Source organism: Carassius gibelio, chromosome A7 (genome assembly GCF_023724105.1).
Source record: "Carassius gibelio isolate Cgi1373 ecotype wild population from Czech Republic chromosome A7, carGib1.2-hapl.c, whole genome shotgun sequence".
Classification (NCBI taxonomy): domain Eukaryota; kingdom Metazoa; phylum Chordata; class Actinopteri; order Cypriniformes; family Cyprinidae; genus Carassius; species Carassius gibelio.
This window is the reverse complement of record NC_068377.1, coordinates 21701672-21827185: the sequence shown is the minus strand read 5'-3', so window position 1 is coordinate 21827185 and position 125514 is coordinate 21701672. Positions and strand designations below refer to the sequence as shown.

At 38.6% G+C, this 125514-nt stretch overlaps 2 protein-coding genes and 1 pseudogene across 2 annotated transcripts; 2 read left to right on the top strand and 1 right to left on the bottom strand.

The window, feature by feature from the left end:
- Window positions 1-6322: 6322 nt before the first annotated feature.
- Window positions 6323-41955, top strand: LOC128016835 (rhophilin-2-like). The gene is made up of 15 exons (XM_052601666.1): window positions 6323-6505; window positions 13258-13373; window positions 18050-18178; window positions 25079-25154; window positions 27221-27298; window positions 27389-27513; window positions 27750-27916; window positions 28916-29103; window positions 29470-29626; window positions 30150-30269; window positions 30357-30551; window positions 31205-31281; window positions 34200-34346; window positions 39719-39877; window positions 40240-41955. Exons 1-15 carry the CDS (start codon window positions 6437-6439, stop codon window positions 40480-40482), a joined length of 2046 nt encoding a protein of 681 aa, XP_052457626.1. The 5' UTR covers window positions 6323-6436; the 3' UTR covers window positions 40483-41955.
- A 7015-nt stretch (window positions 41956-48970) lies between these two features.
- LOC128016829 (centrosomal protein of 89 kDa-like) lies at window positions 48971-122026 on the top strand (annotated as a pseudogene).
- On the bottom strand, window positions 96876-109718 carry LOC128016834 (E3 ubiquitin-protein ligase RNF182-like). Its single transcript, XM_052601665.1, has 2 exons — window positions 109565-109718; window positions 96876-98060 (listed from the first exon to the last, which is right to left on the bottom strand). The coding sequence occupies exon 2, from the start codon at window positions 98047-98049 to the stop codon at window positions 97273-97275; it is 777 nt and encodes a 258-aa protein (XP_052457625.1). The 5' UTR covers window positions 98050-98060; window positions 109565-109718; the 3' UTR covers window positions 96876-97272.
- Window positions 122027-125514: the final 3488 nt, after the last annotated feature.

Genomic DNA, 125514 nt, shown 5'->3' with positions numbered 1-125514 from the left:
ATGACTCAAGTAGTAGTGCACATTGTGTTAAGTCTTTAGTAGACATTGACACCAACTTTTTCTGCTCTGTGGGGTTTTGATGTGGTTTAATGGGTGTTAGGAGTGATCTCAAATTTACATTGTTTCGATATGTATGTATCCGTGTGTATGTTCTTGTTTTTACTGAAGTGGTTTTATATGACAATATGGACTTTCAGTCTGACTCTGTTTTCCATCGTTGTTTAAATTAAATAAAAAATTGCATCATTGTGAACTGTCTTGAGTGCATGAAATCTGCAATCTCATTTGAGGAAACCCGTCTCACACGTAAAGCCTTCTGCATTGCAGGTGATCCCACCCGCCCATCACACAGCTTCTTCAGTCTGCTGCCATCAGGGAGGAGACTGCGGAGTCTCCTGGCCAGTACAGCAGACGAAGGACAGCTTCTTCCATCAGGCTGTCAGGAAGCTGAACTCGCTCCCGAACTTGCCCCCCGCCCCCGTCCCTCTTCTGCCCCAGGCACCACTGAACTATGGAACCCCCCCGCCAAACCTCGCACTAACATAAGATGGCATGCACCAGTCACTTTGTGCAGCATTGCCCTGCTCACTACCTCATTCAACATAGAACTGACGTCATTCTACTACCTTATCAGTCAGTTTTAATAAAAGAACTGCCCTTGAGCCCTTGAACTGACAATAAAGCAGACTTGACTTGACTTATGCATTTAGCAGACGCTTTTATCCAAAGCAACTTACAGTGAAATCAGGCAATACAATTTTTATTTTGTTTTACCAATATGTGTGTTCCCTGGGAATTGAACCCACAACTTATTATATAATATATATATATATATTGTGCAAAATATTTCAGTATGAAGAAATAATTAAACAGATTCATACATTAATTCAAACATTTATTACGTGAAAACAAAATGAGTAAAGTTTGTAGAATAGTGCATGTAAAATTGTCTTTCATTGAAGAAAAAATATTCATCATCAAACTCTTTTCACTTCTCTCTAGACCTGATTTGATACAAGCATGCCTTTTCTTTGTGAGTGAGTGGGAAACAAAAGAAATCCCAAAAGATCCTGTTCATTGTGGATGTGGCCCCCTTGTGACTGAGTGTGTAAAGTGATACTGACTGTTGTGGGGGTACAATGACACCTGGACAACCAATGATTCTCTTTAGATGGAGCTTGTAACTGATCTGCTTGTACATGTTGAGATATTTTGTAAAATGAATGTCCTGATGATATCTTATTATTACTCTTTTGGTAAACAAATGGTGTCAAAATTACATTATTTCATCCCTCTAATTAAATAAATTAGAGAGATAAATCTGAGATGAAAGATGAAATAAAGATGAAAATAAGTATCAAATATAAAGAGTAAAGTCAATAATTATATTTATATTTTTTATAATGTATGGATAATGTAATGACAAAAACAAGAAAACAATGTTAAGAACAATTGTGTGAACTGTAAACTTTGGATATTTCAGAATATGAGTGTGAAGACTAAAATAGTAAAAAAAATGGAATTAAAAGGGTTTTATAGGCCTGAAGTCAGTACAAGATGGACATGGGGAAAAAGAAAACAGGACACTGTGTGTGTGTGTGTGTGTGTGTGTGATGGAGAGGAGAAGTCAACCTGTAAACAAGCATATCACAGCATTTGAAGACACTCATTCTGAATAACTAACTCATGGGAGTCTGTGGGGATGGAAGCTGCGACCCATGGTCTTTGCTTTCTCCTTCAGGTTTTATTAAACCTATAAAAATATATTTAATAAACATATATTACATCGTATACATATTAAAGACTCTATAGAGACTGTAAAAAATGTCATACTATCACCCGAAGAGCAACCATTTGGACATACAGAGTGGAAACCTTTATTCTCACGTCATGGAAAATTTTGATCAGGCGTTTAAACTGAATAGCTGTGTCTCCAGATATGGTTCACTATTTAAGTCAATTGATAAAGAGAGAGAGAGAAAAGATTGGAGTGCATTTTACCCTCTTGATTTTTCCATCCTCTTAGCAGTTTTAAATGAATATACAGGGGCTGTTTAATGGTTAAGACACTTCGTGAACTCTAGTCTCCCAGTACAGAATGCATCTGTGTTTGGGAGAGTGGTGGACCCAACGATTCTGTCATCAATCACTTTGTCTAATGTTCACTGTAGCTGGTGTGGTCTTTCACAAAAAACACTCTCCCAAACATTCTCACTTCCATACGCATCCACACACATGCGCGCGCATGTACATGCACATACACACAGACCACATAGGAATCCTTGCAATTTTACTCAAATTATTTCACTGGCTCAATGGTCTGCCGTTATGGATCACAAAAAATAATTTGTCCAGTGAGCAGCTAAAGTTCTTGGGGTGAGGTCTATTGCTGCATAGCAACTAAACTTCTGCTTCTCTGTTTCCACTGATCTGAGGTCAGTTTAACATGACATTTCTCATTCTCAGCCCATTCAGAGCAGGAAAAGCACTGCCTCACACTCAGCTTTGTGCCTAGCCGAATAGAGGAGAGAAATGAGCGGAAACCTGTTGTTGTAAAAGTCATTCAGCCTCAGAGGAGGAACTCCTCTCTCTAAAAGTAGTCCGGCCTCCTTTACAATAAGTTGACAGATCGTCACTCTCACTCACAAACACAATTTGACTGATTATTTATGGGTAAAATGGTCATATTTGCTTATGCTTCGTATTAACATATGTTGACATTTTACTGTACAGTACATTAACATTTTAGTATGTATTATCATTATTGTTATTTACTTGGGAGACATGCCTGATTAATGTTTTTTTAATGGGAAATGTTCATTTGAATTCTTGAGTGGGGTTTCCTGTGATTCTTGAGTCTTTTGTACACTTTTTGCTCCACCTAGTGGTGTACTTTATTAGAATGGAAAGAACCGAACATCTGACTCTCAGCAGGCCTGGTGGAATGTTCCACATCACACACACACACACACACACACACACACACACACACACACACACACACACACACACGTCTAAAGTAACAAAAAACATCTGCCAGGCTCACACTATCAGCAGCATTGAACAAAGATGCTCAACATATTCAATAGATCTCAGAGTGGAGAATGCAGGCCTCTGAAGATCATAGTGAAGGTCTGTGTTGTGGTGTGTTGTGGTGAGGCCATTTGCAGTCATTAACCAGTCATGGCTCTCCCATTAATCACAATTTTATTTTAATGCAAGAAAAATATGAACAAGATTTCAAATTAAACTGCAAAATCTAGTTTATGTTTCTTCAGTGTTTTATTAAGCATTCCTTTATTCATTTTGATTTTTTATGGTTACCGGTTTTCATGAATAAAATGCACACACTAAAGTGTGTTGGCAGGAAGCATACTGATGTGGTTACCTGAGCAGCAGAGTGCTCAGTAAAGGAAACCTGAGATCCCTGATGAAATAGCTTTTTTAAATGAGGGCATACCGACATACCAAAATAGCCAAACGGTTTGTCAATGTTAAATTTAATCAAAGCTTTTCATTAAGTATCTGTGCAAATCATGCCCCAGTGAAAAGCAATAATGTCATTACTTATCTGTCTATATATGTATATATTATCTTGTATCTACACTTTGACATGTACAAGTACATTGAATTCAGTCTTTAATGCAATGCTGTGCATTGTCAACTTTAAGTGTGAGACATTAACAAAGCACTGTGATTTTACACCAACTTGTAATTGTTATTTTGCAATGAAAAGTTAGATTTTTTTTAATGAAAGATTGAGGACAAGGGAATATTGTTGCGCTCAGATGAAGGCTAGTTGTAAGTCCAGGTGCGTGAAAACCAATAAAATGTAGAAGAGAGATGATTCGCACTCTGAAAAACTAGACAAAGTCTTTAACAAAAAGAATCAGTCATTTTATTAGAGCAAGAGCAGACATTTCAGCCATCCAGCTATTCTCAATGCTCATAAACGAAATGAAAGATTAAAAGGATAAACAATTAGAAGTTACATTCAAGAATTTTAGACACGTTATGCACCTTTTAATAATCCTGAAAACTGACCATGTAATCAATAGGATATTCAGTGATGCGAGGTGTAAATCGTCAAACTGTGGAATGCAATGTATTTGAGCTGATTTAATTTTGGCATGTATTATGCAAATTATTTCTAAAAACAAATTAATTAAATTATTATATTTTGGAAGGGATATTCCAAATGAATTTCACTCAAATATCTGAAAGAGTGCCCCCTTGGTTTAAATGGGCATGGTGCCTCTGGAGAGGTTTTCTAAACTTTTGGGGACAATAATTCTAGAAGAAACAAAAAGAGCCTTCAGTATGAGATAACTTGTCTGTCAGGGCTGAGTAGATATGAGTAAATAAGATTCATAGGTGGGCTACAGCACTGTGTGAGGCCAGTTCCAGCAGCTTGACCATGAATCACTGGCCCCTGTGTTCAGGGGCGTAGCAAGCTTTTCAAAAGTGTGGGAGATGGATGTGGTTTGTTTATAAACAATAAAAATGATGAACACATTGACAGAGGGGTACAAAATGCAGGGCTTAAAATTCTCTGGCACTGTGCGGGATTTCCGGCTTGCATTGTTTGGCTGGGAAAAAAAATAATCCTACATAAAAAAAAAAAGAAAAGAAAAAAAAATCAGAAAAGGGGAGAAAAAAACGCAAAATCAGAAAAGGGAAAAAAAAAAAAAACGCAAAATCAGAAAAGGAGAGAAAAAAACGCCCACACAAAGCTTTTTCTCTGGTGGTATAAATAATGTAACAATTTACTGTTTTTAAACATTAAAATAATATACACTTTAATTTCATAGTTCTTCAACAGGTATGCAAACAATATCCCAATAATAGCAATTAGCATTAGTCTAAAAAACGAAATATAATACCGAAAACACTCGACATGTCAACAAAACGATTAACAGAACATCTTCCCAAACAAGCTTATTTAAAAACCTCTAAAGCATAAACACTCATTCAAAGTACCTGGAAAAGGGAGATGTAAATAACCCTAAGTTCCCGCCTCCTCAGCACGAGCTGACCGATAACACGCCGAGAGGCGGGACTTAAGGCAGAACAGCCAATCATCAGCCGATCACACTCAAAGCCGGTGTCAAGTTTGAGAGGGAGGGGGGGGGAGGCAGCCGCGGCGAGCGCAGACACAGAGCGGTCAGAGAAACGGAGGAACGACTGTATTAAGGCATTTGTGCAAAACTGCGGAAAAACTGCAGAAAATGTGCGGGTGTCTCACCGGGAAAAGTGTGGGTGTTAAAACCCCCACATCCCCCACGGGTGCGACGCCCCTGCCTGTGTTAATACACTGTCTGACAGCTTTGGCAAAGAGGGCAACATGGCTAACATGAGTGTGTTTGCTTGAATGTCAGTAGCCTATGTTATGAGAAATTTCACTTCTTCTCTAAGGTGAAAGGGCAAGAACAGAAATAAACCCCTAAACATTATTAGTGGCTGGGTTATCAGAGAGAAAATCACAGATTTGTAACAGCTGGACAAGTAATAATCCCAGGCTGAAGAAAAATAAAATGACTTCAGACCTTATTTCCTTAAAGCTCTACAAAGTATGTACAAAGATGTTCTCAAAACATACTGTGTTTGTTTGTGTTAGTAGAGTGTCTAGCACACTGAAACTGTGCTGGTAGCATGATTCAGGCCAAACGTGACCAACACGTTTCAGTGAACATCTACAATTTAAACATTAGAGGGCGCTTTTACTTTATATTATTGTCACTTGCAGCGTTGTCTAAATACAGAATCAGAAAGGCCTATAAAAACAAGACACAAATTAAAAGAAAAGAAAATTGTAATTATAAAATAAAATTAATCAATAAAATGAGTTAGAGATGAGAATTAATTTTGTGTGCGTGCGTAATACAACTATATAAATAACGTATGTTCACAACATACACCCTCATACATACATACACCCTATACACCCTAAATATATTCAGTGTATTAACATAACGTCTTGTAATTTATTCTTTCTAACTTTTTTATTTTCTTTCTTTCTTTTTTATTATTATTATTATAATTTTTTTTTGCTAAAGGCATATTTTTCCAAGAAGGCACATGTGGGTATTTAATTTGAAAACTGTCCGTCTTGTTAAACAGTTACCAATGTCTGAGCTAAAAATAAACGTTAAAGTTGAGCCTTTATAAGCGAGTCGTCTCGGGGGCGTGGCCATTGCGCAGGTAAGACCGTTCAGACTCCGCCCACTGGGGGGGGGCGGCTCCGCTGTCGTGACGCATCCGGAGCGGGGCGGGGGATGGGAAGTGCAGCGCAAATAGCGTAACGCTGAAAGTGATTACGAGAGTTTGGGGAAAGGTGAAACAGCTACAGACATCTGAGACTTAAGTTCAGTAGACACACACCTGTTGAGCTTCTGCTTTCTGAATTTCATCGAGGCAATCGGTTGAGAGTTCAGAAATGACGGACACTCTTATCCCCAATGATTGCAAGACCAGCGGACCGGTGGAGAATGGCTACTTTAAAAAGGTACGTTAAGAGTGACGCGGAATTTCATTTCTGTTTTTCTCGATGGTTCTGGAGCTGACGATAAATACATCAGGGCTTTTTATTAGTCAAGGTCTAGATGGTTTTGCTAGTATTGTTTTGAAAAGGTACGTGACTTATTTTTCTGTTCTTTCACACGTTTCTAAGTGTTGACATCAAGTGAAGGACGAGGCATTTAGCCTCCCTTCTTCATTGGGTGTTTGTAATGGGATGTTTTGGAGTTGAACACACATCTGCGGGACATGTGGACGCTGGAGAGCTCTGATGCCCACAAACAAAGCCAAGCGAAAGAGTCTAGACTCGGTACAAATGTTCTTCTATACCTTCTCATTTCAATTTTTCTGCTGCTTTATGGATGTATTTATTTAGTTATTCACCCTATCAAACCATATTCGTTTGGCTTCTTAATATTTACTTAATATTTTTTATAAGTCCCTTACAAAAATAGAATGGTTAACCTAGTGTCAGACAGAAATGACTCCAGTCCAGATATTGTTAATACAAGCACAACTTTAATAACTTGTGATTAAAAGTGAAGATGCAACTAACTTTAATTTTATAGCCGAACAGATTAATCATTCAATCATTTCTTTGATTGAGTGGACGAGGAATCGAACAGTTATTAATTATAAAATAGAAACAATTGTAAACAATTATTTACAGATGTGTTATTCTACACCCAGCCCAGTCAGTGTTGTCCTCGAAATAATGCAGTGCGATTTGAAGGTAATGTAAATAAAGGTAGTGAATGTATAGTTGATGGAGTAGGTATGTACTGCATGCGCGTAATTTGCAGGGGGGTTAGGGGGGTCATGACCCCCCCAAAAATCAGATCCAACTAATATAACCCCCTCAATATCATCAAACCATTCAGATTAAAATAATATGAAATATTCAGAATAAATACTTTTGTTCGTTTTCTTTATTTCATTTGCCAGCAAGAAAGATAGTATCATATTTTAAATAATCTGTAATGTACCCCCCGCCCCCCGTACCGACTACTTGGTATTACCCAACCTGCTTTCTCTACCAAGTTTGTTCACTATTTTGCGCAGTCCCTGGGATGAATGGGTGGAAAAAGCTGATGGAAAGATGAAAAGGACACTGAAAGGCAGCCAGACAACAATTTTTCATTGTTTGTCGACACCAGCCAAAAAAAGAAAAAAAAGAAAAGAAAATCCTGACCAAACGGAGGTACCCCGCTAAATTGGCTGTTAAGTTAGCTGAGCGTTTCTCAAAGTGTGGGGAGTAGATACATGACAAACATGTTTTGTGCCCATCTTTTTAATTACTTTATTTATTGACCATACACTCAAAACAAAACAAAGACACATTTAAACGTAAGCCTCACTTAACCTTTTCACACGTAAGTTTAAAAGTTTTTCAAGGCGACCGTTATTGATCTTAGTATCGCTTTATGGTTCCCATGGAGACGAATCATTCATTGCTTGTCAGCGCTGATGACTGATGATCTGCTATTATTTCCTTTTTTATTCTAATTTCACAAATTTGTTAGCTATAGCAGGATATATCTGATATTCTGATTGTCAAATATGTGCAAGTGGATGCGTTTTGTTGGTCTAACACCTTTATAATGATCGCGTTAATTGAGTTGTATGCGAAACGTATTTTAGGTATCTATCTTATTAAAATACCTAAAAAATTACGTAACATTAAATTATTATTAGGAATTTACCACCTCCGGTTCAATTTGAGATGATTATAATAAATTATAATTATAATTAGAGTTTGCAAAGTGACAAAATGAATCAAAGCACAACTAAGGTTAACGTCAGTCCACACTTGTATTTTCTCAGTTTCTGAATTTGATGTTATCAGAGGCTAAATGCAAACACAATTATTATTATTTTTTTAATCTACTTTTGAGTCTTATTTCATGCAAAGTGATAATATAATTGTACTTTCATTTTCTCCATTTGAAAGTTTTTAATGCTGTTATTTTTGTTTTTGTTATTATGCTGTTTTGTTGACTGGAGTTGGCTGGCTAGATGTTGGTTTGCCAGTGTCCTGTGAGGTAAAGCCAGAGGGTGCCAGGGACTGTGTAGAACCAATGTCACTGAATTGTAACTTAAGTTGCTGTTTGCTCCAATACAGTCACCCGTTTTTTTTAGTTTTTGTTTTTTAGTTTTTTTTTTTTTTTTTTTTTTTGGGGGGGGGGGTACATAATTAAATTATGTAAATTAGCATGTTACCTTTTACACAAGAAAATTATTCAATAAATTAATTAATTAATAAATATGCCGCAAGTTTAACCCCCCCAATGGTAGACCCAAAGTTACGCCCTTGGTATGTAGAATATGTGCTATTAAACATTAACGGAAAGAAAACGGAAAAACTTCAAAACTGTTTTTAAGTAGTTAAAATAACAAAACTAAAAACACTAAAATTTAGAAAATTAATACATTTAGAAAGGTTGGTATGTTTGCCAGAATTATTGCTTTGCTATATTTTACTGAGCAATCATTGTGTTTTGGTGAAAACTGTGGTTACTATGGTTAATTATTTGTAAGGAACTGTGTACCTTACTCAAAGAGTTGTTTCTGGCATTTGCTTATCTTTTGTTTTAAATTGATTTCAGCTATTATTTTGGTTGATTTCATTCAGATTATGCAGTGGTCATGGTGAAAAATTAATGACTGACTGGGTTTTCTGAGTTAATGTAGGCAAAAATGGTTGTGTTACAGCGTGGATGGTCAGATTTTAGAAGAAAGGCATTTTGTTTAGTCTGCCGCCGGAAGTGGTCATGTGTGTTTAGTACAGTTCCTCTGTCTCCATTTCATTTGTTACATTAAGTCTTTGATAATGAGCATGGTTGCCGTTTTCAGCTAGAACGTTTCGGCCTGTAACCGGGTGGGGGGCTGGTTTGAGGTGGTGATGTGGTTTTGGTGATGTTCCAGTTCTGCCTGAGATGATACAGCTTGGGCTATGGGGCTTGGAGAAAATGTATTGCAGATTCAGCATGTTTTCCCAGTTTTCTTCCTAGTAACGTTGCATCTGCCCAGTGAAAGTGCATAGCCAAACCACAAACATTAATGAAACTCAGATGCTCCAATTTCTTGTCCCAGCACAGGCAGGAGAAGCTGTTCTGAGCTTTACGATCAGTATAACATGGCTCCTGAACCTCTCACAGCATTACACGGATTGAGTAAAATCATCAAATAGCAGTCAACTAGCTAGAAAAACCAAGAAACCGTGTGGTCTTAACAAAAATTAATGTGAAATACGCTTTCTGATGCATAACTCTTTAATGGGTCTTTACTGAAGCCCAACTTCAGTACCCCAATGCAGTTAGTCACATTTAGATGTCCTATGCTATGGCTGAAAATATAAATAAACATTTGTTACTGTGGTCTCATATTTGTGCATATATAACAGTTGCATAATGTTGAACCCTGTTTTCGGTCTCATTTGTGCCCTGGTTTGATTAGGACCTTGTTTCTGCTCTGTCTGCATTGTTAGTCAGGGGTAATTGTATGATTGTGACTGTGGAACGCAGTTGTGCTGGCAGCTCTTTGGTTCTGCTAGGCTAAACACTGGCCTGGTCACTCTTCTAGAATGTGCAGAGGTCATGTTGGGTCCTTTTGATAACCACTATTGCATGTATTGAGAGAGCCTGTGTTTAACTCTCAGCAGGCTATGGTTATAATCTTGTTTCAGATTGCTACTCTCACACTCAGTCCAGTTGTTAACCAATTGACTACCAAATTATATAACTGTGGTGACATGCTTAAATTGTTCTAGGGATTTTCAGTCAAGCTGTATTGTGTGAACAGAACCACACTGGGCAGCTTGTTGTCTGTCATCATGTCATTCAATACAAGAGGAATTCTGCACTGCACAATTGCACATGTTCGTGTCTCAAGTTTGTTGGATGTTTTTTCTTCTTTCATGAGAGGTTCTTGGTAACTCCTAGAGATGGAGATATGAGCTGTGTGTCATCTAAAACTTTTAGATATAGTTGCTGCCTGTCTTCTTCCTGAGATGTTCCCACCTGCACCTACAAATGAAATATTCAAATGCCACAGTCAAGTAATTAAAATTTGGTAGATAAACCTTGATGGTAGTTGTTATTAAAGGGGTCATATGATGCTGCTAAAAAGAAATTATTTTGTGTATTTGGGGAAATGCAATGTGTTTATGTGGTTTAAAGTAAAAAAAAAAAACAACACTATTTTCTAAATAATGCAGATTATTGTATATTCTCTTCTATGCCCCACCTTCTGAAACCCGTCGATTTTTACAAAGCTCATGGTTCTCAAGCGTGTGACGGAAAACATATGTCATCTCCCAGGCCAGCATTTATTTCACATCAGAGGGAGTCTAAGGCAAATAATTTGTGGATTAGTGCATACTGAAGATGTGAACCGTTTCAAATGATTGAGTTCGATTTGGTGAACTGGTTCGACCTAAGTTCAACCTAGTTCAACCTAGTTCACTAAGAAGATCTGTTTAAATTGAAAGATTTGTTTGTGATCCGGACATCATTAGACAAGACAAAATCAATAAAACCCATTATAAATGAGGCATTTGTTGCATCCTGTGGGGACATAATTACTGATTATAATGACTTATACTGCCTTTTTACACATTGTGTTGCATATCGCACCGCGTAACAATAAAACCATGTCTGCATTTGTGATCTGAGAAACAACAAACAAGCCTACTCTACACTGCGCAAAACTTGTGTTTGAATCATCAGTGACACATTATTTAAATATAAATAATGTACTTTCAGGCTGTGAGTCAGAAGTGCCAGACTGTCCTTGCAACGTTTGAATTGCCCAGCTTTATAGATACAGCCATTGTGCCACAGATACATTGCAGGCTACTGGTTCAGGAAAGAGTCCTCGTCCTCCATAAAATGTGCAGCACACATCTGAATATTTGGCTTGAACCGTTCTGGAACAGTGTTGTAAATACAACTTAACCACTGATTTCTATTCTTGTCTTCTAACAAGTAGTTTCGCTTTCACAACAAAACACACAATGACTTCACGACATGGCGGCAGCGGTGGCAACAACGATGTAATGATATGAACTCCATAGTCGTCGGGAAGAAGGAGGCGGGAACCGGCGCACAATCAAAACATTTTTAATAATCAAAAATAAATACAAAACGGCGCGTCAGCCCCTCACGGCGACTGATGCGCACAAATAAAAGCCAAAACATAAAATAATGTCCCAGGCCTGGTCCTCTCTCGTCCTTCACTATAGTCGATCCAGTGTTATATCCTTCCATCTCCTACGTGGGACTCGATACTGGCGGTGGGGCGCAGGTGTAGCTCATCTCCAATCACTACACCTGGCCTCACTCCTCGTTCCCATGGCTCTCGGCCCCGCCCCACTCGCCACAAACGAGAATAAAAGTTACGCCTTTTTTCTTTGAGTGAACATTTGGACGGCATTATGCAAATCTTCCCACATCGTGACGTAGACATTTGGGGGCGTGTTTAAAACGAGCCGTTTTAGGTAGGCATGGTGAACTTAAGGCGGGCGTACACGGTGCGAATTCAGATGGTCAGAAGATCGAATGTCCATGCACACATTACAGGTGAGTTTATCTGAAAATCATACGCACAAGGTGATATACAACATGATTTTATGACCTGCCAATTTCCGAAACAATCGCACGAAATTGATAGACGCGTTCAACTTGAAGCAGCGCTGCACAGAAGGATCACTGTATGACATCAAAGTACCACGAGATCGATAAGAGAGCACGGATCCAATGCATTAGATTTGCAGTGCCTCTTCAAGTCGAACGTGCCTAATATAATATGTACGCACGCCTTTAACCTTTATAAAGAATATCTCTTTGGATTTGAGACTTCAGTCTTTACAACTTTACAGATCTTCTTTATGCTCCAAGAGCTTGTAACACTCCAAAGAGAAAGGAAAAATTTAAATCGCACCATATGACCTCCTTTTAATAATGTTTAGTCAAATAAGACTTTTACAGTCATTGTCACTGAACTTTTTAGATGCTATTAACAGCTGCCTCACGAATACAAAATTGGATTGAGAGTGTATTCAAACTGCCACTGTAAGCTGCTGCATGAACATCATATCTACATTAATAATATGAAATGTCTGGATTTTAAACTTGCAATTTGTAAAAAATGTGACCACAACATTTATTACACTTGTCAATCCTAATCATTAACCCTGTAGCTTTACATTTAAGCAGCAAATTAGCAGTTTGACTTTCCCTAAATGCACCATATTTGCTGTTCACATAAGGAACAAACTGTATCTATAAGAATCAAGCAATCAGTGGTTGATAACTTATTATATTATATGAAATAATGACATTTAGATGCTTCAGAACTGCTGCTCTTTGCTCTGTGCTCAGTCATAACAGTATGTTTTCACTGTAGAATCTTCTGGAATATTTGTCAAGATAAGAGCAGTAAGAGGTTTGCTATTTTAACCATTCTAGATTGATACCAGCCTCCTATAAATCAGACCTCCTCCCTCAGCTATTAGATTTATGACAGATCCTCTCTCTATAGGTGTGTCTGGGTCGGAAATTTATCTCATGTACACCACACCTTAAACATAACAAGTGTATGTGTCGGCTGGCATGTGCTTGTGTGTTTATCATTAATAGGCACCATATAAAGAAGTTGTGCTTTATAAGAATGTTCACAGCATTTATAAAACAGGCAAAACTGTTGATTTTCTTTACTTTTCTCCTTCTCTTTCTCTGACAGGGATGTAATCCATTTGCTAAGACAGGCCGCAGTAAGCTGCAGAATAAAAGAGCAAGTCTTAACCAGCAAATCATCAAGCAGATGAGGATGAGAGCTGGAGCAGAGAACCTTCTCAAGTAAGTCAAACATTTTATGTGTGGAGACAAACACGAGGGTAAATGCTCATTCATCACCCTTACCTCGCATGTTAGCCTACGGGCACATGTGTGGATATGCAAACAAATGCAGGAAACCGTTTTTTTGTTTTTTGTTTTAAAGAAGGTTCCATAGTCATTCATCATTCATTTGTGTGTGTGAGTGTGCAGAAGCAAATGTTTGGAGCAGAGACATGTTTGCAGTCAGTCTTTCAGTCCAACTCCAGATTTGGAGTTGATGATAGACACAGTAACATTGTGATTTTGTTAAAAGTGATGACTAAAGAGACTGGGGATTATGTGAGATGTGAGATTTTAAATTTTCAGACCTCATACCCATGAAGCCCATAGAGTCCTTGCTAGGACACTGAAACCTGAAACCATAATAGCTTAAACTCAAATATGAATGTTCTTTGCTTAGAAACATTTAACACGCAAGTCATTTTCAAACATTTTAGCAGCCAGCTGTCAACTGTGGAATGCTGGCACTGATCTGAATGTTAACCACCGTACCGGTCAGTCATGCATGCTACTGTAGCTGATCCAGACGAGAGAGGAAAACTGTGTCTGACTAAAAAAAACATGCAAAGTATAATGCAAATATTTTTTAGTGTCACCTCTGGTGTCCTGTAGCACATCAAGGGGAAAAAGGTTGCAATATATATTTTTCTAAGTGAGTACACTCACTTCTTTCAATTGGCATTCAATTGACTTATTGACAAAATAGACTCATTATAACCCAACAATATAATAATGCATGTCAGTGTTGATCAGTGTATATATATATATATATATATATATATATATATATATATATATATATATATATATATATATATATATATATATATATATATATATATATATATATTTTTATATTTATATATATATATATATATATATATATATATATATAATTTTTTTTTTTTTTTTGCGCACACTGCTATGATGTACAGTAAACAGAATGCCATTACCCCAAAATAACTCTCACATTGATTTAGATTTACATACAATACCATATTTAATAATTTAATAAAGTCTCTTAAGACCAGTCCACACCACAGCTATAACGATATAGTCACAGAGAAACGATATCATTGGAAACACTTTCAAAATTATTTTTTTCCAGCTGATGAAAGATAAAAACACTGACAGCTAATCAGAATCAGTCCTGCTGTGATGAGCTTGAGAGTTTAAAGCGGCAAACACACAATAAACGGACAATATCGTAAACTGGCTTGGACACTAATATCTAATATCTTTATAGTTATCGTTCTTGGTGTGAACGAGGCTTTATGCTTACTAAGACTGCATTTGTTTTATCCAAAATTTAATAAAACCTTTAATATTTTGAAATACTGTTACAGTTTAAAATAAGTGTTTTCTGTTTCAATGTAATTTGTGATGGCAAAGCTGAATTTTCAGCAGCCACTTCTTCAGTTTTCAGTGTCACATTGAGCGCTTATGGAAATGCGATGAGACAGCATTTCCTTGGTTAACGCTGTAAACTGCAGTGCTGCACTTTTAATTACATATCTAACTTTTGTGAAGATAGTCAGTTCCCCTCAGACAAAGATACATTCATATAAACCTCCACTCTCAATTGTATCACGATTAATTTATAGGAGTAGTCCACATCCAGAATGAAAATTTTGTCATTATTTACTCACCCTCCACTTGTTCCAAACCTGTAAAAGAAGATATTTTGAAAAATGTTAGTATCCGAACAGTTTGATGGGCACCATTGACTTCCAAAGTATTTCCTACTATGGAAGTCAATGGTACCCATCAACTTCTTCTGCTGAAAGAAACTCAGAAAGTGAACTACTCCTTTAACATCTCAATTGACTCAATTGAGTCGTCTTATATTTTTATCGTTTTTCAACCAGTTAGGTGTGCATCATTTATATCCCTACTGTAAATGTTGATGCAAATTGTCAAAGAAATGTAATGTTCTGTTTCAAAGGACAAGGAAGCTCTGATTGAACTTTTGGTTTGTACTTTGTAGGACATAATTTGGCTGATTTGTAACTGGCCAGTACCACCAGACTGTCTGACAGATTTTTATCATTTCTTTTCAAGGAAGCATTTATATAAATGAAACGTAAGCCGACAAGAAACATTGGCATCTTATCAGCAAACACCCACATTCATACCTATGCAGACATTCAGAAAGGAATGCATCTTGCATCTTATTGTGAAATCCCCTGCTTATATGTCACCTCTCTCAAAGGCTGCCAGTGTTTTCCCTTTACGATGAGCGCACACTGTAACATTGGACAAACCAGTCTCCATGGGGATGTTAAGTGTGTCTGTTATCTCCATGGTTTTGAAGGACACACCTGCTGGGTTGGTCCTTGGAGCGAAGCATTTGATTGGCATTGACGTCAAAGTGGCTTTAAATCTTATTAGAACAATAATGTTTGGACAAGCTCTTTTCAATAAGAAACCATAAGTGAGTCCCCTTTCTTTTCCTCTCTGTGGGTCACTGATATGTTTGAGCTGTAGCCAATGTTTGTTGAGTTATTGTCTTCTGGCATTGGCTGCCGTTTGGATGGATATTGTGAGTTGGCTGACTGAAACCTGGTGGAAAACAAGGCTGGGTCAAAACAGATGCATTGGTTTGGTGATTTTTAATGAAAAAGGAATGTTTTTATAAGTAATGATATCCCCACTAGTCAGCAAGTGATTTTTGTGCCCACGCAGACACGTACGCAGACTCCCTTTAAAAACATGTCAGCAGAAGCAGTTCAAATTAAGCTTTTTGCGATGGGATAGCAGTGCGCCTCTCACATGTACACTACATGCAAACACTGCCTGACAATCTCTCTGTCGATAGTTTAGTGAAACACTCTAATTACCTCTGTGTTTAATTTGTGCTTCAGAGCTAAAATAAATCCTGTTTTGTAATTATATACATGGGTTCAGTTCATTGCCCTTCTTAAGAGCAGGATGTCTGCATGTTTTTTTTTACCTGAGCTCATTAATATTGGGATGGGGTGGATGCTTGCTCAATCTCTTTATCTTCCGTTCATAGCTGTTCTATCTTCAGAGCTGATCTGGAATGTTCCTTCATTCATGGGTCTCAGAGGTTTGTGCTTTATGGAAGAAAGGATAGCCACATAATAGATCAATTGTTAGGTAGTCGTCTGCTTTTATTAAACTCCCTCCCCCAATGTTTACAATAATCCTTCTCTCTTTCTCTGTCTGTCTCTTTCTCTCAGATCTAAGCGGCTGTAGTTCACATTCTTGTGTGTGTGTGTGTGTGTGTGTGTGTGTGTGTGTGTGTGTGTGTGTGCGTGTGTTTGTTTGAGTGCGCTCACAGGCCCGACCGGTTTCACAGAGTGCTGTGCCCTGCCAACGTGACTCTTGAGTTGGTGTACAGAATAATACTTTATTCTCCTCGTGACTCTTTAAAAAAATTCTGCTCCCTTTCTGCTGTTGGAACTGCACCACTCTATTACAATAAGAAATGTGAAAAGCAGAGAGAGGTACAAGTAATCTTCCCCTCTCAGTTGACATTTCCATGTGCTTCCATCAGTGAGAGATATGTTAGGTATTCAACAAAGGACAACCATGACTCATTAGTCATATTTACTTTAAAATGAAAAAACATCCTGATCTGCATTATGTCATAGGCCTCGGGACTCGCTAAAAAAAAACTATGTCATTATATATGACCATTAAGCAATGGAATCAGAAATATTCCTCTGGATCTTACATTGGTCTTACAATGTATTTCTTTATTTTTGTTTCTTATAGTTTTTGCTGTCTTTTTCAAGATCAATAACAATTTGGTTAACAAGATGAACAATATAATGTTTCTTTATTCTTATTTTTAATTGACCTTTTTGTTTGCTCTCCATCAATTCTGTCTTTTATTATTCTTGTTGTGAAGTAGGTCATCCTAAAGCTTGTTAAATTTCGTTCTGATATTTGATCTGGATTTATGTAGAGTACTTTTCATTGTAAAGCACTTTGAGCTGAACTTTTGTTTAAGGCTACTACAGCGCTATACAAATAAATAAAACTGTTAATAATAAGAATTAATAGTAATAAATGCATCTAGGATTAGTCTAGAATTACATAAGTTATTATATAATAAAGGTTTCTTTAGGATTCTCTTTTTCCCCTGAGGTGAGTACGTTTGAGAACCATTAGATGTGTGATTAAAATAGGAGATGGTTTTTAACAGTTTGGCACAAGTGTGACGTTTCCTGTTTGAATAAGAGGTCAAAAGTCTCAAGTCCAACCTGGCCTGCTCATCTCGCTTCCTCCCATTGACCAGAGTTTAGAATAGCAGTCAGATAAAACAGGGTCACTATGCAAATAGTGTTCTTCTGTGTTTTATTGACTGTAGTTAGGCATATTTCTCTTTTATATTTAGTGTGTGTTGTATCAGGATTGTGAAAATGAATTCTCAAGTCTTTTATTCGACAAACGTGGCTGTACTGCCCACTCACCACTTACTGTATATCATGTGCTTGGGGGCGCACAAAATAACAAAGACTCCCGTCTTATCAGCCTCTTCCTTCTGTACTGTAGATTTTAAACTAGCCGGACATTTCAATCTGTTCAAAAGTATGCCACTTGTCCTGTGTTGTGAACTGAGTTGCACATGACCTTCGCTTATCCTCTCTCTCTTTCTCTCTTTCAAGGGCGACGTCCAATAATAAGGTTCGGGAGCAGGTGGAGCTGGAGTTGAGTTATGTCAACTCGGATCTGCAGCTTCTTATGGAGCAGCTGGAAGGACTCAACAGCTCTGTGGACGTTTATCAGAACGTACAGTAAGTACACGCAGCACTGATGAGGGTGGTGAAAGTTACAGTGAGAACATGGATTAAAGGACAGAATGCACAGTTACTGCTCTGAGGTATTACAGTAATGTAAGAGGAGTGTAAAGAATGACATAAGAGCAGACTCCCTGCTGAACTCTCTGCTCCCATTTCTGTACTGACCTCTGGATGTTTAAATATGGTTAATGAGTGTTAAACAGAGCAAGAGAGGACCACATGGTTATTGGTACTGTAGTTAGAAGTGGAATCAAACTGGCCAAGATATTTGATTGAAAATGAGGCCATGGGGTGTGTAATATTATGTGAATGATAGGTGTTTGAATTTTGCGGAATTCAGCAAACGTTTTTCTCGTCATTTCTGTGGCTACATATTCCACGCAGGCTGACGCATACACTTCCTGTGATAGGATACATACCTCAGAAAGCCTTTAGTCAGAAGACATTCCAGTCTGAGAGAAGAAATCTCTCCCTGTTTGGAGACTTTGAGTGACCTGAAGGACAACAGTGGAAATGTTTGGAGATTAGAAGCTGCACAAATCCTTCTGTGACATTATTTGTCTAATAACATCTACAGTTTTTCACACTAAAGGTGAAATTAATACCTTGTATTGTGTAGTTTGTAGTGATTAATATATTTCCGTTGTATTTTTGTTTTGAGTCACAATGAATTCTTTTTTTTTTTATGGAATATTGCAGTGCTTATTATAAATAATTTAGAGTTGTGTTTGCTGGAAGTTCCTTGGGTTAAGTCATCTTGATGGCTCAGTTTAAACATAATAATTGTATATTGAAAGTATCTCACGCAGCACAACCTGCTGATTTCTATAGGACGGTCTACCCATGCTTTCCTTTATTAAAAACATTGAACAGCCCATCCCTTCTACTTCCCTTTAAACTCAAGCCAAGTTCACAGGAGAAGACAAGAAATCGTCTCATTGGTCAATCAGTTTATTTCTACATTAACTCCCAATAGAATTAGACTCTGTTCCACATAACTGGTTAGATGGGTTTATGAAGAGGTGGTTTGATAATTCTGGTAAATTCCTCAAGCTCATTCTTCTTTCATACACATGCCGCATGTTTCCCCCTCACGTGTCAGAAGAGGATGCAAGAGTGTTTTCCTTTTCATTTGAATTCTGTTTCTGATGCCATTTCCATGGTATGACAATTATAGCATGTATGACAAATTCTCTTCGGTCATTTACATGTTACCAATGTCTTGGCTAAAAATGGTCATAGCTTCAAACAGATAGCAATAGAGAGAGAACTGCGTGTCGTCTCTATTCAAGGACGTTCAAACCCAACATCCGAAATGAAAGGATTCACTGTAAGTATGTTGTGTTTCCTTGGTTATGATTGGATTCTTGTCCTTTTTAAATCCTCTATAAGCCCATTTTTTTGCCTCTCAGACCACTGTGAGTGAGAGTGTATGCACCCTTGAGTGTCTTTGGCATGCTTGACTGTCTGGTGTTTTTTTTTTTCAGCTCTAAGAAAGCTCAGCCATATTTTCAGCTCAAACCCTGCTGTGTTGGCCTAGTTTTTCATCAGTATTAGCTTCATAACATGTTTGTTCCTCTGGGCCAAGCACTACTGAAAGAGTGTTTCTCCTCTGTGTCTGGAGGATTCATAGTAAACCAGAAAAACCTCCTGCTGACATATGAACCTTATTCTGAACCCCTGACCTGCATGTGTTGTTACAACTCAGCCTAAAGCTGTAAACATGACGGACAACCACTCTGTTAAATGTTATTTGCACTTTCAATTTAAAAAAATTTTAACTCACAAATTGCTTGTAAATTTCACCAATAATTACAAAGAAAATCAATGTTGTAATGAAAGGTCAGTGGGGTTCAAAACAATACTACACCCCCTTGCATGGGCAAAAATCACGAAATATGATATTGGAAAAACATCTCATTTTCATTTTTAGGAGAACTATCCCATTTGGCAGAACCATAGTTTGTTTATTTATATTTTTTATAGAAGAATTTAGCTCTCTTCTTAGTTTTGACTGGTTGAGTTTGATCCCTTCATGATCCCAGTACTTCCACTTGTTTTGTTTTGTACTTTTTTGATTGTTATTATTATGACTTTGTACAACCCTGCTTTATTTGTCCTGTTAAACAAACAAAGCCTATCACCTCCTACGTATGACTGAGTGTGAGAAAAGGAATATTCCCATTGGTGCAGTGTTATCACCTGTATCTCATGAACCGAAATCCAAACAGAACAAGGTCTTTCTGTAGCTGCACACAATGTGGCATTCTTCATCGCACCTGGCTGCCAGCTTACTGTGTGTGTGTGTGTGTGTGTGTGTGTGTGTCAGTAAAAGGACAGAACTGCATTCTTTCATTTCTTTCAAGCCCCTGCACCCCTTCTGTCCCTCTCTGTCTGTTTTGAATACACAAACATTCCCATGACATGAAGAGTGCACAGGAACAAAACCTGTCTTCTGTTCTCTGTGCGTCTCATTGCAGTGAATGTTCTCTGCAACATGATTGCATTGCATTCTTGAAGTTCTCATTACAGACAGTAGTGCAGAACGTGGCGGCTGTCAGCTTGATGTGATGAGTGATTCAGTACTACACTCAGTCACAGCATTGCTCTCACACTGGAAACAAGTTCATTTCTAAACTCCTAGAGAATGAGGTCTTATGTGTGGACCTGCAAGTCATCTGTCACTGAATCTGAACGCCTGACATTCACATACTCTTTCTTTCGTGTTTGTTAATTACTTAGTTACACTTTACAACAAGGTTAAATTAGTTAAAATGAACTTAGAATAAACAATTTTTATGCAGCATTCATTAATCTAGATTATTTGTAAATATGACTGTTTTTACATAATGCATCAATGTCAGTTTATTATACACTTCTGTTCAAAAGGACTGCCTTTCATCAGCTCACACTCATGTGTTCTCTCGTCTGTCTTCACTCAGACTGCTCTGAGCTAATGCCCCACCAGTGCAAGCAATGTAGTTAGTGCAGTAACATCACTGTATATGCTGTAAAATCACATGCATGAAAGTTTGAGCAGCACAAAATACTCACTCTTACACTCACATTTAAATTCTTTATTTGGATTAGAAGATAAGCATATATCATGGCTTAATCCAAATTTGACAGAAAGATGTACAACAGCAGCCAATATCTCAGTCCATTTTGCACATTAAGGGTAAAGGTGGCACCTGCGCCTCCATATGTAGAGGCTACCGATTACTGCTGATACAGAGCAATATCTCGTCAGTTTTTTGGCCTTGTTCTTATGTAGTCCACAGATCTGCAGGCCTCTTACACACAACTTGTGCACATGGCCTAAACTACCAAAAATGAGGGCAATAACTTTACAAGAGTAGCCAGAGTTATTAAAAACATTGTACCATGGTTGGTATTTCAACAGTTTTGAAGCATAGCAGGTGTCCATGTAGGCATCAAAAGAGCAACCGATTTCTATTATTGTAACAGCTTTGGTGTGTTCATTAATTACAACTATATCAGGTGTATTTGGTAAGTGATTTATGGCGGTTTCCAATGTAACGCACTGTTCATGTGGGAGGGGGAACCAGTCTGTCTTGATCTTTTCGTTACAGTGGATTGTGGTATGGCTGACATTGTCTCTGAGCTCCTTCGCTGAGAGTGCAACGATACGGTCGTGGCGCGCGATGTACAGTCCTTTATAGGCAGAACAGCCGTTAAGGATTTGCGCGATCGTCTCTCTTTGCCGGCTGTGATGTTGCAGGCAGAACGGCTCATGTGCAGATGGAAACCAGGTTGCTAAGTTGGACTTTGTTGGTAGTACCTGAAGACGAGCTTTAATTGTGAATCTGTAGATGTCATCTTGTAGGGCTGTGTTTTTCAAAACTGTGTGTGATAGGTTCTGGTCAGCACAGGGCAGGCAGGCCAGTTGTCCTTGTAGGCGTAGGCCTGTCCAGTGTTGTATCATACGCAAGTGAAAGTGGTCGATTATTGTCCTTCTGATGTTTTGAGTATCAAGAAGTTGAATGTTGTCATCAGTTGTAATGGTTGCCTCTGCCGTGATGGTTGGATCCGTGCAGATGTTCTCATTGGCTTCCACCGACTGTCCTGCTGTGTTCCTCCAGCGCAGTTGGATGTTTGCACGGTTACAGAGGTCATTCAGGTCCAGCCAGTCCGAGCGCACACCGAAGCCTGGTGTGTTGGTGTCCAATTTTCCACTGGGTTTTCTTCTGAACCCAAGGAAGCTGGCGTCATCTAATATACAAAGAGGGACCTTGCGTTTCCCTAGATGTAGTAAAAGTGAGGCTCGGGCAAGCTCACGCACGGCTGCGTCATCATTATTTAGCATCCTTAACAGGTTGCTTATTCTGGCGGCAGTATACACCCACTCTATGTGAGGGACGCCCAGCCCTCCCTCTCTGGACCTGTGGAACAGCACGTCTCTTGTCGAGTGTGTATTTAGTCCTATCCAGCGTCTTACCAGGCTTACAGTCTTATTATTCAGCTCATTTAAGATGCATTTAGGAATATGTATGTTTGCGAAGAGATGCTGTATTTTGGAAAGGGCAATCTCTCTTATGGCCTGTAGCTTCATTGCAACAGGGAGGGGGGATGAGTCCACCATGTCCAGTCTTGTGCAGTATTCACTGCTAAGTTCGTGTATTTGCTCTTCCCATTCACCCGCGATGTTAAACCGGTGTCCGAGATAGCAGTAAGTTTCATGGCGCGCATACACTTTAATTTCATTGCCCATGATGGAAAAGGAGGGTGGCTTGTCTTTCTTGGCTTGATACCACCTGTTACCTCCACTGCGTCTCTCGTAAAACACAGCACACTTGGTGTTTTTCACCTCTAGTCCGGACCACCGCATGAATTTATCAGTATGAGAGAGCATGGTTTTAATCACTTTCTCATCCCTGGATGACACCTGAACATCGTCTGCATAGGCCTGGACAGGGTTTGGCGATCTGATATGCGAGGAGGAGCAGAGGCACAGCCATTTGAGCCACTGGTTAAGGGCTAGGATAAAATTTACTGTGCTCCATGGGCAGCCTGTCTTGATGCCAGTTCTTAGTTGGATTGGTCTAGTCAGTTGGTCTCCACAGATCACCTGGATAAAGGAGTTTCTGTAGATATCCTTAATTATGTTGATATACGGTGTAGGTATGTTAATTTCATCTAAAGATTTAATCATAACGCTGTGTGGCAATGAGCCGAATGCATCACGGAAGTCTAGAAAAACTGCATAAAACTTGGTGGATTCATGCTTAAAATCATCGATTGCTGTTTTCAGGCAGAAAACATGCTCGTTCATGCCTTGACGATTGATATAAGCTTTTTGTTTTTCCGACAATATGTTCATTTCGCAGAGCCATGGCAGGATGCGGTTCAAAATGCATTTCATAAGAACTTTATAGATAGTAGGGAGTAAAGATATGTCTCTCCATGTTGCTGGGTTGTCAGGTATATTATCTTCTTTCGGAATTCTGTGAATAAGAGCTCCTTTCCATGAATCTGGTATTTTCTCATTGGTCATACAAACATTAAATATTTGCGTTAGTGCCGTACATGTCCATTGTTTTGTGGATTTAAGTGTTTCATATGTAACGCCATCAGATCCACACACCTTGTTGTTTGGTAGGCTTTCAATCACCCTTAAAACCTCCTGAGATGTAAACAGTGAGGTATTCGGTGTTTCAGTAGGGGGATTTAACTCTAGCGCATCTAGCCAGGGGGGCGTGGCGAGGCGTTCACCGGTGGCGTCGGCTTGGTTTTTATCGCAGTAATATTTATAAACTCGCTCTGTATCATTCATGCTTGGCAGAGGTTCTGTGAAGGTACTGTTATTAAGAATGACTCCAATAGCTTTAGTCCTGTTGTTATTCCAGAGATATGCAATTTCATCGCGGCTTACCTTTCTGGGGAGCCTTTTCTGCTGCGTTCTCGCTGTTCTGTTGAGCGCTGGTTGAATGACCTCGCGCATAAAGCGGAACTGTTTCTCTATCCACTCTGTCAGAGCCTCCGGTGTTCTGTCTGTTGGGGGTTTGTCAGTATTCGGCAGTTTGTTGAGAATCCTCACTGTGTATTTGAGAAGAGGTATTCCGTAAGGTCTTCCGTTTCGATGATGCGCAGAAAACGTGCCGTTTTTGTGGTATATTCCGTTTAGGATCGCCATGAGTTTATTCCACTGTGTCGGGTCTGTTCCAGTATATGTTATCCTCTGTCTATCGTCGATCAGCTTTGTGTCTAGGGTTTTTCGGAAAGCTCTTTCTTCTGCTTCAAACCGCAACCATTCCTCATCGGAAAGACGCCGGGCAAATCCGCCGAACTCTCCCGGGTTGTCTCCTACCAGGTGAGACGCCGGGTCATAGGTGCGCCATTGTTGTATGTATATTTTGCCAGATTTGCGGGCTTCTTTCAGGGTCCCCTTCAAAGTTGTTATTAAGCACATTATGTAGAGTATTCTTAGCTGCACATTAAACATCTTTTTTCTGCGTTTTCGGCGGCAGTTACGACGGGCGAGATGTTTAGTGTTTGCTGCGGGCCAGCATCGAGGAACCGGAACCGGAAACCACACACACACACACACACACACACACACACACACACACACCTCATTCTTGGGTCAAAGTTTTTTGATGGGCAATATTTTTTTATAAAGTAAGTGGGTCAACTGGCTTGTGATGGGAAACCATCTTCTACTCTGGTATCAGCTGGTTCAGTCTCAGAGATGATTGAAGCTGGCATAGAATAGTCTCCGCTCTGAGACACAGAGAGTAGGAGGCCTGGCATCGCTGAATCACTGGCCTGAGACTGGTCTGGCCTTTTCTTAAGGCTTATTCTTTCCTACTGAATGTGTTCTCGTCTTGGTTTTCTAAATTTAATTTCTAATCTGTCTTTTTATTCATTTCACAGAGAGACGTCCAGCATTCCACTCATCCCTCTGGGACTGAAGGAGACAAAGGATTTGGATTTCTCAGTTGCTCTCAAGGTCAGTTTCTTTCACAGTGAACACCCCCCCCCCCCCCCCCCCCCCACACACACACCCTCCAGTCAGGCTTCAGGCATCAAGCTTTTCAAAGTGAAAAGGGGAAGTAGGTCACAGCAGAAGAAACAATGAATGAATAAACTCCATAAAACTTTAATTGTGGTTTTGAAAGTCTAGAGTGATATTTGAAGCATGCTCCTTATTATCTCATGAATAAGTGGGTGTTGAGATGTTTGTTGAGAGATGAGGATCAATCAGACAGAGATGTATAGTAACGAAGTAGAACTACTTCACTACTGTACTTAAGTACTAAAAGGCGGTATCTGTTCTTTACTAGAGTATTATTTTATTCCCCTACTTCCACTTTTACTTCAGTACATATTTTCGATGAGTTTAATACTTTTACTCCGTTATTTTTGTTATGTGCTGCATCGTTACTCGTTACCCACATTACCACTGCCAGAACTGTAGATGGCAGGTTTGTTTAAGCTGGCACATCATTGAGCGAATCAAGTGATTAAGAAGACTGCGCATGCTGACTAAACTGCTGTGTAGAGAGAAATGAACACTGAGCCGAGCCAGATAATGACTCGTTCACGAGTCAAGAACCGGTTGCATCGGTGTTCGGATCACCAGTAGTTCTTTCTGACAGTTCGATTCAATAAACCGGTTGAAGAAAACAGTTCACCGGTTCTTTTGCGGTAGACATAATGACGTCATTGGCGATGATTGCAAGCCTTCGGTTTACCTGGGCTCATAACATTAGAACAGAATCAGTTCAAAATCAATCACCAAAAGAATCAGTTCGGTTCAGACGCTCTGTGTGTCGGTCTGCTTCACGCTGAGTCACACATGCGCAGTATCATCAGCTCCTCGGTTCTCGAATCGGACACGAATTCGTAAACGGTTCTTGACTCGTGAACGAGTCAGTCTTTTGTTCATTATCTGGCTCGGCTCGGTGTTCATCTTCAGTTCTCTCTTCACAGCAGTTCAGTCGGTGTACTGTTTGAGTAAATGAATTACTCCGGGATATTGGTTTGTTTAAGCTCAGAGGGAGTGTCAGCCACATTAAACAAGTTAACAGCTTAAGTCATTTGTGGATTAATGCGTATTGGAGACGCGAACAGTTTAAAACGATTCAGTTTGATTTGGTGAACTGTTTCAAAAAGATCCGGTTACATCTAATGATTCGTTCACGAACCAGATATCACAAACTGCTTTGTTTTGAACTGTCTAACAACAGATACGAAAGAGAAGACATTGCTGAATAAAGTCGTAGTTTTTGCTATTTTTTATATTTAACTGACCCTCTGATGTCACATGGACTACTTTGAAGATGTTTTTCTTACCTTTCTGGACATGGACAGTATACCGTACACACAGCTTCAATGGAGGGAATGAGAGCTCTCAGACTAAATCTAAAATATCTTAAACTGTGTTCCAAAGATAAACGGAGGTCTTACATGTTTGAAACAACATGAGGGTAAGTTATTAATGACATAATTTAGCAAATTGGGCGAAATAACCCTTTAATCTGTTTTTTTGTTTACAAAAAGTTACAGTCAAAGGAATTGTGATTGTCCTTTAGGTTAATTATTTGAAATAATAAAAACAATATGTTCCAACTTTTGACTACTTTCTTTAATAACTACATAACACAATACTTCTTCTTTTACTTTCAGTACTTGAGTACTAAATTTTAAAATAAACTACTTGCAATACTTAAGTACAAAAAATGTTGAATACTTTAGTACTTCTACTTAAGTGTGGTGCTTGAAGAGCACTTCAACTTCTACTCAAGTCACTTTTTTGATAGAGCACTTGTACTTTTACTCAAGTATGGGTATCTAGTACTTTATACATCTCTGCAATCAGATGGGTTTTGGTATGCTTCCACTGTAATGACATAGCCATGGTGAATCTATGACACTGTCATTGTTTTCTCACTACAGACAAGTTTATCAAGGAGAACAGGCCTGTGAATACGTGACTGTGTGACGTTTTTGTGTTTGCTTTGACAGAGAGAGTAAATGGATGTGAATACTATTTATTTATTTTTTTCTCAACAGGACATCATCCTGGACCATTACAGTGAAGACAGCTCAAACTTTCAGGTTGAGATCGATGACCTGATGGACCTGAGACAGGTATGATGTGACATCTGAAAAAGTGTTCAGTTTGAAACCCAAGGCTGAACAACGAGTCCGGTCTGATTGGAGTGAATGTGTGTATTTCAGGCCTGTCGGACCCCCAGTCGTAATCCTTCTGGTGTAGATTTGCTTGCAAACTACTTCAGTCAACTTTCCTTCTTAGAACCTCGGTTCTTCTCCCCTACACGCCAGATTGCCATTTTCTTCACTTGGTACATTGCATCCCACCCACACCAGCAGTGATATGTTTGTAATGACATTATACACCACTGTATCAGCTGTAAACATCACAACTCATTCAGAGGAAACACACAGCTGCTCTGACTGGGCTGTTAAAAAAAATTACTAATAATAAAGCTACAGGATGCACTTCAGCATTGCATATTTAACTAAAAATAAGCCTCATTTTGTCACCATGAGTTTTAACACATTTTTTGTGCCTTTGCAGGTATGACTCTTTTACCGGTGTGCCTGTGTGCCAGCAGAACATCTCTCTGGAGAAAGCCAGCATACTCTTCAACATGGCAGCTCTATACTCCCAGATTGGAACCCGTGCCGATAGACAGACACAATCTGGACTCGAGGACGCCATCGCTGCCTTCCAGAAATCCGCAGGTGAGAGGTTTTAAGTAAATGCACTTGGGCAGAAAAGATGCACATAACCAGCTTGGAACATCTGTAATGTGGTACAGATCCAGATTAGTTTGCAAGAAGGCATGGGAAATATCTATGAACTGTGGATGAGCTCCTGCCTCATGAGAACAGACCATATATTCGGGTTCTGGTTGTGTTTCAAGGTGGAGAGAACATGATGTAATCCTTCCCCCTCATCAGCGGATCTGTTAAAGGCTCATGGGAACTCTTGGCTTGTGTCAGTTTTTAACCGCCTTAAAATAACAGCAGCATAAAGAGAGATTTGGCTGGCTTTCTTAAGCTATCAAAACAGCCAACCCTGCTGTCTTTCATCACAATGACTGTTTTGTATTTCTCCACCGGAAAGAAGGGCCAAATATGATCTCGCTCTCTCGCTCTCGCTCTCTCTCTCTCTCTCTCTCTCTCTCACTCTCTCTCTCTCTCTCTCCTTTTGTTGTTGTGATTGTGACAAAGATTGATTGACACATTGTTCTTCAGGTCTTTTTTTTTTTATCTCTAAGATGTGTTTGCAAAAGCATTAAAAGGAGGAAATGACAGTGCTTTTTACATAAGTCAAATAATGTTGGGAATCTTAAGAAATTATCTATAATCTAGAATATTCTAGAAACAATTTTCACTATTAACTAGCTGCTTATTTGCATGCATATTACTAGCACACTGGCTGTTCATTAGTACTTATAAAGCACATATTAATGCCTTATTCTATAGGACCATAATTTAGATCCCTTAATCCACCTTGTACCTAAACTTAACAACTAACTTACTTAATATTTATAAGCAGCAAATTAGGAGTTTATCGGTGGAAATTCTTATATTAATAGTGAATGTGTTCCCTATTCTGAAGTTTTAGCCAAATTTTCTGTTTAATTTACACACTGCTGCATTTGAATGGAAATATAAGGGTGCTGATTTCTAATATTTAAATTCTGTTTGATTTTGTTTGTGTATGTTCTGCTGCAGGTGTGCTGCACTACCTGAAGGAGACATTTACACACACCCCCAGTTATGATATGAGCCCTGCGATGCTGAGCATGTTAATCCGGCTGATGCTAGCACAGGCGCAGGAGTGTATGTTTGAGCTAATCACTCTTCCAGGAATCCGAAATGAGTTCTTCAGCCTGCTCAAAATAGCACAAGAGGCTGCCAAGGTACGAAAACAATCGGTGATATTACAGTTATTAGTTCAGCAAGGATGTATCAAATTAATTGCCCCTAAAAAGGGCTTTAAAGACTATTTCAAATAAATTTTGTTTTAAACATTTGAAATCTATTAATCAAAGAATCAGTTTGCGTATTTCACGTGCTGAGCATAAGAGACTTCTTTCAAAAAAAAAACAATCTTACTGACCCTTAACTTTTGAATAGCAGTCAATGTACATGTAAATAAAAACTATGCTATGATTATTATTATTTTTATTTTATTTGTATGTTCTTTCTGTTTTAATTCAACCCTAAGGTTATGCCTCTGTTCGGAGTGCTTGTGACATTTACCCCTCTCTCCTTTCTGTTCTCAGGTGGGGGAGACCTACAGTGAAGTTCACCAGTCCATGATCCAGACCCCTATTAAGAACAACGTGCCCTTTTTCTGGACCACCATGTCCGAGCTGAAGACCAGTCACTACAACTCTCTCGCCCATTACTTTGTCTCCACCGCTCTGCTGGACCACCATTGTAAGTCACCGCTCAGCTAACAGCCCACTGGAACCTTTAAAAGGTTACCTTTGTGTCTCATTCATAGAAAATGTTTCCATTTCCTTGGGAGAGTAGAGTAAAGGATTCAGGTGTCAGTGCTTTAATGGACTTTTCTTCTGAGGTGTTTTTTTAAGGACATTAAGAGAGGGAGGTAGAAGAAAGGCAGAGATGGTTTAATATCTCAGACTGCGTTTGACAGGGTTCTGATAGACTGCACCAGAACAAATGGGATTATGTAACACGCTTGTTGTTATTCAAGCAGTCACTCCCCATCCCCTCTTTTTCTCTTCTGTTTTTATGTCACATTTTTAGCTATTAAGGAGTTCATTTGGACTCGAGTGTCCAAGCAAATACACAATGGGTTGTGTAAATTCCATAACATTTAACATGGCCTCTGTGGAACGAGATTTTGTCATTTACATGAATGTAGATGTTTCCTGTTTTATTGAAATAAACAAAGCAGTGTTTAAATATTGGGGATTTTATGTGTCTGTATGTGTAGTGATGCCCAGTGATGATGAGGACAAGCAAGAGAAGGCTCTGTCACAACTGTATGATACCATGCCAGAGGGCCGTTCTCCTTCTGACATCCTGAAGGATAAGGAGGAGAGACGGCGGATAGGTGAGAGGCTCCTACATACAGACCTGATGATTGGGATATTCCAGTGAAACACACTTATTAACTAACCGTTTCTTTCTGTTTGCTCAGGTAAAGCTCATCTGCAGCGCTCCATCATGGGACACGAAGAGGCCATCCGTATACATTCTCGCTGTCGACACCTGCAAAAACTGGACATCCTGAGTGACATCCTACAAGCTGGCCTCAAGCGCTCTATTACCAAGTTTGAACAAAACGACAAGCAAGATGAGTTCACAGACTACATGCTTGCACCAGATATCATCTGTGAGTAAGAGATGGACAACTGGTATTAATGGTCTCACTAGACTTTCTACTTTCTAAAAATGTTTACAGTCACTGTAATGGTCCTAATGTGACATCACACTCTTAAAAATATGCAGTCTACTCCACCACTCCAATCCTGCAGATTTTACATTTGTGTTCTTTTAATTCAGCTAAGAGTCAAGCCTTCATGATCCATTCAACTTTAACATTGGAACACAGTGCATTTCCCACGAGCTTGCATTTCCTGTCTCTCACATTTGCACGAGTATTATGGAAGTCAGAGGAGCGAAAAGTGTAGTGTATCAGAAATGCATTTAAGCATGACCCGTTTGTATCATAAACACTAATGCATCCGGATGTGTCCTGGCACGTTTGAGATATGCAATGCTGGTATTAACAAATGTTCTGTCTCGTCTGATCATGTGATTGGATTATTGTAGATTTATGTTATTGGCTCATTATGTAGAAAGTTGTTATAGGTTGTTTGTTTGTTTGTTTAAATCTAAAAAGTATCCAATATGTAACAGTGAGGTTTTTTTGGCCGAATCATCGCAGTGTGAACCTGCATCTTACTGTAGAGAACCACAGTGGTTCTGTAAGTTCAGTTGACAGTGTAAACATGCTGTAACCCTGTTTTCCATCTCCTCTGTTAGCTAAAACAGAAAAGAAAGCTGAGATGGAGATTCCAGCTGCCACCAAGGTGAAAGTCGAAGACCTATTCCAGCGGCTGGTATGTGGGCTACTAATTTCACTCAAAGACATTTCGAGCTCTTTTCACAGCACAGGAATGCTCTTGCAAATTAGCAGTTTTTTATAAGTACACACAGAATAGTTTTCCATAACATCCTGTGAGCATGTGTGCTGTTGAACAGACCCATGTTGATTGACCTGTACACACTGGCCACACTGTACACACTTAGATTTTTTGGGAAATCTGTTTGGTCAGTCTGTAGAGTATTATACTCCTTTTACAGTACTAATATGAATAACCCTGGTTTGAACATGAATTTCAAAGTTTTATGACATCCTGTACTATGACTTTATGAAACTCAAATCCACTTTGTCATCACTGTTACCTAACTCCTACCTTGAACAAAAATCTAACCTTTAGTATTTAATGTAGGCACAAAACTCATTCTTTACTATTTGTCCACAGATCTTCACAAATTAACATAACTTGTATTAATTCTGAAGCCTAAATACAGCTGGCAAAAGGAAAAAGCTTAAAGAACTTTACCACGTTCTCATGACTTTAACCTCATCATCACTAAGCTCCCAAAAATGCTAATTTTTTCTATAAAATCTACAAATTGGAAAGTTTGATTTAGAATTGTTTTCCAAGGCTGTAAAAGTGAACTAGTGATAGATGACTTTTCCTGTGCAGCGTGATGACGTTTAATGTACCCAACATCCTCTAGACAATTATCAACCACATTTTTCAAGAAATGTAAAAGCTTAAAAAAAAAAAGTGGTTTATTACTGATGTATTTTATCAGAGAGCAAAACATGATTTTTTTTTTTTTTTTAGAATTACCACAGAGCTTATTTCAGATTTTACTCAAAACATATTACAAAATGTAAAAAAAAATCTGACCTCAGGACAATGGAAACATAAGTGCAAAAATGCTAACTTAAGACTTTTTGCTGCAAACCTTGTTTTGGATTTTCATAGGATTTTTTTTCCTAATTATGATATATCGGGACTGTTGTTCCACTCTGATTTTTTTTATACCCACTCAATATAAAGGTGATTTTTATTTTTATTTTTTATTACTATTCAAGAATTAGAAACGTGTTCATCATAGAAAAGGTTTAAGTCATAATATGCAGACCTGCCAACTTGTACACATTTTGTGTAGCGGCTACCCATTTTGACCCCAAAGTACGCCGATACGATTTGGTACTCTAAACTACGCAAAAATAGTGATGCCTCTGTCCATGCACGGTATTCAAAACAATATAAAATAGGAAATTAAATTGAAAGGCATATTCAGCTGTAAAATAAACATATTATACCAACAATAACATCTTTGAAAGGTTAACATTAGTGCTGTCAACCGATATTAGTGAACTAATCAATCACACATTTTTTATGTAATTAATTTCACATTGAACCTCCAAATTAATGAAGAAATAACAAAGATGGTATATTTTAAATACAGTTTAATGGCATATTTTTACAAAGTAGCCTACTGTTAATGAAGGCCAGTATCATTGATACCAATAATGTTACTGATATCTCTATTAAATAAATTTTCTATCAATTTTAGCCAATAATTATACTGTAGCCTTTCAACATTACAGTATAATTGAAAGCCATTATTTTTAAAATTTAACAGGTTCTGAAAAATGACCACTTTAAATTTAAGTCTTTACAAACTATAACTTGTTTAAATATAAACTATAAAATTAATATAAATTAATCTTTATTCAAAATACCAAAGTTAATTAGCGACTAGAGCTTCTTTGATTTATATCAATGACGGACTTCATCAGGTTTCACTTTAAATAAATACATGTGACGTAGAATTTTAAACCTACAAGTAAGTTTATTTGTATGATAACACTAACTGTAAAGTGTAATGGGGTAATCAAAATAGCCTTTTTATACAGTCTGTTCTTTTTACTATTTACATTTAGTTTAGTAACTTTTACTTATGCTTTAAAATGATTCTTTTAGTTTTTAGAGTGCCTAAATGCTTCCATGTACTTTATTTGTTTAGTCCAAATTCAAAATACAGAGACATATAGGCTACTGTATACCGCAAATCAGCCCCAAAAAATAAATAAATAAAACATATTGCTATACAGACTTTTACTGGAATTTTTTTAATGGTATTAAAATAATAAATAAATAAATGGCCAAAATTAACTGACTAGTAAACAGTTTACCCCCACAACAAACCCAACTGGCCTGCCCGCCACACTGATTCTAAGGTTGGCAGGTCTGTATATGTTTTAACTGCATTTTTAATTTGTTAAATTGAATAGATGAGAAATGATAATAATAATGTGATGGAATTTGTCTTTATTTTGAGTTTTATTTTTGTGAGTCTTAATCTGCAGAAATTCAGCTAAATAAAAAGCAAGAATAATTTTGACTGTGCTAGAGTGTTAGAATTGTAAATCTATTGTACAGAACCAGAACATTCGAGAACCACATTGACGTATATATTCTGTTCCCTCCGGCTGTGGGGAGCAGGGTCATTCAGGTGAAAGAGGCAGAGTTTATGATCTGCTTCGTTTTTATGGACGCGTTTGTTTGAGTTTTACCCCCTTCAGATGTCTACGTGTCTTTCAGAGAGTTTAAAGAACCACTGCTGTGATCCTGTAGCAGTTGCCATGAGCACTTTAAAATGACCCCCTCGCTTGAACTCCATTTCAGTAATACACAGGGAGTTCAGTTTTACATAAAAGCTTTGCAAGTCCTTAATGACTTATTAGTGCTTTTCAGTCAGTGCTTTTCTTGATAATATTAAATAAACTTTATTCACCACATGAGCAAAGCCATTAGCATTTACTGCATGAAGTCAGCGTGCCAGTAAACCAAATGTTTGGATAACGACCCGGGTCAGATGTATAGCCAAGGAAGACCAGGGTGCCAGGCTAAATGCTATAGTGATTTGGTGTTGTATTTGTGTTGCGTAGGGGCCTTTGTCAGTGTTTTCAGCAAAGCAGAGATGGTCAGCCCCGCGAACCATCAGACTGAGACTACAGGACAGAGACCTCGGATTCACTCTGAAGGGAGATGCACCCGTTCAGATACAGTCACTGGATCCACTTTGTCCCGCAGCGGTCAGTATTTACGCACAGACACAGACACCAATGATGTTCGTTCACCAGTTTTTGCCACCATTCAATAGCCGTGTTTCCACTATCGAGCTAGGACCGGGCGTGCTAGTGCGTACCAGGGCCAGTCGCGTTTCCACTGTCACTTCCGGGGCTTGATCGTGCCTCGCCGGGGCTTCCTCGGGGCCAACGGCCAGGTTTTTTCGGCCCGACGAAAACCTTGGGCCAAAGCGGGCCAGCTGGGGCTAGAGGAGGAGTTATGAACAAAGGCGGAGTTTCTCTGTGTCTAGAGAGCGTCAGCGCGGATCATTTCAGAAAGATAACAGCTTTAACACCAGCATTAAAGACGTTTTTAAATAAGTTGAGCTTAAAACTCACTCTTAGTAAGCAGCAAGTGTTTGAAATAACTTGATCCGATGTGGATTATAATCATTAAACAAGGCAGAAATATTTATAAGCGATGTAAAAGACTATATGCACGCTAAACATTAGTAAACATGTTAAAAATGACGCTTGGATAAATCAGACGTCAGCTTCTTATTCTCTATCACAATTGTGTATTTATTAAGTAACATTTTATCTGTCGTCTTGTTTCGTGAGTTTAGCTCCACGTTGCATATCATCAAAATATAATAATGATTTTTGTTTGGAAGCTTTTATAAAAAATACAGAGTCTGCGCTGCGGATCATTTCAGAAAGATAACCGCTTTAACATCAGCATTGAACACTTTTTTTTTTAAATAAGTCGAGCTCAAAACTCTCTTTCAGTCAGCAGCGAGTGTTTGAAATAACTTGATCCAATGTGGATTATAATCACCATACAAGGCAAAAATATTTATAAGCGATGTAAAAGACTATGCACGCTGGGCATTAACATTAAACATGGTAAATATAACCGGGCGATTCTCACGAAATTGTCGTTTCAAAGGTTTCATATATGACATTTAAAAAAATGTTTGTATTAACAAATTTTCTTTTTAAGCATTAAGAGCCAGGTCTGAAGTGTAGGTGGCCATAAATTGAAATAAGTTTTACTGACAATTTAACAATTTTTTTTACATATTTTCCAAAATATGTCGTTAAAAATCTCATTACCGTAACACTCTGAAAAGTCCAGTGCCATTGGGAAAAATAATACATTTTCACATTTTTAAAAATGGTTTATTAACAGTCATGCACAGTTACTTGAAACTTTGGTATAAAATATATTTTTATAATAACATTTTTATGTGTTTTTCAATTATTTCTCTCATTACCGCAACACCTTCTGCATTTTGCAACCCATTTTTATAATTTTTTTCATTAAAAACTGAAATATTTTCAAAATGATGTGGCAAACCTGAAAGAACATAATGTATAGATTCTGCACATACATTTAAAAGCAGACTACTATTTTTCAATTTCTTAAATAAATCTTAAAAGAATGCATGTTGCGGTAATGATACATAGGTTACGGAAATGAGGTTCATGATTTCGGTAATGATAATAGGCATATTAAGTATGTGGTATAGTCAAACAAATAATATTTAATGTATAAAATAAATTAGATAATATTGGCATAAATTATTTTGCAGTGCTTCATAACTAGATAACATAGGGTAAAAACACCAGGGGCCATTTTCACAAAATATTTTAAGTGAAACTAAATGTTGCTCCTAACTCCACATCTTTAGGACTCTTTGACTCTTCTTCAAGTACTTCATAAAGTGTTTTTATGTAAAAATCAGCTCTTAAATCTGTGAAAGGTTAGTGGTAGTAAAGAGGACAGCTAAATCACAAAGACCAAATCATACACAATCCTAAAATGGCTGTTTCCACAGCAATCCAGTTTGGATTTATTTTACCTTTGTACTAAATCTTACTGTCATATCAGCCATAATAATTCTAGTCTGTTAATTAAAAGGCTGCTTATACATATAACAATTATTTATAAGATGCAGACATGTAGAGGCTGACAATTAGCTGAACATATGCTTGTTTAATTAGTGACACTCCAGTTCAAACTTTTATTAGAATATTGCAACTTTTTTATTTTGAAATCTTTATTTGATTATGGCAACATGATATATCATTCTACAATATTTCTATTATAAAATAACTGACAGAGACCCATCCCTTATCAGCCAATCACTGTGGGTGTAGTTAGTAATCATGCTGACATCATCCATACCAAAAAAGTCATCCTCACTCTTTTTCTTGGCTTAAGATTTCTCCCCATTCCTTTGCTGTTTAAAGGGGACCCTGTGGTTTTCCACAAAAATAAATACTTAATAGTGCAATGTTAGAAAACAAACAAGACTAATATTAGTTTTGTAATTTTATTTTTATTATTAAAAAAATATTCACAATACATTATTACAAAATAATGTTTCTTATTTTATTTTATATTTTATGTAATAATCATATAATTATGTAATAACTATTTATTAATTGTCATTGACAGTGGGAATGTAGTCTATGATTTTTTTCTTTCTACTGAAAGAGTTGGTTCTGGTAAAGAGTACACCCAAGTGTTTACCTATAGTTTTTCCAAAATCGCTCATTCCTAAAAAGATGGTTCACAATATATTTTTCTTTTTTCCATAAAGATGTTCTCCTTCAATTTAACCCTAACCATTCTTTAATAATTGTTTTTGAATTAGAATTTAAAACTGCTGCATTTTGTCATATCTAAATACACTGCCATTCAAAAGTTTAGCATCAATAATAAAAAATAATAAAAGTTTTTTTAAAGCCTCTTCTGCTCATCAAGGCTGCATTTATTTGATCAGAACTACAGTAAAAACAGTAATATTATGATAAAGTGATGGTTATCTTTTTAATATACTTTAAACCAGAATTTTATTTCTGTGGTGACAAAGCTGAATTTTCAGCATCATTACTCCAGGTTTCAGTGTCAAATGATCCTTTAGAAATTATTCCAATATGACATACAGCCAAGTATGGTGACCCATACTCAGAATTTGTGCTCTGCATTTAACCCATCCAAAGTGCACACACACAGCAGTGCGCACACACACACACACACACACACACACACACACAAACACACACAAAGTTCTGTTGCTCAGTATAAAAATCATTACACTTATAGAAAGTCCTCATAATGATAGATGCACCAACATTTGTGTAGGCTTCCCAACAATTTTTGATAACTACTCCTGCTGTAACCTCTAACCCACAATGTCTCTCTCCTTCCTGGGGTTTGGTGGGTTGGTATAAACGTTTTCTCTGAAATTGGTCACCCTAGCCTTTGCTTAAGCTTTTTTGTTTTGTTATTAAATAATATTTAATTTAATAAGTAATTTTATACATTTAAAAATAGTCTGTATGATTAAATTCTCATTACCGAAAAAGAGGTTCTCTCTACCGCAACTGGCCTTAAATTGTTGCGGTGAGTGAAAATGGTGTTGCGGAGGATGAGGTGTCTTAGCATGTTTTGCTAACAACAGAGAAACCATGATGATTTAGCAAATTTTTTACTCAGTAGATATAATCAGGCATTAATTAAGTATATTTTCATAGAAAATTTGTAATCTAATATTTTTTCTAAATGTGGAAAACTACCCGTTTCGGTGATTATAATCAATTAGTCGTGTAGACGTTCTGACAAGAGAATTTTACACTTTTAACTGGAACAATATGAAGATATCTGCCTACCTTGTTGGTATTTTGAAGGTTCTGCCTCATGTGTTGCTTAATTTAAAATCAAGATATATATTTAAAAAAAAATTGTGTGCATAAATGACCCTCAAAAAATATTGCGGAGGATGAGAACATTAGTCATGGACAATTTATATTTCCACTATTGTATCATTATTATTGTACATGAATATTCAATCTGTCATTTTTCTGTCATGTGAAAAATTATAGAAGAATATTCATTTACTTTTTTCAGAATATTTTTATTGTAATTTGTTTAAATTACAACATAACATAAGTTAAGATACAGCTGGACGCATTGCGGTAATGAGAATTTCAGCAGAAAATGCAATAAAATGCAAAAATAATTAATTCCTATGTTGAAATTACTCTTTGTGCAAGGTAGAGAACAGTATTGTCTTTATTATGGTGTTTTTATATATTACTAAATTGCATGTTTAATATCTAAAATCACTAGTGACATGGCGTTTCAACAGTTTCGTGAGAATGACCCAACCGCTTGAAGAAATCAGACGTCAGCTTCTTATTCTCTATCACAATCATGTAATTATTTAGTAGGCTAACTTATATTATCTGTCACAAGCCTCGTCTCGAGAGTTTAGCTCCACGTAGCCTATCATAAAAATATAATAATGTTTTTGTTCGGGAGCCTTTATAAAAAAATAAAGATATTATCATTCATTCTTATAATGTGACGTATAGGCTACTGTGACTACAAATAAACAGAAACAGACTCGACTGAATAAGCAGGCTATTTTCATAAGCGTTAAAAATAAATAAATAAAATAGAAAGTGTATTTATGTGTGATTAATTTTGAGTCTTGATAAATTAAATCAATATGATCAATGTATCACGTATTCTATAGTTAAAACATCTTTGTTTTTGAATTTGAATATATAACAAAGCATGCAAACAAACGGCCGCTTTTATCATGTTCGTTTTGTGATCGCGCATGTTCCAGTGTCTTATTTCTTAGTTTTCTGATAACTTCTCTTTGATTGAGAAATAATAAGGTTGCATGACGTTGTTCTGAGAGGCGTGTAAGGGCGTGTTTTAGTGACGTGCAGCAGTGCTTCAAGCTCCACGGTGGAAACCCTCCGCTACTCTGGCCTCGGTGCTACTGGCCCGGGGCTATGAGCCCCGCCCGGCCCACTTTAAGCCCTGGCTCGCACTGGCCCGACAGTGGAAATGCGGCTATTTACTCATCCTTATGTTGTGCAAAACCTTTATCATGTCGTTTCTTGAAGTGGTTTTGTCCTTGTGCCAACATTTCTCTCCCCCTCAGTTTTATTGCAATTAAATAATTACTGCTGTGTCACCTTAATAAGAAGAACAAACAGAAACCGATAACTGTCATGACATTTATCAAAGCGATAACATCTTCTTTGCATACGTGTAAATGTCCCTGAAGCTGAGGACAGTAGATTTCATCTTTGACCACAGCAATCGAATGAAAACAAAACAGCCGTTTATCCGAGGCACAAATCATATGTTTTTGACCATGTGAGTCTCAAGCAGCTGTGTGTCTCCCACAGATAACTCCCCTCATTTTTGTTGGCCTGATCTCTGTGGTAACGGCAGTGTGGTCGTGCCGATAAACTCCTACCATAAATAATAGTGGAAAAGCGCCACTCTTGCAGGACGTGATTTACTTCTCTGACCTTTTTCCTCTTTCCTTTGTTTCTTTTTCTTTCCACTATCTCTTTATCACTAGGCTGAGGGGCTGAAAGAAGGAGATTACCTCGTTGCTGTGGGCGACACCGAGTGTAAATGGCTGGGAGTGAGTGATGTTATGAAGCTTTTAAAGGACGTGGATGAGGAGGGCGTCAGCATCAGAGTGGTCAGCATGTTGGATAGCAGCAGCCAACCAATGGTAACTCCATTTATCTCATGCTTTATGTACCTGCCATTCTCTGATAGGATGAGGAATTATATGGAAGATTTTGTAATTAGGTTCATTTAGATAAACTAAAATGAACAAGATCGTTACAAATAGACACTACTGTAAGATTTTTTTGTTTGTTTGTTAAAAGAATTTGATACTTTAATTCAAGAAGGATGCATTAAATTGAGAAATGCTGTGGAAGAATAGTTACATGTTATTGTAGCCATAGTGATCTTAAGTTTGCTGTAGATAGAGCAAATATAAGTTTGTATTTAATTTGAGTACTCATAGTTTGTAATTCAGATCAAGTTTTGCTAAGAGTTTAATCGCCTCTCTTTCTATTTCTGCAGCCCACCAAGAGTGCTACATACGGCGGTCTGCCGAAGACCTACTCTATGATCTGCCTGGCACAGGTTGAGGATGATAAGAAGTCTCGCAAGGTAGCAAAAAAGCCATCCTTTCTCAGCTGGGGTGTCAAGAACAAGCAGAAGAGCAGTAGTATGCTGAGTCTCCCCAATGCAGATTACAGTCGACCCTGGAACAGACCCTGCCCAACCTACCCCAGCTCCTATAATGAAAGTGCCCTCTACTAAACACACAAAACTGGATTTATACATACGCTGTTGGTGTAACAAAACTATATTACAAGAAACAAAAGAGGGATTTTTAGAAAGATTGAAATTACAGATGCAAATGTACATTTTGCACAGATCTACAGTATAAACACAGGTGTAAGCTATACTTTTATTCTTTCATTGGTTTGATTTAGAAAATTCTGTGTCTTAACGAATCGGTAGATAAAAACACAATGTGTATGCTGCTCAGAGTATTTTTTATTATTGTTTGTTTTATTGCTCTTGTATTGAATGGGTAAATGATGTGATGAAGGAATTATTAAATTTATATTGTTATTTTTTTGGAGAATTCCACTAATTAGTGGCACAGACAGGCATCCTCCTCAAATAAAAATGAGGGTCGGTTGATTGACAGTTGACCTGTGGCCTTTTTTGTGCAGATTTCTGTGATGATCTTATATCATGGAAATGGAATCCTAACTCTGTCGAAGAGGGCTGCGAGTAGCTTTTGTCAGAGAATGTCTAGACAAACAGCAATATTATTTTGCATACACTGAAGGGAAATACCATGATGGATGGGGCTGTGTATAACTTAAAGGTATAGCCAAATTCAAACAAGAAGGATAAAAATATAACGGTGAATACAAATGCCATTCTTATTTAACCTTTGTTCCATGTGTTTTACCTTGCACTTCTTCAGTGTTGGAATATTTCATTGTCTACAAAGTAGATTTTTATACACATTTGATAATCAAATAAATTATATGCTAAATAAAGAGAACTATCTATATAAACGTATGTGTTCATTTGAAGTATTAGACGTATTCAGGTTTTGTATTGTGAAACTGTAGCCTGATGTATATTATCATGGGTTGTTGTTTTTTTGCCTATGTCTATCTTTCTGTTGCTTGGTGTATTCTCTCTTCTCTTTCTGTATAGCTCATAAAGTGCAGATGGCAAAGTGTTTTTTTTTTTATTATATCTTTGACAATATTTAACTTGTCATTTCTTGTAGAAAACACTGCCTCTGAGAATCTTAGAAAGTCAGAAGCCTTTAAAAATGCCTTCGCACAGTCTACATTGACACAATGTTATTTAACTCCGCTCCTTGCTTGTAAATACTTGATTATTGTCAATGAGTGTGTCTTCACCATTTATGTTTCTGCAAGTGCCACATTTGTAATTATAATGACAAACACTCTTCTGAGGGAATGTTGATATTGTAAGGTTACATATTAATGATGCTGTTAATAACTGGATGTTCACAGTTCTTTTCTTTAGGGTCGGAATCTGCAACCGTGCTCTAAGTTCTAACTTGGTTACAAACATAATAATAAAGCCGATATATTGATTATTTGCTCGTGTCTACAGTTTATGTGAATTACCAGTGATAAGTCTGAGGAAATGTCTGGACTGTGATGAAATGTTTATTGTTGGCTACTTGTGTTATGTATGTAAATCTTGATCTAAATAAAATGAGGGGTCAAAGCAGTGGCTGTTTTTATTGTGTAAGTGGGTACTGTGGTCATTCACTGTGTAATCTTCCCAACCACGACAATTTTGGTTATATGTCGTAACATTACGTAAACGATGGGTTATATGCTAGACAATCTTTTCTAGACAATCTTAATGCTGCTCATGCATGAATACGCAGATAGTCTCTGTTTTGCCCTAAATCAATCTTCTTTTTCCAAATGTAGTTTTTTTTTTAGCCAGAAATCTGACTGTATAAACCCACAGGCTAAGTAGATTGAGACATATTTCAAAGCCTTGCAGACCTGTGTTTCAGATGTGAAACTCACAGTGGTGGACGAAGTACACAAATCAAGTACTTGAGTAAAAGTACAGATACGTATAGTAAAATATTACTCCAGTAAAAGTAAAAGTACTCCTTTTTCTATTTTACTCAAGTGAAAGTACAAAAGTACTCAATTTTTTATGTACTTAAGTAAAAAAGTACTGAAAGATAGATGTTTGAAATTTTAAATAGGCGCATATTTTTTTTTTAAATAATCCTACTGCTCAAAATACCTGGGCCCGTATTCATAAAGATTCTAAGAATCCTCTCAGAAAACTCTTAATTTAGCTTAAAAACTTTTATGTAGGAGTCTTAGCTTAAAAGCAATTCGGGACCGATCTGAGAGCAACTCTGAGTAAGGAAAAGACAAAAACTTTCATCTTAGTGAGGAGGCGGGGTTGACCCCGTTGCTATGTATGACACAATCTTTTGAAGACTGTGATTGGTTGGTTGTCCAAGAAGGAAAAAAAGAGTGATTTTAAGTATAGGCTCTATTCTAATTCTCACTTTGAATTTACATGTGTAATTTTTCCTTTTTGACCGTTCTCTCACACACACACACACATTATATGTGTGTTAATAAATCCTTTTTTTATTTACCATGCTTGTAATTTCCTTTAAGGTATTTGATTTGCCTAGAATGATAAAAATTGTTCCACTCTTTCTAATTACAGTGATTGCTGTCCTATTAAAGTGGCGGTTTGAATGTTGGTTTTAATGTATCAAACATGGAATCAAAACCAAGAAGGGCGAGAAAGCCAAACTGGACAGAGGAACAGTGTTACTGTTAGCCCAGTTAGTGGATGAACACAAGGCCATTCTTAAAGGAAAATTCGGGGCCGGGTGTCACAGCAAAGGAACAAGAAGCAGACATGGGAGCATATAGCACAAACCATTAACGGCCTTAAGACCTCTTTTAAGGGTTAAGATGCTTTCTGAATTACTTTTTTCTTTACTAGGATTTTTTCTTTAATTTTAAGAGTAAACGCCCACATTTCTAAGAATTTTCTTAGAATTTTGTCACTAGGAGCTACTTTTTGCATTAAGATTCTTTATGAATACGGGCCCAGGGATTTTTTCCAAAATAACCACTATATGGAGTCAAGATATATTTTTGTTATTGATATGGACTACACTGATGAGAGTAATATTCACTGTGAAGCTCACACTGTGATGTACCTTAGAGAAAACAGAGATGACCATCTGATTTTCACCAGTAAGAACAAAATATTTTAAAGTTTGTTGTTTTACAGAACATCACAGTTATATATGACATGATAATAAGGCCTGAAGTTAGGAAGAACATTTTAAGGAAAATATAATTTTTATATATATTTTCATAATGATTTTTTCCTTCTCAAAACTTGTCTGTGTAAAAACACCCCTGGCCAAACGGGGGGCATCTCTTCCCCTCTTTGATAATTACTGTAGTTACCATGTTCTGACCATCACATCCTTTCTTTTGTCCCTAGATGTAATCTATAAAGCTTACATATATATATATATATATATATATATATATATATATATATATATATATATATATATATATATATATATATATATATATAGGTGGTTGAATAAAAATATTTGGACATTATTTATAAAAAATTTCCTCAAGTTAGCACCAGCAAGCTTGTTAGGTAGACCGTTAGCATCAGCTAACAATATTTACTTATTTTCAGTACGGTTATGAATAAACATTCATGTCTGTCTACTCGTCTAGTTAATCCAAACAATATACATATGTATAACGTTACTGTTGATAAACAATATAAAAACAGACGTCTCATAGGCATACCTGTCAAGTATGCCGTTTTGGCCGGGAAAGTCACGTATTTTACCCTTCTTTCCCGCCGTCCTCCCGTATTAGTATTTTCCCGTAAGTCTCCCGTATTTTTATCATTATTTTTTTTTTTTTACCTGCGTTATTAATAAAATAATAATAATAAAAACATTCCCAATCTGAGCTCTGTCACTAGTCTCGCGATAACTGCCACCTGTAAGTAGCCTGTCGCGAGGGGTGTGTGAGGTCAGATGACATGAGTTATAACGTGGGAAAAACAACAACAACAAAAGAAAAAACAGAGACGGATGATGGATGCTACAATAGAGAGTGAAGGCACACCTGCCAAAAAACCAAAACCCATGTGTAAATACCGTGATAAATGGGACAGCGAATTTACTTTTTTAAAGAATGCAAAGTCTGCAACAAATTGGTACAACAACTCACTAAAAGAGTAAAAGAAAAGTTATGTGAAATGAAAAGAAAAACTGTTAAAGAAAAGCAATATGAAATGAAAAGAATGTGTGGAATGAAAATAAAATGTAAATGTAAAGACAAGCAATGTTAAATTAACAGAAAATATGCAAATAAGCCTTTAAATAAATGCTCTTCATATATACCCTTTTGTGTTTTAATTTGGGCTATAACACCTGTCTTAAAATGTAAGGGATACTGGAGCTTTGTTGGGGTGGTGGGACTGCTCGCAATGGGCGCTGGAAAATTTCCCTTATTTTCAAATCCAAAACTTGACAGGTATGCTCATAGGACATGGTAGAATTTTAATAAAACTGTTAATATTACGGTAGTGGGGAATTTGAACATGCACGAGTTATTTTATGTAATCTGTGTTAGTTTAATGTGTGTGTGTTTTTTTTTTTTTTTTTTTACCTAAACACACAGAGACGCTGATTGATGTGTCTGCATCGTCTGCACTCGAGCATTTCAGTGGGCTTAAACAGATCACTCTTTACAGCGGATTTAGTTCCCAAACAACTGACAATTTTGACCTAAATATGATTTTCAGTTACAATAATTAATCCTAAATTTCGACATTAATAACTTACTTTTAGCAGCATCAGACGCACGCGCGCTCACAAGATCTCCCGGTTCTTACTTCTGGAGACTCGCACTAAACGGTTCATTTGAATCAGTGAGTGGTCGACTCCAGAACAGCTGCAATCGGATCATTCTACTTCGTAAACGAATCGTTTGGTGTGATTCGCGATCCGATTTAAAAGCATATTTTGAAAAGACTCAGTTCGTTCATGATGAATCAGACACCGCTTCTGCGTGTCGGAGCACGTGATATATTATAGGGAGTAACGATATGTTTTATGAAATGTAGTGAAGTAAAAAGTACGATTTTATGCTTTGGAATGTAGTGAAGTAAAAGTAAAAGTTACTCGAAATAAAACTACTCCAGTAAAGTACAGATACTTGAAAAATGTACTTAAGTACAGTCAGAGCCGGCCAAGCCACTAAGCGACCATTGCAATTGCAAAGGGCCCCGTGGCCAGCAGAGGGCCCCCTTGAGTCACTGCTATATAGTGGGTGAAAAAAATCATACAACAAAAGTAACATAAAATAAATAAATAAAAAGAAATGGGCCTACAGGGCTCTTTATCAGGCATCATGATAAGCACAGTTGTTTTTTATTTAGTTCTTTATTTAGACAAGAAACGAAAATATCTTTCTGGCCATGAAAAACGACAAAAGAAAAGGCTGGAAAGAAGAGAAGAAGCAAGAAGATAAAGGTACGTAAACCTGTAGGCTTAATTTTCCGATACCTGTATATATAATCTGCAGTCTAAAAGTCTTATATTGGGATGCAAACACTTACAGCGCGCTTTTCGGCGCCTCCCGCTTTTTTTTCGTCATTTTGGGTGACTTGGATCTGAGAGGGTCCGTCTGATTATAATTTCACGAAGTCATCTGAAGCCATTCCATAGCTTAACGTGAGGGACAGAAGACTATTTACATCATTAAATTAAAGTTTACGGAAACTCGTTTTTCCTTGTCAATCATTCTCCATTCAGTAAGGTTATTCAAACAGCGCGCGCGCCTCATGCATGGTAAAACTCTCTTCAATATATGATATATTCACATTATAATGCTTGATCTGTAGATAAAAGGCTGTGGATTTGCATAAGATTACTTTATTTTGTGTATTTGTATTTTATGTTTGTTGCTGTTTTTAAACGACTCGCTACTGTGTGATAGATCACACTAACTGGAATTTAAAACTGTGAAGAAACAAATGATCAATAAACTGTTGGACAGATATACATTAGGATTTGTGCGCTCGACATTTCTTCGCTTTGTGCCGTGAACTTTTAAATGCGCACTTGAGCAGCGCAGCGCTGCACACTGTGACTCCATGTTAAAGAAAATAGTCCGCTCCGCGTCCATAGCAACGCTCTGTTTATGGCAATGGTGTGTTCTACTTCGCAGCGGTCTGTTATTAAGAAATAACAAACCGCATTCTACATTGGGATTCAACCAAGCCATGTAATAAATGCTAATAACATAATACTTTTCCTGGTTCACAACACAGTATTCAGTTCTATTTGCTCTATTTCATTTAAATTCTATATAAAGGCTGTTGTTTGTGCCTCTTAAACTCTGGTGTCAATTAAAAATGTTTATTTTATGGTCAGTGAAAATCACTTTATCAGTCTTTTTATTCAGCAAGTTCATCAGTGTGTTCGTTGCACTCCGCTGCCATTCAGCTCAGTGGTATCATAATTTTCCTGTTAGACATCAAACATGGAACTCAACTCAAGAACTCAAGGTCTTTTATTGTCATTCTGTACATGTTGCCACATAAGAACAAAATACTTACTCAGGGCCAGCAGCGTAAAAAAGATAATTAACATACAGCATACATATAATAATTAAAACATAATTTAATAGACTAAAAAATTTAAAAATAACATAGTAGATATAATATGTACAGTATAGTTACAAGGTAGTCAATTTCTGTAGGCCTTACTTAAAACGGTCAAAGGGGCCTCCAACCAATTTTGCTTAGGGCCCCCAAAGGTCTAGGGCCGGCTCTGAGTACAGTAACGAAGTAAAGCTACTCCGTTACTGTCCACCACTGGAAACTCAGTGTATAGGAGAGCAGAACAGAGAGAATAATCTCACTGTTAGAGAGTACTATAATGCAATGGCTGCTTGAAGTCTGAGAAAACCTTAGTAAAACAAAAAGAAATGCACACTCTGTTGCTCTCTTCATAGGAAAGGAACAGAATAATTTGTGCATGTGAATCAGGGCAATGAGACTGGTGTAGTGGACTAATGGATTTTAAATCCCTCACAGACTGGGAAGTTTATGGTGTGTGGCTTTGGTTGGGTTTTTAGAGAGATTGCTTCCCAACGCCAGCGGTGATGTCACAGTGGTTAGGTGTGTGTGTGTGTGTGAAAGGGAAATATAGAGATGTCTTTGTGTCTTTTTAAGCTGGAGAACATTAAGAGTTAGAGAACATCACATATACACTGACTCAGGACTTGTACAACAATTGCTTTTATTCAAAAACTGGAGTTTTACTGTAATTGTGTACATGCTGTACATATCCCACACCAGTCTGCTTTTAACTGGAACACTTTCCACCAGAGTGATTTCTAGCATGACTCGCCCACTTTCTCCTCTTCAACAGTCTTGGAAAAACATAGGGAGCATACATTAAACACTCTTACAAGTGTTAGAAGCAGACACACGATTATGACACATAAAATATGTATTTGTAGTATCTGTAATAATAAATAAAAAAATGGATATGGAACAGGTTTACAGCATTGCACAAACTTTATCTAGTGAATGTATTTGTGTCAATACTATGTCACTGAAGATTAGATACTAAGTATAGAAGGTTTCACTCCTGCAGGGCTGACTCCACAGTTAGTACACAATAGGATTAATGACTGTTAAACCTATAGATGTGATGCTGACCTCTATTACTTTCAGGGCATGTCTGGTGTATTTGTGCAAGATAACTAGCAACAGTAATAATAATATAATATGGAGTAATGAAATCTGAGTAAATAGAAATGTGGAATTGTGAGGCACAAATCAAGGTGTGCCCTGTTTCTGATTACTTTGATCACTTGAAGCATTTCACAGTACTATAATATAACATATTCTGATGAGGTAATGCATGGTGTACATCACAGAGCTATAATTTTAGGTTATGTGTTATTTCGCAAGCATGTCTATTCTCTGTAATGATTGGACCAGTCAGTAACTGTCACAAAAAAATAAAAAAATCCATTCATCCCCTGCAAAACTATTTGTTGCATACAGCACAGGTGTTTAGGCAAGTGATACCTTTAGTGCTCTTGGTAAAAATTACATCTAAGGAACTTTTACCTATTTGGCCTTTAGCCCCATGGAGATGTGTGTGTGTGAGGGGTTCAATGTAAAGTCAAATATTTTTGAATCTGACTCATGAATTAAAAAAAACAAAAAGCTATTTAACATTATTTAAAACTGCACAACGTGCAGGTGAAAAGTCATGACTATTTCTTCAAATGTGTCTCATATTTTCAAGCAGCCTTTAATTTTGTTTTCTTTGAAATTCTTCACAAAGCCTGCCAGTCTCAGTACCAAAACGATATTTTATACAATTTTTATTTATTTATTTATTTTTTTACTAAAAACAATATAAATTAACCAATAGACAACAGAAGTTAAAAACGCAATGACAACTAAAACCATACTCTTTTATTTCCAAAAACACCTTTCTCCACGTGTTCATGGACTTCAGTGGACCAGACCTCCCTCTACTGGAGAACTGCCGCACTCAGACGTGGCTCGACCGTTGCTAAGAGGATTCAACGGCAACGCTGATTGGTTGAGCGTGCACAAGTGAACCAATAGGAAGAGTCGATATATTGCAAGGTTTCTCATGGAAAGCGTCTAGTTACGTGAAGTTGAGTTGAAGCTAATAAGATTTCGATAAACAATAATGTATTTTTGATAAAAAAATAAACTATAAAACACTGTAAGTTTCTCGCTTGAAACGTTTTGCCACACGATAATTCTGAAATGCGCTCTAACGTTACCCATAAACCCTAATGTCACATCTCTCACCGAAACGAGCAAGTTTGTTGAGGACCATGTCATCCAAATTCAACTTCAGCTTCAGAAGAAGAGAGAAGAAAGAATTTGTAAGTTTTCTATCGCGTAAATATGATAAGTAACATTTTGTGGTGAACTAATTTAGCTGCTGAAAAGCCTGTGTTACTACGCAACATACAAAAAGACAGATTAATGCAGACCTGAGTATTTATGTTGATAGCAGTGGCACTCGGTTGCTTTAACGTGAATCCTGTGATGTAGTAAATGTAATCCTGTGTGTTGTTGTGGTTGTTTAGCGGAACATAGCTCCTGGTTTGATCCCTGCTGCCACCATTGCCCACAGACCCGCTGTTCCCCGCACTCCTCCCCCACGGAGCCCCAACCCCTCTCCAGAGAGACCCAGGTACACCCACATACTGTACCATATCCCTATCCATTCATATCACATTTGTTGTCCTCCATCATTTTTCTCATCTCTCAGTGCATTTATAATCTTGAGAGCCTATTAATTCACTCATCGTTAGCCATAAAGTGTTATACAACTAACTGTACATACCTGTTTCAAGATCTTCACACTTTTTTGTTTAATCTGTAAACCTTGTAATCTTGCTGATATCTGTCACAGGTCTGCCTTGGCAGCTGCTATATTATCTTCCTCCCTGATGGGCCGTACTGTTGCCATTCCTCCTCCACGCCAAAGGTCTTACTCTGAGAGTGATTGTTCACGTGCGGACACAGACAGCCAAACTGGCTTTGAGGCCTATGCTGCCACTGCACTTTATACCAGGTATTATGGTGCACTGTTTCACTGACCTTAATCTGGTATCCCTAACCATTTATTTTGCCAGTGGGACACCTCTGACAGCAAGTATTTACCTGAAGTCCCCCTGAAAGTTTAAGTTAATATTTCAATAATTTAACAAACACATCCACATGTTCATATTTTTCTGATGTTGGTTAAATAAAATGGTCACATGATATGGAAGTAAACAAATATGTATTTCTTTATCTGTAAGAATTGTATCTTGATTGTTTTTATTCAAACTAATTTATAAAAAAATTTTTTTTTAGCATTTTATGGGTTTGATTTTGTTTTGTAAGGAAAACTTGGTAGAACTGACCCTCAAGTCATTCTAAACCCATGTGATGTACTTTTTTCAATAAATGGAACACAAAATATTATTATTATTTATTTTCTTTTTTTAAGCTGGTGCCCCTTTCAATGTATGAAAGTGAATGACGACTCAGAAATGACAAAAAAGCCACAAAGTTGTTGTTCAGAAGACTTGAAATATAGTGCTTAAGTCATATGGACCCCTTTTATTATACTTCTGTGGTGTTTTATTATCATTTTTTTAAGTTTTGAAAACAACTACTTTAGTCTTTTGCAATTTCTCCTTTTTTATATGGAGGGAAGAACATAATGACACAAGGGTGAGTTTCATTTTGTGGGAACTAATCCTTTAAGTGAATCTGAAAGCACATCATTATTATCATTATTATAATGCAGCAGGATGCATTGATGTTTTTGGTTCAGCAGAAGGCAAAGTAGTTTACTTACACATTTATTAGTCTTTGGTCTGATTGCCTCCCCATGATAGAATGTGTTACAGACAGCGGTTTAAAACGCATTAGCTGGTTATCACATTTAATGTTATTTAAATATGTCAGCTTTGCTTTCTTAAGCAAAACATGTAAAATAATGTATTTGCTCTCTCACTTTAGAGACACCTGGCCAGATTCAGTGACAAGAAGACCCCCTGTGGCTTCCCCAGGACATTCTGATGATGACGAAGGGGGTGACAGTGATGAGGTGGAGTCAGATGAAGATCATGTATATCAGTCCCTTGAGAGACAGAGCAGAGCTGATGACATAAATGTTGTATACGCCGTGCCATTAAAACACAGGAAGGTACAGTGGTGAATGTGGGTTTGGTTGGATCTGTGTATGGAGTGCTTTGTCCCGTTAAGCATTTACTAATATTCACCATGAGGTGGAGCTTCTGATTCACTCAAATCCTGCTCTTAATCAATACCTAGTCTGAGATAATAAAGAATTTAAAGAACCTGCATTAACCTGCATCATTCACATCATTATATATATTGATATAGTTGACTGGCTGAATGAATTGCTCTGTCAGGGCAAGACCAATTCAGACGTTGGTGAAGAGACTGAAGACTCTGCATTTGATATTGTGTCTCCCCTACAGACTGAAGGTTAGAAGTAACAAAGAGTGTTAAAATATATTTATGAAAGCCATTCATGCTCAACAAGGCTGCATTTCATTGATCAAACATACAACAAAATAGTAAAATAGTGAAATATTACTATAATTGAATATAAGTATTTTGTCTTTGAATATATTTTAAAATGTAGTTTATTCTTGTGATGGCAAAGCTGAATTTTCAGCAGCCATTACTGCAGTCTTCAGTGTCATATGAAAAAAAAAAGTAAATATGTGTTAAAATCTATTTAATATGTGATTTGATGCCGCAATGAATCTGTAATATTTGATGAATAGAAAAATAGTATTTATTCAAAGCATAAATCTTTTGTAACAATTTAAAAGTTCTTACCGTTGCTTTTGATCAATCAATTAAATACATCTTTATGAATAAAAGGGGATCATTTTTTTGCCAAAAGTATTGCAGTCATGGATAAAAAATACAAAATGAACTGTCTGAGAGCACAAACAGAGAAATACTGTATGACCAAGGAAAACAGGATTTTTTTTTCTAGCCGGATAATTTTGCATTAATATTTCAGTTTTGTGCAATAGGATTTTAAATGTGAAAAGTATGTTTTGATTCATACTTACAAATTTTATTGCATTATTATTATTGTTCGATCCATGACCATTGTTGCTATTTTTTAAATTTTGCTTTAACTTTAACATTTTGTACAATATACTTTTTCATGGCTTTTAAATTTTGGTTTGTCTTATAATTTTTTTATCCATGACTGCAATACTTTTGGCAGAAAATTTATCCCATATAAGAGCCCTGGTAATTTTGCAGCTTCATGGTTATAATTAATACAATTTTGTATTTCAGGGGAAATTGTGGTACAGGAAGGAGCAGCTAAAATGGTAAGAGAACCTCTCTTCACTTCAGATTTAATGAGAAGCTGAAGTCATTGTGCCCTATCATACACCCAGCGCAATGCTGTCATACTCTTTTGCTAGTTTCAGCCTGACGCAGTTCACATTTTCATGTCTGCATGTTCAAGATTTGAGAAAGGAAAATGTGTTAAGACTGCTTATGTGCATGCTGCAACCAGATTTCATGATCAGTTAGGATTTAAAGTGGATATTGTATACAATTTCTCACCTTTTTTATTCCTTTTTTTTGCATTTTATTAGGTTTCTGCTAGCTCAGAAAAGTAAAAAAAAAAAAACATGCAGCCAGTTTGTTATGGGCTGTCTGAGTCTGAAACTGTGTCATCCGGCAAGTTGTTTTAATTTCAGCCGGTTACGAGATAGCTCGCTATTTGAAAAAGACCACCTCCTGGCTTAAAGGATTAGTGTTCATGTCTTTCTTCAGTCGCAAAGAAATTAAGGTTTTTGAGGGATACATTCCACGGTTTTTAGTGGACTCCAATGGTGGCCAATGGGTTGAAGGTTCAAATTGCAGTTTCAGTGTAGCTTCAAAGGGTTCTGCACGATCCTAGCTGAGGAATAGGGGTCTAGTGGAACGATCAGTTTTTTTTTTTTTTTTAAATACAAATTTACAAAATACAAAAATTATTTTTAACCAAAAATGCTCGTCTTGCACTAGCTCGACTTCACGCATTGCGTAGTTACATTGGAAAGGTCACATGTAACGTAGGCAGAAGTTCCGACCCAATGATTACAAGCGAACGTGCCAAGAAATTCAAATGCCCTTTACAAAAGGGTAAAACAACTATGTCAGACGATTATGAAGTTGGAGGAGAAAATGAGATGGAGTTTTTCACCTTACAATACCATGGCTTTGGGAACTAGAGGTGCTGAAGGATTGGACTACTGCAACTCTCTTTATCTTGGCATTTCTAAATCCTCCATCGCTCGTCTCCAGTTAGTAAAAATAGCCACTGATAAATTCCTTAAAGGACAACGTAAATTGGATCACGTTGCTCCAATTTTGAAATTGTTGCATTGGTTAACTGTGTATCTTAAAATTGAGTCTTAAAACTCTTCTCTATGTTTTTAAATCTATAAATAATCTGGCACCAAGCTATCTGTAGCACTTTATTTTACAGTTCCTCATACAGACTATGTACTTATTATAGTAATTACAATAACTATGTAATAACTAGGTAGTAACCCTGAACCTACCCCTAAACCTAAGGGTAGTTACCTTGTATTACCATACTTTCTTAGATAAATACACTGTAAGTACACTAGAAGTACATGTAAATACACATACTATAAAATAAAGTGCAACCGAATCTGATCAATTTATCCATACAATCCTACACAAATTCTGAGGTCTGGTGATCAAAGACTACTCTCTGTCCCCAGATCATGGTTAAAGCATAGAGGTGATAGAGACTTTGTGGTTGCTGGCCCCAAGCTGTGGAACAGCCTTCACAGCCTATATCAGATTGGTACAGTCTTTAAATGTTTTAAATCATCTCTTAAAACCTATTTCTATTCTTTGGCTTTTCATTTATTCTGAGATTATTATATAAATCATGTGTTCTTTGTCTTAGTTTGTTCAGCACTTTGCTCAGCTGTGCTTGCTGCTTTTAAATGTGCTATATAAATAAAACTTGAAACTTGAAAGACCACTATATGGAGACAAATCCTGGAATGTTTTCCTCAAAAACCCTGATTTCTTTGCGACTGAAGACAGAAAGACATGAACATCTTGGATGACATGGGGGTTTGTAAATTATCAGGATATTTTTATTCTGGAAGTGAACTAATCTTTTAAAGGAGTATAAATGAAAATCAGACAGGATGAGAGAGAGTGGGAAGGTGTTTAGACTGGGTGTCAACAAGAAATATTTCGAACATAGAGCTATTTCTGACCCAGCTATTCAGTTATTTCTGATACAAGAGACTATCTCAACCATTCTGATTCCTTATTCAGCAAGTGGCCTTCTGATATGACAGCTAAAACATCTATACATTCTCACACACACACACACACACACACACACCCCCGCCCAATTAGGCCATGTGAACCTGTTCTTGGTTAATATGCAGACACACGTATACACATGAACACTGACCAGCCCGTTGCTGTCTCATATTTCCATGTTGTCAGATCTGAATGCAACCATTCCCGTAGGTGCTTTGAGACCTTTACCAGAGGATCTGCAATCTAATTGCTCATTGGTAGAGATGAACTGCCTCTAATGATCAAGCACAGTGCACTTTTCACTATTAGATGTACTTAGTAATGCAGTCTGCCTTCAGTCTGTTTCAGTCTGTGGTCTTTGATATTCTGCAGTAAGACACCTTTAATCAGTTAACTTCTCTCTGTCTCCATAGCAGCCATCATTGCCACGACAACCAGGATCAGGCTCTCATGGGAGCATGGCATCTCCAGGTACTTCCCCTGTCTGCCATACATTATCCATCACTCCACAGCAGATCATGTGCGATGCCATCTGTGCTAATTTCGGAATATTTTTGTCAGTCAATGTGAAACGTGCCCCCTTTTTAAGAATCCTCAAGGCTTTGAAAGAAAAGCATAGTTTTTGTTTAATTTTGAAAGAGAGCAAATTAAGGACACTGTGAACACCTAAATGATGTTCAGTTTATTCAGGGACAGCTTTCAACAGACTGGAGACAAATGAAGTGGTTACTGTGTGATTATACATCTGTGAGAGGCTCATTGAAGTTTCCTGAAGGAAAAGAAAAAACTGAATAAAGCCTCTGCCAATTTAACTAACGTCTTCTTATTCAGCTCCTCTTACAAGCTTATTGTTGTCAGCAATGAGATGTGAGGGACTATAACTATAATGACTATGAGGACAGAGAATGGAATTACCTTAACATTTGTCTTGATATATTCCTCGCTTCCCCTCTTCCCCCACGGGCCTCCACAGCCTTATCACCCTAAAAAGGAAATTGCTGTTAAGATTTAAATGTAAGTATCCTGTGTGCTGTGTTGGCATCAGGATTGTTAGCCATGAAACAAATTAACTTTTGGCCAAAAAAAACAAACAACAAAAGGCTACAATGCAAATGATGAACACCGTGAAGGTGCGTGGTGTGCACACTTTACCAGACATGCTTATGCTTTGACTTAAGATGTTCTAACTCTTAAATATAATTTACTCAAAAAAATGTTTTTAAACAAGTACAATTTAACAATGTGGAACAAGTTTTGTGGTGCCACTAACACTCTTATTGTCCAGCTCACAGTTAGCCCCTGTATGTGTTTTTACATCTTCAAATCTGAGGTAAAAGTTGCACTCAAGGTCAAGTGGCAGATGGAAACAGACCAGCATTAGTGGAAGAGTGGAAGAGGATTGCAGGAAGGATGGATTTACCCTCTGAAACAGAGCATGAAACAGCAGGTCTGGCCACTTGCTGCATAGTGTTTAATTGACAATTGCCAAGCTTTTTATGAACCAGCAGACAATGGCACCCTTTACAGCAATAGAGACTTCCAGTGAAAGAAGAACTTTGCTGGAGGAGGAAATGAGGATGACCTTGAGGTCTGATTTAGGGCTGAAATGTCAGAAGCACAGACACAATCTTGTCTGTGTTTGTAATGTTAGAGACCAAAGGCACAGACAGATCAAGGAAAACTAGGAGTCACAATGTGGGCTTTTCACCTTCATATCCAATTTTTTGTCTGAGGAGGTGGTTGAAGAAGGTGAGAAATCACAGAGGATTTCACTAAAGCTGTCTGTGGATGAGAGATGGGAAGGTGGAAACTGTAGGTGTGAGATTCAAAGGTAATCAGATAAATGGAGGGTATGAGAGTACACATGAGGGAGAAGCAACTGCTACAATATGAGGTTGGTTGCCAATCATGTGTTTTTTGGCAAACAAGTGAATCTGAAAGATTAATGGTATAAGGAGATGTTGTAACTGGAGGTCTGGAAGGTTTATAGACACTGGATAATAACAGAAGAAGAAAACTGTATTGATAAAAGTTGATGGCTAAGACTGCTTTAAGCTTAATAATGACATGCGTTATATCTGTGTTCAGTAAATATAAGAATATGCATGAGCTTTCTTTGACAAAACAGATAAAAAAACGTACACTATCATTCAAAAGATTTTTTTTTTAAAGAAATTAAAACTATTATTTAATGTGCCAAGTTTCTGTGGGTCAGTGGTAGAGCATTGTGTTCGCAGCACAAAAGGCTGTGGGTTAAATTCCCAGGCAACACACAAACTGGTAAAAAAAAATAAACGTGTAGCCTGAATACACTGTAAGTTGTTTTGGCTAAAAGTGTCTGCTAAATGTTAATGTAAATTTAACAAGGATGAACTGATCAAAGTGATCGTAAAGACATTTATAATATTTACAAAGATTTCTATTTCAAATTAATGCTGTTTATTTAAACTTTCTGCTTATCAAGGAATCCTGAAAAAATTTATCATAACAATGTTTCTTGAGGACCTTTCTAATATGCTGATTTGGTTTTTTAAAGCATCATGTGACACAAAAAAAACTATAGTGTCATGTAAAATTGATTAACCATCAATAATGAATAAATACAATTTTAAAATATGTTAAAATAGAAAACAGTTATTTTAAATTGTAATAATATTGTGTTCTTGATCAAATAAATGCACCCTGGTGAGAAAAAGATACATCAGTCAAAAACATGTTGATGGTATATAGAATTTATTTTTAATTAAGATGATATACTACCTTGATTAACAGCTCACTTACTCACTCACTTAATTATCAGTCTCACTTATTCTGTTGTACAATTACTCATTTTGCCCAGTCAATGTATCATTCCTTAACTACTTCCCTTACCTCCATGTTTTTCATATTGTTTTTGTCAGGGCTTGATGTCTGGAGTGCGCAGTCTCACAGATCAGTGAATACTTCAAAAAGGAAGACCTCACGAATGAAGGAGAGTCCAGTGAGAGGGAAAGAGAGAGACAGCAGTCCAGGTGAGGGGGCATGAACTCTACTCTTTGACATCTGACCTTTCCAGCTCTTTTGTCTTTCTATTTAATCATTTCGGAGCTAAAATCTCCTAAATCATGGGAAAGTCACTGTAACGCATGGCCCAGAGTGGATAGTTGTGTCATTTCATTGTTCAGTAAATAATTATATTATTTGCTAATGCTGTTTTACAGCTTAAAAACCAAACTCATCCCAACGGATTTGACTAGATTGTCAGGACAATGCTACTTAAAGCTGCGGTAGGTAACTTTTGACGCTTTAGCGGTTAATAAACAGAACTGCTTGTGTCTTGCGGAAGAAATCATAGCCGGAACTACTTCTCTCTGTTTATGTCTATGAAGAATCACAAAGGTACTGGGTTACTCCGCCGCGGTACCCCCGAAGCAATCTAAAATAGTCTGAATATAAACACTTATTATAGGTGTACCCTAGTGATTCAGGACAAGCTAAAAACACAGTTTGGAAAATGGATTCATGGTGTACTCGCTTATTATATACATTTTTCTACATTTTGAACACAAACAAAGTTACGGACCGCAGCTCTGATTGGTTGTTTCTTAACGGGAGCGATGGATTTCTGCAAATGGCAATAGGACCACTGAGAGGAGCCAGAGGAGCTTGATTTTTTTCACAGATTATCTGTCTCATATTCTACTGTCAGGACATAATGACAGGTTTAACAAATATGTAAAAAATATATTTTTACAAAAGTTACCTACTGCAGCTTTAAAGACTAGAGCACAAAAGATTAATGAAATAAACTAATGAACTAGATCTCATTAGTTGTATAAGTTATTTAATAATATTAGGCTTGTCTGTCCCTCATTTGATGTCTATGCTGCTTATTTTATTTAATTACTGTAATTTGATAAATCAGACATTAAAATCAGCCAGGCTAATAGAATTAATCTACTGAGGAATCTCAACAGACTATATAGCGCCAGACTCATTAATGTTTTACCCCAAACAGAATTAAAATAGTCCGTCAGAATTAATATAGTCCGTCTTAAGTCAAACTTTCACATGATTTGTTTGTGTCCTGCAATCCTTCCTGCTGTCCTGTCTTTCCATTTTGTGCTCCTGATGGTGGTGTGTTATGTTGTGCTGTTGCTGTGTTTTGTTTTATATCGTTAAAAGTTCAGTTTTCAGATTCTCGTGTAATGTATTTGCTTTCCTGTGCTGTGTTTTTGATTCTGCGTGTGGCTGTGCTGTGTTGTGTTGTGTTGTGTGGTTTAGAGGGCAATGAAGGGTTGCGCAGTACACTTGTAAAGGAGCTGAGGGAGCAGACTCATATTCTGGCCCAGGAGAAAGAGACGCTGGAGGAGAGATGTTTACAACAGAGTCGGCAAATAGAGCACCTCCAGCAGGAGCTCTGCCACTCTCACACAGGTGCCTCCTCACTCGCTGCTATACATCCCACAGAGCTAACAGAGCCTATTCAAGATTAAAGGGATCCTTCCCCAAAAAATTACAATTCTGTCATCATTTACTTACTCTCATGTTGCTCCACATGCGTACGGCTTTCCCTCTGGAGCGGATGGTGAATTTTTGAAAAATATTCTGGCCACTTTTTCATTGTAGTTTAAAAAACGAATGAAGACTAAAAATTAGTGTCCTAAAATCAGAGTTTTATTATGAACTCAGAAGACTTTGGATATAGACGTATGGACCACTGTAATGATGCTTTTATAACATGTTTATGATAGTTTTGTGTCCTTTTGGAAGCATGAATGTTCCAGTCACCACTCATCGTACAGTAAGCATGACTTGCACCATAAATTATCCTTTTAAAGGGGAAAATATTTTACAGGTTTTGAAATAGCATGAGGAGGAGTGAACAATGACAGAATTTTCATTTTTGGGTGACCTTCAAACAACCTAATGTGGAACAAAATCTACATTGCAAATAGGCATAATCTTTAACATATGCCTACTTTATTTCAAGCAGTGTTCATTTTTGTCATTTTTGACTACTGGACTGTAAGGTCACTTAAAAAAAAAAAACATTTTTAATGAGACTTTTGCTTTTTTCATACTCAGTTTCCACTTTTTTAGGTACAACTTTCTGATTCTGGTTAGAATTTCTAGAACAGCAGCCTTACATTTTCATGGTTCACATTAATATGATGATAGCATTACACACCTACTGATGATTTGTCAGCTGCAAATTCAGGTATATTTTTACTGTACATCATTTTTTGTGTGAATAGCATCTAGAAACTTTTGTGCTCAAAATTCCCAGGAGGTCAGCAGTTTCTGAGATACTCAATCCCCTCAATGAGTGACCAGCAATCATTCCACAGTCAAAATCACTTACTGTAGATCACATTTCTACACTGACCTGTGCTTGGGTTTCAACAAACATTGAAACATGTCTGCATGCTGTGATTGCTACCCTGACATAACTGATAAATTATTTGCCATAACCAGCAGGTATACATGTGTACCTAATAAAGTGGCAACCGAATATACTGTATGGGCATTTCTTATTGTACAGGCATTTTGTCTTAAGGTTGATCTTTATTAAATATAATACATGTAAACTTTTTTTATTTTTATATGAAGGTCACGTCTTTAAAACTGTTTGGCATCGCTTCATTATTCACTTTGGCTTTTTTTCTTAAACCGCTTTTATACTATTTTATTATTTCAATGTTATCCCATATTAATAGTTTTATGTTAAATGTGAAAACCCATCAAAAACAATTAATATGGCATCCTGAATGAGACCTTTCTGTAAATGTGAGTGCAGCCTATTAATGTTTCTCTGGTTGGCTTAACCTGTATCATGGTTAATGGTAAACAAACTTCTCAAACTCCAGACTCAGCTTAAGCTCTGAGTTCAATCCCAAATTATTGTACTTCATAGAAGAAAAATAACAGAAATGGAGGAGGAGATGGCGAGGAGGAGGGGTGCCTGAAGAATTGTTGCTTATATAGGTTCTCCTGCACACTTCCAACGTTTGGAACTTTATTGTAATATTCATGTTCCTATTATTAGTCAGCTCCTATTATTAGTCATTTCCAACACCAAAATAATAGTGATTTTTAGATGCGCTGCAAATTATGCTTGTTTATGGCTGTTCAGGTGAGGAAAAATGAATGGATATCATTTTCCCATGATACAGAAAAATCAAAGTGCCCAGTTGAAGAAACACCCTTTTATGTATACAGCTCTGGGTAGGAGTTCGTGCCTAAATTTGTTTTTCTTTTTTGCTGGTTAATAGTGTAGTTTTGCATAAATCAGCTCTGATCTAACTATGTGTAGTGTGTGTGTGTATGGGTGAGAGCTCTGAGTTACAGAGTCTGAGGCAGCAGGCTCAACAGCTGGTGGATGAGAATGATGGGCTGAAGATGACGGTTCACCGTCTCAATGTGGAGCTCAGCAGATACCAAGCCAGATTTCGACCACTCACCAAGGACGAGGTAAAAGAGCTCACTGTACAGCATTTTCAGGGACAGGTTTGAAAGCATCTTAAAGACATGTCTATAGGCACTACATTAAAAGAGTAAGGAATTTTTGAAATGTTATACTTTTCCAAAAGTTACAGTGAGTGTTCCCTCCCATCAACTAAATATAAAAAGTAATGTATATTTAATGGATGAGGAATCTGCATTTTCTAGCTTTGTTTAAGTTTTCAGAGCTCTGTATATATCAAGAGGAGAGAGCTACGAGTCTATAAATGCATTTTTAATTGCTTCCAAAAGATTATTTGTGGTACTTTTGCATACTGTGGCAAGAAACATGCCACACAGCCTTTAATTAAAATTCTGGAGAAATTCTCTGAAATTATAAATGTTTGAGTTCATGTACGGGACATTATATCTGCATTATTACAGTATATCTCGCTTGCCTTATCCTATGTTTTGATGCGAGAGGTTGGTGCTGTGTGATAACTGAAGTTCATTTCTGCTTATCTGCATTGACTGATTTTGGAGGACCCCTGGAAACTTTGCTTTAATTTTCTTTATAATTAATGAAAAAGGAATGGGCTCTCTTAATTTTTGTAGTATCTGACACTGTCTGCTTTCAGTCTTACAAGGTGTGATTAGCTGTCACCAAAGTAATGATATGCAGCTCTTTCTTTCATCTCCTACTTCCTGTTTAATGCAGAGATGATAGTTTGCAGGGTATTGTAATTTCAAAGGAGCATTAACCAGCGAGAGGTTGAGAGATCTGTGTGTGTGCGCGTGTAATCAGAGATCGTTTCTGCTTTACCCTTCTGTTCAGCTCATCTTAGCCTTATGAATGCATTAGTTATCTTCTAGCGCATCTAAGATGAGACACGTCCAAAAATTAGACCTTTATTTAACCATATCACTATTAATGCTTTGGTGACAACAGTATGTTGTTTATGTATGCTAGGATTTGCATGTAGGAGCATAAAATCGAAAACAGCTGATGTGTTGTACAGTAAGTTTTATGAGCCTTTATTCAGTGAATAAAAAGTGGAAAGCACTCATAGGAATTGCGTAACTGAGCTTATTTAATAAAGCCTCAGGAGAGTTTGACAGCCCAAAAGCACCATGACCTCTTTGCTGTCCATCTTTGAAGGACCAAATATTTCTGTTTTGTCCCGCTGGTATCATTTTAGGGACAGTGGACGGGACAGACTAATCGTATTTTATATTGATGAGGGCTGTCTGAACTTTGAGCCTGTCTGGCTTGCTGGTTCACCAAGAGAATGGCTCTTCTGTTTGCTCAAATACTTCAGTTTAATATATTAATCTGCTTTTCACTCATCTGTACAGTATTCCAATGCCTCACATGTTCCTCATTTAAAGATGAGCTTAGGGCAAAGTGTCTCTAACTGCAATGAATTAGAGATCTGCTGATCACAGAACTGAAGCTATTTCTAAAATGTTCCAATTCCCATTTTCACCTCTCGAGAGGTTTTGTACGGAGCCCAGCACATGACATGAACAAAAAAAAAAAAAACTGTGCAAACGATGGGTTACTTAACGTAATCCCGGGTTCTTTGATAACAGAGTGAGGTGTTTCACTATGGGAATCGCTTTGGGCGTGACCAACTACGGAAGCTCCTATGCCACCACGTCTGTCTTTGACAGACAGGTCGACCTGAGATCAGGCTCCGCCCCCACCTATATTACTCAAGTCGACCCCTACGAAGTCATTAAGAGAGATTTCTTCCCGTTCCTAATAAGGAGGGAAGTGTTGGTGAAACACCTCACTCTGTTATCAAAGAACCCGGGATTACGTTAAGTAACCCATCGTTCTTTTTCTAACTTCTCTCTGTGTTTCACTATGGGAGATATAGACCACTCCCGGATTGCAACGTACGCTATACCAATCATATGGGACTTGACATGCTGACTCCTAACACTGCATGAGCTAAGGATGGCTCAGACACGTTCAGTCTATAAAATCACACAAAAGTGTGTGGTGTGGCCCAGCTTGCTGCAGCACAGATCTCCTGGACCGAAACGCCTCTGAGTAAGGCCCATGATGTCGCCATGCCCCTAGTTGAGTGGGCCCTTAAGCCCTCGGGAGGTTGGGAACCTCTGCATTCATATGCTAAGGAAATAGCTTCTACAATCCAGTGGGACAGTCGCTGACGTGACAATGGCTTCCCCTTGTGAGGAGTAGCCCATGACACGAACAGTTGGTCATTTTTCCTGAAACCTGCTGTCCTTTCTACGTACACACGAAGTGCTCGTACAGGCCAAAAGGTATTCAACCTCCTCTCCTCTGGAGAAGAGAACGGAGGAGGGTGAAAAGCTGCAAGATCTGTAGTTTGACATCTATATGACGAATCCACTACTTTAGGTACGAAAGCCGGGTTAGGGCGAAAGGAAACCCTTGTAAACCCTGTAGAAAACTGCAGACAAGATGGGCTGACCGACAGTGCCTGTAAGTCACTCACCCTCTTAGCTGACACCAGCGCTAACAGTAGTGCTGTCTTGAGCGAGAGAAACTTTAACCCTATAGCTTCCAACGGCTCAAAAGGGTGTTGAGAAAGGGCCTCTAAGACTGTAGACAAATCCCACAATGGGACCATTCGCCTGGCCCCTGGCCTCTTACGTCGTGCCCCCTTCATAAATCGACTTATTAAAGGGTGCTGACCTGCTGTCTTGTCACCAAAACCCACATGACAAGCAGATATAGCCGCTAAGTATACCTTTATCGTAGAAAAAGCTTTCCCTTTATCTAGCAGATCCTGCAGGAAACATAAAATGTCCCTCACTGAACATCGAAAAGGGACAATATGAATCCGTTCACACCATTCTTCAAAGACTCGCCATTTATTACTATACAGTAAACGAGTGGAAGAGGCTCTTGCACTCTGTATAGTGTGTATGACCGATGGGGGCAGACCTGCTGCACTTAAATTCCACCTTTCACGGGCCAGGCCCAGAGAGCTATCCTGTCTGGGTGAGGATGGTAGATCCCCCCCCCCCCGCTTGTGACAGGAGGTCCCTCCGGGGAGGGAGGGGCCACGGCTGACCCGACAGTAGTTGAACTATCTCGGCCACCCAAGGTCTGGATGGCCAACGTGGGTCTATCAGTATCAGCGACAATCCCATTTCCCTCACCCTGGCTAGAGTGGGTGAAATCAGGCTCAGAGGGGGAAATGCATACAGCAGGACATTTGGCCATTGGTGGGCTAAAGCATCCACACCCAATGGTGCATTTCCGTCTGCCAGAGAGAAGTACAGAGGACATTGGGCGTTTTCCTGCGAGGCGAAGAGATCTACGACCGCCTGGCCGTATCTCTGCCATATCTGCTTCACCACCTGGGGATGAAGCTTCCACTCTCCGTACAGGGGATTTCCTCTGGACAACAAGTCTGCCCCCCTGTTCAATATCCCTGGAACATGGGTTGCCCTGATGGATAAAAGACTTATGTCGCACCACACAGTCAGCTCTTTTGCCAGCTGGTGCAGCTGAAGAGAGCGTGTGCCTCCCTGTCGGTTGGTATAAGCAACCATTGTGGAATTGTCTGTTTTCACTAAAACATGCCGACCCCGATGAAGCTCAGAAAATGTTTCAGCGCTAGAAACACTGCCAACAATTCCAAGTAATTTATGTGTTTGTGAATTAGCTGAGGGGGCCAAACGCCGTTCACAGCTCTGCCCATTAGAGTCGCTCCCCAGCCCTTTAATGATGCGTCCGTCGTCATAGTGACTCTCGACGACACTTCCCCCAGGGGAATCCCCGATCTGAGGGTCGCGGGGCTTTTCCAATGTCTGAGCGCTCTGACGCACGCATACGTCACTCTCACCTGTCGGTTGAGATGACACCGAGAACACAGACGCAGGTGCGCGACCCAGCGCTGAAAGACTCTCATTATTAGTAGTCCCAGTCGTACTACAGATATCACTGAAGCCATTAAGCCCAGCATTCGCAGGCACAGTCTGAACGGGACAATTTTCCCTGTCTGAAAACGGGAGAGACACTGAGTGAATGACGCGATCCTCCTCTCTGTCAGAGTGACTCGATAAGAGAGGGAGTTTATACTGAGCCCCAGATATTCTGCGTGCTGAGCTGGCTCTAAGCGGCTCTTTTACATGTTTATTCTGAATCCCAAGCTGTCGAGATGCAATAACACCATGTCTGTGTCTTTGATTGCTTGCTCTTTCGACGAGGCGCAAATCAGATAATCGTCTATGTACGACAGTATTCTTATCCCCCTGTTTCTCAATGGGAAAAGTGCTGCTTCCACACATTTGCTGAATACTCTTGGTGCTAGACACAGACCAAAGGGCATTGTCTGAAATTCGTAAGCAGTGCCTCGAAAAGCAAACCTGAGATACTTCCTGTGAGACGGGTAAATATCTATGTGAAAATACGCGTCTGACAGATCGATCGTCACAAACCAGTCGTTCTGGCGGATGGATCGACAAAGTGTTTTGTGTGTCAACATTTTGAATGAATATTTCCGTAGGTGCTTGTTTAACACACGGAGATCTAGAATTGGACGAAGAGATATGCTCCCCTTCTTTGGGATCACAAAGTAACGGGAATAAAAGCCCTGACAGCTCACTTCCTTTGGCACTACTCTGATGGCTCGTTTTTCTAAAAGAGAGTCTATCTCGGCCGTCAGGACGCGAGCTGACTCTCCCTCGGCCACTGAGGCTATTATACCATTGAATCTGGGTGGTTTCATGGCAAATTGAAGCCTGTATCCCCGTGAAATCGTGTTTACAACCCACGGATGAGCTGCGCATGCGCGCCAACTGAGTATGCGAGCCGAGAGAGGTCCCCTGTATACTTCCCCAACGCCGGCACGTTGTGTTTAATGAGTTGGGGGAGCACGTCGCCCTCAGCCTGTGGCCTGGATGCGATAATGCATTTTTTATTAAACATTCCCCTGAACTGATGGGCATTTGAAAACCCAGTGTAAGTGCTTGGTGACACTTGAGAACGTTTTGAACTTGATTGCTTATAGCTGGAGCCCTTACTGAACTGAGAACAACAGGGCTGGACCCCCTCTTTCTCTTTGCGGGCGGAGAGAGAAGTGACGGGGAACATTCGCGTGTCAGGTCGCACGCTTCTTCTTCCGATCCTCGGGGTGGGGTGGGCGGTTTCTCGCCGCCGCGGCCGCAAATGAATGTTTCCCCCCGGGTCGAGAGCCATCAGATCTCGGACGATAGCCCACTTGCTGTCCGCTGGGAGGCGGTCTCACACTCCTAGCTCCCGTCTGTCTTCCTCTCGCCGCAGCGGCTGCTGCAAAACCTTGCCGTGCTGGCTGAGAGGGTGGTCGCGGTGTTTGCTTGCGCGGTAAACAGAGGTTAAAAGCCTCGTCCTCCTGTTTCCTGAGGGTGCTGGTTTCTCTCATTTTCTCGAGAGCTGGTCCGAAAAGGCCCTTAGTTGGGTCGAACGCAGCGTCCATCACCTCAGCTTTTTGAGCGTCGCCTAAACCAGACAGGTTCAGCCATAACGCTCTCTCACCTGAAACGGCCAAGCCCATAACACGGCCACAGCCCTGAACCGCGCCACGAGAAGAGCGGAGAATTAGGTCGTTTACCACACATATCTCGTCCCAGAGAGCTGGGTTCGGCACTCCTGTATCTAATTGTCGCCCCATCTCCTCCAAAATCTCCGCCTGGTACGCTGACAGTAAAGTCACCGCTTTCAGCGAGCACACTGACTGCGCCGCATACTTGTACATCCTCTGATAGATGGACGCGGTCAGGCGCTCCATCTTGTCCAGCAGCGAAATTTGGGAAGAGGCAGAAATAGATCGACGATATGGATGGAGGTGATAGGCCACTGAAGACTCTATCGCTGGGGGTCCGGCCAGCCCCAGCTCTCCCATTCCTTGCATCTCAAGTTTAGAGCATCCCTTGGTCGGGAGCTTGCTCTTAAAGGGGCTACCCCAATGGCGGGACATCTCCTTCATGCACGGCGGGTAGGAGTTGTCTCGTTGTGGTTTGAGCAGGCGGTAGCCTTTTCCCGTCATAAAGGTCCCTCTCTGCTCCTTCTGAATCCTGGGCCGCGGGCCACGCTAGGCCCAGTTTTGCCGCGGCTCGCTTGCATACCTCGTGCAGGTTACTGTCTGCCTGAGAGCCAGTGTCTGTCGCGCTAGGAGGTCTAGACTGCTGGACAGGGAAGAGAGAGTTGTCTTCCTTCTCCTCTTCGTCCATGTCCAAGTCGAGGAGGTCAGAGTTAGCATCGCCCTCTGCGTCCTCGTCTCCCGGCTCCTCATCCTCGTGTGCGAGAAGGCCATCGAACAGAGGAGGCATATCTGGTGAATCGGCTTCCATCATCTCAGCCCAGCTCGTCGTAGTAGCTCGCTGATGATCGTTAGCCTTAGTTTTCGCGATGGCTCCAGCCAGACATGGGTCCTGCTGACTAGCCACCGCCACTCTCAGCCTTCTCTCCAAAATTTTAACCGGCAATGACGCACAGTGAACGCACGTTTGTGGGTCCGCAAGCGACGTTTGAGCGTGCTTAGCGCCCATGCACACAATGCACATGGGATGGGGATCCCTACCCCAGACGGTTGCTCCACATGATGATGGACACGGGCGGGGTGCGTGTTCCTTCTTCGACTCATTCCCTTTGGCGGGGGTAATGACTGTCGACATGACGGCTGCAGAGAGAAAGAGTGATTCGAAGACTCGTCACAACACGTTAGTCCGATTAATGGTTCACAGGGTAGTTAGCCCTTTTCGCGGCTCGCCCTGACGCTTAAAGCCTATGGTGGCTTGACACCACTGAAAATCCTATCGTCGTGATAACACGCGATAATCTGAACAGAATAGCTCGCCTTGACGCGGACACTATTCGGTGTGACACTCAACACAGTACCAATCCAATCCACTGATGTCGCGTTCGGTAGCGTACTCCAATGACGGCCCGCCAGTTGAACAGTTAAGCGAAATCAGCGAAAAGTTCGGACGTGCTGAGAGAGCTTGTAGTCCCTCACGGGAAGAAAGCGAGAATGACTTCGTAGGGGTCGACCTGAGTAATATAGGTGGGGGCGGAGCCTGATCTCAGGTCGACCTGTCTGTCAAAGACAGACGTGGTGGCATAGGAGCTTCCGTAGTTGGTCACGCCCAAAGCGATTCCCATAGTGAAACACCGAGCGAAGTTAGAAAAAGAACTATTTACTAATTCGTTCCCTCAATGTACTAAGACGGGTACACGGTTACTAATGCATTGCCTCAATTTACTATAGCGTTCCCTCGATTTGCAAAATCGTGCGCACAATTTATAAATCCAGGGAACGAATTAGTAAATCGAGGGAACGCAATAGTAATTGTGTGCACCTTTTAGTACATTAAGGGAATTAATTAGTAAATTGTGCACATGAATTAGTCTACTATTTTTTCTTGTATTTTGTCATGTACGGGGCTCCATAGTTTCGGTTAATATTTTAAGTGTTAAAAAATGATCAGTTCAGTATCAGTTCTGTTCATTTAGTGTGATTGAACATTTAACTGTCCTGGACTCTTGAACTCTAGATGTTAAATGACTGACTTAAATCTGAGCACTGGTGTGTGGTTGGGCAGATGCGAACAGATGGGGAGAGTGGAGACAATGGGAAGGCTAAATATACTCTGTCACTTTTGTTTCAGGTCAGTAGCCTGGATCTCACACACTCTTCTGCTCTTTCTCTCCCGCTGCCCCTCTTTCCAGCTCAGCAGGATTGAAATTTAAGGAAGTTTGGTTCAGTTGTCACATGGGCTTCAGTTAAAGAAGAGTCAGAAGCCTGCTGCTCTTCTGAAACTAGTCTCTTTCTCACTCTATTGACCAGCCTTTGCTTTTTACAGTACTGTTGACTGCTTCCTTTTCTAGCCTCGTGGATCAGTGTAATGCTAAATGTGTCTGAACCCTCTGTTGAGGGCCACAGGAAGTGTGTGTTGGAGGGCTGCTGCAGTGATTAGGGCAGTGGCCGACAACACTGCTGCAATCTGATTGAGTCATTAATCCTGGGGACTCTCAGCAGAGTTACTTTGAATCTAATTAGAGATAAAAAAAAAAGTGCATTGGACACAGGATCACACTACACTTTTACAAATACAATTATTTTAGAATATGTAGCATTTTTTAAACTGTATAAATAATGACTTATTTCTAATTAATTTAATGACCTATAATCTAGTTTCATTGTAACAAAGATAAATCCAACTGCTTTTCATTGACGTCTTTGTGCCAAAAATGAAATGATTCATGCATGGTGCTTTTGTAACCGTAAATATCAGTACTTTGAAACTAGCCCACTGCTCCATCCTTTATTCAAACAATTATAGATCACAGAATTATCACGCAATTATAGATTTAGAAAATAATCCAACTAAGCATTGGGATTGCAGTCCCACAGGCAGCCTTTTAAAAATAACTCTCATTAAGAGTAATTTTTCTTTTCTGAAATCTAAATACATTATCTAAATACTACTGTATGTTGTATAGTTACAGTGCTTTTACTTTCACAATATCTATAGGATAAATGGTGTAACATAACATATAGGCTCAAATGCATTTCTTGTCCTAAATTTCCCAGAGTGCTCAGCTAAAATGCCTGCCAGTGAACGGACCTGCGCCTCCTTGGCTGGTATGTACATTTATGGTTTTCTTTAGCTTTCACTGTGTGTTTGTTTGATTTAGGCTAATACTATCTACACTGTCTCTTTCTAATGTTTCTTATTGGTTACTTATCCTAATGTGATGCATTCACAGGCTTGTTATGAGGACATCTCCTAACAAAATGCTAATTTCTTTCTGTGTGCCAATGTGCATTATTTGAAAAAGACAGTTATGTCCTACACTTTTCAGATTATTTCAACGCTTGTTGTTGTTGGACAGAAGAGAAATGTAGAAGAGAGTTTTATTTGTTTTTGTTTAATGATATGGTTGTACTCTAAATTGGCTTTAGCTGGATATGAAATATTTATCACCTCTGCTGCTGGCTTATGAGGACCATCTGAATGCCAAAGACAAACTCCTCAAGTTCTGTGAGGTGAGTTTGTTTGTATATGTGTGAGAAGGGTAAAGTTGGAGTCAGTTTACTCTTATTAAATATATTTGTGTTTATTTGCAAGAAGTAATTTTCATTTGAGCATTCAAAGTGTATTAAATAACAATGGCAGGACTATGTCTGCTTTGATCTGTGACATTTTTGGGGAATTTTAAAAATTCAGATACTGGAAAGGTAGAAATGTATCACTTTATTGTGATCATTTTTATTGTGTATATATATTTATGTTCCTTGATTATTACACCAGAATGAGAATATAGTACCTAGAAAATGGCAATTTTAAATTTTCCGTCAGTCTTACTACACAATGTAACTACAGGAGAGTCAAGAAAAATATAGAAACTCTTTGGTCTAATCAGATTCAATGATCTATGCTAAGCTAAGCGTGCTGGCGCAAGACCAGGAGATCGACTGAATGTATTCAAAAACGGTAAAACTCAACTTTTTAACTCTAGGGGAGTTAGAAAATGACTTTTTTTTTTTAATGGGGTGTTCCTTTAAAGGGGTCCTATTACGCTCTTTTACAAAGTCTTGATTTTGTTTTGGGGTGCACTAGAACAGGCTCTCATACTAGGTTGTTTGGAAAAGAAAAAAAAAATTCACTTTATAATTTTACATTATAACAACACATCTCTCCCCAGTCTGGCATTAACAGCTTGAACAGTTACTGTATCAAATGAAGGCTCGGCTTCTGAAATACGAAATGTGCTGTGATTGGTTAGCTGGGACAGTGTGTGTTGTGATTGGCAGCACTCGGCGCCTAGTCAGGAAATGTCATGCCCTTTACAATATCTGCCTGCAAGCTTCAGTGTAAATATTGCTGAAAAAGTTAAAAGCATAATAGGACCCCTTGAAAACAGTTTGACTACTGTTTTACTTATTCTACTATTTCTAGTATTTAGTCATTTTATTATTCATTTAATTTATAAAAGGTTTTTGGTTTTGCCTTCAGGTAAACAGCAGTAGAGCTGTAATCGGGCCTTAAAAGTTAGGCCCGACAGGTTTCGGCCCGAGCCCAACAAGAACATTTTGATTGACAGCTTTTTTTAATGCCCGAACCCGTTTACAGCCCGAAATTATTTAAATGTGCACATGCACACAGCTCTTTTGCCTTTTGTCAAGAATGAGTCATTTATAAATGTTTTAACATAATTTATTCATAACTTACGTAGACTACACCACTTGGAAGTTGCAATAAAGAAATCAAATAAGTCCTCTGTGACACCTTAACAAATTAGCTTATGAATAGACCAACGCACCAGTAAAAATGAGTCTTTTTTAACAAATAAAATTAAGATCAATTTTTAATTAAGATGGGTATTTGGCAATAACGAAATTAAGATAAAGGCTCCGCCAGATTTGCTTCGCCACTAGCAGCTGACATTTAATAAAAAAATAATGCCAACATTAGCGTATATATACTCTGACCACATTATGCATTTAAGACTCAATGAATATTTATCATAATAAAAACTTTACTCACAGAGATTAGGCTAAGCCTACACGTTTTTGTGGAGGAAAATGATTGAATCCACTGTAGATGTCTTCAGTGTGTTCCTGCACTCACTGATGGTGCGTCATTATTCACTCATTATTCTCATTATAGACATGGTCAAAACTTTTCCACACCTCAGACTTTGCTTTAGTTGCTGGTTCAACCAAAACGTAATCGCCAGAGGCAAGCCTCTGTTTCACCTACTCAGCATCCATTTTCACATCTTTCTCCATTTTCGCATCTTTCTCGCGCTAACCAAAACACATCAGATGACCGGAGCGCAAGCCCGAGCCAAACCAGAGCCCGAGTAAGATGATATAAATTAAGCCCGAACCCAACCGAACCCGTCGGGTCCCATCGGGTCCCGTCGGGTTCGGGCAAAGATCTTCAGCTCTAAACAGCAGTATTTTTTAACTGTTGATGTGAAATGTTAGCTTTTGGAATATTCAGGGTTTGTGTTTTTAAATGGATTAAAAGTCACAAACATACAGCAATGGAAAAAACAAACCAAAGAACAAAGTTGTCTCCAATGTTATTTGAGACTAAACAGAGAGTACAGTCTGGCTGTCTCAATCAGCAATATAACACATTTAGTGACTAAGTACAGAATTAGTGACCACCAGCTGGCCGTAGAAAGAAGATGACATAAAAAGACATGGTTACCTAAAGAAGAGCAAATCTATGATGAATGTAGATCAGGAGCAGTTGAGACGGTGGAACACTTCCCCTTCCTCTTCCAGTATCTACTTCCTCTTTAGCACATCACATTTATAAATGCACACATCTGCATTAGAATATAAGGAAACATTCAATGCTGCAAATTGTGGAAAGAATATGTCTCTTGTAGTGGTGTACTTGGGACAGAAAATAAGAAAGTGTTTCTCATCCTCTATTTGATTCAAATCACAGTGTTTGCATAGTCGCTGTTCTTTAGGAATCCAGGATTTTTTATGTCTTCCGTTCTCTATTTCTAAGTCATGGCCACAGAGTCAATGTTTTGAAATAATTTGTCTTTCTTTGAATTGTTTAGTTGATAAGTTATTTGCCAATTTTGTGGTTCTTTTTAGGGATAAATGACACTGGAGTTTGGTTTGGAGGTCAAATTAGTTTTTCAATTTTTCATCATAATTATACTTTCGATTTTTGTAATTTTCTTTATGAATGTTGGGCTTGTGGTTGGAGTCAGATTCTGCATAATCTTTTGTTCATTAGTTTAAGCACGAGTGTATTTAGAGGATGAGACACTGTGGGGGTTTCATTGGCAAGAAGGGCTTTATATTGAACAGATAGTGTCAGATTGACTGAGGTGATTTCAAAGTGTAAGGGGGATAAGTCCAGTTCAGCACTGCAGGTATTGTTAGAAGTGCCTTTGTTTAGCCTTAGAATGCTTTTTTGCAAATTTCAATCATGTTCTTTCTATTAAACTTCTATGCAAATTTTCAATCTTCAATACTGGTCCCCAAATTTCACTCCTCTACAGTATTGGTTTAATGATTGCGTGATATAATTCGATCCATGTTTTAATTTTTTTAATTGACCAAACAGTGATTTTATGGCATAAAATGCCCTCTGTAATAATCTTTCTTTCTTTGGTTTCCTGTCTTTGAGTCTCTCTCTCTCTCTTTCTAACACACTTGCAGTGTAGCCAACACTGCCATCAGACTTTACCTGCCTTGAATTTAAAGATCTTCCCTTTCAGAGCCACGTATTATGTTTTAAAGGGACAGACAATTGTTTTTCCCACCCTCTCTCTGTAGTCAAGGGTTGAACAATCACATCCATCAGTTATATTTGTGATAAGTATGTCAAAGACAAATTCACACAAAATATGTGCAGCAAAAAATGCAACTTGTACTTTAAACATTTCCCTGGAAAAGATTAGATTAAAGAGATTCATTCCTGTGTCAAGGTGTTATTTTGAGAGCTTAAACATTGAGGACTAAACATTGGTTTGGTGAGAGCTGAGGTGACTTTTTCACTTTGTGCACCTATGCTGCAGTTTCAGATGATCTCTGGCTGAGATGAATACATTTACAGATGCACCAGAGGACGTTCATGCATACCAATATCCTTGAAGTATTTTAGCAGTTTGTGGAGATTTTTTTCCATGGCAACATAAACATAGCCTGTGTTTCTTCTGACAGAAAGAACTACAGAGTCTGAGAGCACGTGCAGAGGAGGTAATTCAGGAAAATGAGAAACTCCATACTCAGGTCAACAAAAGCAGCACTGTCTGCAACAAAGAATGGCGAGTATGAATCTGTTTCTGTGTAATGTAAAAGTTTATGCATTTTTGTGTGCCTAGAATGAAATCACAGTGGACTGAAATTCCCTCAGAGAATTTTGTTTCACAGAAATTAGAGGAGGAAAAGTGAAAGGGAAAAATGTCTGGGGGATTGTGATAGTCCTGAGGGCGATAACAAAAACACGGCTTCTTGTCCTTGAAGCATGCCTCACTCTGCTAGCCATGTTCTTATCACAGGATGAATAGCCTGTTTGATTATGGCTGACGGTCATAAGAGTGTTGATGTTTCAACACAAACATACTAAGAATATATGTCATTTTCACTGGTGAAAACAAAGAAGAAGAAAAAAAAACAGGTCTGAACTATATTTCATTAACAGTTCTTGCAGATGCATTCTGTTATGACCTGTTGTTTATTTGTATTCGTAAAATAATCTGACATAAAATGAAAATTCACCCTATCCGTTTTCTATATATGTATGTTATTGGCCCTAATGTAAAAAAAATTATCCATGCATATGTTTCTTTTCTTTTCTTTTTTTGACCTTGTAATGTTTAATCGAAATCATAAGTCCATCTTCTGGTCAAATGTCAGACTTCTCTTTAGTGACTTATACCAGACTGTATTCATTTAGTCTGCTTAAACTACTTTAGCTTGCATTCAGATCTTGTTTTTAAGCCATGTTAAATGTTTAGTTTTGCCATGGGAGCAGTGTTTGCATCAGCATGTCAGACATACAGGAAAATTGCAGCTTGATAAAAACCTTTTCTGCATTGTTTAATGAGAATGTCAATCTAAAAAAAAACAACAAAAAAAACCTTTTTCACTTTAAAGCACTACACCACTCCCTCAGAAATACTTTTTCCTTTTCTATGAATTTCTGAATTTGAACCTGTCATTGAGTGTGTGTGTGTGTGTGTGTGTGTGTACGTGTGGGTTTTAACCCAAAGCTTAGAACTCAGGAAGGCAGTTTGTGTTTACTATAATTAATGTGTATGACCTGAGAGAGGTTCTAGCTTCTGTCTTTGCATTAATTGCCAGCTGTTACAGTCAGCTTGTCTTCTTCATCAGTGAAATAACTCTCATCCTGCTTGCCAGCCTCACGGTTCATTCAAACACTCACACAGGTGTGTGTGTGTCTGTGTGTGCATGTGTGTGTGGTGTGTGTAGGAGGCACCTGCAGGAACAGGCTCGTTTGGTGCTGGAGGAGAATCAAGTATTGATAGAGCAGTTGGAATTACAGCATGCCAAATCTAAAGACGCCCACAGCAAACATACACAGGAGGGTATGGTACACACAATCACACCTCGTTGCTCTTAATGCTCTTGCATATTTTTTTCTTGCCTCTTAAGAGCCATACAAACTTATAGTGTGGTTTTGAGTATAGTCTGACAGCAGATGTAACTGATAAAACAGCTCAAGATTAATGCTGTGGATTTCAGATACAGGAGCTACTATGATATTTATTTCATGGAACAAAGAAAATTGCAAAAAGTTTTCTCTTTTTGTAGCTCAAGAGACATATGTAGCTCAAGAGACATATATAAGTATCAGCTTAAATATGAAAGCTCCTACCCCAACGTAATGGTCTCGTAAGCTTTTCGTCGATTGATTCCCCCTGAAACATGTACATGCACCGAAACAATGCTGTTTGTTTGAGCTTTTCAGCCAGTTCAGAAAAGCAACAATGTGTCAAACAATGGATTAAAGTTGGGGAGGAACTAAAGGTCTGTTTACATGAATAACTATAATATCTATATTAGGTTGACAACAACAGATGATGACATTTAGTGTCAACAAAACTCGGTGAGCATTTCAAGTCAGATTAAAATATTTGTATTATTAATTAATATAAATATATATAAATAATACAACTCACTATCACAGTAATGATAAGAATTGCTTGAGATATTTATGAGATCTCATTTTTCTTAGAGATGGTTAATCTTACAATCCTGACTTCCTACATATACAGTACTATATCTTCTATACCTGTATATGTTCAGTATGTTCCTTACTGTCTTCATTCTGCATAATAGAGTTCAGATGCAAAAGCCTCTAAGTGCCATCTGAAATTTTCATCTAAAATTAGGATTTTTATCAGGCTCCTATATTTATGTTCAGTTATTTCACTTTAATAGCCTGGAAAAGGACCTGCACATTGCAATTAAAGTAAAATGACTAAACAACCTAAACATAGGAGCCTGATAAAAATCCAAATTTTAGATGAAAATTTCAGATGGCACTTAGAGGCTTTTGCATCTGAACTTATTTCATGCTTCTTTTTCACATAGATACACATTTAAAACACTTCTATATTTCTTTATTTGTGTGTAGTGTGTAAAGTCTCTAAACAGCTGATGTTGTTGGAGTCAGAGAAACAGACTCTGGAAAAAGAGCTAGAGGTGGAGCGTAAAGAGCACCGTGCCCTGAAGACAGAGTTTCAGAGAGAACACTTGGCTCTAGAACATTCTCTGAGCTTGGCTGAACATAATGCTGCGACTGACAAACTCAAAAGGTATCAAACATGCATTTCATGCTAATACAATAGAAATTTTGAGGTTTTTTTTTTTTGGAATTACGAAAGAAAGCCCATACATTTTCAGTGTGTAAAAAAAACTGTGTAAAAGCACAGATGTACTCATCACACACAAGGACACCAACTCATTCCCACACACAAACATACAGGCAGTTTATGTTGCTTTAGACAAACAAAATGCATCTTTAACTGAACACTTTTTAGGTGTCAGTTTATTCCAAGATGCCATATCAAACATGAACAAGGATTACTGAAAGAACCTTGGAATAGCAATGCTGTTTACTCCATTTGTAAAGTTGAATGCTTTAACCTTGAGTGTTTTTTTTCACTCAGTCGCATGTTTGTTTGTCTTTCAGACAGCTGCAGGATCATGAGAGGTTGAAGAATAGTGAGGTTGAAGAGCTGTTGGCTCGTGTGAGTGCGCTGGAGTCCAAGAGAAAGGCTCTGCTGCTGGACAAAACCAACCTTAACACAGACATCAAGCACATGGAAACAGAGCTCCAGCTTTCACAGCAAGCTAATAGGTTAAAACATTCAAGCACATAAAAACACACATGCAAACATACAGAAGACACTTTGAATGTGCACATTTTTTTTCTGTTGTTTTCTATTGTCTCTTTCACTCTTTCCCTGGTGTGTACAGTATGTATGGGTGAAATGTGTATGGAAGTCAGTCATTTTTGCAATGTTTTTAATGCCCTGTGTGCAACTGCTTGCTGGAAGATTTAGACCACTGAGTTAGTGGCTTATAGGGCTAGAATTAGGAATAAATTTAAATGGCAGACAATAATGAGAGACCTTATAGGGGAGGAGAAGTTGAAAGGATGTGAGCTTTTTTTAAAGATGCATTTATTTGATCAAGAGAATAGTAATGTTGTGAAATATTTTACAAATTTCTGTTTTAATATATTTTCAAATGTAATTTATTCCTGTGATGGTAAAGCTGAATTTTCAGCTGCAATTATTACAGTCTTCACGTTTTAGCAATTAAACAATTACATTTTTATGTATTTTTGCATCCTTGCTAAAATTAAAAAGTATCAATTTCTTTAAAAAAATTTACTGAACCCAAATTTTTTGAATGGTATATTTAGCATTTTTATTGTTTTTTTTTGGAAATGGTTTTATTAGCAGAATGTGTGATGTTAGTGAATCATGGAATAGATCATTAACATGAATTCCAGAATGTGTTAGTATTTTATTGATCAGATATAGTTTTAATGATAGTAGCACTCAAGCTAAACTCAACAAGTTTGTGCAAAACCTGATGATCCCTGATGTTTCCCTGAATGAGTGGAGTATATTTAAGGAAGCAAGAAAATCCAAGGTGTTCAGATGTCTCAAATTTACATGCTGGGGATGCAGAATCTTGCATTTCTCTATTCATTTCCTGTTTACATTTTTCAAAATTCTGAAACTTAGATTTTCATTGTCAGTTTTTCAATGTGGTTTCAGACCCCACTGTATGTTCTCTAATCTAAACTCGCATAAATACTGACTTGAGTAAGATTTTAATTTCAGATTACCATTTGTGTCTTATCCTCTCATCCTCCTTAGGAAAGCTCAGAGGCGGATAAGTGCTCTGAAGCAACAGGTTGAAGACTCTTTAGAGAAAGAGCTCATCGCTCATCAGTACCTTGCCAACATTGTCACACTTGCAGAAAGAACCACCCATGAAAGAGACCAGCTCATGCACATGGTACTTTTACAGAAATTCACACACATGCTGTGTGAGCTGCCATCTGTTTATTTCTTCATATGTCTTGATCTCTGCTTCTTGTTAGTTCTGCTCTGTACTTTTCTCTGTACAAAAGATTGACTCGTTCTCTTTAGAACCCTTTAACATAAGATAGTTCTTATGTCCACCAAAGCATTTTTTTCCTGAAGCTAGTGTATGTTTTTCAATTGCTTTCAATAGGAACGCCGGTTATTTTAAAACTCCAGGTGCATTTTTTTTCTTGCCTCAGAGAGTTGAAGAATGTTCAACTTTGGGTAAAACGCTGCGCTCATCAATGTCATCACATCCAGCTGACCAATCACAGTGTAGGAGGGGCGGGACTAATACCAATCAACCATCACACCCTGCTTGCACTATGACTGAACTGAACAACAGTGGAGAAGTCAATATTGCTTGTTTCAGAGTATTTGTCTTTACCACATGGAATTATCGGACTACCATATTATTGTTATGATCGATTATAACTTGGAGAAACATTTCATTTGCAATGCACCTGCCATATTACTACAGCGGATATTCCGGATCAGCAACCACAGCGTCTCAACTGAAGAAAACCCACTGTGCATTGAAGCGCTCATCAAATGCTGGGCATTTTCAGCTGGCAAAAAACACCTGGTGCACACCCAGCCTTACAAAGATTATAGTTGTGTTTTTTATTAACGTGCCAGTTGGAAATAATCTTTCCTGAGAACTGTTCCTACACCTGATCAAGTTGTTTTTATTTAAAGTATTGAAAATATATTAAGAATATTGGAATAATTAATTTTCTAGTTACCCATACGGAGGCAACCTAATCAATGCACTTCTACCAATGAAAAAGTATTTAATAACTGTACACATGACAAGATGATGTCCCATGCAGCAGATCAGTTGGGTACCAATTACTATTTTATGAAAGGTTCACACTATCCCACATCACAAATTCCCAATTCCTCATACTTTATTTTAACTTATAAAGCATGATTTGGCTGAGGACACACTATATTCCCTGAATTCATCTGCCTTAAAAGTTTGGGATTATGAAAGTTTCATACTCCTCTTTTTTCATGCATTGAGCCTCACTGTCGCTCGGGTACATGTTTGAACTCAACAGAATGTTAGTACCCCTAAATCTAGTCAAACTTTTAAAGATTTGCTCTGCTGCTCTAGCTTTGCTGTTTTCCCACTTTTAGCAAAGTAACTGGACTCTCTCTCTCTCTCTCTCTCTCTCTCTCTCTCTCTCTCTCTCTCCTTGCTCTTGTCCGTACAGTCCTTCTCTACAGTGATGACTATCCTCAATGTCCCTCTTTTTCCTGGTAGCTGTGTAACCCTTCCTGTTCCCTATCTCCATCCTCAGGCTTCATCTCTAGAGAAAGACAAGCAGGGCATCCTCACACGCATCATAGAAAGAACTGTCAGCCTGGGAAAACTTCAAGAAAAAGTAAAGGTGAGGCCTGCAATTCACAGACTGCCAGGACAGTAAGTTGAAAGGCTTTGTTTGTTGAGCTTCAGATTCTAGATTCTAGAAAAATGAAAAAAGGAATGTTTCTCAACCATAAAGCCTGGGCCCATTAAGGGGTTCTCTGGAAACCTCCAAGAAGGCCTCAAGATGTCTTGAATTTATATAAAATAAGACAAATTATTAAGTTAAGGCAACACAACTAAATATCAAGACAACAACTAATCTAAGACACACACAAGCAGAGAATGCTGATATGCACACATTCCCACATTCATACTAAATTAACATTTCAAGTGGAGGGTTTTTTCAGTTGCAGAGTGAAAGTTTCCCACTCTCCTTTAACTGTGCTTCAGTTCAGATACTGCCGGTATCCATGTGGATGGACCTCTGTGTGATTGGATGGCACTGAATGAAAGTGTCAGTCTATACTTGTGATATTTCCCCTTGAGTGAGATCCACTACCTGTTATTTTTACCTGTTATTTTTATTGCGATGGACACAGGTCTAAAGTAAATTTTAAACCAAACATTTTTTGCAATGTTTTATACAATAGACATTCAGATGACCTATATGGAGGCCCAGAGGACCTGCTTTTTTCAGATTTTCAAACACTGTAAAATATGAGCTATATTGTTAGCAGTCAGAATAAGAAGACCGGACGTAATAAATAATCAAGCAATGGTCAAGTGGAAGTCCTTATAACCTTGTGAATAACTTTGTGAATAACATGCATAAATCTGTGTAGCCTTGTGAACTTCTCCATGTTATGGAGGGAAGAATTTAGTGCCACATTAAAGCTGTTTTGGTATGCTGCTGATTTATGAGACTGCTTATGAATATTCTTTAAAGCATTTTTAACTGGCAGCAAGTGCTATGACACAACTAGATTTGTTCCCATCGTAAAGAACAAAGCTTTTTACAATAAGTAGTCTATATTGTGTTGTTGATTACAATGAGATTGCTATAGTGTTGTTGTGTCATGGTGCACTGCGCATTTACAATGTAGATCCAGTGTATCAATATAGCAGTTGAGAAAGAAATGGTGTGTGTGTGAGACCTCTGCATTCTAAACCAGAAAATAAATGCAAGTATTTTTATCTTACTTCTGCAACCAAATGCTGTTGGTGCCATGATTGTTTGTGAACTGTTTTAAAGTCACTGTGCAGACCACTGAACTGTGATATTGCATGGATTCAATTATTTTCTGTACCACTGCTGGTCTCATCACAGATGAACAGATTGACAGTCCTTATATCTGTCCTGAAGTGCTCTCTTTTTTCCCTCTTATTTTCATATTTTCATCTTCTTTTCCATTCCTTCTGTTTTTTTTTCATTCATTTTCCACTCTTCTTCAGCTGTCTCTTCAGCTAAAGATTTAGCACACACTTATATAAACCAATATTCTTTTTGTCCATTTTTTCTTAATTACCATCTGTGTTTACCTGCTTTTACATCACAAATTGTGTTTTGTGAAGAAGGTAAACTGAGTTTTATAACTCTGGGGTCACGTGCTCCTGCGGTTCTTGAGTTCAGCTCAATAATCTCACAGCAATTAACAGCAGACCACTGCAGGGTAAGATTGTCAGTGAATAACAAGATAAATCTTAATCAGTTTCCCTTATGGCTTCAGAAGATTTATGCATGAGTCACGGACTACTCTCTAAAAAAATGGTGCTATATAGCACTAAAAGTGGTTCTTTGGCTCGTAATCATAGGGGAACAACTTTTAGTGCCATTTATACAATATATATACAGTAGCACTTTGTCACATGGTGCTATGTAGAACTATAAGAGGTGCCATATAGCACTTTATTGCTTCAACAAAAATTATGCTCAACAGCTTTGGCTTTTTATCATAAGGGGACCTCTTTTGGTACTATATGGCACATATCCTTAAAGATAAGCTTAATTAGCACATTTGTCTAAATGTGTTACACAACCATTAGAGGTGTCATATGACTACCATAGAGGTGCCAATATGCTTCTAAATTACAGTTTTACTTAAGATGGATGATAACTAATCATTTCTTACAAAATTACAGCTTTAAAGATTCAAATTCCTGTGCTAAATGCTTACTGGGAAACAAAATACATCCCAATTTTAAAACCTTTTAATTTATTTCTTTCAGCAGCAAATAAAATGAGTGCTGACAAGCCAGGAAATATACATATACAACATCACAATATACAGAGAGTTGTTGTTTCATACACATACAAAATAATGAAACAAGCTTGAAATATGTAAATTTTTGAAGAGAAGAGAGTCCTAGTTTATATATATATATATATATATATATATATATATATATATATATATATATATATATAGAGAGAGAGAGAGAGAGAGAGAGAGAGAGAGAGAGAGAGAGAGAGAGAGAGAGAGAGAGAGAGAGAGAGATACACACACACACACACTGTAGACCTGTAACCAGGTAACTTTTAAGCCTATGGTCACCGTCTTAGGCCTACATTAGTTCTTTACTTTATTTGTAAAATCTAGTCTTTTTAGCATAAATGGCTACCCACTGCTCCTGGTGTGTGTTCACTGCTGTGCGTATGCACTTTGGATGGGTTAAATGCAGAGCACAATTTCTGAGTATGAATCACCATACTTGTCTGTATGTCACATCACTTTCACTTTGAAATAGCACCTTAACCTCCCGAAAGAACTCAGGAAGTACCTTTTTTTTAGAGTGTACTTTTATGATAGAATTTATCCCTTCTTTATTTTTGGTCACATTTTCTGTCTCTTTTTTCTCACCTTTTCTTCCTTTTCTTCTTTTGCCCCTGTTGTGTTCTCTCCCTACTTTCCTCCACCCCCCCCCCCTTTCTCTCTCTATCTCTCATCCACTCTCTCTGTTTGTCTCTTTCTCTCTTCATCCGTTTCCTGGTGGCTAATTAGAAAGAACAGATGCTAGACTCATGCAGATAAAATACATGCTCAAAATCACTACTTCACAGAGAAGCACAAAATGGTAAAAGAAAGTCAGATCAAGAACGTAGAACACAAAACTTGAAGAAAAAAACAAAAGCTGTACATATAAGCAAAACAGCAGCATAACTGCAACAGCAGCTGCTTTCACACTGACACTGTAAATTAAATCAAAACTTATATTTCTTAAGTATTTCTTTTAATTACAACTGAAAGTATTATTTATTTGGACTTAAATAAGGCCTTTAAAGCGAAAACCGCATGAAGACAAACTATTTTTGAGAATAAGGACACACAGTTACAAAAGATAGCATGTCTCTATGATTCAGCATCCTGGGAGCTGTTCGTGTGTCTGTGTTTGTATAAGTATTTGTGAGCTACAGTGAGAGGACAGGGTACCGTGTGTGCTTGTCTGCACAAGTGTTCTGGCGTGGTTCCTTCCCAAAGGGTCAGAATGGCATTCTTTTTACCGCCCAACTGAACAAACTGCCTAAAGCTGCTGTTCTTCTGTTTCTACTCACATACATACCCTTACAAAAGCATGAGGTATATATGGTCATTCATATATTATCATGTGGTCCATTTGCAGCTCTGTGTGGGCACAGGTAATGGTAGTCAGCTGAGAAAAATGCTGATAACCCTTTTTCTTGCTAAATTAAATTGCATTTAAATTAAATGTATGCATTTAGCAAACGCTTTTATCCAAAGCGATTTACATTGCATTCAAGCTAAAAAAAAAAATCTTAATGTGTTCTCTGAGATTCGAATCCCCAACATTGCGCTTGCTAAAGAATGCTCTACCACTTGAACTAAAGGAACACAATATACATTTATATACATATATTTTATTTTGCATAAGACCTGCATAGCTATGAGTTTTCCTACATTCTTCTGCACAGATAGCTGAGTAATAGATAAACTGTAGGTGATTTATGGGTTATGAGCAGGCCAATCTGTAGTTCCTCTTCGGGAACTCGAGCTGCGTCGTAGCGCTTTTGGGGAACGCCTTTGGCAAGAACAACTCTGAATATCGTGTGCAATCAGTTCAATGGAAGAGCGTGACGTCACGGACGGGGTGACGTAGCGACCAGGAAGCTATAAAGGCACGTGCCACGCAGCTGGCCTCAGCTTCGCGTCTTTCAGCAAGCGCTCTGTGTGTGCATGTTCATAAGTCTGTCTTGTAAGTCTTATTTACTGTTGTCTGTCCAGTATTATTAGACTAAGATGCCTAAGTCTAAAGCAAAGACCAGACATTTGAAGGGTGAAACCAAATCGCGCTATAAACTGTGTGTTCCTCCATGCCAGCGCTACATCACGGCTGGAGACACACATGATTTATGCGTGGTTTGCCTGGGGTCGAAGCACGCTGAGTCAGCTCTCGAGGGAGCTGACTGTCCGCATTGTGAACGATTGCCAATGCGGACGCTTCGATCCCGGAGGGCTCTCTTCAAGGAGGGAGCCTTCGCCAGCGTTCCCCGCGGCTCTGGCCCAGCTTCTGCTGAGGCAGAGCGGCTGCTGCACTCGTGGGGTTCGCAGGTGGATCTGGCAGAGAAAATGGAGACGGGCCAGTCCTTATCTCCTTCCTCATCTGCTAGATCAGGCGCCCAAACCCTGGGATCGGAAGCACGCTCGTCGGTTTCTTCCTCCCAGGGCGAGGGGTCGACACTCCACCTCTCTTCGTCTGATGAGGTGGATGTGGAGACAGTTGGTAGGGATTCGCCACCCCTTTCGCCCCAGTATGAGGAGCTGCTGGAGGTGGTTACTCGCGCAGTCGAGAAGTTAAAAATAGACTGGCCCCCACAGAAAAAACATGAACCGCAGAGAAGTAAACTCGATGAGCGGTATCTCAGGCCCAGACAACCACCTCCAGCCCGGAGCCTTCCCTTTTTTCCCGACCTCCATGACGAAATAGCGAGGTCGTGGAAACACCCATATTCCACCCGTCTCTTCGGCCCTGATTCACAATATTATGGAAACGTGACAGGGCTCGATGAGCGCGGTTACAGAGCGATGCCACGGGTCGAACAGACGCTTGCGGGCTATCTGTCACCCGGTTCGGCATCGTCTCTGAAGGCTCCGGCCTTGCCTACAAAAGCATTAAGAACAACATCAGCGTTAGTGGGCAAGGGCTATGTGGCAGCAGGTCAGGCAGGGGCGTGCCTTCACACCATGGCCGTCCTTCAAGAACATCAGGCCGACCTGCTGAGAGATGTAGACGAGGGAGAGGGGATCAAGTCCGACGATATTGCAGAGCTTAGACGGACCGCTGATCTCTCCCTCCGCGCCACCAAAGAGACCGCTCGCGCGATTGGGCGGTCTATGGCAGCCTTGGTGGCCGCGGAGAGGCATTTATGGCTGAACCTGTCCCAAATAAAAGATCGTGACAGGTTCTGCCTCCTGGACGCCCCGCTCCAAGCCTCGGGCCTGTTCGGCGACACAGTCAATACTGTCGTCGACAGGTTCCAGGAGGCCCGTAAGCAGGCGGCGGCATTCCAGAGTTTCCTCCCTCGTCGCTCTTGTGGGTTATCTGGACGGGAGATACTCACGCCACTAGCAGGCTCCTCATACCGTGAGGCTCAAAAGCAGAGTGTCGCCACTCGTGCTCCCCCACGCCGGGACCGAGGGTCTAAGCTCTGAGTCGGGGGCTCCTAGATTAAAATCTGATCTTCGTACAGTTATCGAAGCTAGGAAGTCCTCGACAAAGAGGTCCTGACGCCAATATCCCAGTGACCTCGAGGGTAGCCCCTACGGGGTCAGAGCGGTATCCACCTCGTTATACGGTGCCCGCCTCTCCCCGGTACCCTCTGGAGGCCGGTCTGCCAACCCTGCCGGTGCTTCAGGGCGCAGCGGTCTCCCACGAGCATCCCTCCCAGTTATTTCCGCCCGTGAGCGTAGCGGAGCTGGGAAGCTCGCCTCCCCTTCGGGGGCCTCTTACACCAGAGATCAGTCTCGAGAGACTGATTCCCTTAGTACATTTTCGAGCAGCGTGGAAACTTCTGCCAAATGTATCTCAATGGGTCCTGCACACAGTAGAAAGAGGCTATGCTATTCAATTCGGCCGTCCACCGCCGAGATTCAATGGGGTTACACCGACAGTCGTCGGCCCCCAGCAGGCTCTGGTTATGGAACAAGAAGTGAATACCCTATTAAGGAAGGAGGCCATCGAGGTGGTCCCTCCTCTAGACAGGGAATCCGGGTTCTACAGCCGGTATTTCATAGTTCCAAAGAAGTTGCGTCCGATCTTAGACCTACGTCAGTTAATCCTCTCAGTTATGTCACTGAAGTTCAAAATGCTTACTGTCAAACAGGTTGTAGCTCAAATCAGATCCGAGGACTGGTTTGTCACAATAGATCTCAAAGATGCATACTTCCACATATCCATCCTTCCACAACACAGGAAGTTTCTGAGGTTTGCTTTCGGGGGCAAAGCTTATCAATATCGAGTACTTCCCTTCGGCCTTGCACTCTCACCCCACACGTTCACGAAATGTGTAGATGCGGCTCTGGTACCCCTCCGTATGCAGGGCATCCGCATTCTAAATTATATCGACGATTGGTTGATTTTAGCTCAATCAGAGCAGATGGCGGTTCGACAACGAGGTGTCGTTCTCGCCCATATGGGGGAGCTGGGTTTGAGACTGAATGCCAAGAAGAGTGTACTTTCTCCAGTTCAGAGAAACACCTATCTAGGCGTAGTATGGGATTCGACCACGATGCAGGCACGTATGTCTCCTGCTCGGATCGAGTCGATCCTCACATCAGTCAAGAGAGTCAGAGAAGGCCAGTCACTCACTGTGAAGCAGTTTCAGAGACTGTTAGGGCTCATGGCAGCTGCGTCCAACGTGATACCTTTTGGTCTCCTGCACATGAGGCCCCTTCAGTGGTGGCTCAAGACCAAGGGGTTTTCCCCGAGGGGAAATCCTTTCCGAACTATTCAGGTCACGCGGCGATGCCTTCGTGCCTTAGACATATGGAAGAAACCTTGGTTCTTGAATCAGGGCCCGGTGTTGGGAGCTCTTGGTCGCCGTGTAACGCTAGCGACAGATGCGTCCCTCACCGGTTGGGGTGCGGTCATGAGTGGCCACCCTGCCCGCGGTCTGTGGAGCGGTCGCCATCTGACATGGCACATCAATTGTCTAGAAATGCTAGCAGTATATCGAGCTTTAAAATATTTCCTCCCAGACCTGAGAGGCTGTCATGTGTTAGTGCGCACCGACAACACAGCGGTAGTCTCTTATATCAATCACCAGGGGGGTCTGCGTTCACGCCCCCTATACAAGCTGGTGCACCAGATCCTCCTGTGGTCCCAGGGCAAACTCCTCTCGCTAAGAGCAGTGTATATTCCTGGGCGATTGAATGTGGGAGCAGACATGCTGTCGAGACAGGGGCCGAGGCCCGGGGAATGGATGCTTCATCCCGAGGTGGTGAAGCAGATATGGCAAATATTTGGCAAAGCTCAGGTGGACCTCTTCGCGTCTCGAGAGACATCGCAATGTCCCCTCTGGTTCTCTCTAGTTCACCCAGCTCCACTGGGACTAGATGCCATGGCACAGACTTGGCCGAGGCTTCGTCTGTATGCCTTTCCCCCCATCACTCTGCTCCCGGGAGTTCTGGCGAGAGTACGCCGGGACGGGGTCCGTCTGTTGTTAGTAGCCCCGTTCTGGCCGGGCCGAGCATGGTTCGCAGATCTGATTTCTCTCCTCGACGGCTCTCCATGGCAGATTCCGATCAGGACAGATCTACTCTCTCAGGCGCAGGGCAAAATAATTCACCCTCGCCCGGAGTTGTGGAAGCTGTGGGTGTGGCCCCTGAGGGGGCACATCTGTTAGCAGCTGGTCTCTCAACCGAGGTTGTTGAGACCCTACTCCAATCCAGAGCTCCCTCCACGAGGAAACTGTACGCCCTGAAGTGTAAACTCTTCACTTCATGGTGCAGAGATCGCCACCTTGACCCTGTTAACTGCCCAGTTGGTACAGTTCTGGAGTTCTTACAAGCTAGGCTCTCTGCGGGGTTAACCCACTCCACCTTAAAGGTGTACGTGGCGGCCATAGCTGCTTACCACGTCCCTTTCAGTGACCAGTCACTGGGTAGACACCCCCTAGTTACACGTTTCCTCCGAGGTGCACTGAGGCTGAGACCTCCAGTACGGTCCCGTAATCCCCCATGGGATTTGGTTGTGGTGTTAGAGGCTCTCTGCAAAGCTCCATTCGAGCCAATTCAAGAAATCTCAGACAGACATCTGACACTTAAGACTGCCCTATTACTGGCTATTACCTCTCTAAAGAGAGTTGGAGATCTTCAGGCCCTCTCGGTGGCCCCTAACTATCTAGACTTTGCCCCTGGTATGGCCAAAGCATTTCTTTACCCTCGAGCGGGTTACATTCCTAAAGTTCCCTCTGTCACACCACAACCTGTCGTACTGCAGGCCTTCTGTCCTCCTCCCTTTTCGGGAGCCAGACCAGGTGAAGCTAAATTGTATGTGTCCAGTGCGAGCATTGGACGCATACATCCACAGAGCTGCCCTGTGGAGAAAGTCTGACCAATTGCTTGTATGCTATGGTCCTCCTAAAAAGGGTTCTCCTGCCTCTAAGCAGACCCTTAGTCGTTGGATTGTCGAGGCTATCAACTAGGGATGCACCGAAATTTCGGCCACCGAAAATTTTCGGCCGAAAATGGCCTTTTCGGTTTTCAGCCGATAGACTTTTATCACCGAAACAACACGGCCGAAATGTTGTGATGACGCAAACAGAAACCGCGACCTGCACGTGCACCTGCAAAGCGCAGACCACGAGCTCCACGCGACATTCACTTAACACCAGTGAGAACATTCTCTCTCTTCGTATTCCTTTATTCGCAGCACTAAAACGTCTCCTAACAAAGAGATTAAGACGGACCACGAAGTAAAAACAAAGAAAAGTACAGTCTTAAAGAGTCTGTTAGCACACGTCTCACTGAGATCTTTTCGGATCCTCTGCACTTCATCGCGAATGTGCTTGATCCGCGTTATAAAGACCATTACTTGTATGCGGAAATAAGGCAGCGCGTACGAGAAATGATCCAGGCCGCGCTGGATGCGGAGAACCCGCGTGGAGACGGAGAAGCGCCAAGCGCAGGAGACAGATCAGAGCGCAGAAAAAAGACTGGTCTCTGCACCAGATGAGGGGCATGCACCATCGTTGTCTGATATGTTCAGTGGAATTCTGCAAGAAAGTGCCTCAAATAATAATAATACGTTGGCTATTTTGTTCTTAGGCTACTACACACACACACACACACACACACACAAACATATATACATACATAATATCAGATTGTAGCCATATTTATGCTAGATTTTCTGCTAGATTTCTGCTTTAATTTGATAAAAATGTTTATTTATGCCCTGGCCCTATTTAAATACACTCTCTCAAATATGTCTCAAATGTCAGGCAGATGACAAGCTCAACTGCTCAACAGCTAGATGGTTATCTGTCTGAAGTCCCCATCCCCAGAAGTGATAACAGTCTTGCCAACTGGAGAAGTAATGCACTTTCTAGTCCTACAGAGAACGATTTCAAATGCACTTCACCTAAATGCACTTTGTTTTTATGAGAGAACTGTTCATTTTAAAACCTTTCTGCAGGCCAGTAGGCCTGTACATTATTATTAAATATACACATGAGTGGGATACATTTTTTGTTTGAATTTTATTTTATACTGTGCATTGTTGCAATGTGCTTAATAAATATTTGCATCATTTGTAATTAAGTTTTTTTTTATGTTTTTTTTTTAAATAAGTTATGTAATTGTAATTATCTTTGAAACTTTAATATTAATTTATGCAATTGCAATGTCTTAATTTTAGTAAAGTTAGTACACTGTCATAGCAATAAATGCAATGGTACTAATAATTGGCATAATTTCTATCGGTGTTTCGGTTTCGGTTTTCGGCCTTGGTTTTCTCTTTTTCGGTTTTCGGTTTCGGCCAAGAATTTTCATTTCGGTGCATCCCTACTATCAACGTCTCCTATGAGTCCTCTGGTCTTCGCCTTCCTTTGGGAGCCAAGGCTCACTCTACGCGGAGTATGGCTGCCTCTAAGGCCTTTTTAGCAGGTGTGTCCCTCTTGGACATCTGCAACGCTGCGGGGTGGTCCACGCCCTCTACATTCGCCAGATTTTACAATCTCGATATGCGAGCCGCTCCTGGCTCTTCTGTCCTCTCGTCCTAAGCTGTGCTCTTCGGATACACACTAGGCAGGGCCTTGGTAGTCTGGCAGCGTTGGCACATCGTTCCCCAAAAGCGCTACGACGCAGCTCGAGTTCCCGAAGAGGAACGTCCCTAGGTTACGTATGTAACCCTAGTTCCTCGAGGGAACGAGACGCTGCGTCGCCGAGCCATACTCCCGGCACCCCTGCCTGCGCTTGCTTCCCTACTCGAAGCTGAGGCCAGCTGCGTGGCACGTGCCTTTATAGCTTCCTGGTCGCTACGTCACCCCGTCCGTGACGTCACGCTCTTCCATTGAACTGATTGCACACGATATTCAGAGTTGTTCTTGCCAAAGGCGTTCCCCAAAAGCGCTACGACGCAGCGTCTCGTTCCCTCGAGGAACTAGGGTTACATACGTAACCTAGGGACGATTTTTCCTTATTTTATGCACCATTGTTTTGGAAAAATCTGTTAAACTCAGATGGATTTAAACATGGTAAAATGTGATGGAGTACAGCTGATGTCAGGGGTTCATAAATGTCTGTCAGTTGAACACCTATGATGACCTAAAATATTTATTTTAAGTAAGCTTTATTTATTTATTTATTTATTTAAATAAAGATACATCAATCAAAATATACTGAATTTTACTAAATCTTTGTATGTTTAGCCCTAAGACTGGCAAGAGCAGAATCCAAATCTTCAGTACTTATCCTGCTTGATCTGTCTCCTGCTTTTGACACGGTTAACCACCATATCCTCCTATCAACCCTACTGGTAAAGGGCATCTCAGGAACCACACTTCAGCAGTTTGAGTCTTACCTATCAGATAGGTCCTTCAAAGTATCTTGGAGAGGTGAGGTGTCCAAGTCACAACATCTAACTACTGGGGTGCCTCAGGGCTCAGTTCTTGGACCACTTCTCTTCTCTGTCTACATGGCATCATTAGGTTCTGTCATTCAGAAACATGTCTTTTCATACCACTGTTATGCTGATGACACTCAACTCTACCTCTCATTCCATCCTGATGATCCGATGGTAGCTACTGGCATCTCAGCTTGTCTAACAGACATTTCTTGCTGGACGATGGACCATCCCTTTCCACTCAGCCTTGCCAAGACAGAACTGCTTGTGATTCCAGCAAACCCATAATTTCATCACAATTTCACCATCAAGTTAGGCACATCAACCATAACTCCTCCAAAAACAGCCAGAAGCCTTGGAGTTATGATTGATGATCAGCTGACTTTCTCAGACCACATTGCTAAAACTGTCCGATCCTGCAGATTTGCTTTATTCAACATCAAGAAGATCAGGCCCTTTCTTTCGGAACATGCTGCACAACTCCTTGTCCAAGCTCTTGTTCTGTCAAGGCTGGACTATTCCAATGCTCACTTGGCAGGTCTTCCAGCCAGTTCTATCAAACCTTTACAATTAATCCAGAATGCGGCAGCAAGATTAATTTTCAATGAACCGAAAAGAATACACGTCACACCTCTGTTTATCAATTTGCACTGGCTACCAATACCTGCTCGCATAAAATTCAAGGCATTGATGTTTGCCTACAAAGCTACCACTGGCTCTTTACCCATTTACCTAAATGTATTACTTCAGACTTACAGTATGTGCCCTCTAGAAGCTTGCGTTCTGCAAGTGTCATCACTTGATTGTGCCATCCCAAAGAAGCACAAAGTCACTTTTACGGACTTTTAAATTAAATGTTCCCACCTGGTGGAATGACCTCCCCAACTCAATCCGTGCAGCTGAGTCCATAGCCATCTTCAAGAATCGGCTTAAAACTGATCTCTTCCATCTTTATTTGACCCTCTAACTTTAGCACTCACTATTCTAATTCTATCCTTTAAAAAAAATCTAACTACCTTTCTAATCTTTTTGTATTCTATTTTATTTTAATTTATTATGTAATTGTGTGTGTGTGTGTGTGTGTGTGTGTGTATGTGTGTGTATATATATATATATATATATATATATATATATATATATATATATATATATATTATATATAACAATATATATATATATATACAGTATATAAATATATATAAGACCTCTAACACTAGCTTGCTCTATTCTTTTTCTATTCTTTCTGTTTTATTTTTATTTATTATATTATTTAAAAGTCCTTGCTACGTGTACTGTTAACCTAACTTGTTATAGCACTTATATATCATTGCTCTTTTTGCTGTTTTTGATTGCTAATTTGTTAGTCGCTTTGGATAAAAGCATCTGCTAAATTAATAAATGTAAATGTAAATATGTTTAGTATGAAATATTTTTGTTAATATTCATACTTTTATCATAATTTAATGAAAACCACTTTTATTTATGGGGGCAAATATATGTATTTATTAAATTACACCTGGAATTTGCTGAATTACTTTTCTAGTGTTCTAGTGACCTATTTCAGCAGCAGAAGGGCTTTCTTTTTCCAGCATGTGAGCTCTGCTCTGTGCACACAGAAAAGTTCACATGCTTCCTTCATTCCATCCTGATGCAAGCTGTCTAGTAACAGCAGGAACACAGGAGATTGGCTGACCTGAGTCTTCATGACTCCCATTATTATCCCATACTGAGAGCTCTGACAGTATTTGTGCAAAGCTACAGTCTGTTTTGCTACTAACTATATTTTATATGTTCAGTGGGTATAGAAAAGAATCACCCACTTTAAAATAATCAAATTTTGTTGCTTCGCAGCCTGAAATGACGACAGACACAGTTTTTGTTTTATGCAGCTGTATTTACTCAGTGCAACTTATAACATCCAAGTGTAAGATATAACACCAGCATGGCAGAAAAAATAAATAAAAATCAGAATCACTGAGTTGGTAAAAGGAAAACCCCCTTGTGTCAGTATTTTGTTGAACCACCTTTAGCTGTCTGTTGGGATTTGTCTCTGTCTTTACTAACTTAGCACATCTAGACTTTGAAATATTTTCCCAATATTTACAGAACTGCTCAAGTTCAGTTAAATTTGATGGTGTTTGTGGACTGCAGCCTTCAAGTCATTTCACAGATGTGTGTGCATGCCTGAGAACAGATGGAAGTAATCACTTCTTTTCTTGTCACTTCAAAAAGAATAAAATATGACCCTAAATCAGACAGCAATTTATTCCTTTACAATATACTGGAAATTTAAGTTTTACACATGATCATAGAGAGGCAGGAAGAAGGAGAAAGAAAGAGAGAGAGAGAAGGTAAAAGAGGACCATTGCAGTTCCATGCCTTGTGTTCTGTGTGGTTATTTTTTGAGTCTCTTGCTTTCTTCTGTGCTCTCTCTGGCTTAAGTAATGTGATCGATTGCATAAGATAGTGTGTGTTATCTTTTAAGAAAATTGTTAATTTTTTATAGTTTACTATTTTAAATGTATTTTACAATACTAATTACTAAATAATACTAATATATTTATAACACATCAGTAAAGCATATTGTAATATGGTTCTAAATAGTTTTGTTGTGGTCAGCAGCAGGGCCATTTCTAGGGTATCTGTGTCAAAGTGACAAGCTCAATAAACCATATAATTCAGTTTCACAGCTTCAAAATCTAAACATGCAATTATGTGAAAACTTGTGAAGTGCAGTGTTGCTGTCTGAGAACAGAAAGGAACTGCGTTGGTTGATTTGTCTAAAAATATAGCAATTTGCAGAGCTTGTGATGTGGAAAATAAGCTTGAACTTAAATTGAACCTTACGTGTCTAAAGGATCATTGTCAAGGGAAAATGTGTGTGACTCTCTTTTCAATTCACAGAGGGCCCATGGTGACGTGCAGTTGGAGAGTTTTATGGACATAGATCTGTAGACACATCTACCCTGCTTAAATTTAGCTGCTTCTCTGACAACCCTCACTCTATTACCACTAATTAAGATTTCAGATTTGACTACTAGAAGAGCAGTGTGACTAAGATCTCAGGCACTACTTCAATCTGTGTATGTTCAGTGGGATGATATACGAGTCCTATCTATCAGATTCCAAGCAAAGAAAAGGAAGGTTCATAAGAATTCATTGGATGCATGGTTGAATTAATGAGAGAGATCAGAAAGTGTGTGAAAAAGAAAAGGTAAAAAGTCTGTGAAAAGGAGGGATGTTAAAGAACCCACAAGAGGAAAGCATATTGTATGTAAATTATTCACAGGTTATTAAAATTCATGCAGCACATTTGCCTGATACGGCAGGAAAAAAAGATGTTGAATATTTGATTGTGTGTATAAAAACAGTTCTAAATGGAATGTTGTGATGATGCGGGCTTTTTTTAGATTACACGGTTAAGCCGTGGTCACACTAGACTTTGAGCATGTGAAATTTCTTAAAGGTCCCCTTCTTCGTGATCCCATGTTTTAAACTTTAGTGTGTAATGTTGTTGTTAGAGTATAAATAATATCTGTAAAATTCTAAAGCTCAAAGTTCAATGCCAAGCGAGATATTTTATTTAACAGAATTTGCCTACAAAAAAACGACCCGTTTAGACTACAGCCCTCTAGTTCCTGCTGCAGTAATGACATCACTAAAACAGTTTTTTGACTAACCTCCGCCCACAGGAATACACAAACAGGGGGCGTAGCCTTGTTGCGCTCCATCGAAGAGAAGAGGAAGAGCTGCGTTTGTGTTTGTCACCATGTCGTTGAAACGCTGTTACTTGTTTGGGCTTCCCAGGGACGCTGTACTTGGAGATTAATGGTTACAATTTATGTTTAACTCGGTTCCGGAAAATTATAATCTACATGTAAAACAATGTGCAGCAAATTTTGCTGAGGACAGCTTGCTGAGGACAACTTTCTCAATCTCAATCAGTTTAATGCTGGATTCGCAAAAAGTAATTGTTGTGCTATGACATCACGCTCTGCAGCGTCTTTTTAAACAATTAAATTCAACATGCAACAAATACATATATATAATCTAAAATGTATAAAATCTACTCCACTTTCCTGCATCACTGCAGTTTAAAATATATGTTCTTTTGATTTAGCTATGAGGTCATACTGTGACATATTAATCTGTTTTTGGTCATATGGTGTCATGTGATGTGATGAGAGTCAGGTAGATTTTATCAGAAATGTAAATTGACCTTTCCAAAGTGGTTATTTATTCATGCTTTTGTCTCCTCCCAAGATTCTATAGATGTCAGACAGGATGACCAACATATCCTTCAGCGGTCAATAGAGCACATATGTATGGGTGTCTATCAAAAAAAAGCAAGCCTTTATAATCAGACAGGTATGTTGTTGAATTATCTATTTTATTTACAAGACTTGTGAATCTCTTGTCTAGATTTTATGTTTCTGTCATGTGTTTGGAAATTATAGACCGCAACAAGATTCGACAAATGCGGCGACGGAAACTGGGGGACGAGAAAAGGAAACTCTTTGAAGCAATCAAATGGCCATGGGAGGTTCACAGCGCTGGTATGGAACAACTTCTGTGAGGGAGAGGGATTACATTGAGCAAACAGATGTTGACGCAGCTTAATGGGCATGCATGCTATACAACTATATTGCAGCTTACAGGTCAATCCTGTTGACTGGCTCATTTGTATGACTTTAGAATCCACAAACATCCTCACTAAGAAGAAGATTTTCGATGCATACATGTCAAAGATGCGGCTGCAAGAAGAGAAGATCCTAATTCTTAGGGAGATGAGACAGCACTGCACCTACCTCAGAGGAATGGCTGATGGCATTAGGAAGCTGATTGCAGAAATGTCTGGAGGAAACCGTGGTAAGAACATGGGGTTAACACTGAAGTGCCGTTTTTATTATTTATTTATTACTTATTCTTATTATCTATCTATTTATTTATCTACTTGAACTTTGGTTGCTGCTTAGTCTATCTATTGTGGACTGTGTATTTTTTGTTTTGGTGCCCAAATGCAATATGATGTCATTGACAGTGTTTCTGAATGCTTGATTAAGTGTTGTCTTGTTGATATGACTGGTAGGCTAAAATTGAATTGCCCTACGGGGATAAATAAAGTTAACTGAATTGAATGTTACAATGCTGTTCAGAGATGGAAATGTATGTTTGCTATCTTAACTGGGTCAAGTTAAGGGTCTAAACGGGTAAGAATTAATGTGTTCCATTAATGTGTGCCTTTTTCGTTTTATATTTCCTCCTAGGCAGTTTAACTGACGAGGGGCATTGTGGGCTACAGTGTCTTCTATAGGAAAGGCTTGCTGATGTGGAGGAGAAGATTCAAGTCGTTTCCTCAAGATACAGCTTGGCTTTAGAACCTCTATTCCCTGAAGACTGGTCCGAGGAGATACCGGATGAGAATAAAGGACTTGAATACGAGAGCTCAGAGTACAGTGATTTGGAAGATGTCTAACTAATTTGTGAATTGACATGTGTTTTTGCATTTGCTTGCCGGTTTTTTTTTTTTTTGGAGGGTGTGGTTTTGGACATACCCTTTTTCAATAGATAGTCTCCCTTATTTAATTTACATAAATACCATTTCCTTTATTGTGATGAATAAACTAGCAAAATTATTTCTGTGTCAGATGAAGAGTCCCCACCCACCAGCCCTGTAACTGATCAAATTAATGTACTTGGTACTAACTCTATAAATAAAAGCTGACGTAAAGTGATCTTTCTGCTGTTATGCTTTATCTGCTTTGTATGCTAGGCTTTATTGTTCCTGCTGCACCACATTCTCACAGTCTCACATAGTCTGACAGTTAGTTGTTGAATGACTACCTCCAAGACTACTTTATGGATATTATAGGAACTACAAACCCTATTCCATAAAAAGTAAGTTGTGAGTAAAAAAGGAATGGAATAATTTACAAATTTCATAAACTTATATTTTATTCACAATAGAATATAGATAACATATCAAATGTTGAAAATGAGACATTTTAAAATGTCATGCCAAATATTGGCTCATTTTGGATTTCATTGGATTTCCAAAAAAGTTGGTACCGGTAGCAATAAGAGGCCAGAAAAGTTAAATGTACATATAAGGAACAGCTGGAGGACCAATTTATTAAGTCAATTGGCAACATGATTGGGTATAAAAAGAGCCTCTCAGAGTGGCAGTGTCTCTCAGAAAACATTGTCAGTGAACACAATCCACCGTGCCATTCACTGGTGCTGGCTAAAACTCCATAGGTCAAAAAAGAAGCCATATCTAAGCACAGGTGTTTTCTCTGGGCCAAGGCTCATTTAAAATGGACTGTGGCAAAGTGGAAAACTGTTCTGTGATCAGATGAATCAAAATATGAATTTTTTTTTTTAAGACTGGGATGCCATGTCATCCGGACTAAAGAGGACAAGGACAACCCAATATGTTATCGGCGCTCAGTTCACTAGCCTGCATCTCTGATGGTATGGGGTTGCATGAGTGTGTGTGGCATGGGCAGCTTACACATCTGGAAAGACACCATCAATGCTGAAAGGTATATCCAAGTTCTAGAACAACATCTCTTTTAGGGAAGACCTTGCATTTTCCAACATGACAATGCCAGACCACATACTGCATCAATAACAACATCATGGCTGTGTAGAAGAAGGATCCGATACTGAAATGGCCAGACTGCAGTCCAGATCTTTCACCCATAGAAAACATTTGGTGCTTCATAAAGAGGAAGATGCGACAAAGAAGACCTGACCTACACAGTTTCTTTCCCAGGGATGAAAATCAACCACGATAAAACGTTATTCTATATGGCACATCCGCTCTGCCTGACTTTGATAAACACCCACTTGTGCATCATCATCTGCTCTGCACGGAGAACGTTTCAAAAGTTCAGCTTTTTTCCTTCAGAATGAGCTTGATGGGTATGTGCAGAAACTGTATTAAGCCAATCAGTTTTCCTCCAGACTGACCTTCCTCTTTAATGCTTGACTCATACTCTTATCGCAGCTGCTTGTACACATCCCTTCATAGCAAAATGGTACAAATTGCATTTGATTTGCAGCGAGGATATTCAGATGCCTAGAGCTTATTTTTTATCTCCTCTCTGTATAGTGAGATGATGTAGCCTATGATTTTCTCTGGCCTGTTTTGTACCAGTCAACCCCTGTTGGAGCAGTCGCACATGCCCTTGCACAGACACTGGCAGAAGCCGTAGACTAGACAGACTGTCAGACTGGATGGCACTAGACTCACGCACACAATCCCCAGGGTCACTCTCTGGATCACCAGCAAGTAGATGCCAAGTGGCAGCGAACCAAAATAGAAAAAGCCCAGCAGCCACACCAAGACTCGCGGCACGTGATTGCAGAACTTGGACAGAGTGTCTTGGTTCATGGCACCGCTGTTGGATGCTACAGAGACTGAATCCACACTGTGGTCGCCGTAGTAATCCGAGCTGGCATTTTGACTGGGTGAGCGCTGCTGGTCCCGTTGCACCTCCATGATGGTGATGACCAGGCAGTTGGAGGAGTCGTGGGATGGGCTGTCGTTGGAGGACAGGCTCTTGGGCGTCAATACTACCTCCTTACTGTGGTCTGAGCTCCAGGACTTGTCCCGCATAGCCAGACGAGTCATGATTATTGAGTCATCTGGCAACCCAGCCACTTCGTACTCACTGATCTGCGTCTCGTGTCGGCAGAAAGGGCAGCTGATGGAGGTGGAGCCATCTCCCATGTCCAGGATCTTATGGAGGCATCTGGCGCACACGCGATGCAAGCAGTCCAGAATCTTGGGCTTGCGGCTGTGTGCATTGAAGCGCTGGTAGCAGATTTTGCACTCCAACTCATCATTGCTGGTACTGTTGAGGCTGGTGTTAGTATTAGCACTGGCATTACCAGAGCTCTCCTCCGGTCCAGCCTGAGCACAGCTCATCATGGCCTCATGCTCTGGAGTAACGAGAAAAGGATGTTAGCACAGAATATGACAACATGCACCGTTACAGAGATACAGTATAAGATTAGAGTGTTTATCATTTATTTAATGGTTTTGCTCTTGTTTATCTTTTCATCTGAACATCAACATTTGTGAGATTTATTTATTTAATATATCTGAATAATTTTAAGGTTAATTGTTTGTCATTGGACAAACATTTATTTAATTCATAAATGTATTATTGTGGACACATGAATATGTTTAGATTTGTACTATATCAAATATTGTTAATATTTTGAAATGAAAGATTAGAACTTTGGGGTAATAAACAGTTTGGTCAAAATGTTTCTAGTCGGAACAAATGTTGTTGCTAGTGTTTTCTAATGTAATTATCTAATGTAATAATATTAAAAAAAATTATAGAATATTTAATTTTGACTTTGGTCAATATTCTCTTTATTATCAATTCATGAAGGTTAGATCTTGATTATTTTTATTGGTAAAAATTAATTTCTAAAGTTCCAGAAGCATTTTGTCCACCATTTTCAAGTCAAGAGGAGACTAGTTTTTCTTTGATTAACAACTGGTTTTCGAACCAGTCATGTGACTGAAAACTATTAATTGGACTATTAAATCCCATCCCTCATTCACTTCCATTCTAAAGCTTGGAAGGGTCAGGACATTTTTTATATAACTCTGATTGTATTCATCTGAAAGAAGAAAGTCATATACAGTACACCTCGGATGGCTTGAGGGTAAGCAAATCATGTGGTAATTTGCATTTTTGCCAATTTTCATATCCCTTTAACAGTGGATTTTGTTTATGATTTAGTACATTGTTCTTTCAGCTTAATAGAAACATTAACCCTACAGGACATTTCTGGGCTGCTCTGATTTCATGTTCTCTTGTAATTATGTGTGAGACTGCTGTGAGCCTGACTGCAGGTTTCCTGTTCTCCTAAACTAACAGTAGTTAGTTATCAAGAACATATAGCAGTCCAGACTGCAGTCCACTGGATATTAAAGCTTGTACTCACATAATGAAGTAAACACTAGCATTCCGGTTTTATCAGCACACTGTTTAATTCTTGTATTGCTGTTTGCTTAAGCTGGTTGAGTGATGTCACATTAACAACCAACCCATTGCAACCTACAGTACACTACAGTTCAAATGCTGGGGGTCAATTTATGACCAAGCAGTTGGAGGAGTCATGCACATTTATTTTATCAAGTATAAAGGTAAAAACTGCTATATTGTGATATATTGATATAAATAAAAATAACTGTTTTCTATTTTAATATATTTTAAAGTTAAATGTATTGCTGTGTTGCAAAGCTGAATTTTCAGTTATTGTTAGCAATACTGAAAGTTGTGCTGCTTAATTATTATTATTATTATTGGCTAAATGGCAGCCCTACTTTCATGTTTCAACCAGCTGGACAGTCTAAACGTTTCCTTCTCACCAAATGCTGCTGTCATGTATCCTGGTCAATTTTTAGGTTAACTATCCTTTTAAGATAAAATAAAGCATTACAATTGTGCTTTGATTAGAATATGTCTAGAGTGTTTTTCTATTTAAGTTCAAATAAAACACTAATGTCACTCATGTAGCATCTCTAGTAATCATACTCCAGAACATCTGCAGTGTGTGAATCAAAGCTCCTTATTGGAAAGATGTCAGCAAGAGCCCTTTACGTCACATACAGCAACACACACAGTTCATTAAGTGCAATCACTTAGACTTCTTAAATTGAGTCGCCTCATGTATCTCGCTCTCCAGAGACCTGAGAATCTAAAATCAATTCAGTTATTTAGACCATCTTGTATATGTAAGATACAAGGTGTGAGAGTGAGGGAGAAAAGACAGACTATCAGTACTTATCTGTTTTAACAATAAATGCAATGCTATTTTAAGTTCTATTCAATGATTTATTGATGATGATTATGAATACCTAATGGATAGTGAACTATAAAGGGAAGTTCACAGGATGCTGGGATCTGCTCTTAAGGGACATGCGGATTTGTTATATTTCATTACTCAGGGCTGTGGTTTGAAATCCTACCTGACCAATACTTTATTCCGAAGCCAGACTCACACAAATTTTCATTCTGTGAGAAAATGATTAAAGCTGAAGCTCTGGCAGTGAGTGGGTTAACCCAAAGAGGGTATTGGTTCTGCAGTGCTCCAAACTGCGACTAAAACGGTCGCATTTGCAATTAAAAAAATATATTTTTTGAGTGAAGTATTTGCTGAGGTTGCCACTGGCGACTAAACCTATGTGATTAAAGCTAAAATGATTAAAGCTGAAGCTCTGGCAGTGAGTGGGTTAACCCAAAGAGGGTATTGGTTCTGCAGTGCTCCAAACTGCGACTAAAACGGTCGCATTTGCAATTAAAAAAATATATTTTTTGAGTGAAGTATTTGCTGAGGTTGCCACTGGCGACTAAACCTATGTATTTAACATGATATAATTTTTTTTGATCACATTTTTTATGTTCATGTATTAAACTGAGATGATGCGCATCAAAGTTTTAGTTGAAAAAAGAGTTTCAAACAGTCCTCATCTCTGCCACACAGCAGCGCTGACCTGATAAAGATCGAAATGACGGAAGACGTAAAAAGTGAAAGTGAGGAAACGCAGCATCTATTTCATGAACAACTTAAACTACAACTGGTAAAGATATCAGCTGTATGGATATTGGCAATATCGTTAAGAATTCTCGTTTATAATCACTAATATGGCTTCTTCTTAACATGATCTTAGGTCTATGTTGTGTTCTGTTATTGTGTGAACTTCATATTATTTGTAGTGCAATTGCCGTCCAGTAATCGCAAAATGCTTTGTGCTTTGTTACTTTTTAATAAACAAAGTATCAGCTTTAAAATGATTAAAAATCCAATTGAAATGCAAACAATAAATACAGTTGTTTTGTTTTTTAGCGCAATCACTTTATTGGCAAGTAACCCATTTAATCTTTCTCTTTACTACTATAGTACAACAATGAACATAAATTAACATCAAAAGGTAGGCTATTTTATAAGAAAGCCAACAGTACAACCAACTGAAATGTTTAATGTAAAAGCTCATTCAGTGTTTCAAACTGCAGAAAACGTGTAAAGCTTGTAGACATTGCAATGTTATATACATTGACCTCAGAATAACATCCGGTGCCCATAAGCTCACCAGTCAGCTAGAAAAATAACTATAAAGAGAAGAATTTTGCTATATTTATGCGCTATTGCATTTGAATATTTTTACTTAACCTGTTGTCTATGACTCCACTACTCCTATAAAATTGCATATTACTAATTAAGCCAACAAAGAACCTTTTGTGAAATGTAAAGGTTCTTCAGATGTTAAAGGTTCTTTATGAAACCATTTAGACAAAAAAGGTTCTTCTATGGCAGAGTGTATGACAACATTTACAGGATGCATTGAGAAGGAGCCCAACTCAGTGCCCAAGTGATGCTTATGGTCCATGATATTGGTACATTATGATATTGGACCTCGTTCCCAGGTCATCAACAAGAAGGATTAAAATGGTGATAAATTAAAGAAAAGATAACCTAAACACATGGCTGTATGATTGTGATGTAAAAAAATGTAATGTAAAACAATTTTTAAAAATAAAAAACAATAATAAAATAAATAAAACATGTTTATTCTGTGGCACTTAAAAAATTATTTGGCCCCTACGTTTTATTTTTCCTTATAGGAGCCAATAGCTCCTTACTCAATTTTTTGTCTGGAACCCCGCTCTGTCTAGCCCAAAACCAAATAAATCCACATTTCCAGCCAAGTTCATGTTCTCAATAAACCAGACTGAGCTCATCATCTCGTAAACTGTGACATTCAATATGATAATTCTTTCTCTAATAATATAATGCTGCATCCTTGTGTATTGAATGTGACCATTTACCTCATTAGGTTGGACAGCAAATCTTATAAACTGGCAGTAATGTCTATGTAACATCTTTAATTCTTGTACTTTCAGGATAGGGATTCAGAGCACAGGAAATAACAGTCTGCTGCATTTCAATCGCATTCAGTGCTTTTCATAGTCTTTAATGATCTATGATAGTGATTACTGAGATTAAAAATCATTGGTAAACTTGTGATCACAAGTTGACATGTTCTCTTCTCATAATCGTGTTATTTCACAGATGTTTTATCTGGGTATCAGGCTCAGGTTGAGAATACACACTTGTGCTGTATTTTCAGCTTGAGCACAGCAGTGAGAAAGTGTTTCTCGCTTGCTCTGCTCCAATTTAGCTTCTTACTGTCTTCTTAAAGAGCATGAGACTGAATTCATCTTGCTGCTAGGTCTGCACAGTTATAGAGAATCTGAAATTCTTTGTATTGCAATAATATGTTTGACTCTGTGGAGAGATTATACGGGAATGAAAGGATGGAGACGAAAATAGAGTAAACTGAGCTTTTCAAAAGACACTGGAAGTGTATTTTGTTTGGCCCTTTTCAAAAGCAGATTGCAGGTCTGAGCTGCTAATCTAGTCTTCCATTTAAAGTAATTGGATTCTCACAGAATCTCAGGCCATTTGTTTAGGACATATAACATTATTTCTGTACTCTGAGAAGAAGAGATTGAAATGCATTTGCCACCACTGCGACAGAATCTTAAAATGCACACTGGTAAACATTTGTTCAGCTTCTGTCAAGAGGTTAAATGTTTCTTTTTGTGCCTGTGGATGAATGCATGTTATGTGAATTGCATATACTTTATGTGTGTGTATGCATTCCTTTATGTGTGACTGTGTCGGAATTTTTGAGAAATATTAATTAATTAATTCATAGTTAATTAATTAATTCATCATATGCCATCATTGTGCTGCCATACTTGTTTAATTTAATGTATCTTGTCAGTAAGTTTTTGATAGACTCACAGATAAGGTTGATTCTTTTTAGCGAATCAAAATCATAAAGTGCAACCAGTGTAGTTCAGTTTCCAAATGAATTACTTGAATTGGTTCTTTTTAGTGATTCAAACCAAAGACTATAGAAAACCCAAGACGTGTCACTCGTATAGTTTTGAATGCGGGAAAAACCAACGCTCAATATGGCCACTCTACCAAAGGAAGCTCCGCCTTCTGAGTAAAAGAGGCAATCGGTAATTGGTAAAATCATTGCATCCATGTAGCTGAAGTTAGAAGTCCTGATTGCTATAAAGAAAGTAGGGATGCACCGGTTGACCGGCCATAAATCGGTTTTTGGTCTTTCTTTAGGCAGATTTTTCCGGAAGTGCGGCCGCATGCACAGACTACATTGTAATCGTTCGCTATGTCATATGTGTGGAAGTATTTCGAAATCTGTAAGCAGGACACGGGCAGCCGATCAGCACTGGAAACGCAGAGCTACATGTCTGAGGCACAGATAGCAGCAGGAAGCGATCAGCTTTTGGTGTACTGGCGCACAAATAAGAATCCCTTTTCTGCGAGCACTGAAGCTGCACGAGCTTACTGTTACCGGTCGCGCCCTGAACACGAGTAGACCGTGAAGAGAGGTTCAGATCAACTTCTCAGGCCGGTGACACACTGGCTGCGTGGCGTGAGCGCCGCGTGTCTGAAGCGTCCCAGAAGCGTGGTGGATTCTGTGTCTTTACACACCAGAAGCATGCCTGACGCGGCGCTGGCGCGCTGCTGCTGTAGAGGGAGGCCGTTGACAGACCAGGCTCTTGTCTTCATGACAACAATATCAACTTTTTTTTACACACCTACACCTACGCCTACTGATAAAGGACACCGTCAAAAGTATTGATGGCGAAATAGATTGTTTGACAGGTGCAATATTTGAAAATCGATAATTATTTATTTTTTAAATTACTTTTATATCTGAATTTATGTCAACCTATAGACTTTCACATATCAAAATAACATGAATTCATATTTATCTGTGTACAAAATGACATAAACACATTTTCCTATTATATTTTGCCTGGAAACGCTTCCAATACGCGCGCGTGTCGCGGTAAAAATAGGCGTCGGTTCTATTTCTAGCATGCACGCGTTTTCCTGAGACACGCGTCTCACGCAGGTGGTCTGTATGCTCTAACCTGTTAACATGGGAGCCGAATTAAAAACTGACACGCCACGCAGCTGAGACGCTTGCTCCACGCATCCAGTGTGTCGCCGGCCTCACATGTTGGATGAGAAACGAAACGGACTAAACTGTGACGAAACTTTTTTTTTTTTTTTTGTGAAGTTGAACTTGCATACACGTTTGAAAAGCCAGAAGTAAACGACAGTTGGTTATTTTTATTTTACCTTAAAATTACATAGACTTAATTTGATTTAAAAATCACCTGCTGTAGCACACAGAAAAAGTATTTTATTCATCCAATAAAAAAAATGTAGGGTATTGATTCACATCTATATTTTTTTACCTTGAGAGAATAGTTATTTACTTTTCATTGGCTCAAGTGAAAAAAATATAGATGTGAATCATTACCATATTTTTTTTTTTTTTTTTTATTGGATGAATGAAAACACTTTGCATTAGAGCTGAAGATCTTTGCCCGAACCCGACGGGACCCGTCGGGACCCGACGGGTTCGGTCGGGTTCGGGCTTAATTTCTATCATCTTGCGCGGGCTCGGGCCGGGCTCGGGCTTGCGCTCCGGTTTGCGAGGTAAACGAGCGGTCATGTGATGTGTTTCGATTAGCGCGAGAAAGATGCGAAAATGAATGCTGAGCAGGTGTAACGGAGGCTTGCCTCTGGTGATTACGTTTTGGTGTCACCAGCAACTAAAGCAAACTCTGAGGTGTGGAAAAGTTTTGACCATGTTTATAATGAGAATAATGAGTGAATAATGACGCACCATCAGTGAGCGCAGGAACACGCTGAAGACATCTACAGTGGATTCAATCATTTTCCTCCACAAAAACATGTAGACCTAGCCTAATCTCTGTGAGTAAAGGTTTTTCAAATGATAACTAAATATTCATTGAGTCTTAAATGCATAATGTTGACAGAGTATTTACGCTAATGTTGGCATTATTCTTTTATTAAATAAAGCAAATCCGGCGGAGCCTTTATCTTAATTTCGTTATTGCCAAATACCCATCTTAATTTAAAATGTATCTTAATTAATTTTTTTTTTTAATGACTCGTTTTTATTGGTGCGTTGGTCTATTTATAGGTTAAATGAGCCTATGTCTAGAATGCTGAGATGTTATGATGTGACAGGACTTATTTTATTTCTTTATTCCAATTTCCAAGTTGTCTAGTCTACGTTAGTTATGAGTAAATTATGTTAAAACATGAATAAATTGCTCATTGTTGGCAAAAGGCAAAAGAGCTGTGTGCGTGCGCACATTTGAATAATGTCGGGCTGTAAACGGGTTCGGGCTTTAAAAAAGCTGTCAATCAAAATGTACTTGTCGGGCTCGGGCCGAAACCTGTCGGGCTCGGGTCCTGTCGGGCCTAACTTTTAAGGCCCGATTACAGCTCTACTTTGCATCTTTGTTTTATTCACACCAACATTATTTGATTTTAAAATTTTGGAATAATCTATTTATATAGCATACTTTTATTTAGTCTGTAAATAAAGACACTGGTAAAGACCTTTTTGTTTAATTTAAAACCAAATTTAAAAACTAAAATACTGAATGCTGATCAAGAAACATCTTATTGAATGTGTGTTGTTTGGATTGTAGAACTATGCAGCTATTGCCTTTAATTTCACGTTACAGTTAATCTTTAAATTTAAGGCCAGTTCTCCGTAGTTTCAACCCAATTCAAAAACAAAAGCTAAATGCTGATGTATGTAATGTAGCTGTTAATTTCAGATGGTTGCAGTTATTGTTTTCAATAGCTAAAAGCCAGTTTGGCCTATTAAATACCAAATAAACATCTTGTTTATGCACACTTTCCTTCTTTCTTGTTTGTTGCTTAAAGAAAAAAAAAAAAAAAACAGAAATCGGAATCGGCCAGTTTGTTGGTAAAAAATCGGTATCGGAATCGGCTATGAAAAATCATGATCGGTGCATCCCTAAAAGAAAGCCAGTGTAATGAGATGCACGCTTAGGATTGCTCATGCACAGTGGCTGGTTTAACCTGAAAAATATACCTGGTGGTTCATAAAACACCAAGAATCTTTTAATGAACTGCTCATTTTTTTTTTCTAACTTAAGAATAAAGTTTAGAATATGGTGTGTTCTCAAAAAAATTTCTTAAGAATGTTATCCTTTAAGATTTACAATTGTTCTAAACCTCTTGTTCTAAAGACTTAAAGTGATAACCACCACCTTGTCTTAAATTCTCGAATGTAAGCTTTTCCATGAATTTGAGTATTTAATATTTACATTGGACAATCACAATATTGCATGATGTGACTGAATTTGAAATTCACTAACAATTATACAAGAACTACTTTAAATTAGGACCTCATTCTTAATTTTATTTTCCTAAGTATCATTTTTAGAAGGACACAGATACTGGACACATTCACTCTAGAGAGAGCTAAGAAGACGGAGAGCAAACGATTGCAGCAGAACACTCCTTAGACAGGCTCTTTAAAATAACTAATTAAAAAACACAACACATTGGAAAATGTGACTCCAAGAGCTGAACTCTGAACCCAAGCCAGTCATGATGAAAATGGTGCGTCTGCTTATAATGATAATTACGGTAATCTGCAGGGGGTGCAAAATAATGGTCTTTGAGGTGTTTAAATGTCATTTTCTCCTTAAGAATAAAAAAGATTTTCTTAAATCTGACCCCTGGTTGAATTAGATTTGACAGGTTGAACTTCCCAAGGGACTTCCTACATTGTTTAGCCTCAGTCTGACCATTGTCTAAAAGAATCAGGCCATGAGTAGGACCTATTCATTTTGACAACACTACTTTTGGCATAAAATGTGTTAGGAGCTCTTAGGAAGATGTTTTGTATGGAACAGCTTCATTATGGACAGCAGAGTGCAAAAGAGAATACCAAACTCTCCAAAAACTGAAAATCTTAAAGGGGTCATATGATGCAATTTCAAGTTTTCCTTTCACTTTGGAGTGTTACAAGCTTTTGGTGCATAAAGAAGATCTGTAAAGTTGCAAAGACTAAAGTCTCAAATCCAAAGAGATATTCTTTATCAAAATTAAGACTCTGTCCCGCCCCACTAAAACGGCTCATTTAAACACACATGTCTACCTCACTATGTGGGAAGATTTCCAAAACACCCTCCAAATGTTCACGCAAACTGTGCTGTGTGTTTCATTGCGAAAGTGAAAATACTTTGTTTGGCCTTCTAAAAGAGCACGCTATCTGCTTTGCCATGCCTAGAGCTGATCTGTACTGGTTGCTGAGGAAATACATCAGCTTCACACTGTGGATCGCCAGATCGGCTTTTGCAGATTGTCCAGCCCGGGGTCGTCAAATGTGGTTGCTGCAAACCCCCGGCCGCTCCTTCTTTGAGGAGTAGCACTTGTTGTTTGTCATTTCTCATATCACAAATGCAGACATGGTTTTAGGTTTATGTTTATGCAATGCAACGCGTAAAAAGACAGTATAAGTCATTATAATAAGTAGTTATTTTTCCTCTGGATGCAACAACTGCCTGGGCAACAAGCTTTGTAAAAATCGACGAGTTTCAGGGCATAGAGGAGAAACAATATTGTACAGCAGGGGTGCCCAACCCTGTTCCTGACGATAGACTGTCCTGCAAAGTTTGGCTCCAACCCTAATCAAACACACCTGCCTTTAATTTTTAAGTGAGCCTGAAGACCTTAATTAGTTGCTTCAGGTGTTTTTGATTAGAATTAGAGCTAAGCTTTACAGGACAGACGATCGCCAGGAGCAGGGTTGGGCACCCCTGTTGTACAGTATTTGGAAGATAATGTTTTTTTTTAACCTTAAACCACATAAACTCATTTCATTACACCAAATACACAGATTAATGTTCTTTTTAGCAACATCATATGACCCCTTTAAAATAGAAGTGAAATAAACTGCAAATGGATGGTTGTTGACAGACTTCACCTGAGAGTAAGAATTTCATGGGTAAATAAGAATAGCCACGTCTGTTATCACAAGCTGAAATTCAATACGTCAATATGATATTAATAAAATGATCACAAACTGAAATCACATTATCAGAACACCCACTGCAGTCCCCCAAATCTCACTGATATCACTTCATATTGGCAAATTTGTTTGCAATATTAGTTCCAGTTCTCATTAAAGGTGCACCTAGCGAATTTGGCCAAACAATGTTGATATTTGAAAGCAAATATCATCAAATTGGGTCGCGGCTTGATGACCATGGGACCAAGGTCAAACCAGTTGACAACCAATGGCTTAGCAGACCTTTAATGGTTTGTCTGGTGGCTGCTCAGATACTCTTTGACATGATCAAGATAACTGTAAAGTCTCACTGCATCTCACAGAGGTTTTTGGAAGAAGAGAGAGGGAACAGATAAACAAAGAGAGACTGAATTTCTGTAACTGCATGCTAACACACACATGAACTGAAGGAGCTATTGACTGAGACATGTTTGTGTGGAGTGTTATTGATCGATGTGTGAGGGACAGCTTGGACCTATGTGTTCTTAAATCTCACAGAGTACAGTCAAACCTTTTTCTCTTCCAAACACACACACACACACAGACAATCACTCTCTCTCCACACATGCTCATTCTCTGCTTGAACCAGATATGATAACACAGTCAAGGGGACCATTAAAGACATTACCATTGCTAATCAGTGCTCTAAATGCATGTGTATGTTACCAAGTTACCAAGTTTACATGCATGTGGACATTTTCTTCCCCATTATTAATAGATTATCAATTGTTCCTTTGTGATTCATCTGTCACTCTATTTAATTTCCATTTATTGCCCTTCTATCCATTTTCTTTTCTCTCCTGGTTTTTCCTTTGCACTTAATTTTTTCTCAGAGATCCATCTCATATCCTCCCCTGCGTCATATATTTACGATGAGGCATTTATAGACTGAACATATCTGACTACTCACGTATACTCTTGTGGCTGTAATTGTCTTATTGCCCTCTGCTATATGAAGATGAGTTACATCAACAGGCTGTCTCTCCCTGGAAACTACATGAGCTGTGCAAATGTGAATGTTTGTTTATCTAAATAGCTCACTCTTGTTTTTGCAGCAGACAGGCCAACATCTGTTCCTCTCAATAATGCATCTGCCCTGAGTCTGCGGTTCAACATATTCCTGCAGATCTCTGCTTCATTCATATACATGCAACTGCATTTCCTTTATCCTGTTTTATTCTTAATCGTGTTTGTGTGAACAGATTCCTTTTTCATCCACAAGGTAACCAGCAGGGTTAAAATATTCCCTGACAAAGGTTGTATGATGTGAAGTATTACACTGTAAATTCACACCTTGTTCACTGCTTTAGTATCCTTCTTTTTCGTCTGCGCTCTTCTCTTTATAGGTAATAATAGTTTCAGTCACTTTTCCTGCATTGGTTAGACTTGGTCTAATCCAGACAGATGAACATGACTCCACACATAATAGGTCTCTTTCTAGTCTTACCGTGCTGTGTAGTCTCCTTCTCTGGCTCCTCCAGGGTTGTTTGAGTTATTTTGCTTTCTTTTGATTCTTTTTTAATTTAAGTTGTACTCCACCGTTCTTCAGTGCTATCCAGTGCAGCTGTTCTCATATCTCTCTCACGGCTGCTCTAGGTGTATAAGCAGCAGACGTCAGCGAGTGTGTGCACTCTGGGTCGGCATCTGCGCGAACAGGAGGAGGACTTTGCAGGGAAAGCGGAGAATTATCAACGAGAGATCCGGCACCTGCAGAGCCAACTCAGAGACAGACAGGAACAACTGCACAGAGCTCTGCAGCAGAAGAGGTGATCCTCTCTCTCTCTCTCGCTCTCTCTCTCACACACACACACACATGCTCTCGTTCCCCCTATTGCTTTGTGTGAATAGAGGAATACAGCAGAAGAGGTGAGAGCAGTAGTGGAGCATCTGTCATAGAGGCACAGACCAATAACAGACAGGGGAGAAAGAGAGAGGGGGTGGGGGGGGGCTCTAGACAAGCTGGCACAGCTGCAGACTCATCTGTCTAAATGTTCCATGTACTCTCATGAATGTGAGCTCTCATAATTACATTCACTTTTCTTTCATTTGCTACTGTCTCTGTCTTATGGCTCTGTGTACCTGTTCATAATTGCAGCTTATTTTTTTATTTGTTGATTTTTTTTGGTCTTAAATCATTAAAAAAAAAATATATATATATATATATATATATATATATATTCAGAAGCTTGAAATCTGTGCTGTAGTCTCTCATCCCTAAGCATTGTCATTTTTAACATTATTATTGTTAACACTTTAAAGCAAGGTTCAATTTATCAACGTTAGTTAATACATTATGTATCAGGAATTATGCTTGCAATATATGTGTATATATGTATTTGTACATAGACTTTTTACATTCCATGTTTTAATTAACATTAAAGTTAATTTAGTGAAATCTAAATTAAAGTTTTTTTGGGTGTTAGTATCATTATGTTAGTCGTAAGGTTATCTATATGGCAGTGTGCTCCAAAACAGTGACAGAATTCGCATTTAGTAGATAATTCAAAGTTTGCATTCAAAGTTTGCAGTTCGTCACTTCCGCCAATACTGCTCAACGGTTTTTTTTGACATCACATCGTACAACTACACACTACATTTTTGTTTTACTAAGAGTTTCGTATTGAATCTGGGTGTAATCTATTAGACTGTGGCTGTCAAATGTGGCTTTATCGAGCTCAACGGCTCTGACCCTAGCAGATATAAACCAAATGCTATTGGCTATTTTAAAAAGGGGGCGGGGCTGCTCTATATGCCCCACACTCTCTTCCTGTTTCAGTTGAAATTACGTTACCACATAGAATAATGCTGCATGTTTCAAGGCACTTCAGGGGTCCTTTAATATATTATGAACAAACATAATTAACAATAGTATATATTTATTAAATTACAGTATCCTAGATTTCATAAATGATGTGTCATTGTTAGTTTAAAATTAAGTTATTATTCTTATTATTAGAATTATTATTTATAATTTTATCAAATAATGTTACTCAAATGTTTTGTTAAAACTGCAAAAATGGGTTTATTGTGTTTATCTATCTGGAAGAGCGGAGACATTTACTTTTGCTGTCTAAATAGCACAAAAGTGTTTCTGTATTTGAGTGCAGATGCCACGGAAAAACTAGTAAAAAGGAAAGATGGATTTTACATTTCCCTACCCTGTCTTGAAAAATGTCCTTTCCACTTTTTAAAATTAGCACTACTTCTTCAAGCCCAAAGTAGAGCTAACAGACATTATGTTACAACTCACAGAGCAGCCTTTTCAAGGTTGTTATAGTGTTATGGCTATGAGCTGTTATTTATTATTTGTTTAGAAGTCATTCATGTCCCACAAGTAATAGTTATATAAATAGTTATATATGGAGGGGGGGGGGGGGTGTAAAACCCTAATAATAAATGTAAAAATATTGAATGTTAATACTGTATGTGCAACCGCAAGTGCATACAGCACTCACACTCAATAGTCGGTACTAGACAGGACAGAGATAAGTCAGACAGTCAAGGCAGCAGAGTGTCCAGCTAAAGACAGACACACACTGATGGACTCAGATCTACTCTGCTGTCTGAACTGCTCATTTCATTCTCACAAACTATGACACACACCATTCTTGTTCAGAATTTGAGCCATGTCCTACTCAGCTCCACTTCTTGCAGTACACTTGCTCACCCAGTAAACACTTACAGTCTCTCTCTCATTCGCTCTCTCAACACTACATCAAAACTCATTTTGAAGTCAGTTCCCTACCCAAGCCTGAGTGTAAGTGAGGTTTTTAAATGTCAGCTTTGATAAATCATTAAAATGCTTCTCCTTCAGAAGAGTTTGTTTTTACAGTGGGTACAGAAAAGTATCCCCCTTTAAAATAATCACATTTTGTTGCTTTCTCAGCCTGAAATGAGGACGAACAAAAATCCAGCATGTTACTCAGTGCAGCTTATAACACCCAAGTTAAAGATATAACACCAGCATGTCAGAAAAAACACAAAAATACAAAATCCAAAAAGTTGGAAAAGGATCATCTCATCCTAAAAATGACATGTAAACTCAGTTAAGGCCAGTCACCTTCTCAATGGCGCATAAAGCCATTTGACTTTCAGTTGTGTTCAGCTGTGGTCAATTTGATCAGCTCAGCATGAAAACAGCTTTCCTGGAGCATTTCAGTCCTTGGTAGTGCAACTGAAGCAAACAATCTTGAAGACTGCAGTCCACAAACACTCACCATAAAATTGAACTGAACTTCAGCAGTTATACAAATATTGGACAAATATTGCAAAGCCTAGATGTGCAAATTTAGTAGAGACAGAGATATATCCCAACAGACTGTAAAAGGCTGTAATTAAAGCAAAAGGTGGTTCAACAAAATACTGATGCAAGTGGGTGAACTTTTTTCCTACTCAGTGATAGTTTTTTGGTTTGTTTGTTTGTTTTTTTTGGTGTAATATCTTTCACTTGGATGTTTTAAGGAGCACTGAGTAAATACAGCCGGATAAAACTAAAACTGCCCGTCTTCATTTCAGGCTGCAAAGCAACAAAATGTGATTATTTAAAAGGTTATATTTTCTATACCCACTCTGTGCCATGTCTGAGATTACTTGTGAAGAATATGAAAAGGAAATGACAATGACTTTGTTGATATCCACTATTCGTTCTCTTACTTACTATACAGCCGTTCACCCATCTGCTTCAACCACCGTTTTTATGTTTATGACATTTCATTTTGACACCAAACTCAATGAATGGAGCTATTACTGTTGTTCAGGAAGAGATGTGGCATCATTTGACTGAAAAACTGATTCACCAAATGATCTTGTTTATGATGGTGGAGTATGGCCATCATTACAGCAAATGATCTCGTTTATGATGGTGGAGTATGGCCATCATTACAGCAAATGATCTCGTTTATGATGGTGGAGTATGGCCATCATTACAGCAAATGATCTCGTTTATGATGGTGGAGTATGGCCATCATTACAGCAAATGATCTCGTTTATGATGGTGGAGTACGGCCATCATTACAGCAAATGATCTCGTTTATGATGGTGGAGTATGGCCATCATTACAGCAAATGATCTCGTTTATGATGGTGGAGTATGGTCATCATTACAGCAAATGATCTCGTTTATGATGGTGGAGTATGGTCATCATTACAGCAAATGATCTCTTTTATGATGGTGGAGTATGGTCATCATTACAGCAAATGATCTCGTTTATGATGGTGGAGTATGGTCATCATTACAGCAAATGATCTCTTTTATGATGGTGGAGTATGGCCATCATTACAGCAAATGATCTCGTTTATGATGGTGGAGTATGGTCATCATTACAGCAAATGATCTCGTTTATGATGGTGGAGTACGGCCATCATTACAGCAAATGATCTCGTTTATGATGGTGGAGTACGGCCATCATTACAGCAAATGATCTCGTTTATGATGGTGGAGTACGGCCATCATTACAGCAAATGATCTTGTTTATGATGGTGGAGTATGGTCATCATTACAGCAAATGATCTCGTTTATGATGGTGGAGTATGGCCATCATTACAGCAAATGATCTCGTTTATGATGGTGGAGTATGGTCATCATTACAGCAAATGATCTCGTTTATGATGGTGGAGTATGGTCATCATTACAGCAAATGATCTCGTTTATGATGGTGGAGTATGGTCATCATTACAGCAAATGATCTCTTTTATGATGGTGGAGTATGGCCATCATTACAGCAAATGATCTCGTTTATGATGGTGGAGTATGGTCATCATTACAGCAAATGATCTCGTTTATGATGGTGGAGTACGGCCATCATTACAGCCAATGATCTCGTTTATGATGGTGGAGTACGGCCATCATTACAGCAAATGATCTCGTTTATGATGGTGGAGTACGGCCATCATTACAGCAAATGATCTCGTTTATGATGGTGGAGTACGGCCATCATTACAGCAAATGATCTCGTTTATGATGGTGGAGTACGGTCATCATTACAGCAAATGATCTCGTTTATGATGGTGGAGTACGGTCATCATTACAGCAAATGATCTCGTTTATGATGGTGGAGTACGGCCATCATTACAGCAAATGATCTCGTTTATGATGGTGGAGTACGGCCATCATTACAGCAAATGATCTCGTTTATGATGGTGGAGTATGGCCATCATTACAGCAAATGATCTCGTTTATGATGGTGGAGTACGGCCATCATTACAGCAAATGATCTCGTTTATGATGGTGGGGTATGGTCATCATTACAGCAAATGATCTCGTTTATGATGGTGGAGTATGGTCATCATTACAGCAAATGATCTCGTTTATGATGGTGGAGTATGGTCATCATTACAGCAAATGATCTCGTTTATGATGGTGGAGTATGGCCATCATTACAGCAAATGATCTCGTTTATGATGGTGGAGTATGGTCATCATTACAGCAAATGATCTCGTTTATGATGGTGGAGTATGGTCATCATTACAGCAAATGATCTCGTTTATGATGGTGGAGTATGGCCATCATTACAGCAAATGATCTCGTTTATGATGGTGGAGTATGGCCATCATTACAGCAAATGATCTCGTTTATGATGGTGGAGTACGGCCATCATTACAGCAAATGATCTCGTTTATGATGGTGGAGTACGGCCATCATTACAGCAAATGATCTTGTTTATGATGGTGGGGTATGGTCATCATTACAGCAAATGATCTCGTTTATGATGGTGGGGTATGGCCATCATTACAGCAAATGATCTCGTTTATGATGGTGGAGTATGGTCATCATTACAGCAAATGATCTCGTTTATGATGGTGGAGTACGGTCATCATTACAGCAAATGATCTCGTTTATGATGGTGGAGTATGGCCATCATTACAGCAAATGATCTCGTTTATGATGGTGGAGTATGGCCATCATTACAGCAAATGATCTCGTTTATGATGGTGGAGTATGGTCATAATTACAGCAAATGATCTCGTTTATGATGGTGGAGTATGGTCATAATTACAGCAAATGATCTCGTTTATGATGGTGGAGTATGGCCATCATTACAGCAAATGATCTCGTTTATGATGGTGGAGTATGGCCATCATTACAGCAAATGATCTCGTTTATGATGGTGGAGTATGGTCATCATTACAGCAAATGATCTCGTTTATGATGGTGGAGTATGGTCATCATTACAGCAAATGATCTCGTTTATGATGGTGGAGTATGGCCATCATTACAGCAAATGATCTCGTTTATGATGGTGGAGTACGGCCATCATTACAGCAAATGATCTCGTTTATGATGGTGGAGTATGGCCATCATTACAGCAAATGATCTCGTTTATGATGGTGGAGTATGGCCATCATTACAGCAAATGATCTTGTTTATGATGGTGGAGTATGGCCATCATTACAGCAAATGATCTCGTTTATGATGGTGGAGTACGGTCATCATTACAGCAAATGATCTCGTTTATGATGGTGGAGTATGGCCATCATTACAGCAAATGATCTCGTTTATGATGGTGGAGTATGGCCATCATTACAGCAAATGATCTCGTTTATGATGGTGGAGTACGGCCATCATTACAGCAAATGATCTCGTTTATGATGGTGGAGTATGGCCATCATTACAGCAAATGATCTCGTTTATGATGGTGGAGTATGGCCATCATTACAGCAAATGATCTCGTTTATGATGGTGGAGTATGGTCATCATTACAGCAAATGATCTTGTTTATGATGGTGGAGTATGGCCATCATTACAGCAAATGATCTTGCTGTCACTCATTTGCTGTCTCTCTCTGTCTTCCTGTGAGTGTGTGTGTTTATGAGTGTTTGTGGTGAAATGTTTTCTGGTCTAGTGCTGTGTTTGTAATAACCATTTGTGTTAAATGAAGGAACATTTATTTTAACACCGTGATGTTCAAAAATGCAATAAACAAAAAAAAACAAAAAAACAACTACAAATAATTTAGTAAGCAAGTAAGTAAAGTTTCTTTTTATAGCACCTTTCACAGACAAGGAAGGGTCACAAAGTGCTGCACAGTAATATAAAAATAAACAATAAAGTAAAATACAAGTACAGCTTTACAACTATACTACTATACAATTCCATAAAACTTCAATAATAAACAAATCATATTGTTAGTTAAATGCTTGTCCAAAAAGACAAGTCTTTAAGTGTTTTTAAAAGTTTCCACAGAACTCATAGTTCTCAGATACAAAGAACACAGAAAGCAATGTGACTTTCTTCAGAGAAATGCAATATATATATGTATATATAATGTTACAATAGATTGTGTTAAAATATAAAAATATATATATATATATATATATATATATATTTTTTTTTTTTTTTTTAACAAGATCTCAATGTTGAAGTAAATCTGAAGACCGATTCAACTGTTTGTGTAATTTTATAGAGATTTTGAAAAATATAATATTTTGTGTACTGCAGAAGAAAGGAAATCATAAAGGTGTGGAAGGACGCTGGGGATGGGTAAATGATGGCAGAATTTAGATTTTCAGGTGAACTATCCCTTTATTTCTTGAGGATTTCATTCAAACTGTGGGGTAGTTTGCAGTGTTGTGTAGGGGTGAGTAAGAGAGCAAAAGTTTAAAGTGTGGGCCAAAGTGGCTCTTAGTCAGGCTACATGTGGATCCAGAGGGATCTAATCAGGCTAAACTTTGCTGCTCATATTGCTTCTGCAGGCCACTGAAACATTAGCTTCCAATAATATAGATATTAGAGTGCGTGCTTTGAGATTTATGTGTGAGAAGGTGAGATAAAAACTTGGTTATATGTCGCCTGGCTGTGTGAGTGAGAACAGAAGGCAAAGTGAGAGATTGAAAAGGGATCAGAAATTTAAGATTCATGGACATATCTAAATAACACATGCAAACCTTGTCAAATAATATAGTCTTCTCCCTCATATTATTATGGGCGTGTGATATGACAGCAGTATCATTCATTGTAATTTGTTCCTTCACATCAGCAGTGTTGAGTGTGTAGCAGAAGGTCAGAGGTGAAGTCACTCTTTTCTCTTTTTGAATGTTTCTTTTTGGTACTGTTATGTGCAGAGGACAGACTCTCTCATGACTAAAGTGTACAGCTTGAGGTGAACAGGGTTGTATTTGTGATCACTCTGTTGAGTCGACTGACAAGACTGCCCGAGCAACAATGAAAAAATGTCAGATTTACAAATTACTAGCTGCAAAAAGGCCTGTCATTTCGAATATTGTGCAAAACATTATTTTGCAGAAAAGGATCGTTTGATGAATTACAGTTCTGTGGTTTTATCAGTTATGTGACATCGATTGAAAGAGGGAAAATGTGCTTGAATGTGGAAAAGCAGAGGATTTATCTCTCGTCATGTTAGGGTTTTAAAAATGAAGCGGTTTGAAAAGTTTTTTGTATTTTATAGCTCCGGATGATGCAAGTGATTTTAGCAGAACTGACAGCTGAAAATACACTACTGCATCAGCATATGCTCACATTGATCCCTCTGTTTGCGATTACTGTTCATGTGTCTTTTCTCTAAGACACTTTTTTATGCAATTTAAGACCTGTAGCCCTCATGATCTCTGACCCTACCACACTTAATGATGCTCTGGTCTCTCTGGTTACAGGCGGGTTTTCGAATGTTTAAATATTAATTTGCTTACCAGCCATTCTGTGTCAGCTAAGATCATGCAATATGTGCTGCATGGCCAGATGAAGCATGAATTTGATTTCTACACACCTGGAGTAGAAGATACTTGCCTCAGTATTACATAATATGATGACATTGCCAATCGTGTCTATCACATGCAGATTACGACCGCTGTTGTCTTGCAGTAGTCTTGTCATTCTCTCACACACACATGTGAGCATAGATTTGTGTTCAGATGTGTGCGTGTGTTGCCCATACATTGATCCACTCCAGTGCTATGGCTGAATCATCCTTCATTAAGTCTGTAATCCATTAAACACCACTAATGAATTACATTACGATAGCTGTGTGTGTGTGTGTGTGTGTGTTGAATTAATGGTGCTGAGTGGCCATTTGTGCTCCTAACTTAACTTTGTAATGTACAGAAGCAAAATGAACAGATCAGACCGTAAAATGTCGATTATACAGGACACATTCTGTGGATGATTCTTTTGCTATTGTATATTAGCAAGGCCATGTAATTTTATTAGATTAACTCTTAATTATGCTGTAATATTTCCATAGCTATCTTTTTTTTCTGAAATCACTGAGTTCATAGCTATTATACAGTCTTTACGATGTTTCAGACAGGCAACACACATTGATAATTAAATATTAATAAAACATTAACCAGTTGTATTATTTTATATTAATTCTAATTTTTCATTTAATATGTGATAATAAAACTATGATTATAATAGGTACTGTGCTCTCCGACATACAGTCTGCAACAAGTGCAAACAAGATGGGGGGAACGCAAATTAAGGGACATCTCAAATAGAATTGATAGAATGCGTTGAGAAAGAAAAATTGGACCCACTTTATATTAAGTATCTTTAAATATGAAAAAATAAAAACAGTGCACTTATTTCTTAATTGTACTATTAATTTAATTGTTAGTACATTTCTGTTGTTTAATCTATAATTTATGTTGACACCTACTCCTAATCCCACGCTTAAACAGTTGTGTTCTTGTTTAGTCAAGTCAAAATATGTCTTTGTTTATTGTGTATCTGCTCATTCTTGAATTTGAATAAACTGCACTTTGGGCTCTTTTCAACTCGCCTCAGTGGATCGTTCGTTGCACCTTAATAATAACAAAAGTATTTTGTAATACAATATGAATACAATAAGTGCATTGTACCTAACAGTGATTTATTTATTCAAATAGTGGCTAGTCACCTTATAGAAAGTGGATTGGAAAAAAATTATTTTCTCGTTTTAACAGAAACTTATTCGAAATCAGTACTCTAACAAAACTTAGTTGGTTATGTCTCATCTCATCCCGCCTAAGGTACCATCTAAGCCTGGACTTTTCAAAAAACCACAAAGTAGGTAGATGCATAATATATGGTTATCAGCCTAGGTCTTTAACCACCAGGTAACAAGAAACTAACCAGTCAACATTTCTTATCTCTGATATTAGCTATTCACCAATAAATTAAAGTTTGGTTGATGTGACGTCGATGACTTGTATGGCATCCTTTAAAGTGGTTTTTACACACAGTGACACAGCAGAATACCACAACCTCAGATTACCACTGCTCCCATAAACCTACTTCCCAGTGCAACATTCACAAAGTACTCTCCCATCCCTCTCTCATTTCTGTTTTAATCTCTCGTAGAAGACTTTGATGCTAAAACCAGCCGGGTCAATACTGCTCTCTCTCATCTTTCATCTCCTGATGTTCACCACTCAGACATGTCACTTCTTTCCTTCACGCTCACTCGCACCCGTCTCTCTGGCCCTCTTCCCTCTCTCTTTTGGCAACTGGGTCATGAGAATGAGTGCGAAAGCAAACACTAGCAATTGATTAGATGGTGAGAGAAGGGCCTGCAGGAAGCATTATCTGAATAATTATCATTTTCTGCCTTCATGTATTTTAAAAGGACGATATTAGCACAGAAAAGCCATTAACCTAAAAACAATTGTTTCTACAAATATTTATTCCTGTCTGGATTATTTAAATGGTCCCAATCTATGCAACCATTAATATGGAAGTGTTTTCATATACTTTGATGTTTTCAGCTACCAATAAGAATGTGGTACTTTCTCTCAGCTTCATTTTCAGCACAGAAAAGCACAAACATCTGCTAAATCCATGTGACCTTACACATTGAGATGTGATATTAATCTGTCAGACGTCTCCTCTTCTGATCTGCCAGTATGTGGGTTTATTTGTCCCTCACTTCTGTCCTCTCTGCATCCCTCTGTCCTACTGTCTGTTCCTCTGTCTGACACTATTGATCAGCTGACCCACCCACTGACAGCAATCTCTCTCTCTCTCTCTCTCTCTCTCTCTCTCTGTTATAAATCTCTAAGGTGACAGGGGCAGGCTATCTGTGTGCATAGATAAGGCCTTGTTTGGCTTTTGCTGAAACCGCACAATATGTGATGAATAGAGAGCAGGAAGGGGAGAAGAAAAAGGCACCTACAAAGAGAAATAAAAGAGTCCCGAGGTGAAGATCTCATTAGAAATTTCAAGACTGCCTGAAAATGAGATATATGTATATATTTGTATATAAAATACACACAGCCATATTTACAAGACTCTTTGTCAGGATGTAAAAAAAACAGCCTTAGGCAACATATCAATGACAAAATGATGTATAGTATTCAGTATTGGGACAAATCTGCTGTCTGAAACTGTTGTTATTAAAATATGTATTTCTTATTATTATTAAGGTTAAAAGCACTTGTGCTGCTTAATATTTCAATGGAAACTATGATTCTTCAATGAATACAAAGACAAAAAGTAAACTTTTTAAATCTTAAAATTTTACAGTTTTCCTTATTATTGTTGTTGTTGTTATTATTATTATTATTATTATTCAAAAATACAAAAACATTTAAAGAATCTGTAAAATGTCACAAACACCCTTTTATTGAGAAATAATGCCCTACATTCCAAAAACTTGTAATTTCCAAAACATTCTTAAATTATAATTTATAAAAATACATGAATAAAAGAATCACAGGTCATTTCTGCAATTTCAACAAAACATTTTGATGGTCTCAGATCACAGATATGCACATAAATAGACGCGTTTCATTCTGTTTGTGAGGAGCTTGGTGTCTGAAGCATAGGAGATGTGAGGACATGAGTTTGTCTTTATTCGTTTGACACTGCTTGAGTCTGTCAGAAATGACATTTATTGATGCAGGCAGAGGAAATGGCAGCTAAAAGTGCATATTAATGGGATTCAAAAATGAAAATTCTGTTATCATTTAATCACCCTTAAATTCTTTTGTTGAGCACAAAAGAAGATATTTTGAAGAATGTTGGTAACTAAACAGCTGACGGTAGCCACTGACTTGGAAATTTACAATGAAAAAAAAAAAAATTCCATTTCCAAAATTTCCATTTACAATAAAAAATAAAAAAAAACACTTACAGAGATGACTCGCCCCTTTCGTTAGAGATAAAGAGATAGAAAGCTTGTCATAAACCATGAGCGTGTGGAAGCCAGGATGTACATAAACAGATGGTTTTGGCTAATTGATATATGATTACTACAGCTTACACCCATCCTCCGCTCGGTCATCTCTGTCGTTCTCTCTCACTCGGTTTAAGTTTGTGTCTTAGCACATTTCCAGATAATACCTGTTAATATATTGCACGGCCCTTGAAAGCTTGGTGTGCAAATCCACCGGTATTGACTGGAGGGTAAAAAAAATGACTGAAGGTCACAGAAATGTGTGCATGTTCATTTGTATTTTGAACTCTTCTTAGAGAGTGTGATGATATGAGAGCTCATATTTGAACCAGGAAGCCTACCCACACTGCACTAAAACAAGCCACTCTGTGTGTTTCTCAGAGAGGTAGAAGGTGAATTGGACGTGGTTTGGGAGTCAGCGACCAGAGAGAGTCAGCGCTTGAGAGAGGTGGTGTTAGGGAGAAGTACGCTGAGTCCAGCCAACGTGCCTCCAGCCCCACACAGCACTTCCGGCCTGGATCCCTCGTGTAGAGGATCATTTGTCCTGCTCGCTGCCCCCTCCCTTCACCTCCAGACAGTGCCGTCTGACACATCCTTTACAGCGCAGCCTCATGTTTGACTCTGACTCTGACCAGCACCAGAATCTGTCATCTGATGAAAGTGACAAGAGTGGATGGGACTCCTAATATTTCCATATCCTCCTTAACAAGTGTTTTGAGTTCATGAATACATTTACCTGAATGCTTAAGGAGGCCCTTAAATACACAGCCTTTCTCTTGACTTAACTCTGACAAATGTGATTTGATGCCCCCCCCCCCCCACACACATATGTGTATATAACAGTGTAACTCATAACATTGTTCTCAATTGCTAATGATGATTATCCTGCAGATGGAGAACGTTACAGCATTTATTCAGCTGTTGAGCTCATTCCAGAAAGCGTTTGTGACAGCAGATCCAGCAGTGGATACACACAATAGCAGAGATCATTCTATTACACAAGCCACAGGATGAATGCCAGTGCAACAGGAATCTCTCTCTCATTCTGTCTAGGTAGGATGAAGGCCTTGCACAAAGGATACCCCTTTTAATAAGGACAAAATATGAGATACCATAATATAATTAGCATCCTGTTTGTGTATTTTTGCACTAGTGCAGAATTCTGAGCAATAATATGTTGGAATAAACAATTAAATTATTAGTTTTTCGACTCATAAACTGCAGTGAGCTCAATTTTCTTTGCTAGCCCAAATTAATAAAAAAGTGCATTTGTCTTAAGGGAAACAGTAACTGCTTTTGATTATGCGTATACTGCCTCATCAGCAAAGATGTCAATGTTATTTTTATTTGATGCAATATTGCATTTTATTAATATTATTAAGAAGAAATAGTGTGGCGCCAAAACATGCATCCAGGGGATACCAATAAATGCCTTCAGGTCTGTAGGATAGAAAGGGGAGAAAATATGATCGCAATTTCTGCTTCATGCTGATTTAATGTTAAATCTGAATCTTCTAAAATCAAAGCTTTTTTGCCAATACAGGTAAAGTAAAAGAAGCATTGACACTATCTAACACTTATACCAATATAAGATTCTCCTGAGGAGAGAAATCAGTCCGTGTGCATGTGTGCGAGCTCCCTGTAAAAAACGGAGCACTTTGGGTTAGCAGTAGCACACTGATTATAAATTTCATAGATCAGCAGTGGTTTTAGTATTTCATATAGTCAACTGTTTATCGATCGATTCCTATGCATTGGTGGTCATGTCTTAAATTGTTTTATTGATGTTTACTGACAGATTGCAGTGTTTTATTATGTGTGTTTGTTTTATCAATATGACAGTGATAGAATGTATTTGTTAATGTCACATAATTATTTAAGAACAGAGATGGGCACAAATAAATCAAAAAGTATTTTGTTACAAATTACAAATACTTCCTCATCAAATCAATGTATTTTAAAAATACTAAATACTGGTGTGAGAAATGTATTTCATTAAAGAAAAGGTCATTTGTAATTTGAAAATACAAACAGTATTCACAAGCAATCATTTGAAGTGCAAGAGACACATCTGTTACATTTAGCAATACTGGAATTACAGTATACCTTTAATACATTTAATTAAAATACTGTACCGCCCATCTCTGATAGTGTAGCCCAGTGAACTGGAGATTTGAAACAGATTTGCAGTGCTTTGTTAGATCTTATAAATCAAGAATCTATATTTTAGGATGGAATGTAGGACAACTGTCTGCAAGGAGCTACAACTTATCAAAGGTAAGAGGAAAAAAGCAGTGTGTGTGTGTGTGTGTGTAAATGAAAGCGAGAGAGAGTAAGTCTGTTTGTGTGCTTAATATTTTGTGAAGCATAGCTCTGCAGGTACAGGTCAATTGTTCCCTTCCACAGACCCAGTGGACTGAGGTTCTGACAGCGGAGAAAAATGACCAGGACATCTTATACTGTTACTTCGCCCTGAGTTCCCTCACATTCAGTGAGCAAAATACACACACACACACACACACACACACCTCTAGCTGTCTTTGTTTTGATCTGTTCTGTTAATTTATTCATATTACTCACCCACTCACTTTTGTAGTGGGCCATTAGTCATCATCAGAAAGAAAAGTAAGATGTTCAATCCTATTCTTAAGGCTTTTCAAGTGCTTCCCTAGAATTCCTCATTTAAATGTGCTCCTTGAATCCAAAAAGAGGAACTAAAATGATGCAAATTACAATGACAGAATTGAATCTAGTTAGTACTGACATTGGTCTGTTTCATCAATGGAGCTGATGGAACTTATAGAAGATATGAAAATGAGTGCTGCCATCTGCTGGACGTTGTTATTGACGTAAATATCACAGTCACACTCAAGTTCTGGAATAAAAATATTTTTGGGGAGGAACACAGACCTAAAGAATCTGCAAAGTTCTTATGAATTAGATTTTGTGACAGGTCATGCACATAAATCACTCCGTGTGGCATTAAAACTGAAGTCCGTAACTGTTTTTGGTTTGAATGTTTGAGCAAGTATAACCCATCAGTGTTCAAAACTATCGACTTACTTCACAACGGTTAGCTTATAATAATGTTTTCTAATTTGAGTGGTATGGGTAGGTTTTGAGCATGCAGAGCAGAGAAGTTACTAGGATATCGCATGTGAGGATCCTGCAGGTGGCAGATCGTTTATAGCCTTTTCTCACAGCAGCTGGGATAATTATATATATATATACAAATTTTGATGGCAGATTGTAATCCAGAAAGGTTTAAGTGTTTATGAAACACATGTGAATGAAATTAAATTATATTTCAGTTTTAAATGTGCTTCTGGTTGATTACACAAGATATGTTTTCTAAAGACAACCAGTTCAAAGGAAGCATAATTAGCTTTTTGGGTTAAAATAAATTCTTAATATGAAATTAGAATGGTATGACAGATTAGACTGTACAGAAATTTTAATCTACACGCCTACACTATATTAGCATTTTGACGTAATGGTGGTGATGTTAACATTTAATCATTTAAGTGTTGAGGTGATAAAGCCTTGTAAGCAGCCACTTTTCTTCAAGAATACTCACTTATATAAATAAACTATAGTGCCCTGCAACCACTTATAAAAAATATATCAAAAATCATCTGGTGTCTGAATCATTTTTGGTTCTGTGGAATAATTCTTGTTAAAACTACTAAGTGAGTTATTTTATTTCTTTCATTTTGTTGGATTAACATTAAGGACACCAAAAGCATATAAATTTAGGAGCGGTCACTTTAAGAGACATTGCATCCATTAAAGATACACATCGATTTCTTTGTCAACTGTTTACTTTCACTAGAGACATAACCGACAGGTTTCTTTTTTTTTTCGAGAGAGAGAATACTCTCCAAGAGGGTATTTTGACATAATTTGCACCGAACACCACGCGTGCATCTTTGTCTGTTTGCATGTTTAAACTGCGATTTGTTTTTGTTCGTTCAGGTGCAGGAGGACGAGAAGGAGAGAGCTCGGTTCGGTGTTGCGGTCTGTGTGACGCGGCTCTCTGCATCGAAATTCAACTCTTTTGAATGTTTTAATTGGCAAAGTTTAAAAACACATGCAAATGATAAGTTTTTGTGGCGATGCGCAGCAGTGGCCCGTCAACTGTCCTGAACATCTTTATATGCTGCCCTCGACCAGATCGTCACCACCTTTCACCCCACAAGCGACGGGCCTGACTGGAAATAATGAGTGGACACATTTTTTTCTATAGTAGTTTATGGTTTTACTGGTGTTTATCATTTAGTGTTTAAATC

What these genes read in the sequence shown, in the direction of transcription:
- LOC128016834 (XM_052601665.1), bottom strand. Translation starts at nt 98,049, where the DNA reads ATGATGAGCTGTGCTCAGGCTGGACCGGAGGAGAGCTCTGGTAATGCC.
- LOC128016835 (XM_052601666.1), top strand. Translation starts at nt 6,437, where the DNA reads ATGACGGACACTCTTATCCCCAATGATTGCAAGACCAGCGGACCGGTG. An exon ending in GCTTGCACCAGATATCATCT is followed by an intron (nt 30,552 to 31,204) that starts GTGAGTAAGAGA and finishes CTCCTCTGTTAG; the next exon opens with CTAAAACAGAAAAGAAAGCT. An exon ending in ATAGCAGCAGCCAACCAATG is followed by an intron (nt 39,878 to 40,239) that starts GTAACTCCATTT and finishes CTATTTCTGCAG; the next exon opens with CCCACCAAGAGTGCTACATA.